The 138,790-nt window shown below is 36.2% G+C and overlaps 15 protein-coding genes, 2 long non-coding RNA genes and 1 other non-coding gene across 31 annotated transcripts; 8 read left to right on the top strand and 10 right to left on the bottom strand.

Annotated features, from left to right (window-relative positions):
* The first annotated feature begins 297 nt into the window (after positions 1-297).
* On the top strand, positions 298-1,883 carry LOC147569308 (uncharacterized). The gene is made up of 2 exons (XM_086655796.1): positions 298-465; positions 1,696-1,883. Exons 1-2 carry the CDS (start codon positions 343-345, stop codon positions 1,783-1,785), a joined length of 213 nt encoding a protein of 70 aa, XP_086511922.1. The 5' UTR covers positions 298-342; the 3' UTR covers positions 1,786-1,883.
* A 644-nt stretch (positions 1,884-2,527) lies between these two features.
* LOC147569307 (protein IQ-DOMAIN 17-like) lies at positions 2,528-10,653 on the bottom strand. Of its 4 annotated transcripts, none has more exons than XM_086655794.1 (6): positions 9,421-10,558; positions 9,033-9,290; positions 8,622-8,870; positions 8,378-8,515; positions 7,380-8,291; positions 2,528-2,722 (listed from the first exon to the last, which is right to left on the bottom strand). In XM_086655794.1, the coding sequence occupies exons 1-5, from the start codon at positions 9,553-9,555 to the stop codon at positions 7,425-7,427; spliced, it is 1,647 nt and encodes a 548-aa protein (XP_086511920.1). In that variant the 5' UTR covers positions 9,556-10,558; the 3' UTR covers positions 2,528-2,722; positions 7,380-7,424. The 4 variants fall into 4 exon arrangements, with proteins under 4 accessions (XP_086511920.1, XP_086511919.1, XP_086511921.1 ...); XM_086655793.1 differs by having other exon boundaries at positions 9,033-9,305; positions 9,421-10,296; XM_086655795.1 differs by lacking the exon at positions 2,528-2,722 and having other exon boundaries at positions 7,270-8,291; positions 9,421-10,653.
* Positions 10,654-20,378: 9,725 nt separating this feature from the next.
* On the top strand, positions 20,379-30,389 carry LOC147569305 (GroES-like zinc-binding dehydrogenase family protein). The gene is made up of 10 exons (XM_086655790.1): positions 20,379-20,690; positions 20,796-20,932; positions 21,041-21,090; positions 21,265-21,593; positions 22,207-22,289; positions 23,215-23,290; positions 23,444-23,505; positions 29,205-29,303; positions 29,865-30,026; positions 30,134-30,389. The coding sequence occupies exons 1-10, from the start codon at positions 20,612-20,614 to the stop codon at positions 30,242-30,244; spliced, it is 1,188 nt and encodes a 395-aa protein (XP_086511916.1). The 5' UTR covers positions 20,379-20,611; the 3' UTR covers positions 30,245-30,389.
* LOC147569306 (uncharacterized) lies at positions 26,907-28,833 on the bottom strand. Its single transcript, XM_086655791.1, has 2 exons — positions 27,441-28,833; positions 26,907-27,150 (listed from the first exon to the last, which is right to left on the bottom strand). The coding sequence occupies exons 1-2, from the start codon at positions 28,516-28,518 to the stop codon at positions 27,116-27,118; spliced, it is 1,113 nt and encodes a 370-aa protein (XP_086511917.1). The 5' UTR covers positions 28,519-28,833; the 3' UTR covers positions 26,907-27,115.
* A 188-nt stretch (positions 30,390-30,577) lies between the features above and the next one.
* Positions 30,578-35,802, bottom strand: LOC147569304 (polyadenylate-binding protein-interacting protein 11-like). 3 transcript variants are annotated; one of them, XM_086655789.1, is made up of 12 exons: positions 35,484-35,802; positions 34,669-35,028; positions 34,455-34,562; positions 34,301-34,345; positions 34,137-34,209; positions 33,915-34,027; positions 32,703-32,762; positions 32,571-32,618; positions 32,406-32,474; positions 31,810-31,871; positions 31,616-31,686; positions 30,578-30,972 (listed from the first exon to the last, which is right to left on the bottom strand). In XM_086655789.1, exons 2-11 carry the CDS (start codon positions 34,978-34,980, stop codon positions 31,629-31,631), a joined length of 948 nt encoding a protein of 315 aa, XP_086511915.1. In that variant the 5' UTR covers positions 34,981-35,028; positions 35,484-35,802; the 3' UTR covers positions 30,578-30,972; positions 31,616-31,628. The 3 variants fall into 3 exon arrangements, with proteins under 3 accessions (XP_086511915.1, XP_086511913.1, XP_086511914.1); XM_086655787.1 differs by having other exon boundaries at positions 34,669-35,311; positions 35,484-35,788; XM_086655788.1 differs by lacking the exon at positions 35,484-35,802 and having other exon boundaries at positions 34,669-35,467.
* A 4,723-nt stretch (positions 35,803-40,525) lies between these two features.
* Positions 40,526-47,949, top strand: LOC147569303 (ubiquitin carboxyl-terminal hydrolase 9-like). 3 transcript variants are annotated; one of them, XM_086655781.1, is made up of 14 exons: positions 40,526-40,913; positions 41,059-41,200; positions 42,165-42,419; positions 42,517-42,661; positions 42,938-42,997; positions 43,083-43,178; positions 43,413-43,793; positions 43,968-44,105; positions 44,533-44,703; positions 45,706-45,963; positions 46,075-46,223; positions 46,452-47,009; positions 47,188-47,464; positions 47,585-47,949. In XM_086655781.1, the coding sequence occupies exons 2-14, from the start codon at positions 41,067-41,069 to the stop codon at positions 47,741-47,743; spliced, it is 2,781 nt and encodes a 926-aa protein (XP_086511907.1). In that variant the 5' UTR covers positions 40,526-40,913; positions 41,059-41,066; the 3' UTR covers positions 47,744-47,949. The 3 variants fall into 3 exon arrangements, with proteins under 3 accessions (XP_086511907.1, XP_086511905.1, XP_086511906.1); XM_086655780.1 differs by having other exon boundaries at positions 40,625-40,913; positions 41,053-41,200; XM_086655779.1 differs by having other exon boundaries at positions 40,605-41,200.
* A 276-nt stretch (positions 47,950-48,225) lies between these two features.
* LOC147569302 (Glycosyl hydrolase superfamily protein) lies at positions 48,226-51,290 on the bottom strand. Of its 4 annotated transcripts, XM_086655782.1 has the most exons (4): positions 51,101-51,290; positions 50,702-51,047; positions 49,189-50,300; positions 48,226-48,914 (listed from the first exon to the last, which is right to left on the bottom strand). In XM_086655782.1, the coding sequence occupies exons 2-4, from the start codon at positions 50,757-50,759 to the stop codon at positions 48,828-48,830; spliced, it is 1,257 nt and encodes a 418-aa protein (XP_086511908.1). In that variant the 5' UTR covers positions 50,760-51,047; positions 51,101-51,290; the 3' UTR covers positions 48,226-48,827. The 4 variants fall into 4 exon arrangements, with proteins under 4 accessions (XP_086511908.1, XP_086511912.1, XP_086511910.1 ...); XM_086655786.1 differs by lacking the exon at positions 50,702-51,047 and having other exon boundaries at positions 51,094-51,142; XM_086655784.1 differs by lacking the exon at positions 51,101-51,290 and having other exon boundaries at positions 48,226-48,952; positions 49,126-50,300; positions 50,702-51,064.
* A 4,005-nt stretch (positions 51,291-55,295) lies between these two features.
* LOC147569301 (large ribosomal subunit protein P1-like) lies at positions 55,296-56,698 on the top strand. Of its 2 annotated transcripts, none has more exons than XM_086655777.1 (4): positions 55,296-55,475; positions 55,568-55,665; positions 56,102-56,311; positions 56,421-56,698. In XM_086655777.1, the coding sequence occupies exons 2-4, from the start codon at positions 55,594-55,596 to the stop codon at positions 56,472-56,474; spliced, it is 336 nt and encodes a 111-aa protein (XP_086511903.1). In that variant the 5' UTR covers positions 55,296-55,475; positions 55,568-55,593; the 3' UTR covers positions 56,475-56,698. The 2 variants fall into 2 exon arrangements, with proteins under 2 accessions (XP_086511903.1, XP_086511904.1); XM_086655778.1 differs by having other exon boundaries at positions 55,364-55,475; positions 55,564-55,665.
* A 992-nt stretch (positions 56,699-57,690) lies between these two features.
* Positions 57,691-62,330, bottom strand: GBSS1 (UDP-Glycosyltransferase superfamily protein). Of its 2 annotated transcripts, XM_086655775.1 has the most exons (14): positions 62,122-62,330; positions 60,954-61,302; positions 60,719-60,799; positions 60,536-60,634; positions 60,347-60,436; positions 60,168-60,231; positions 59,957-60,057; positions 59,751-59,860; positions 59,424-59,667; positions 59,169-59,345; positions 58,885-59,076; positions 58,676-58,762; positions 58,444-58,572; positions 57,691-58,140 (listed from the first exon to the last, which is right to left on the bottom strand). In XM_086655775.1, the coding sequence occupies exons 2-14, from the start codon at positions 61,284-61,286 to the stop codon at positions 58,024-58,026; spliced, it is 1,824 nt and encodes a 607-aa protein (XP_086511901.1). In that variant the 5' UTR covers positions 61,287-61,302; positions 62,122-62,330; the 3' UTR covers positions 57,691-58,023. The 2 variants fall into 2 exon arrangements, with proteins under 2 accessions (XP_086511901.1, XP_086511902.1); XM_086655776.1 differs by lacking the exons at positions 59,957-60,057; positions 60,168-60,231; positions 60,347-60,436; positions 60,536-60,634 and having other exon boundaries at positions 62,122-62,246.
* Positions 62,331-71,728: 9,398 nt separating this feature from the next.
* On the bottom strand, positions 71,729-71,800 carry TRNAC-GCA (transfer RNA cysteine (anticodon GCA)). Its single transcript has one exon. It is a non-coding gene; the product is annotated as a tRNA-Cys (tRNA).
* A 953-nt stretch (positions 71,801-72,753) lies between these two features.
* On the bottom strand, positions 72,754-76,848 carry LOC147569298 (uncharacterized). The gene is made up of 6 exons (XM_086655774.1): positions 75,543-76,848; positions 75,066-75,228; positions 74,778-74,960; positions 74,604-74,687; positions 74,042-74,123; positions 72,754-73,469 (listed from the first exon to the last, which is right to left on the bottom strand). Exons 1-6 carry the CDS (start codon positions 75,896-75,898, stop codon positions 73,003-73,005), a joined length of 1,335 nt encoding a protein of 444 aa, XP_086511900.1. The 5' UTR covers positions 75,899-76,848; the 3' UTR covers positions 72,754-73,002.
* Positions 76,849-80,399: 3,551 nt separating this feature from the next.
* Positions 80,400-84,026, bottom strand: LOC147569297 (conserved oligomeric Golgi complex subunit 4). Its single transcript, XM_086655770.1, has 2 exons — positions 82,225-84,026; positions 80,400-81,359 (listed from the first exon to the last, which is right to left on the bottom strand). Exons 1-2 carry the CDS (start codon positions 83,824-83,826, stop codon positions 80,730-80,732), a joined length of 2,232 nt encoding a protein of 743 aa, XP_086511896.1. The 5' UTR covers positions 83,827-84,026; the 3' UTR covers positions 80,400-80,729.
* A 2,387-nt stretch (positions 84,027-86,413) lies between these two features.
* LOC147569296 (30S ribosomal protein) lies at positions 86,414-89,649 on the bottom strand. 2 transcript variants are annotated; one of them, XM_086655771.1, is made up of 5 exons: positions 89,268-89,649; positions 89,020-89,163; positions 87,540-87,791; positions 86,766-86,874; positions 86,414-86,675 (listed from the first exon to the last, which is right to left on the bottom strand). In XM_086655771.1, exons 1-5 carry the CDS (start codon positions 89,514-89,516, stop codon positions 86,560-86,562), a joined length of 870 nt encoding a protein of 289 aa, XP_086511897.1. In that variant the 5' UTR covers positions 89,517-89,649; the 3' UTR covers positions 86,414-86,559. The 2 variants fall into 2 exon arrangements, with proteins under 2 accessions (XP_086511897.1, XP_086511899.1); XM_086655773.1 differs by lacking the exon at positions 86,766-86,874 and having other exon boundaries at positions 86,501-86,675.
* A 5,525-nt stretch (positions 89,650-95,174) lies between these two features.
* LOC147569295 (subtilisin-like protease SBT3.10) lies at positions 95,175-103,165 on the top strand. The gene is made up of 11 exons (XM_086662427.1): positions 95,175-95,686; positions 95,755-95,846; positions 95,960-96,057; positions 96,127-96,282; positions 96,367-97,037; positions 97,404-97,495; positions 97,604-97,691; positions 101,521-101,693; positions 101,774-101,888; positions 102,108-102,303; positions 102,400-103,165. Exons 1-11 carry the CDS (start codon positions 95,405-95,407, stop codon positions 102,966-102,968), a joined length of 2,532 nt encoding a protein of 843 aa, XP_086518553.1. The 5' UTR covers positions 95,175-95,404; the 3' UTR covers positions 102,969-103,165.
* Positions 103,166-110,472: 7,307 nt separating this feature from the next.
* On the top strand, positions 110,473-114,386 carry LOC147569294 (two-component response regulator-like APRR9). Its single transcript, XM_086655769.1, has 7 exons — positions 110,473-111,002; positions 111,630-111,791; positions 111,911-112,041; positions 112,172-112,324; positions 112,699-113,090; positions 113,198-113,834; positions 113,991-114,386. The coding sequence occupies exons 1-7, from the start codon at positions 110,774-110,776 to the stop codon at positions 114,066-114,068; spliced, it is 1,782 nt and encodes a 593-aa protein (XP_086511895.1). The 5' UTR covers positions 110,473-110,773; the 3' UTR covers positions 114,069-114,386.
* A 1,950-nt stretch (positions 114,387-116,336) lies between these two features.
* Positions 116,337-117,284, top strand: LOC147569293 (NDR1/HIN1-like protein 1). Its single transcript, XM_086671841.1, has one exon. It carries the CDS (start codon positions 116,537-116,539, stop codon positions 117,212-117,214), a length of 678 nt encoding a protein of 225 aa, XP_086527967.1. The 5' UTR covers positions 116,337-116,536; the 3' UTR covers positions 117,215-117,284.
* A 12,582-nt stretch (positions 117,285-129,866) lies between these two features.
* LOC147569291 (uncharacterized) lies at positions 129,867-138,282 on the top strand. Its single transcript, XR_015231232.1, has 3 exons — positions 129,867-129,990; positions 136,935-137,226; positions 137,733-138,282. It is a non-coding gene; the product is annotated as an uncharacterized LOC147569291 (long non-coding RNA).
* LOC147569292 (uncharacterized) lies at positions 132,726-134,488 on the bottom strand. Its single transcript, XR_015231233.1, has 2 exons — positions 134,406-134,488; positions 132,726-132,980 (listed from the first exon to the last, which is right to left on the bottom strand). It is a non-coding gene; the product is annotated as an uncharacterized LOC147569292 (long non-coding RNA).
* Positions 138,283-138,790: the final 508 nt, after the last annotated feature.

Here is a 138,790-nt window from a genome sequence, read left to right as displayed (position 1 = left end):
TTCACATTTCGAGAAACAACAACAAAGAAGCTGATATGTTAGCGAAATGGGGCAGGAGAAATCAGAAACGACAGGCCTGGGACTCGCTACAAGCTCTGACTTCGGATATTGGTTATTAGTTGGTTTCTTTTCATTTCCTTTGGACAAAAAAAAACTTTCAAATTTGAGAATTTTCAAGGTCGAGAACATTTTGTCCCAAATCTCTTAAATTTTTTGAGAACTTTAAACTTTCAGGTCTTTGAAGTTGGGCTTAACCTAGTTTTTCCCGCCCCAATTAGCTCAATTTTGCCCCAATTAGCTCAATTTTGCCCCAACTTAGGAGAATTGTTAAGAAGAAGAGAGATGGGTTACGTTATAAGAGCAAGATTATCATCGTTCTTCGCTGGAGCTGCTATGGCTTCGTCTGCTGCTTTATATTTCCTTCATAAGGATTACAAGTTTGCACATGAAAACATCTCTACCCAGGTTAGAGTTTGTTCTTTATTTTGATTCATTATTATTTTCCTTTGATTTCCTTGTCTGGGTTCTTTCTATTCTACATTGTTTATATACCAATTATCTAATATGTTTAACAATGAGAATTTATGAATTTTAAAGAAACCCATTTCAAGATATGAGATGATTGATGTAGTTTGTGAAATTTGTTTTTGATTGATTAGAGGACATTACTGAATTGGTTTCAAGAATCATTTCCCTTTAGTAATTCCCATTGAAGTGTTTCAATATATAAGTTTGTATGAAATTCTTTATACACAAATTTATTTATTGTTTATACCTTTTATTGGTCTTGTTGGGGGTTTGAATTTAGAATTTGGGTAAAACCGAAATTGATTTGGAGACATTTACTGGAGGAGAAGGAGGAGGAGAGATGGTTTTACAGTTGTTTGGACAGCAATCTAACCTATCACTCACCAATATATAGTTCATCTACCAGAAAGTAAAAATAAAAATGACGCTAGACTCACCACTTTAGGTGCTATTTTGTTTGTGAATCTAATCTTATTACCGTAAGCCATAGCCATAACAGAAGGGAAGTGACCATAGATTTCCTTTCATATTTACAATGGCGACAAACTTCTTAGATGGCATGTAAGTAACTAAGACAAGTGAATTTTGCATATACTTTATGAACGAACGATAAGAGAATCGATCATTTATGAGTAATGGTGACAAAAATCTGTAAATATCTGTCGGTGATTGAATAGTCCTTCATTGAGGCTTCGACGTCAAAGTTATCTTCAAGATTGGCCGATGTCGTATTTATTTTCCGAAGAAATTGAAAGTAGAATTCTTTTACCTGCGAAAACTAAGTTTGGTCATGGATGCCAAGAGAGGGTGTCCATGAACTATTACTGTCACTCCATAGGGTACATCTTTCTCTCACCTGAATAACGTTTTAACTGTCTAGCATGGATACTCTTCATCTTAGAACTTTTTGTCATGTCAGTTGCTCATATACTCCAGTTACTACATTAGGTATAACGAGATATTTTATTTGTATCTCTTTTGTATGATAAAATTCTAGGTTACACGTTCTTTGTGTAACGTAACAGTTGATGAACGAAAATTTACTTAAATAATTATTGGTGAATGAAACTACAAAAATTTAATCATTCGGTGACTAAAGTTTTGCTGAACTTTTGTTCTGCACTCTATAGTGGTTGATAAAAACATGACGTATTTTGTGTTCCCCAGGTCAAAGGCTTCTATGAATCTCTGGATGAACGAATTTCAGCTCTGGAGAAGTTGAAGGAAGTTGAAACACCACAGCCTTTGGAGCCATAGAGTAGACGGTGAAGACCAAAAATTCTGCATTCAACCGGGTTTGATCTGTAACTTTCCTCAAATACTTATTTTTCACAATGAAGAATGTCTTTAGCAAATAATCGTGCTTCTGCTTTTTATATTGTTTTAATGGGCGAAAATGTTTGTTACGGTTGCTGAGTGACGCCAGTAACTTGCACATCTGTCAATGTCATCACTATTTGCGTTAGGCCGTTATCACTATTTGTGGCAGTCCGTTATCACTATTTGCAGTAGTCTGTCGTCACATTTTTTGCGACAGTGTATGATGTTTTGCCATCACTTTCGGTGACACTGTTTCTGCTATCACTTTTGCGACGCATGTGATCACTTTTTCTGACAGTTTGTCATTGCTTTTGCGACCACGTATTCTCATTTCTTGCAACTACTTTTGCCAAACCTCACAATCACTTTTCAATGCCCCGTCCGCCACTTTTTGTAATGCGTTGCGGCCATTATTTTATGGCCGCGCTCAGTTTATGACAGTTTTAGATGCATGGTTAGTGTCACTAAAAGTCTCCACATCACAGCGACAGTCAAAAGTATGTATAAAAGCGTGGCCGTAAAAGCAAAAAGAAAGTGTTGAAATACCACCAAAAGGATCACTGCTGGAGTATTTGCATCGAAGTGAAACATAATTATAAATCTGTTTATACACCCAAAAGCACAGGATTTACTCTTAGGGTTTGTGTTCGACTCAAATCTCTTCATCTAACTTATCCCATGAGCAAACTCAACACAATTCCAATTCATCAGATTCAAGTTATTCAACTAATCACATCACACAAGAAGTAAAGAAAAAACAAACAGTTCAAAATCTAGTTCATCATGATTAAACATATTAAAATACAATCTTCTACACAATGAAATCTATCAATATCATTCATAACAACAGTTATAGTGTCTCTTCTTACTAAACCTAAGAGATAAAAGAAGTGGTAAGCATAGGTAACACCACTTGTGTGGATTGAGAAGTATCAGCAATAGGAGAAGAGGATTCAGCAAAAGGGAATGAATCCTCATCAAATATAACATGTCTGGAGATATAGACCCTAGAAGTCTCAGGGTCTAGACATTTGTATCCTTTGTTAGTAAGGCTATACCCCAAGAAAACACACTTTACAGACTTAGGGGAAAGTTTATCTTGTCTTGTAGAGGCCAAATGAGGAAAGCAAGTGCACCCAAAAACCTTGAGAAAAGAGTAATCAGGAGTATGAGAGAATAATACCTCATAGGGAGACTTTTGATCAAGAACTTTGGAGGGTAATCGATTTATTACATAGGTTGCAGCCTCAAAAGCATCAAACCAATAAGACTTAGGAAGAGAAGCCTTAAAAGATAGGGTATTCCCCACCTCAGTAATCTGTCTGTTCTTCCTTTCAGCAATCCCATTCTGCTGGGGAGTATAAGGACATGTACACCTCAATAGAATACCATTGTCATCTAAGAAAAGCTTGAAATCACCTTTAGATAGTTCAGGAGCTCCATCACTGTGAAAAATTTTAACAGTGGTGGACAAGAGATTCTCATAAGTAGCCTTGAACTTCTTAAAACAGACCAAGCTCTCTGATCTTTGCCTCATTGGATAAATCCAAAAATATCTACTATAATCATCCACAAAAAGAATGTAGTATCTTGCCCCATTTACTGTTTCAACAGGAGCTGGACCCCAGACATCACAATGAATCATCTCAAGTGGTGAAGATGTGCTACTAGTAGATAATGTAAAAGGCTGACATTTACTCTTACCAAGCTGACAAGAATGACAGACTTTTACAAATTCTTTAGAGTCTAACTGAATAAGGCCTCTTGTGTTTAGTTTCTCTAGCACACCTTTAGCAGTATGGCCAAGTCTATGGTGCCATAAGGAAGGAGAAGCTGATAAAGTAGTGTTAAGACTCAATGGAGGAGACTCAGTGATGCACTCAATAGGATATAAGTTGTTAACCATTGGGCCTTCTGTAAGAACATCACTTGAGAGCAAGTCCTTTATGCTATAGCCCCATGGAAAAAACTCAACAGAACAATCATTGTCTTTTGTAAATTTAGCAATGGACAGTAAGTTCTTCTTCAAGTGAGGAACAACTAAAATATTATGCAAATCAAAATCATGATCTATAGTATTTAACTGAGTATGACCAGTGCTCACAATAGGTATAGAAGAACCACTACCAACCATAACTGATTCATGACCTAGATAAGGAGCAGATTGAGTCAGTACCTGAGGATCATTTCTCATATGGCTGGAGGCACCTGAGTCAGCAAGCCAAACTTTTGAAGAAACAGGCGTGGCTTCAGCTAATTGACATTCCTTAATAGCAACATTACATTCTTCTGGAGAAGATTCAATATTGTCTTCTGAATTGATATTTTCTTCAATATGAAGACCAGCAAAACTTTGAGAATTTAGGGGTTTTGAAGGAGTATACCTAAATCTGCATTTGTTTGCTTGATGTCCCCACTTATGACAGATACCACAAGGAATCGAAGTGAAGTCAAAATTCACTGCCTTCTGGTTCATAAGTGGATGCTGAGATTGTTGTTGTTGTGAGGAAGATTGATTTGTAGACTCTATCTGATTTTTAAACCCTTTAGGTTGCACAGATTTAGAGATCACAGATTTATGTTTTTAATTTGATTTTGACTGATTCAAGCCATGTTTATAGGGTGTAGAATTTCGATTTGAACTTTGATTAACATAAAAAGCAGTTTGTTCATAAATTTCTTGAGAGAGAAGCCACTGCTCATGATGAAGTAATTTTGATCTTAATTCAGGAAATCTAATTCTATCATTTATATTATCTATAGCAATCACAAATTGACTGAATTTCTTTCCTAATCCAGCCAAAACAATTCTAATCATCTCTTTTTCAGTAACTTTATCATTTACTGAAGCTAAAGAATCAGCTAATGATTTGATCTTTCGAAGATAATCATTTATAGAAGCATTACCTCTTTGAATTTGTTTGCGAAGAAAGTCTTGCTTTGCCTCAAATTCCTCAGCATAAACCTCATTCAAATAACTCCAGATCTTGTGAGAAGTTGGAAGACCTAGAACATCTGCTGAAATTGACCTTGAAAAAGTAGCTTTGAGACAGGACTTAACAAAATGATCATATTTACGCCAAACTTGAAAAGCAGGATTGAGAATCTCTCTTCCTTCTGAATCGATGATCGAGGTTTCTGGTTGCGAGATCGATCCATCCACATAGCCAATCAGATCATTGCTAATTAGAATTGATTCGAATTGATCACGCCAGACCAAAAAGTTATTCTCATCGAGTTTTTCAGAGATATAATTTGTGATATTAAGAGTTAAAGGTTGTGATGAAGAAGAAGATGATGATGAAGACGACTCCATGATCAACGAAGGTTTCTCTCTCTAAGATTTAGATGCGGAAGCAAATTAAAAAATCTAGAAGCTCTGTTACCATGTTAGATCAGAGACTCAAAGTAAGATAGAGAGAGAAACAGTATTTTCTCATTAAACCAAACTAAGGAGTAATCATCTCCTTATATAGACAAGATACAGAGTTCGGTAGAGAGAGAGTGAGAAAGTTTGTTATTATAACAAACTTTCATATTACAGTTATCTCTAACAGAATTATGAGAAGGTAAAAAGACATAAATGCCCCTAGTACTTACTCTTCCTTTATACTAACACTCCTATTACACCTTCTTCTAATATTAACACTTCTATTACACCTTCTTCTAATATTAACACTTCTATTACACCTTCTTCTCTCTAACACAATCTAACCTATCACTCACCAATATATAGTTCATCTACCAGAAAGTAAAAATAAAAATGACGCTAGACTCGCCACTTTAGGTGCTATTTTGTTTGTGAATCTAATCTTATTACCGTAGGCCGTAGCCATAACAGAAGGGAAGTGACCATAGATTTCCTTTCATATTTACAATGGCGACAAACTTCTTAGATGGCATGTAAGTAACTAAGACAAGTGAATTTTGCATATACTTTATGAACGAACGGTAAGAGGATCGATTATTTATGAGTAATGGTGACAAAAATCTGTAAATATCTGTCGGTGATTGAATAGTCCTTCATTGAGGTTTCGACGTCAAAGTTATCTTCAAGAGTGGCCGATGTCGTATTTATTTTCCGAAGAAATTGAAAGTAGAATTCTTTTACCTGCAAAAACTAAGTTTGGTCATGGATGCCAAGAGAGGGTGTCCATTAACTATTACTGTCACTCCATAGGGTACATCTTTCTCTCACCTGAATAACGTTTTAACTGTCTAGCATGGATACTCTTCATGTTAGAACTTTTTGTCATGTCAGTTGCTCATATACTCCAGTTACTACATTAGGTATAACGAGATATTTTATTTGTATCTCTTTTGTATGATAAAATTCTAGGTTACACGTTCTTTGTGTAACGTAACAGTTGATGAACGAAAATTTACTTAAAAATAATTATTGGTGAATGAAACTACAAAAATTTAATCATTCGGTGACTAAAGTTCTTCTGAACTTTAGTTCTGCACTCTATAGTGGTTGATAAAAACATGACGTATTTTGTGTTCTCCAGGTCAAAGGCTTCTATGAATCTCTGGATGAACGAATTTCAGCTCTGGAGAAGTTGAAGGAAGTTGAAACACCACAGCCTTTGGAGCCATAGAGCAGACGGTGAAGACCAAAAATTCTGCATTCAACTGGGTTTGATCTGTAACTTTCCTCAAATACTTATTTTTCACAATGAAGAATGTCTTTAGCAAATAATCGTGCTTCTGCTTTTTATATTGTTTTAATGGGCGAAAATGTTTGTCACGGTTGCTGAGTGAGGCCAGTAACTTGCACATCTGTCATCACTATTTGCGGTAGGCCATTATCACTATTTGCGGCAGTCCGTTATCACTATTTGTAGTAGTCTGTCGTCACATTTTTTGCGACAGTGTATGATGTTTTGCCATCACTTTCGGTGACACTGTTTCTGCTATCACTTTTGCGACGCATGTGATCACTTTTTCTGACAGTTTGTCATTGCTTTTGCGACCACGTATTCTCATTTCTTGCAACTACTTTTGCCAAACCTCACAATCACTTTCCAATGCCCCGTCCGCCACTTTTTGTAATGCGTTGCGGCCATTATTTTATGGCCGCGCTCAGTTTATGACAGTTTTAGATGCATGGTTAGTGTCACTAAAAGTCTACACATCACAGCGACAGTCAAAAGTATGTATAAAAGCGTGGCCGTAAAAGCAAAAAAAAGTGTTGAAATACCACCAAAAGCATCACTGCTGGAGTATTCGCATCGAAGTGAAACATAATTATAAATCTGTTTATACACCCAAAAGCACAGGATTTAATCTTAGGGTTTGTGTTCGACTCAAATCTCTTCATCTAACTTATCCCATGAGCAAACTCAACAAAATTCCAATTCATCAGATTCAAGTTATTCAACTAATCACACCACACAAGAAGTAAAGAAAAAACAAACAGTTCAAAATCTAGTTGACCATGATTAAACATATTAAAATACAATCTTCTACACAATGAAATCTATCAATATCATTCATAACGACAGTTATAGTATCTCTTGTTATTAAACCTAAACTACACTAGAATTCTCTCTCTGTTTGTCTGTCTAAAATCATCATCTCCAAAACCTCCTGATATCACTAGTTGAAGCAGGAGAAATCTCATCACGGAAACTACCCGTACGAGATGATACGTTCGAATGTGGTTCTACCCCATAATGAATTCCACCATGAACACTGATAAAACTTGGGCTTCTTAAATTCTGATTACCTCCTCCAAATCCGTAACCAAACTTATTATGATGATCTGGTGGGACTGGAAATGATAATCTTTTCTTAGCTGATACAATTGATCCTCCTCTTTCTCTCTCTGGTGTTGATGGTCTCTGTCTTGGTGCACTTTTTGATCTTACCCTTGCTTTAGCTGATTCTGTTGCAGCCATGTAATTTGGTATTGAACTAATTATTCCGGTGCCACTGCCACCACCTACGCGGTGACCACCGTCACCATTATAGTATGAATTTGAACCAGGAGTTTGGGCTCTTGGGTAGTTTCTTTCTTCTCTTAGAAAACGTGGGCTGGCCGAACGTACTTGTAAGGGTCTTGATTTTGATGGAGAAGGAGTTACAATAGATTGATTGATCGAGTAATGGTGGGTTTGAGGTCTCTGAAGAGGAGAAGCAACTGACTGTGAATTGAGTTGTTGTTGTTGATGAAGATGATAATGGGGATGATTATGATTATTATGGTGAAACTGTTGTTGTTGTTGTTCTTGTGATTTTCTGAAGGAAGAAGATGAAGATGAGTGAGAATAAGGTCTTGAAGTATCAATTTCAACTGTTTTAATGAAGTCTCTTTGATCAGTTGATACTCTTCCTCTGTTATTTTCCCATTGCTTTGTTGCCAAATATCTATCTAACCATTTTGGTCCTATTTCTTCTTCTTGATCTCCTCCTGATGGGTTCCTTCTTGATCTCCATATCTTTATTTATATAACCAAAAAAACTCAAAATTAAGTTCAAAATCCAACAACTTTATATATATTTAGAGAGAAAGAGAGAGATTAACCTGGTTAGAGAAGGATTGAGAAAGAACTTTTTCGCGTTTAAAAACAGCTTCATTTCTATGCTGCAACACAGCTTTCATCTCTTCAAGATTATGAATTCGATTATCCCAATCATCAACTATACTACTTCCATCTCTAGACTATAACCAAAACAAAACCCCCATTAATAACACATTTATAAAGCTCTAATCAAATCAATCATAAACTTATAGAAAGAATAAAGAAGAAGAAATAAAAACAACTTACAGTAATTGATTTTCTCTCAGCAATATCAGAAAAATATCGAGAACCCAAGAAACTATTAGAATCACTAATGGTAGATATTCTACTTTCGTCTTGATTTTGTTTCAATCTTTGATCTCTCACTCTACCTTGAACTCTAACCAAAGCTTGCATACATCTTAATGTCATCTTAGCTTGCTTTCTTACATTATATCCTCTCACTAAAGCTTGCAGTTTTACCAGTCCTTTTAATGCTCTAAGTGCTCTTCTTGCCTTCAAAATTCAATTAACCCACAAATAATTTCGATCAAATTCTCAATACCCACAAAATATTTTGATCTAATTTTCAAAACCCATAAGTTTTTTTTATCAAATTATGGTAACCCATTATTTAAATTTTAATCAAACAAAAAGAAAGTCCTAAATTTTGATTACCAGATATCCTCTGAAAGCTGTTTGAATTATGACAGCAGAGTAATTTTCTTTAGCAAAATTAGTAGGTCTAGTTAACCTAACCACCTCCACCGCAGCTTTTACTGTCTCCACCACTGCTTCGGTAGCGGCCGCCTGTGCCACTGCCACTGCAATGGCGTGTATTTGGTCTGAATCCGCTTTTTCTTTAGATTGATGTTGTACCACTGATTCTATAGGGTTTGATCCTTTTCTGAAAATCCATCTTCTTTTCTCTTTCTTCTGTTGATACCCAAGCTTTAAATTAGATTACATTGATCAAGAAATTAGAAAATCATCCCAATGCTAGAAGCCTAGAAAACCCAATTAGTAAAATTGATTAAAAAATGAAAAAAAATCATAAAAATCTCACCTTTTCCTTTTCCTCTTCTTCTTCTCCATGTTCTTCTCTTCTTCCAGTATTAGAACTCTTTTCATTCTTCTTAGTAGGAGATCTAAAAGCTCTTTTTACTGCACTTAACCATGAAATTCCTTCCTTCTTCCCCATTATCAAATGAGATAAAATACAAACTAATTAGCTGCATTTACAAAATGTAGCTCTTCTTGTAATTGTGAAGAGAAAAATTAGTGTGAGAAAGTAAATGAATAGCTTTTATGAGTACAATTATAATTGGCTAAAGAGGGTAGCACAATAACACTAATGGAGATGTCAGAGATCAATTATAAGAAAAAAAAATCAATACCCAGAGCAGAGGAAGAGAGAGAGTAACTGAAAAAGAGATTGATTTAGAGAGAGAGAGAGAGAGAGAGAGAGAGAGAGAGAGAGAGAGAGAGAGAGAGAGAGAGAGAAACTAGAGGATTGTGTAGTGTGCAAGTTGTTGTTGTTGGGAGGAACTCAATTTTGTTAATGGGAGCAATAACTAAAAGGAGAGAAGTGAAGAGAGTAGTGTCTTAATGGGTAAGTTTTTTAGTATTTTCTTTATTTGTGAAGTTAATACTGACTAGTTCTCATGGTGTCACATGGGTAGTTGCAGTAGTTAATGGAGGTTTACAGTGAGTGAAGAGAGAGAGAGAGAAAACAGGGGAAGATAAAGGAAGATGTTGTGTCATTTGTTTTTGTACCATCAAGATCGCCACCAATTTTGCCATTTTAATAGGAAGAAGGGAACTTCATCTTGGAAAATGGGTTTATCATCGATTAGTCAAACTAATCAGATTCCTTCAACTCTATTTGATTGGATTATTCTACAAATCTGAGAACCTGATTACCAGAAAAGTCAGATCAGATGCCGTCTTACATTTTTGGGCCGAGATTGATTTATTAGAGAGTCCAACTTGGGTGCCCGGCAAAAAGAAACCAGGAAGGCCTGACAACCGCCATAGCTGGTACGAGTCCATGGACACCCGAAATCTAAATACACTTTAATGTCTGTTTGGAGCAGGATGTGTCCCTTACTCGACGGGCCCAAAAAAATGGCGATCTTGGTGGGCTATGGGCACTCTAGTCGGCATGTGTTCGTCGGAGTCTGTCAGGCGACCTTAATAGCATCATATAGCGAAGTGTTTGTCGCCCTAGGAGATGAAAATTAGTGTCTGAGGGTAGTTCGCCCGGTTCCGTTCCCATCCTTATCAAATCTTAGAGTATGTCTTTTTGATTTTCAAATGACAAATGCTAAACAAAGCTTCATTATTGCTTCACAAAGCTATTTGCTAGACACAACTATTTCTTTTTCATTAAATTGCTAACCAACACCAAAAATTGGTTTGTTGGTTTTATCTAGCAAATACTTTTTGTAATCTTATATTGCTAAATACAACTATGTTTTAACTCCCCAAAATTATTCACTAGACACAACCTTTTATTTTATTAAATTATTAAACAAAAATAAAATTTATTTTATTAGTGTTATTTAGCAAATATTTTATCGAAAATCTAAAAAAAAAATACTACAATCTAGACCTGATCAATTACTAATTTCACAATAACACAATCTATGTTTTTTTGTATATAACCTTAACATTGCACAAAAACTATTACCAGTCACCAACTCATATGTGGATCAGCCACACCCGATTCATGGAGCAACCGATTGACCCATAAAGAGACATAGCATGAAAACTATTACCTTGTGCATTCGAATGGGGCTATTGGATTTTACCCTGAATTATAACATGAAATGGTCTGATTGGAATATAATATTTTTTGGTTATTAGTTAATATTTGGTTAACTTTTTTGCTTAATGTTCGAATATATTTTATTTATAAATAATTAATTACGGTAATAGAAATTTGAACTTCAAAATTTTTGGATGATATTTTCTGCTATATTTGATTTTTTTTCGTGTAGTTTTATTTAGTTATTTAATCTGATAATTTTTTAGAGTTGTGTATAGAATTGAGAAGAAATTCAGTTATATTTGATTTTTTGTGTTGGAGTTGATTAGCAATTTATGACACTATTTTAGTTAGTTTTATTTAGTTATTTTTGTCTCACAGTTGTTCTTAGTAAAATCGAAGTTGCATATAGTAGCATCCTTTCAAATTAGGTGTTGGACTATTTGAGTAGAGTGTCATGCTATAACTAAAACGAAAACATTTAAAAGACTCCAACCAATTTGGTACTGGTTGGTTCTAGACTTTAATTGCATTTGTACAATAACCAATCATATCCCACGTATAATTGGAACTCAATTTCAACCATCTTAAAACTCCTATTTCATCCTCAAAGATAAGTCTCAAATAGGTTACTCATCCATCAATCTATCTATCTTTCTCTACATATATTTATATACAGAGAAGGAGAGGGAGAGAGAAATCTAGGAAGAGAGAGTTACATGGGCAACTGTTTTGGTATGAACCAACTGGTGCACCCATTTGATCCCCATCAATCTAACAATGTTGGTTCTAACATTACAAATTGTCAACCTGCGAAAACTCTTCAAATTAAGGTTAAGATGACAAGGAAGAAATTGATGAAGTTAACTGCACAAGCAGATCTTGGAAAGTATGGCATGGATATTGGTCGGCTCATTGTAAAAGAGTGTTTGAAAGGCAACTTTCATGCTGCTAGGGTTGTTAGTGCTTAGTGGAGAGAGATAGATGGTGAGGAGAGGAAGATGCATCTCGAGACCCTTGGCTAATCAGCATAAATTCGACTTGTTTATAATACTATAGACTAATTCTTTTTTTTTTTTATGAGAATACTATAGACTAACTTAATAGATAGACATAGTAGTATATTGTTTGGTCATTGATTAGTATATGTGAATAAAAAGCTACTACCCATTCTTTTTAATTTTAATAGTATTTTATTTTCTGAGTTGTGTTAATACGTGGTATAAATCTGGACGATAATTACCCACTAAGATTCAGGTCGGACGTATAGTCATATTTCATTGTAGGATTAAATGAAAAAGATGTGACTTTTTATTAAGTGCCAAAGAGGCATGAACTTACATCAACCAATTAAATACAAAGGGACAATTAATTTAATGAACTTCCCAACTCTATTTAACATGAAACCCATACTAATGGTTTCGTCTAGGGTACTCCAACGCTTCTGAATAAGATTACTATTTCATATTGTAAGTTTTCGAAGAAGATGTTAATTTCTATTTTTGAGTTTGAAGGTCGCCGAAAAGTTTTGGTTGGTCGGCAACCTTCGTCAAAGAAGACGGTGAGGTGGAGAGGTAAGATGGAGGTGAGATAAAATGAAGTGATGGAGTGGAGGAAATTGAAGGAGATGAGGTGGCTCTAGTGTTTCTAAAGTTCTTAGAACTAATTTTCGATTTTTTTCGGGATTTGGGAGCCAAATCAGATGAATGTACACTTATAGAGGTAAAATAGTGAGTTAGTCACAAATTGGGGGCTAAAACAAAATGAACCCTTAACTTTTTTTTACCAAGAGGTCCTATTCTTTACTTGGCTTGGGCCCCAAATATGCGTGCCCCCCCCCCCCCCCTTCTTACCCCCTAATAAATTGAACAAGTCCAAGGTAAGGTTTGCCAATAACACTTGATTTCCTGATGAGTAAATCAAATGGAAGACAATGTGTAGGTAGGTGAACCACAAAAACTATGTGGATTGTTAAAACTTCCCGGAAAGAAAATGGGCCAGGTCGACTTTGCTCAAGGCACATCTCTCTTGGGCGTAATTAGAATATGCTTACAGGAAATATGTACAGCGTGTTCCGACTGACTATACGCACGCCAGATAAAACTGATGACATGGTAGGTATTTCTTTTAACCGGCTTTAACGATATGAGGTCCGAAAATATTAACTGAACATGGCTCAACTGATGACGTGGCATGCTCATTTTTCACTCCTCGACAACGGCTCATAATTCAGGCCATATTGGTAAAAAAAGATTTTTGGGGTCATGTGCAGTTGCTTTATTTGTTGAAACATGGTGGGTTCATTTGGTTTTATGAAGATGCAACCATGAAAAGGTGCTGGCCGTCCATTGTGGGTTCATTTGGTTTTCCATCTATTTGAGAAAATATAATTGAAAAGGATAGTTAACCGAACTAAGAACAAGAATGTATATGATACTTCCCATAATTTATTACATAAATCCGTGGGTGCAAATTGAAGGTGGCAGGCCATGGCTGCTCCTACTGAAATTAAAAATTAATTTCTAAATTATTGGATAAGTCCTCAAATAGTTAGCATATTATCGTAGATGAAATTCTTTTTTAGTGTACAAATCAATAATCCAAGAATAGAATTACAAATATTCTAAAAAAATGTTGGAAGACGAAACAAAAGCCTCAGCCACATACATAGTTGGAAACGACAAATATATTGACAATATGTTCATAATAACGCATTAGTTAAACATTGTCTGTGTTTATCTAGTTGACCATCAAACTCAAAACCAAATAACCAATTAAGAATGTACTCGAAGATCTCTGACGAAATGAAAGAGTTGGTTCTCTCAAAATACGTAACTCCTTTTAAAATAGATCCTTCTAGTTCGACACGACAAGACCCATTCATAGATAAGTTCTACTAGTTTGACGGGCCAAAAACTGGCTGATCGACCCGGCATGTTGGTAAACACTAGACTTGTATTGAGTTAACTGGTGAAATGTGTTGAGTACTAGAAGTCTCTGTTAGATTTGAAATTTTGTTTTGAATAATCCCTATTGACTAGGGACTAGTTAGTTGTTTTGACTCTTTCTTTGTTAGTTTCAGTCTTTGCTTTTATTCAGGAGTTGTAAGGCTATATAATAGCCAGAGTCCACTAAAATAAATCGTATTCTTCTTCTCCCAACTTAAGTGAACTGTTTGATTTTGTTCTGTGTCACAACATTTGGCATCAGAGCCACTTAAGATCTGTTGAGAGATTTGCAAACAGAGAAAGAGAGAAGGTATGACGAGTGAAGGGAACTTTGTGCAGCCATCAATTCCTCGCTTTGATGGTCATTACGACCACTGGAGCATGTTAATGGAAAACTTCTTGAGGTCCAAGGAGTATTGGCACTTGGTAGAGACTGGTTACACAGAAATAGGAGCAGAAGCAGTTGTAACCGATGCACAACAAAAGAAACTCGATGAGTTTAAGTTGAAGGATATGAAAGTGAAGAATTACTTGTTCCAGGCTATTGATCGGACCATCTTGGAGACTATACTTCAGAAGGATACCTCAAAGCAAATATGGGACTCGATGAGAAAGAAATATCAAGGAAACGTAAGGGTGAAGCGGTCGATTCTACAAGCTCTTCGTAAAGAGTTTGAAACCTTAGAAATGAAAACAGGTGAGAAAGTTTGTGATTATTTTTCTCGTGTTATGACTGTTGCAAACAAGATGAGGGTGTATGGTGAATGTATGGTAGACGTTACAATAGTGGAGAAGATACTTCGTTCTTTAACAGAAAAATTTAATTATATAGTATGCTCTATTGAGGAGTCGAAAGACATTGATCAGTTATCGATTGATGAACTACAAAGCTCGTTGATTGTTCATGAACAAAAATTTCATAAGCATGATGGGGAAGAACATGCCTTGAAGATAACTTATGAAGATAGGTCAGGAGGAAGAGGACGTGGTCGAGGCTCACCTAGAGGAAGAGGTAGAGGTAGAGGGCGCCAAACGTTCGACAAATCCTTTGTTGAGTGTTACAATTGCCACAAGCTTGGACACTTCCAAAGTGAGTGTCCAAGTTGGGGAAAAGAAGCCAATTTTGCTGAACTTGCTGAAAGGGAAGAAATGCTACTAATGTCATATGTGGAGCTAGATGAAGAAAAAGGTGAAGAAATCTGGTTTCTGGACTCGGGGTGCAGCAATCATATGAGTGGAAATAAATCTTGGTTCACCGATTTTAATGGCAGCTTTAGACAGAAGGTTAAACTTGGAGACAACTCAAAAATATCAGTTATGGGAAAAGGCAGTGTGAGGATGCAAGTGAATGGACTGTTACATACAGTTACGGAGGTCTTTTATGTGCCCGAATTAAAAAACAATTTGTTGAGCATAGGGCAGTTGCAGGAGAGAGGATTAGCAATCCTCATTCAACATAATAAATGTCGGATTTATCACCCAGAGAAGGGGTTCATTATTCAAGCAGAAATGTCAACAAATCGGATGTTCTATTTGTTAGCTTTACCTCATCCAAGCAAGTCCGCTTGCTTCCATACGACCACTCAAGATACATCTCAATTGTGGCACCGAAGATATGGCCATTTAAATTATAAAGGCCTAAGAACACTCAAGTTTCAGAAAATGGTACTTGGATTGCCACAACTAGTTGCTCCCACAACAGTGTGTAAGGACTGCATGGTAGGAAAACAACATCGTGATTCGTTTCCAAAGAAAAGCACTTGGAGAGCATCACAAAAGCTCCAACTGATCCATGCTGATTTATGTGGCCCAATCACGCCTATTTCCAACAGCAGCAAGAGGTACGTAATCTGTTTTATTGATGACTTCAGTCGGAAAACATGGGTCTATTTCTTATGTGAGAAATCAGAAGCATTTGTTATGTTTAAGTATTTTAAAGTTCTTGTGGAGAAAGAAACAAACACTTACATTAAGTGCCTACGAACTGATCGTGGAGGAGAGTTTACCTCGCAAGAATTTAATCAATTCTGCAAAGAAAATGGCATCAAACGACAGTTGACGGCTGCATACACTCCACAACAAAACGGAGTGGCAGAAAGGAAGAACAGGACTATCATGAACATGGTCCGATGTATGTTGTCTGAAATGAAGATTCCAAAAAGCTTCTGGCCGGAAGCAGTAAATTGGACGATACATGTTCTAAATCGAAGTCCAACATCAATTGTGAGGAATATGACGCCAGAAGAAGCTTGGAGTGGAATCAAGCCTTCAGTCGAACACTTTCGAGTGTTTGGATGCATCTCACATGTGCACATTTCAGATGTCAAACGAACCAAGCTAGAAGATAAAAGCTTCATCGGCGTACTTTTAGGGATTAGTGAGGAGTCCAAAGCATATAGAATTTATAATCCAGTGACAAAAAGGATTGTGGTCAGCAGAGATGTCAAATTTGAAGAAGACAAGTGTTGGGAATGGGATAAAAATTATGAAGAACTAGTTGCAGCTGATTTAGAGTGGTGTGACAACGAAGAAGATGCTATTTTAAATTATGAGAATGAACAAGATAGTGAAAGAGAAGTTAATACCAGAGAAGTGGGGTCTGACTCTTCAAGTAATGAGAATGAAGGGAGCTTGTCTAGCTCTAGTGAAGAAAGGATTAGAAATAAACCAGTCTGGATGAATGATTACGAGAGCGGCGAAGGCCTATCCGAAGAAGAAGATGTGACTAATTTGGTATTCTTTGCTGATATTGACCCTATACATTTCGAAGAAGCGGTAAAACATGAAAAGTGGAGAGCAGCTATGAACACTGAGATGAAGGCCATTGAGAAAAATGAAACTTGGGTATTGACTGATTTGCCAACTCATGCCAAAAAGATCGGTGTTAAGTGGGTTTACAAGACGAAACTTAATGAAAATGGGGAGGTAGACAAACACAAAGCACGCCTAGTGGCTAAAGGATATGCTCAACAATATGGGGTCGACTATACCGAGGTATTTGCTCCTGTAGCGAGGATGGATACAGTACGTATGATCATTGCCCTTGCTGCACAAAAGGGGTGGATATTGTACCAATTAGACGTAAAATCTGCATTTCTTCACGGTGAGTTGAATGAAGATGTGTTTGTGGAACAACCGAGGGGTTTTGAAATAAGAGAAAGCCCAAACAAAGTATATAAATTAAAGAAAGCTCTTTACGGGCTAAAGCAAGCTCCACGAGCATGGTTCAGCCGAATAGAAGCTTATTTTTTAAAGGAGGGATTTGAAAAGTGTCACAATGAGCATACCCTGTTTGTCAAGGTAAGTAAAGAAGGTAAAATTTTAATTGTCAGCATTTACGTTGATGATCTTATTTTTACCGGGGATGAGGATTCGATGATCGAAGATTTTAAAAATTCGATGATGCGGGAATTTGATATGTCTGATCTGGGAAGGATGAAATACTTTCTCGGTATTGAGGTACTACAAAGGGATGATGGGATCTTTATCTGTCAAAAGAAGTATGCCATGGAGGTGCTGAAAAGATTTGGTATGGAAGAAAGCAATTCGGTGCTCAATCCAATAGTTCCAGGGTTCAAAGTCTCCAAAGATGTGGATGGAATTAAGGTGGATCTGACTTTCTTCAAACAAGTGATAGGTAGTCTGATGTATTTGACGGCTACTAGACCTGATTTGATGTTTGCGGTCAGTCTTATTAGTCGATACATGGGGCAGCCAACTGAATTGCATTTGCAAGCATCAAAGAGGGCTTTGCGATATTTGAAGGGAACAACCAATTTTGGTATATTCTACAAAAGGGGAGGAAGTGAAGAATTGGTGGCTTATACCGATAGTGACTACGCTGGTGATCTAGAAGACAGGAAAAATACTTCAGGTTACCTCTTCTTGCTGAGCTCAGGAGCTGTTTCGTGGTCATCCAAAAAGCAGCCTATAGTTACTCTCTCAACAACCGAAGCTGAGTTTGTGGCTGCTGCTTATTGTGCTAGTCAAGTAATTTGGATGAGAAGGATTTTGGAGAAACTTGGTCACTTACAACGCAGCAGTACTACTATGTTTTGTGACAATAATTCAACGATCAAACTTTCAAAGAATCCTGTGTTACATGGACGCTGTAAGCATATCGATGTTCGTTTCCACTTCTTACGTGATCTTACAAAGGAAGAAGTTGTGAAGTTAGTTCATTGTGGAACTCAAGAACAACTCGCTGATGTGATGACCAAGCCCTTAAAAGTAGATGCATTTCAAAAACTTAGACAACTCATGGGAGTATGTCAAATACCTGAAGTAAACTAATTATTGGCAATTAGTTTAAGGGAGGAAATGTTGAGTACTAGAAGTCTCTGTTAGATTTGAAATTTTGTTTTGAATAATCCCTATTGACTAGGGACTAGTTAGTTGTTTTGACTCTTTCTTTGTTAGTTTCAGTCTTTGCTTTTATTCAGGAGTTGTAAGGCTATATAATAGCCAGAGTCCACTAAAATAAATCGTATTCTTCTTCTCCCAACTTAAGTGAACTGTTTGATTTTGTTCTGTGTCACAACAAAATGGACCATGACATGTTGTTTCACCTACCACATTTATTTGTTTTGGATCATACTCCCCCAGAGGCGTCCCCAGTGCAATGCTACAATTAATAAATGCTAGTTCCATCCCAGCCAACTAGCATTGGTTGGTTTATCTGACCACAAAACACAAAGGGGATATTCATAAACTACATAACTTAATCTACCAAATCAATGGTTGGATCATGTATTACGTGGTTTTGTTTATTCAAACCAAAATTATTTTTAGGGTTATTTTAAAAAATACTCGATGACCCTTTTTTCAGAGTCCGTTGTGACGCCGTAAACTAGTCATCACCTCTCTCATCCAATTGATCGCCTCTCTCTGCCACCTCATCTTCCCGCCACTTCATCATCTTCACCGATGAAGGTTGTCGGTCGGCCAATTTTCCGGTCGGCGACTTTCAAACATTAAAAAAAATATCAAAAACTCTCCTCTCTCTCTCTAAATACTCCGGCGAAGGGAAAGCTGGAGTTAGATCTGTTGAACGAACAGATCTAGCTCCGCCGAAGGAAAACCCCTTCGCCAGAGTATTTCGAGAGAGAGAGAGAGAGAGGAGAGAGAAAATGAAAAAAAATTAGAGACAGAGAGGAGAGTTTTTTTTAAAAAACAATAATTTTAACGTTTGAAGGTCGCTGGCCGGAAAATTGGTCGGTCGGCGACCTTCATCGGTGAAGATGATGAAGTGGCGAGAAGATGAGGTGGCAGAGAGAGGTGATGAGTTGGATAAGAGAGAAATGATGATTAGTTAACGGTGTTATAACGAAATCTGACAAAGGGTCCATCTGGGTGTTTTTGATAAAATAAGAGGCTAGGCAGGAAACCGGTCACAAAGTTGAGGGTTATTAGGAAAATAACCTTTATTTTTATGTTCAATTTTTTTTTTTTTTGGTTGAACTATTTATGTTCAAGTTACGTATAATAAAGTAGAACTCTAGTCTATGGATTTCTGCGGGAACATGCTACCTTTGTGATATTTAGGAATAGTTTTGTATAAATTAACTTTTTCTTTTTATAGATGTTTCCTATTTATTTTTGATACCTTAAATTTTGTTTCCATCTTTAATTGTGTCTACAAACAATTTTGGATTAATTTCTTTTACTTTTTTTTGCATTTAATAGTTGATCGGGTGTTTATCCACGTCACGAGCACAACTGCTTTTCTAATTATAATCAGTAAATACTGTATTTTGATAAATTTAAGTATTTTTTAGTTACTTCTGGAAAATAATATATTGATAAATCAAATTGCTCTTGGTACTTCATTAGTATGAAAGTTAGATTTTTCTTTGGAAGTAGAAAAAGTGACTCGCAAAGTTAAAGACATTTCATATTTCTTGAAAGATATTAAGACAAAAATTAGGTTATTTCATATTAGAGCTTGTATAATAAGAGATCCTCTCAGTTACGTGTCGTACTTCTATTGAATCAAAATTCAAGCGTTGTTATGGGTTTGAAGAGTACAATTATTGACAATGCACCATGTTCCATGCACCACTTTATAGCCCAATCCAACCCCGAACCAGATCAAAAATTACATCTTTGGTAGATTTCTACCACATTGCACAAAATTATGGTCCGAGTCTATAAAAATGCAATTTTTCTAATATATGTAAATACGTTTGACTAAAATATCCATATCTTAAAGTCGTAAACACAAGTAAATTTACGTTTTTATTGGTTCCCTTTGACAAATTTTGGTCACATGGGTACGTACCAAATAGTCACAAATAAATAAGAACTAACATGGTGCAGAGCTTTATGGATTGAATTACCATATATATTGTCTGTAACTTGACCAACCAATTACTTTTATATCTTGACCATTATTATTTTGACCAAAGTCTCTTCCCCCCATCTCTCACTATAAATTCATAAACAAGTACACCCATCAAGAAGCACAAGTGTGAGCAACCAAAGAAGTAGAAAGAGAAACAACTAAAGAGATAATCTAGAGAGAGAGAGTAGATAGAAAAATGGGTAGCTTAGACTTGAAAACTAATGGCTTCTTCTTCAATCCAAATGAAACAAGAGGGAAGATCATCACTTGCAAGGGTAAGTGTCTAGTGATTCTTTTTTTATTTTCTCTCTCTAAAATCCCCCCCCCCCCCCCCTCTCTCTCTCTCTAGAATCTAACTACTTTTTATGTGTACTTTGAAGCTGCTGTTGTATGGGGACCCAAACAACCATTTGTAATAGAAGAAATTGAAGTTGATCCTCCTCAAAAAATGGAGGTTCGAATTAAAATTCTTTACACTTCAATTTGCCATACAGATCTAAGTGCTTGGAAAGGAGAGGTAAGTAATTACGAAATTAGTTAAACACCCCCTTTATTCAACTTAATTACTTAAAACTCCCATTTCTTTTCTTTCTTACCCTTTAATACTATTTTTTGTTTCTACTAGAATGAGAATCAACGAGTATACCCAAGAATACTAGGTCATGAAGCGGTCGGGTTAGTCACTTGCTCCTTGTTATTAAAATATGTTTTTTTCAAGTCTAATACGAAGATAGATCTGTATTGACTTGAATCACGTTTCTGGATGCATATTTATTTTATTTTATTCACTTCTTTTCGGTTTTGTGTCTGACTTTTGTTGACTCATTGAATCGTTATCCCGAGTTACAGAATTGTTGAGAGTGTTGGAGAAGGAGTTATTGATATGAAAGAAGGTGATAAAGTGGTTCCAATCTTTAATGGAGAATGTGAAGAATGTAAATATTGTAAATCAGACAAAACGAATTTGTGTGAGAAATTTCGAGTCAACCCGTTCAAAAGTGTTATGGTAAATGATGGTAAAACAAGATTTTCAACTCGGAATGGGCAACCGATTTATCATTTCCTTAATACTTCTACTTTTAGTGAGTTCACTGTCATTGACTCGGCATGTGTTGTCAAGATCGATCCAAAAGCTCCTCTTAAGATGATGACTTTGTTAAGTTGTGGCATCTCTACAGGTAAACTCTTGTAACACCCTCTTGTTAGCTCGTGTTGTACCGGCTATCCTACGTGACTAATACGACAAAGGGCAAATTTGTCTTTTTCACCGCTTTTGAAAAGATATGAAATTGTTCTTTGTCCTATTCAAAACGGTACGGAAAATTATACACAATGATGTACTGGTACCATCATTTGTTGTCATATTAAGATTGGATAATCTTGGTAGGACTGTACAATATCCACAGATCCATCGTAGACACGTATATTCTGTAGCTTTTTAACTTCTACATCTGGCGTTGCATGTCATCATTATTTAGTACAAACAATAAATACAATACGCTATCTACATATTAGTCGTAACACAGTATTATCTGAAGTATGCAGATGCCTTCTTTTCAAAGTGGGGTTTATCTTTTGTGGTTAAGTTTCACAACTTTTATGTGGTGGTGAACCTTTGATGATTCATACCTTTAACTACTTGATTTTCATCTTTATTGTGAAAGGGTAGTACAGAAATTTAATACATTTTTAATTGACTAATAGATAGACAGAAGATATGATAAAAGAAAAAGATTGAGCATGATATAAAATTAAGAGGTCAAATATTGACCAATTGACTTAATTTTGAAGGTGTGGGAGCAGCATGGAACACAGGAAACGTTAAATCCGGATCCACAGTAGCTGTGTTTGGATTAGGTTCCGTTGGACTTGCAGTAAGTCAGTCTAATCCAATTTAAATTTCAACCATTCTATTGCAATATTGAACATTGGATTCATTCCTCCAATTATTTTAGAGGGAGCACACTAATTGGGTTTTGAGCCCTATCTTGTGGTCAATTTCTTTTTTGGTCCTGTGTTTTTCATTTACACTTTTTTTAAGACGGGATGGCAGCCGCTATATCTGTCACGATTTTCATAAATTCTTGTTTGCTTTTCCTCCTCTCTAACCTCCTCTCTTCGTTTTCTGCAAATCTGGGAGAAGATGTCCCAGATCAACATCAATTTGTGGTTGCTAAGCTTCATTAGCAGCAAGGAATTGTTGTTGCTGAACTTTATTGGGGTAGCAAAAATAAACTGAACTGTTAAAATTAACCGATGATTTTAAATAAAAAATCATAGACCAAAAATTAATCGATCACAATTCATGGGCTAAAACAATAGACAACCCTATTGTCTTGGAAGGTTGGTGGAGCATCTTAATATCTATGTCATGCAACAATGTATAAATGATATCACCAATATTCATAAATGGTTAATCTTATAGCATAAATGTCATTTAAGACCAAGGGTTGTAATAAAGTAAAAAAAAAAAACAAATACCATCAAAATAGTTGTAGCTAACCCAATCACACTATCTTATGGGTGGTCTGAATTTGTTTACATTTTCATGTGATTTTTTTTCGTTCAAATTATCTCCAGAGTAGTCTAAATAAGGTCATATTATTTGGTCGAGTATTTAAGAGACTCCCATATCCTTTTCACTAGTTAATACTCACCAATCAAAAGTGAAATACACTCTCATATGCCACAACCTTAAAGACTTTTAATTAGTTACATGAAGCGAAAGGCCTTGTTTTCAAAATTAGCTTTATTCTTTATGAACTTAGATGTAAAAATGGTTTTCTTTTTGTTATTTAGGTTGCAGAAGGAGCAAGAGCAAGGGGAGCTTCCCGAATTATAGGAGTCGATATCAACCCATCTAAATTCAAAAAAGGTTCTTCTTAATTGATTTAAATTAAGCATCTTTAATTAATTGTTATTTTTTATGAAAATCTCTAATTAATTAAATCATATCTTCTTTACTCCTTAAATATTTTGTTATTTTGATTCCTCTTCCTCCTATATCAATCTGCTTTAATTTATATAGGTCAAGCAATGGGGATAACAGATTTTATCAACCCTAAGGATATTGACAAACCTGTGCACGAGGTAAACGAATCACTTTCCTCAATAAACCCTTAAATTTATATACAAATTACTAAAGATTTGGACCCATTAAATTCTGATATAACCCTTAAATCATTATCTGTCCCTATGTAGTCATCGTCAAATGTGAAATTCCAAGACTTCGTTAAATTTATAGTCCATGTTTTTATCATAATACTGTAATCAACAATATCTACGTTATTTAGCGTGTAAATGTAGCGTCTAAGTATCACTAAGTAAGTTGTTGTTTTTTCGTATACACATGTATTGAATTCTCAGTCAAGTAGTTTTTCGTACACACATGTATTGAATTCTTAGTCAAGTGTTTCTCTTTCCGTCCTTCAAGATTACGTGATTAGCTTTTGTGACTTCTTCTTCTAACTAATTAAAATATACGTTCTTAAAAGTTTTGCCTGTCAATTTAGATTGAGAAAGAATATTCTACTTCTCTTTATTTCAACAAAAAAAAAACTTCTCTTTTTCCTTTGATGTCTTTCTTTTGTTTGTCCCTTTTGCATAATAACTAGATCAAATAAAATATATACGTATACCTCTATATAACAAATGACATAGTTTTTAATATCATGTCATAGCTTTCGTTTATAAGTCTAAGCCCTCCAAAATTTTTTTAAATCACTGACCTTTCTTTTCAAAGGTTATTTATAAGATAAATGATTTAAGAATCAAAATAATTACCTACTTCCTAACTCTCACACTATTGCTCTTTCTCTTCCCTTTCTTTTTTCCCTCTTTAAATTCACACGGTTATCTCTCTCTTTACTCTCATCTCTTTAATTTTTAAACAACTCAACAAAATGTTCACTATTATTACAATTATCATTTTAATATATTTTTACAACTTGAAGATCTCTAAATGACCAGAATATATGAATAATCGAAGGAGATGAGATGGTTGATAAACCTAGTTGGTTTATCAAGAGAGAACGAGAAGAAGAACAAGAGAGATCGAGAGACAGAGAGGTATGAGAGAGAGGAGGGAAACCAATTTAAATTGGATTCTATATTGCATATATAAGTGGTTACATCTTGATATATATATAGGTACAAAAGAGATAAAATACAATCTAAGTGAATCTAAGTTGTTATTGACCGAGTCCATGTGGGTTGTGTGTGTGTGTTTCGGCCGGGTGTGATGACACCCGAGTGGGTCGAGTATAAACCTTAATACTCCCCCTCAAGTTGGAGTAGAGATAGTAGAAATGCCCAACTTGCTTATTATCTGTTGAAACGCATCCGCACCTAGAGGCTTCGTAAGAATGTCAGCTAGCTGTGCCGTCGTAGGAGTGTATTGAGTTGTAATGAGCTTGGTCTTGATCTTCTCACGAACGAGATGGTAGAACGAGAGACTTCTATTCTAAGGAAATACTTGAGTGTACCGAGATCTTTTAGAGAGAAGGTTGTGTCAAGAAAATTCTTTAGTTTTGAAATTGCGAGATCATTTGTTCTAGTAATGATGATGTCATCAACATATAATAAAACATAAAGGGAGATAAAATCTTTGGAATAGGTGAACAGTGAATAATCAGCGAGAGATTGAGTAAAACCTCGCTGTAGTAAAGTAGATGAGAACTTAGAGAACCATTGGCGGGATGCTTGTTTAAGTCCGTACAATGATTTATTTAATTTACAAACGCGAGACTCCCCCTTACTGGAGAATCCAGGAGGTAGTTTCATAAAAACTTCTTCATCAAGATCGCCTTGGAGAAAGGCATTGTTGACATCTAATTGATGAAGAGACCATCCCTTAACGGCAGCAATAGAAAGGAGGGCTTGAACCGTGACTAATTTGGCAACGGGAGCAAAAGTGTCCGTATAGTCTAAACCTTCAATTTGGGTATACCCTTTGGCAACTAAGCGAGCCTTGTATCGTTCTATAGAACCATCGGAACGGTGTTTGATTTTGTAGACCCATTTGCAACCAATGGGTCGTTTGCCTTGTGGAAGTTCAACAAGATTCCATGTTTTGTTAGATTCTAAAGCCTTAATTTCTTTAGCCATGGCTTCTCGCCATTGAGGTGATGTCATAGCTTGAGAATAAGACCGAGGCTCTGTGTGAGATAGAACGGAAGCAATAAAATTACGAAGATTGTTAGATAAAGAATTATAAGAAATATAATTCGTTAGAGGATAAGGAATGGAACAAGTCGAGTCAATTGTCGGTAAGGCATTACATATGTAATCATTAAGGTAAGCCGGTCGACGTTTGGAACGTTGAGGACGAGAAATGTCCAAAGAGGAGGGACTGTCGGCTGGAGTGTCAGTAGACATCTCGATAGAGTCGGGGTTGCTGATAGGAGGAATGTCACTAATGGGCTCAGACGTGCCCAACTCCGCTTGAGATTCGGTGTGAGAAGAAGAGGTGCCTGTAGGCGAAATTGGAACCATTGGACTATTAGGGGTGCCTACAGATGGTTTAGCGTTATTGGCAGAGGTGTCTTCAGCCGATGTGGAAGGATTCGGGTGTTCCTGAATGTGTATAGGGGCACCCTCATTCGATTGCTCCTGCCGAAGTATAGAGGCACCCTCGGTCAGAACAGGAGGTTGTGTTGATGAGAGTAGCCGGGTGCTAGATGGAAAAGATCCATTATCTTGAATGTTAATAAAAGGAAGACTTAGGGACGATTTCGGCAGGGAAGTAGAAAGAGTAGACATGGGAAAACGATCTTCACGAAAAATGACATCACGAGATATAATGATTTTCTTAGTTGATAGACAAAAAATTTTATATCCCTTTTGACCATGGGGATAACCAATAAAAATATCGGGTATCGACCTCGGTTTCAATTTATTTTTGGGAGAATGGTTACGAGCGTAACATAAACATCCGAAGACTCGGAGATGAGTAAGAGATGGTGGTGTTCCTAATAGTTTTTCGTGTGGTGAAGCACCACGAAGAAGTGGAGTAGGTAATTTATTAATAATATAAACCGCGGTCAAAACACATTCACCCCAAAATTCGAGTGGAAGATGTGCTTGGAGGCGAAGTGATCTAGCAACTTCCAAAATGTGACGATGCTTTCTCTCGGCCACACCATTTTGTTGTGGTGTGTACGGGCAAGATCTTTGGTGTATGATTCCATTAGAGTCAAACATTTCTTGAATATCTTTGTTTAAAAACTCCGTTCCATTATCGGAACGGAAGGTTTTGAGAGACGTCCCGAATTGGGTATTTATATATTTTATAAAATTAAAGAGATATTTCTTTGTATCCGATTTAGAAATGAGTAGAAAAACCCACGTACAACGGGAAAAATCATCAACTAGAGTAAGAAAAAATCGACTACCAGACAAGGAGGAAATTGTAAAGGGCCCCCATAAGTCGGCATGTAACAATTCAAAAGGCCTTGTAGTGATAGAAGAACTAATCGGAAAAGGTAATCTAGTTTGTTTCGACAAAGGACATATATCGCACGAAGATTTATTAATCAAATTCAAAGGAATACATGAAATGTTCTTTGCTAGATACTTGAAACGGGAAATACTTGGATGACCTAATCTAAAATGCCATAAACTTGAAACGGAATTACAACTAGAAATTGCGGAAAGAAAAATTCTAGGCTCCGTGCGAAAATAGTAAAGGCCATCTTTAGGATCACCACGTCCAATCGTCTTTCTCGTCACTGGGTCCTGAAAGACACAGGAAAAAGAATTGAAAGTTATATCGCAAGAAAGCGATTTAGAAGTTTGAGAAACCGAAATTAAGTGGAACTTAAATGACGGAATATGAAGTATGTCATGAAGATAAAAATTGTTAGAAAAACAAACCGTACCAATATTGTATACTTTAATTCGTGAATCATCCGGTAAACGGACATAAAAGTCGGGTGGTGCCCGATAATAAGTAGAGAAAAGAGAGAGATCGGAACAAATGTTCCTTGAAGCACCGAAGTCAATAATCCAGGGAATAGATAGGTTACCTGTGAGTGTCATCGAGTTGTCTTTTCCATTTGTAGGGACCGAAGTGGTGGCTATAGTGGGAGTGCCTTCAGAAGAACGCTGCAGGGTCAGCATATTACAAAGATTGGTGTACTGTTCGGTTGACATGGATGTCGCTAGAGGCACCCCATTCGAATGGTGATCGGTCTGGACAGCAGCAGTGATGGCGCTCGATCGTGAGCGAGGTGGGTAACTATGGAGCTTGTAGCATGTGGAGACCAAGTGTCCATGCATTCGGCAGTGGTCACAAAATGGCCTCGGCCTCTTGGTTCTTTGTTTATCGGGTTGATCGGGACGATCTTTCCGAGTAAAGAAGCCATGATTATTATTTGGAACCATAAGAATAGCACCTTTGTTGTTCATAGATGAATCATTTGAGAGGTTTTGTTGAACCTCTTCTTGCTTTACCAAGCTATGAATGCGAAGTAATGATGGGAAGGGTTCCATAAGTAAGATTTGACTACGAATCGATGAAAATCGATCGTGAAGACCTTGGAGGAACTCCATTGATCGGTCTTGATTATAACGTTCAAAAAGATACTTACCGTGGCCACAAATGCATGGTTCAATAGAAATCAGAGAGTTGAGCTCATCTTGAATGGACTTAAGACGAGTAAAATACGCGGAAACATCGGAACCATCCTGTTTTAAGCAAGCGATTGCACGTTTGAGTTGGAAAATCTTCGGTGCATTTGTTTGATGAAACCTTTCATGCAAGTTACTCCAAATTTCAGCAGCATTCTCATCATATAAGATGGATTGACGTATATCCGGATTAACCGAATTAAGGAGCCAACTAGTGACCAAGTCATTGCAACGATTCCAAGAGTGTAACTCACTCGGATTAGTTGGTCGAGGTAGCGAACCATCAACAAAAGCGAACTTGTCTTTGGCTCGAAGAGCCATCTTCATGGCTCGAGACCATGAAGGATAGTTATCACCCGACAACAATGGAGTGATCAAAATGGTCGTCGGAGAATCGGAGTGATGAACATCAAACAATGGTGAAGGTGAAGATGTGGGTGGAACTTCAATGCCCGAGTTGTGTGAAGAAGTCATTGCTTCAAAAAAATTGTTGCTCTAATACCATATGAATAATCGAAGGAGATGAGATGGTAGATAAACCTAGTTGGTTTATCAAGAGAGAACGAGAAGAAGAACAAGAGAGATCGAGAGATAGAGAGGTATGAGAGAGAGGAGGGAAACCAATTTAAATTGGATTCTATATTGCATATATAAGTGGTTACATCTTGATATATATATATATATATAGGTACAAAAGAGATAAAATACAATCTAAGTGAATCTAAGTTGTTATTGACCGAGTCCATGTGGGTTGTGTGTGTGTGTTTCGGCCGGGTGTGATGAAACCCGAGTGGGTCGAGTATAAACCTTAATATCATTTTAATATATTTTTACAACTTGAAGATCTCTAAATGACCAGAATATATGTTCATAACTCTAAATGACCAGAATATATGTTCATAACTCGACCTAACGTGTTTATAGAAATGTTTGTGCCCTATAATTGTTGTTTTACTACATATTTTTTTCACAAATTTAAACTCACATTCACAAAACATTATACTTTAATTTATGATTATATATATATATATATATATATATATATATATATATATATACATACACATATGTATTTATATTTAGATTTATAAAACAAAAACATCAGTTTCATTAATTTGTTTTTGGGTTGAAGTCACAAGCATGTGGGGGGGTTTGTGCAGGAAATAAGGGAGATGACAGGAGGTGGAGGAGTTGACTTCAGTTTCGAGTGTGCAGGCAATCTTGACGTCTTACGTGAAGCTTTTCTATCCACCCATGACGTAAGAATTTATTCACTTATCTTTTCCCTCATTTTATTTTATTTTATTTATTTTACTTTCATCCAAATAAAAATAGATAGACCTATTTATATCTAAATAAAACTCTTGATATGTTAAAGAGAGAGGGTCTTTATGGACAAAAAAAAAATGGGCCAAGAGTCTGAAGAAATTGAATATGACATGACCACTTTTGCCATTCTACCAAAAAAAAAACATAAATACAGAGTTGCCTATTCAAACAGGCAGACCCTCTACTCTTCTTATATCTTTCTTTTACCCATAAAAAGGGATATCCTGCTACCTCAGATGGGCATTTTCAGGAATTGTTGAGGTTTGCTTACGCATCCTTATGTTTTTCTATATTCATTGTATTTTATTCACGTCTTATTATTTTGAGGATATGAATTCGTGTCTCAAATCTCTAACTTAGAAAGTTGTTTTTTTTTTTTTTTTTGATTTTTTTTTTTTTTTTTTGTTAAGGAGTTTTTTTTTTTTTTGATGAAAGAAAAAAACTTAGAAAGTTAAAAACCAACTTAGTATATTTTATTTTGTATTGAACAGGGTTGGGGATTAACCGTGGTATTAGGAATCCATCCGACACCAAATATGATGCCTTTACATCCTATGGAATTATTTGATGGGCGAAAAATCGTGGGATCTGTTTTCGGAGATTTCAAAGGAAAGACTCGGTTGCCTCAATTCGCCGATGAATGCATTCGTGGGGTTAGTAAACTTACAGTACACAGTAAACTTTATATTGAGATGTTCTAAGGACTAATTTTTCAGACGTCTATTTATAGTCTAATACAGTAAATGTTGTTCTTTTTCAGGTAGTAAATTTGGATGGATTTATAACTCATGAACTTCCTTTCTCTAAAATCAATGAAGCATTTAATCTTCTAATGGAGGGTGAATCTCTGAGATGCCTTCTCCAACTTTAAGTCTTAATCTAGAGCCTATATATGTTCAAGTACCACTTCATGGCATCACTATAATCTATAAGAGTTCATAATGTAAAGTAGGTAACTAAGATTTTAGGGTTTTGAGTGAGAAATAATGAAGCAGAATGGTCAGTGAGTTCTAAATTAGTAGGTATTTCTTTCAAGCTACTTGCTAGCGACGTCGTGAATCAGCCTGTTTCCATCTCACCGTGGAACGGGATAAAACTCAAATATGCGAACCCATGGAAATGAGTGACAATCTATTCAGAATTCAGACCTACCTGAGGTCCTGAACCAGACAGTATATAAGCGAAATTATAAATAAGGAGAGAGTTTCAAGATTCAAACTTTCAAACTAAGAGTTAGAACCATCCATATACCATTAAATTTCTGAGATGCTACACTAAAGAAGTTGATATAAAATGTTCAGCGATATATAATTGAACTCTTTCAAAGCCTCGAAGTTTCATCCAAACTCTCTGCGTTCTAGCAGAGTATAAACTTAAGCTAATAAGTTAAAACAAAGATCCGAAGTAGAACAAACTAAAACGGAAATTACCCAGAGACCAGTAAGCGTCTTTAAATATCTGTATATATGTGATGTGTGCTAGATACATAAAGCAGTAGTTTCATCTGGGAGAAGACCTGCAACCATCATTCATTTCAGGGGCGTCCGTTATGGTGGGTGAGGAACGGTTTGTCAAACTGGCTTCTTCAACTGCCTCACCCTGGAAACACATGTTAGACATGGAAATATTACTAAAATATCAAAGGAAAACCAACCACGAATACGGGACCCTCGAATTTTGGATTCTCAACTTTTCTTGCATAGGATATTTTATCAACACCTCATTTATCTGACACTTCATTTACACCTCGCAATTTAGGTCATACTTAGAAGTGACCTATCCAAGGTACTGGTGATCTCCTAACCATGTTCATCACCCATCTCACCATTTTTATCATCCTTAACATGAACAAAAATAATAATCGTTCAAGAGCAATAACTCAGTCGAATTCTGGTTGAAAATTAAGAAAGAGAACGGGTAGTTCTTAAGATCCGAAGAATTTGTCTCAATACCCAACTTCCTTTTGGTATTTGGTTAAAAGGGCATATCAATATTTGTTGTAGGCTTGCCCTCCCTATGCAAACTTGTGCTGATTATGCGAACGGTACAAACCTTCATAGGGAGTGAAGCCTCAAAAGTTTTGAAGAGATTTACAGGGTTAGGAGATCGTGCTCACACAAAATCCGCCATTGGTATCAATAAGTGAGGATAAAAGGGTTGTAGGAATAAAGGGGCTGTCAAGAAGCACCTTCCTTGCAAAAGATCTATAGAAAAAAAAAAAACAATAGTTCAATTTGAATACCTGCTACCATGATTCAATGAATTGGTGAGCGAGGAACGCGGGGCCGAACTGGGGTCTTTGAAGGGCTTACCCTGTAATTAGTAATATATTGTATGGTTAACACAACTTAAGAAATTTACAAACATTGAATGTGATAGCTCAACCTAGTAATCTTTAGCCTCAAAAACCACAGTAAGATAGCTTTCAAGACAAACCTAATAGCCGAGGATCCCAGCACTACACCGCTACAATTAAGAGCAGCTATTGCACTGTCAGCCTATAAAAGAAAAAAGAACCATGAGATATCCATTTGAGTGCCAAAATAGTAAGTACAAACCTAACTAAAACCTATTAAGGACTACCATAGATGGTATATACCAGACGACCACATCAGTTTTGGCAAAGGATTAGTTACAACGTTGGCTAGCAGCAATATATTTCAGGCGTTGGCAACAGAACACTATTTAACCTCAAAAACTTATTGTTCCACCTAACAATCTTATGTACGATTAAAAAAGAGCAATATGTTTATTACTCCACCCCCAACTATTTCACATATTTCCCATGATCTACAGTTCTTGGAACCATCAAGGATCAAGCACCTTATTTCTCAGACCTAAAGCAATGTTTCAACTTCAGAACCCCATCCCTCGACCTTCTTCATATGTACTTCTGATTAGTAAAGTCCATATTTTCCATTTCGAAGTCCGAGTTGTGATATGTCAGAAACACCTTAATGAACTTGAAAATCACCAGTAAATATGAAAAGATGAAACAAGTACAAACTTCAAAAGAAATATTTAGCACTCACCATTACGAATTCGACAAAAGCAATACGAGTAGAATGATGATAGTCCCCGAGCAGTCTCAGGCGGTAAACCTACACCACACAGGATGTACCCTGTCAGCTCTCTGCTGAAACTATATGACAAGAAAAAAGCAAAAATTTGTGCTATTATGAACAAAAAGTGCAAACCTCTCCGCAGATTGACTCAAAGAAGAGTTTCACATCCGCTTGAGTAATCTACACGAGGACAAGTAAAGAAGTAGTTACACACCCTGAACTAAATTCAAACAGTAGTAGACTGTAGATAAACTCCAGAACTACCTTTTTATCTATATTTGTGCAATAGATAGTCCTCGCGCACATTTCTCGTTCATCTTCAGACTGAAAACCACAAAACAGTTTCATCTACTTGTACAGTTGTTATGCATTATATAGTAGTTATTCCTAAACATCTGACATTAGAGTTTGAAGGAAAGTATAAATCAGCACTATGCAGGGCCGTGGCTGACAAGTTAGAGGCCCAGTGCCAAATTTTAGTCTGGGCCATTTCGAACGAGCTAACAATTTTTTTTACGCGAAGTAATAATAAAAAATTGAAGTAATTTAACAGTGAAAAAATAGTTTATGGTCGGAGAGTACAATTTTAACGTATGATGTTGCTATACAATTGACCCTAATTTTTCAAAATAACATTTAACAAATTTCTATAAGCTTTTTATTTCCCCAAAGTATTATTGAAATTTAGAAAAGTAAACTTCTAGGTTAAAAGACTCAACATTTAGGATTTCGACGTTTGTTTACCCACCCGATCACACATTTAAATTTAAGATTTGAAGTGACAAATTTGATAGACATAACGATTAGATAGAGGGATTTGGGAGAGATACGGAAATTGGTGATTTGAAGAGGTGGAAGAGAAACGGAAGGGGATTTGTAAGAGAAAATGGAAGGGGATTTACAATAAAAGATATGGAGAGATAACGAAATCATACCTCTTTAAGTATGTTAAGCGATAAAAGAAAAAGAAAGATAGAAATTTATGAGAGATCACGAGAGTAAAATTGTAGAGATGGAGATTTGTGAGGGAAAGAGAGATAGGAAGGAGTGAGAACGAAGATACGACATTTGCGACTAAGAATGTATACTAGATTTGGAACCCTTATTGCCTTGTTTGATACGTAAATACTGTACCAAATGAGTTACACACTATCAAAGTTAGGCTATTACCCAAACATGGTAGATAAAAGTATTAAAGTAGAAGAAAAAAAGAATAAATAATCAATACTAGCACTCGAACCCGTGACCTTCAAAAGACATCCAAAGACCCAACCAGATAAGTCACCACTTCTCTAATGTCAACGTTTCAGCTTAAAACTTAATATCTAACATATATAGTAATAACAAAAGACTTTGAAAAAAAAGTAGGCCCTTGCGGTGGGGGGTGGCTGTGCGGGCGTCCAGCCCGCACCCCCACCACACGGGCCTGGCACTATGGAATAATGAAGTAAGAAAAAACAGTCACAAGGACCTCACCCTGGGTAAAAATGTTGGGTTAACTGGTGCGATAGCAGTTTTTGAAGGCAAAACCCTTACTGGGTAGTAACCAAGCATAGTCCCCGCCAGACTCAAAGCAGCCCTTGCACCATCTAAATTAGCATACAATGGAGCAAACAGTTTTAAATATAACACTACAGGAAATTCATCGAAACATAAAACTTCGATGGAAAAATAGGCCTCGAGCTTATAAGAAATTACCCTCATCAGTAAACTCAATAAAAGCAAAACGGAGAACAGAGTTAGGATCCCCACAAATACGGCAGTCAACAACCTTCAAACAAAAACAACAATAGACAATTAAACATAAAGGTTCTTACCAAACTGAAATAACTTTCAGATAACCTTACAAAAACAAATATTACCTGGCCACAGTTGATGAAAAGAGCAGCAAGCTGTTCTTCAGTAATCTTGATTCCACACAACGAAATGAGTTAGCTCATTTTGAATATAAGAATCAAAACATAAATAACAAGAAATAAAAAAAACAAGTTTGAGATCAAGTGAAATTCTGTTTACCTGATGATCAATGTCAGATACATACACAGTCCTCCTAATTACCTCTTCTTGTTGTGCCATACTTGTTCGGCTGTTCATTCTTCGCTTTCCCTGGCTAAAATTGATCTTCTGAGCATAGAAAGTGAAAGTAAAACTCATGTATTAGAAACAAACATACCCAATGATATCTTAAGAACAGGAAAAAAAATTCAACAAGTCTGAGATTTTAACGTACCCTTCTGTTAGTATTTCCGTTGACATTACCGTTGCCAGAAGTGTTTTGGATCATAAAACCATTAGGGTAAAAACCAGCACCAGGTGATCCATTGTTAGACAAAGAAGGTGGGACAAATTCTTCAGCCATGGGATTCAACTTAGAGAGAAGTTCTTCCAAATCCCTCATTTCCCTTTTGAAACCCTCGCCCACTTCTTCATTCCTCTGAAAATCTACAGTTTTTGGGTTTTGATGCTGATTGAGTGAAACCCCAAACCCATTTTTCATAGTTCCTTGATCAATACTGTGATGAACAGGCTGAATCAGAGGCATAGGGTGAGCAGATGGTGTTCCTCTCTGTTGCTGTTGCTGCTGAAATTGCTGGATTTTCAGTTGAAAAGCTTGATCATGAGAGAGTAAACTAGGATCAACCATACGAAACCCTAAATTGTTACGTTTTCCTTGATCAAGATCGTTAGAAACATGCGAGTCAGGAGTAGCAGTTTCAAAATTCCGACTTGATGAACCACCACTAGTCACATTAGCCGCCCCCAAATCAGTAGAAGCATTTTCAACAACAGCCATGGTGAAATGAAATCTCTCTTTCTCTCTCTAAAAATGAAGGGTTTTTCTTTCTTTCTCTCTCTCTAGAAATCTCTCCTCACTGTAAAATTGATACTAGTATTAATTTTTCTGGCGTGTCAAATTTCATTTATGATCAAGAGAGGAAAATAAATCAGCCCTAAAAACAAAAAAAACAGAACAAAAAAAGAAAAAGTAGAAGAAAAGAAAACGACTTAAATTAGAATTAACATCGCCTAAAATCAAAATCGTACCTTTGCTTTATTATCTAAATCTTCTTCATTAAATCAATCAAGTTCCTCGAGATCGCTTCACAAAATCCCAAAATTGAACGAAACTTCTCTTCAAATCCTAGAGAGAGAGAGAAAGTGAACTTCTCTCTTTTATTGAACTGTTTTGTAGAGATTGAGATTGTTCAGAATGAGATAGTTTAGAGAGAGAGAGAGAGAGAAAGTGAAGTAGTTCTTCTTCGGATCGTCCGTTTTTTCTTTCGTAAAGCCCTTTTGGACTTTTTCTCTTTCTCTCTCTATACTCCTGTAAGTGAAACGAAAATAGTTGCGAAATGGTATTGTCATTCTTGTACTATTAAAATTGGAATATTAGTTTTCCTTTTCTTTTTCCTTAATTTTTCGATTTCGAATCATATATTGATTATATCAAAAATAAAATTTATATATCGACGTTTATCAAACGTGTTGGTATCTCTAAATTTGTACCGAAGTATGAGATAGACCAACTAATCAAGAGATTTACGCGCGAAAATGTTTGGATGTCGATTTATAATTTTGGACAGATCATTTATACCGCGAATAAATATACACCTCTACAACGGTAAACCGCTATTTGAACACGATAAAAGTTTTTGATCATTACTAATTGTAAATGTGAAGTGGTTTCCTGCTTTCATGTGTTATCACATTACTCGCGTTAGATCTAGTCATAGTGTTGAAATTTTTCCCAGACACCCATTTTGTTCATGCAATGAAATTTTATATAACACGTACTGTATTTACTTGCGTTACACCAACTCACGTTGATAATATACGCATTTATTTGAACAGTTAGTTTCTAACCCTAGGCTTTGCAATGAAACGACACACATTGCAAAGCAACTTAAATGAGTTTTATAAAATTTATTTTTCGATAATATGCAACTTCAACTTATTACTTGATTCCTCTTTATTATTTACTTAGTCTCGTGATCTACAAAAATCTCTCAAATATGGCAAAAATATCATGTGAGTAAATATCTCAAATTTGTATCACAAGTTTGAGCTAATTCAAATTAGTAAACAACTCAGTCTTTTTAATATCTTTTTTTAGCTTAGTCCTGATGACATAATACAATGGACATAGGTTATATTCTCTTCATATACTTTATATCTTACCATAAAACTTGCCTTTATCATTTTCTTTTTGAATTTTTCTTTAGCACTTAGGTGTACAAAATGATTCACTGATGTCAATAAAAAGGATAAAGCTATTATATTAGGAATGACAACTACAAGTCTGTTTTTATCCAAAAAAAAAGTCTGATTTTATCCAAAAATATCAATGAGAATAATGATGGATTAAAGCCCAACATATTGTAATATTTTCGTATCTCTTGTTAGGGTTTAACAGATTTTATTTGCTCCCAATATATATATACTCCTGAAGGACATTTTTGACCTTTTCACACGTATTGGCTGATGAAGTCAATGTTGATTGGTTCAAAATTAAGGTCTGAGGTGATCTTTGCAATTTTAGATATATATATATAAAGGAGGGTTTTACAATAATTAATAATAGTTTTAAGGGATGTAATACTAACTCAAAAGGCCCGCGCTTGTTAGTGCCCGGGGGCAATTTAACACGACACTTTAGTGACATCGAAGAAATGACGGTGGTCATTTTGGAGTGTTGATTTTTCTTTTTCTTTTTTGTTTTCTTGGCTATTGTTTTTTAGTAACAAATTCTTTTTTGAAAAAAATTTAAGTTTCAAGTACAGTATCCACTATATTTCGACTTTACTTTACCTTTAAATTTAAAGTCAAAGTTGAGGCCCCGTTGCGTTGACAAACGACATGACTGATGTGGATGATAAATAACGTTAATTAGCGGTGGGAGTCAAATCGGACTCGGACGATTATGGGTATCTCTTGATCGGGTTATGGCGTTTCAGGTAACCAATGGCAAAAGACCACTGGCCTTAGCGGGCGGACTCAGCCCGAACAAAATCAAAATTTCTTTGAACATAACCTACCATCAGCTTTATCGCACGAAGGAATGGTCGGTCATCTGGAGGATAGGGTTAGGGAGAAAAAACACCTTGTATCAAACTTCGAGCTGGCCATTATCCAAGTCGACTCTGGCGTTTTGGGCCTCTGGCCTGGGATTCTAGCTTCCAGGCAGAATTCTCACGTCTATTTTTGATGGTGGTAGTGATGATGATCTTCGTGGTGGTGGTGGTGGATGGAGAGTTACCTGAGAATTCTGCAACTACGTCAGAGTTACGTGCTTGTTCCATATTCTTATGATGCATTTGATATGACCTATTCATCTCTACGTTGAGGTGAACTCATGTGCATATGATAGTAACGAATCTTTCCAAACAATTAAAAAGGAAAAAGAATTTGTTTTACATGGAACTGTTTGTTTGCATTATGGATGCCTCTAAATGAGATGATAGGCTTCCTATCTAGTCATTTTCACTATCTGCCAGACCCAAAGGACAGAGAAGGGTTCTTTTCATTTTTTGTTATCCAGGAGTTATTTTCTTCATATAACATATGCCACTTTTATGTTTTATTTTAGACTTCCATAAATCCTAATAGGTGTTGATGGAGTCCAAGATGCAATTCATGTAGTTTGAAAATGTATATATGTGATTTTTTATTGCTAATGGAGGTCAAGGTAAGCTATTGTTCTTCTGTAAATGATTGCAACAAATGTTCAAATATATTAATTTTTTGTCGCCATATAATTTTTAAAATGACGATGCTTGGGTTTGAAAGAACCTCAAATATCTTTCCGTTTCAACAACCAACAAAAACAACATCCTAATCATCCGCCAAATGTTTATTTTTGAAGACCTCTATTGTTAAAGGTCTTCAATGAAAGGAGATGTAAAGAATAATAGATACTACAAAGATGAGAGGGCAAAGGAAAAAAAATAAGAGCCAAAGATTAGAAAAGACAAGAAGGACAAAGTTGAAACATGGTTAAATGTAGGTTAATTCTAACTTGACCCCTTGTTTATGACAACCTGGAGGGTTTGAAAGCATTTCATCCATACTTTCATTACTTTAACGGTTCATTTTCTCTTTTGTTTCCTACATTTTCCTTTGGAAGTTTTGATCCGTATACTTTCTCTCGAAAATAAGGATAAAAAAAGGACAACAGTTTAAGAAGTTATTTGATTTTTTTAGCACATATAAGTGATAGTGCTATCACTTAATAAATGCAATTTCGTTTGTTTTCTATCACTTATAAGTGTAATGTCGTTAATTTTTCATCACTTTTTTTTTTATGAAGGAAAAATTTTTCATCACTTAGAAGCGCTATAAAAATGTGAATTGTCTAAATTATCCTTACATATAACTAATAGTCAATAAACAAATTTGAGATAGATTATATTGAATTATTAATGGCGAAAACATATATTTTGTTCACTAGAGTTTGTAAGAGTTCTTTTTTTTGTGCCAAAAACGATTACATTAGTAAAAAAACATGAAAAAATAGAAAAAGAGAGAGGGAGATAGAGATAGAGAGAGGGAGAGAGAGAGAGAGAGAAAAAAAAAAAAGCTTGAAGAAAGAGAGCAACAAAGAGACAACCGAAATTAGTGTTGGAAGGTTGTCGGAGTTAATCGTCGCCGGAGTTAATGGTGGTGAGAATTGAAGATGGAGGAAGAAGAACAAAAAAAAAAAAGTTTGTAATTTTTGGAGGAAACAAAAGAAACTTGTTTCCACCCAAAGCTTTCTGCCACGTATCTTATTTTTTCAAAACATTGACCTTTGGATGTACAGAGTTTTAGTTTTTTTTTTTTTTTGTTAATAAATACAGAGTTTTAGTTTAGTTATAGGTATTTGTAATCTTGTTTATGTCTTTTTTAACAATTAGAAAGTAAATGCAGAAAAATAAGCTCTAACTTGGAGCTTACTTTTTTGCACTTACTTTAGCATCACTTGGAAGTGATATTCACTTATTAAGTGAAAACTCACTCGTTAAGAGAAATATAACTAAAATCGACCTTTACAACTTTTAGATAAGGATGAAAAAGACATATTAGATGATGTACGTCCATACAGTATTTTTGCCACATCTAATGTGAGATTATGGAAATTAATGTGTGTTATTTAATTCATGTTATATCTTCACTCCATATTTCATGATCTATTAATGTCATGTGAGCAATATAATGATCTTAAGAGTCTTTTTCTAAAAAAGCAAAATAAAACGCCCCTTAAATGAAATAAGAGTTGGTTCTATTTTAGCTTCCAATTTGTGACCCATTAATCGTTTTAGCACTCATAAGTGTCCTCAATTCATTTTGGCCTCTAACGTCCATTTTTCCCAAAAGTACTTTTATAGTACATTATTGGGATTTCAGTTTTGTGCACTTCTCCACCTCTCTCCTCCTCCTCCTCTCACTAGCACCACCACCACCACCACCACCACCTTAAATCATAATGCTTGCCCTTTCTATATCTTTCTCTTAACCACTATATAGTCCTCTATTTCTCTTTTTGGTCCCTCTTTGTCTCTTTTTCTTTTGGGCTCTCTTTCTAAGTTATCCTTCGCGACAGAAATTTCTAGGAAGGGTTTCAGATCATAAGCCTTTATGTCTAAAGGGTTCCAGAAAGAAACTCCTTCGTGAAGACAAGGTTATCTTTCGTCGAGATTCCTGCTAACAAAGGGAAACCTCAAGAGTGAGAGAGAGAGAAGGGCGTAGAAAGAGTCAGAAGTCAAAAGAGAGAGAGGGAGAGATAACGAGAGGCTAGGAGAGATGTCGGGAGAGTGAGTGAGAGGGTAGTAGAGAGAGTGAGATGCAAGAAGAGAAGAAAAATGTATTAGAGGTGAGAGAACAATAAAATAAAATTTGAAGGTCGTAGGGAAGGTTGTCGACCGACTACCACGTGTGGGCGACTGTGAAGAAAGAAGTGTGGTGGAGGGGGATAATGTTTGATGACGTGGATGAGAGAATGATGTGGAAAAGAGAAAATGGATAAATTGTAAATGAGGAAGTACAAAAAAAAAACACACTTTTGAAGAAAAAAACATATTTTTGAAAAAAAAATTCAAAATTTGGGGATCAAAAGAGCCAATCAGTTACAACTCAGGCCTCGAAACAGAATTAACTCATTAAATAATATTTTTGTTTGGGACAAAAAAAAGGAAAATCTCTTAAAAAGTGAAAAGAAACAAACGTGAATGGGCTATGGGCGTTACCTCGTTAGGAGCACTCATTTTCTTCGGGATACTCCCGAGTCGAGAGATCTTTCCTTTTAAGAGCAAGGAAAAAATGTTGAAAAGTAAAAAGCCGAAGAGTTCTTCTTCCCAACTCTGGTTTCATTTTCGTCAATAAGGCTAGAGTCCGAAACTCCTGGCTATTTACCTGCAATCTAGGGTTTCATTTGCGCGATTATCCTCTCGTTTTCTCTGAATCAAACTGGAAACTCATACTTTGATTCTCACTCGGAAGGTATTTCTAGATCTTCCTAATTTAATCGAAACTCGGATTAGTTTGACTACGGATTCAATAATTTCTGTTAAGAACGCTGAGTTCTATGATCTTCTTCTAGTAGAATTGCTTTAACATTGAAAGATAATGACGATACCAGATTCAGGTTGTTTCATGGATGATAATAATAACAAAACGAGTTGTTTACCTTGCACACCGGAGGAAGAAAAACGGATTGTGAACGAATTGACAAAAGTTGCTGAAAACAATTTGAAGGAAGGGAATTTGTATTATGTTTTATCAAACAAGTAAGATTTGATTACTTTAATTCCATATCTGTTTATGTTGGAGATTTGATGTGTTTTTGGTTGATTTTTGTTGCATGTATAGTTATTATTCTTTACTTGAATGAATATCTCAGTTTTCTTGTTTATAAACTGTTTAGTTGATGGCAATGGCTTGTATAGATTGTTTCGTATCAGAATTACCAAGGGAAAGGTTGAGCTAGGTTTCATTCTGTGAAACTCACTTTAGTTGAATGGTAATATGTATGTATCTTTAGTCTCTACCAGAAAAACTAGGGTTGGAAATCTTATTGTTTAAGAAAAAGGGTTTATCCTTTGTTAATCTGCATGTTACTAGGGAATGCGGCATCCCAATTTGGTTGTTACTGTGTGAATAGTCACACATGGGAGAAGGGGTAACTAGCAACCAAGAATATAGGTCTTCTCCACTCATTGCCAATTGGTTTTGAGTTGGATGACCACAAACTTAATAGTTACTGAGTTCATCATGATACCAGATATGTGATTATCTCTTTTCATGTGGGTGTTTCGTTTTTATTCCATCCTAGTAAATAACATGTTTTGGACTTAATTATTCTAAAGGTAGAGGTACCAGCTTCTGTAATTGACTCAAGATCCTCTACAACTCTGTGCCAAACTTAGGATCATCTTACCTGAAAACTATTTGATTATTTCTCGTTTGTTTTGTCTCCTAACCAGACCTAACTTATTTAGCAATGCTTCGTTCGATACAGTCGTAAAAACAGAAGACCAGACTGTCATTAGTCCAACCTTGTGTAATATAGAATTGGATAGGCAGTAACTTGGGAGTTTGTGCAGTCAGACAAGCACACCACTTTCTGTTGCTTAAAACATTCGAAGAGATTTTGAGTAAAGCTGTTTTTGTAAGCCCTGTATATTGCGATGTACCTTTAGGGCTGGATTTGTCACATTATTTACAAATAGATCTTATTGTTGTTTTTCGCAGGTGGTATACGGTTTGGGAAAGATACTGTGGGCAAGGCACGGGTAATCATTTGTTTGATGAGAATGTTACTATTTCCCAACATTCTAATGGATTCCACTTAAAGGCATCGTCTAGACCTGGACAAATTGATAATTCCCATTTAGTTGTGGAGGGGAGTGGGGCTGATGGGAATGATTTGGAGATTCAGAGAACAATGGAGGAAGGGCGTGATTATGTTTTGGTACCTCAAGAAGTTTGGAAGAAGCTTTATGACTGGTAATAATATGTCTTTTTTTTCATACAGAAACTTCATTCAGCTTTTGGTAAACTTCACTTTGATGCATAATCCAGAACTCTTCATCTTTATTGTCAGGTACAAAGGTGGGCCAGCACTATCTAGAAAGTTAATATCTCAGGGTGTTTGCTATAAGACTTTCTCTGTGGAAGTTTTTCCCCTCTCTCTGAATCTAACGGATTCTAGAAACAACAGAAAGTTTGTTCTCCACATCAGCAAAAAGGTACCTTTCATGCTACCTCTTCCTCTCTCTTTTTTTAAGTTAAAATTTTGTGCTATTATTCTTTACCTAGCAAGGTTCTTTATCAAATTGAAGTTCTATCTTTTATTATTTAAGAAAGCTCACTTTGTGAGAATGTGTTTGCAGCATCCACTGTTATGATATAAGCTCTAAGTGTCCTAGTGTTATTTTCTTGGGTAGAATTAAATTGTGAATCTTGATGTTTATGTAGATCACACAATTTGATTCATTGATTTGAACGTTGGACTTTTTTTTCAGGCTTCTGTACGTGAGCTGTACAATAGAGTCTGCTCTCTTCTTGAGCTAGATCCGGAGAAAGTACATGTCATGACTGTGTCTCTTGGTTTCGAGGATTTACTTTTCTGGTCATTGTTAAATATATGTAAAAGTTTCATTGCTGCAGGTTCATATCTGGGACTACTTCAACAGGAAAAAACATGCACGCTTGACTGTTTCGAACAAAACCTTGGAAGAAGTTAGCCTGCAAATGGACCAGGATGTGAGTGGTTTGCGATAGTGTGTTTAGACTATTATCAAGTTCTTGATGAATGCAATTGAAAGTAGACAGTTTTCAACATTTTGAATTTGCTATAGGAATTTCCCTTCTGTTTGAGTATGAATATCGAAGATTTAATTCTAATGGGCATGTTACATTCGCAAAATTCAACACCTCATTTCCATTTTAGAATAATCTATTTCAGTTTGCTTACAGTTCTTTGGCCTGTTACTACAGATTCTCCTGGAAATGCAAATTGATGGGTATCAGCCTTCTCGTTTTGGGATGGACTCAACAGGGAATGAATTAGCTCTGGTGTCTATGGAGCCGTCAAGCTCGTCAGTAACAATATCTAATGGTTATTCAACAGGATATGGTTCTTATATGATGAATGGAAATAGCTCAAGCTCACTACTAGCAGACGCCGAGGATGAATATGATCTTCCGAGTGCTACTATGACAAAAGGTGAAGGAGGGTTGGCAGGTTTGCAAAACCTGGGAAATACTTGCTTTATGAATAGCGCTATCCAGTGTTTGGTACACACACCTCCCCTGGTGGAGTATTTCCTGCAGGACTACAGTGCAGAGATTAACGAGCAAAATCCTTTAGGATTACAGGTATGGACTGAATTCACCTAGTTGTTTGATTTTGCTTTTTCATCAGGAACTACCTCACTAACGATTCCTTGGTTTCTTTGTCATGGAGAAGTTCTGTCGTGGTCTCATTTCCATCCCGTGTTTCCCTTTAAGCACCTAATTGTACAGTTAGTAATTTATTTCTCAGCTGTGCAGGGGGAGCTTGCAATTGCATTCGGCGAATTGCTGAGGAAACTGTGGTCCTCTGGTACATCAATTGCGCCACGTGCATTTAAGGCAAAACTTGCTCGTTTTGCTCCCCAGTTTAGCGGATATAACCAGCATGACTCTCAAGTTAGTATTTTGATTCTCTTTTCCCCTTTTTGATCGTTTTAAGTAGTATATGATCGTGCATTCTTGTTGATGCTGTCCAACTTGGCTTTGCAAGTGACTTTTCCGCAGATTTATTGTTAAATTGTTATATTCCTTTTCCGGAATAGAATTATTATTGCTGTAAAATTTAGATACTCTGAGAAATTAAGTAGGTCAACTATAACTTATTCATGCTTTCATGCTCATCAGTAACAATTGCTGGGGTTTTCAATTGTCAAGTAGATAAAGTTTGTATTTTTACTGATAGTTGATCGGTCATTGGGTTTTTTTTGTCTTTGAGATAAGTTTGAGCCTCTATAAGCTAGTCTGTGGCTCTGTGCTTCATCACTTAATATTTCTCCTCTCAATGTTTGTTAAACGCTTGAATAACGAAGTTGTTTTTCTTTAGGAACTGCTTGCCTTCCTATTGGATGGATTGCATGAAGATTTGAATCGTGTTAAGAACAAGCCATACATTGAAGCAAAAGATGCAAATGGTCGACCTGACGAGGAAGTAGCAAATGAATGTTGGGATAATCACAAGGCTCGAAATGATTCTGTTATTGTGGATGTTTGCCAAGTAAGTATCTTATACTTTCATTGTCCTGCATTTCAGTAAGCTGTATTTTGGATAATTACTTGCTGGTTGTGTGGTTTTCTATTGTAAGGAAATTTACGGCCACACAGTAGAAGTATTTGTTCTCGTTTTAGTACACTTTAAGATAGTAGATAATAGGAACATGAAAGTCACTGTTCCTCTTTGCGCGTAAAAACAACATGTAGTTTATAATTGTGACTTGTACAGGGAGAAACTACAAGGTGAACAATCTACATAACATGGCTGGGGAGGTTTAAAGTTCTTGAACTGTGGAGACAGCGGGTTTCGGTAATCTACCACCGATATCAGAGTCTTAAAAATGACTTGATGCGTCATGTATTTCTCTATTTCTAGATTTTCCACCCAGCAGATAAAAGCAAAAAAGAAAAACATAAATATAGGGAGGTTTCAGGTGAAGACGATGCATGCCCATCAACATCGTTCTTAAAAGTTGAACCAACAAGAAACATAACAATAAACCTAAAGCCAAGATTTAATTCCCTTGCAGGATTAAACATGCCCTATCTTCTCTGCATGAGAATAACCTAGAGAAACCTATTTATGACCCACATGCTTACGTTGAGGCTTCAACTCATTTGAACATAACAGTTTTTCATATTAACATTTGTCATCATTGTTTTTGTTTTATTTTTTAAGTGGGTAATGGCTTTTGGCATATACCAGGGCTTTCAGTTCTGCTGTTTCCGATTGAGATGGCGTACCATGACTTTCCATGACCGTCTCATGTCTTGGATTGGGTGTCTCATGGCTTTCCCATGCTTGCCATGGGCATCCATGAAACATTGAACATGTAACTTGATTTAGCAATATTTTCTTTCAACTTAGAGGTGTTCTTTTTTCATGATAAATATATGTTCTATAATCATTTGAGGTGTGCCTATATTTAATGCTGTAGGCACTATTGAACATGCAAATACGATTGTTGATTTGGTTACTAATATATGAAACGGTTATAATCTCTAGGGTCAATATAAATCGAATCTGGTTTGCCCGATATGCAGCAAAATTTCAGTAACTTTTGATCCTTTCATGTACTTGTCACTGCCATTGCCTTCAAAAATCACAAGGTCGATGACGATAACGGTGTTCTATGGTAATGGAAGTGCTCTTCCCATGCCTTTCATTGTGACAGTGTCTAAAAATGATTGCGTCAAAGATCTTGTTCAGGCCTTGAGTAATGAATGCTGTTTGGAGACTGGTGAAAGGTTGTTACTTGCAGAGGTAAGACATTGTTTACTCTCTGTAATCGTCTCCAGTAAGGTGCCAGTCTTCATTTTACTGGGTCTCTTTGATCGAGTTTTTGACTGAGACAGTAGGTTACCGATTTTTCAGGTTTACGGTCATAAGATATACCGCTACTTCGAAAACCCGTCCGAACCATTATCTAACATAAAAGGTGAAGATCATATTGTAGCCTACAGAGTTCCTAAAATGCAAACAGGATTAACTAGGCTTGTGGTACTTCATCGAAGCAAAGAAAGGTATTTTTTTTTCTCTCTAGATTCATCAGAATCGTCAGTTGAAGTCAGGTAATTTAATGTCGTTGCATGATGAATGGTGATTTTAATGTGCCTTTGTGGGCACATATTTTACTAAGTAGATCTAAGCAAGAAGGTATTTACTCAAGTTTATGATTTTATAAGCTTTTCTAAGTGAATATTCATTATCTTTAGTAACAATATCTTTGCTTCCAAATTTATTTGGTACAGATCAATCAGTGGAGATTCAAAGCTTGTAGGAACACCATTAGTAACTTGTATAGCCAAGGACCCGCTAACTGGAGCTGACATTCAACCACTGGTACATATGATGCTTGCGCCATTGTTGAAAACACCATCTTCTCTTCCTCTGAATCAAGTCCTTGACGTCAAGAAAAATGTTTCTGGAATTGATACTTATACACCAATTAGTAGCTGCAACATTCAAAGTTTATCCACAGACAAGTCCAATGGGTTCTTGGAGCTCGAACAAGTATCTAATGGGGACTCATCTTTTAAGTTGTCGTTAACTGAGGACAAGGGTTTAAGCTGCAAAGCCATCGATAGTGATACAGTCTTTAGACAAGGTCAAACTGTAAGCGTTCTATTGGATTGGTCTGACAGAGAACGTGAGTTATATGATATTAGCTACCTCGAAAATCTTCCTGAAGTTTACAAGGCTGCGACAGGAGTTTTTGGTGCGAGAAAAACCCGACAAGAACCAATCTCTTTATTTTCATGCTTGGATGCCTTCTTGAAAGAGGAACCTCTAGGTCAAGACGATATGTGGTAAGATTTCTGACCTCAATTATGGATTTATCTTTGGACCCAAATCGACCCGCCTACCAAGAGTAGGGATTTTGTTGACCCTGGTCGGCCGGCAACTCAGGTCCATTACAGATGGACCTATGAAGTCTTTCCTGGAATCTCGTTAATTTATACTTTATTTCATCATGTTTTATTGTAGGTATTGTCCTACTTGTAAGGAACATAGACGAGCAGCAAAGAAACTCGACCTATGGAGGCTTCCTGAGATTCTCGTTTTTCACTTGAAACGATTCTCTTATAATCGGTATCTAAAGGACAAACTCGAAACCTTTGTGAACTTCCCCATTCATAATCTCGATTTAAGCAATTACACGAAAATCGAAGGTGATCCTCCTCAATCCCATCTTTATGAACTCTACGCCATCAGTAACCATTATGGTAGCCTAGGCGGCGGCCATTACACCGCATATGCTAAGGTAAGAAATTCGTCTTCTACAATTTCAAATCAGTTAATATGACATTCCAACTATAAAATCAAGAACAATCAAAGCCTTAAACGATCTAATCATATAGATTTGCTTTATTTGAAAATGCAGCTAGACGAAGGCAACAGATGGTACCATTTTGATGACAGTTTCGTTTCTTCTGTCGGTGAAGATGAACTCAAGACAGCAGCAGCTTATCTTTTATTCTATCGAAGAGTTCAAGTCCAACAAGAGAAGTCACAAGTAGTTGGAGAACCATCCCTACCATAAATCCCATGTTGAAGGGTTGCTTGATTTTTTTTGGTGGAAATGTCGATAGAATTTAAATAGTATCTCCATTTAACAACTGATGAATTTAGAATAGGGGTTTATCGTTGTAAGTAAGAAGGTTGAAAATACGGAGTTGGGATGTTATCGTTGTAAGTACAGGTTTAGTAAAATTTTTGAAATGGATGCACATCATCAGATTTTTTTCAGCCTCCAGGTATGGAACTAGAGAAGCTAGTTGTTTGGATTGAAATATACGTTTCTAATTGGGGTTTAGTTTTTTTTATGACTTGAAGATTCGGTTAACTCTGGTATAGCCACATAGGGTTGTATATGTACATGACAAAGTCGGTACCCATAACATCAAATGACGATTTGTTTCGAATTTCATTTGTCTTACGTATTCTTTTCGTGTTATAATATAAGAGAAAGGAAAAGGGAAAAAGAGAAAAGGGAGTTCAATAACATAAAAAATCATCAAAACATAAAAGCCAAAAAGTGAACTTCAATCATATAACTAATAAATAACACAAATATAAAGAGTTTATTCTCTCTAAACTCTAATATAACAAATTGTTAAAAAGAAAAGAACTACACCCCTTAAAAAGGGAGATGATTTTGAATATCTTAAACCCTAAAACATTATCACTCAACTACATTCTAACACTAAAAGACTCACTTTTCTTCTCCTCCTTCAATCTCCAACATTTTTATCAACCTTCAAATTTTACCACTACCTAACTCATCTTTTTTATGTTTAGACTTCTGAAATCAAGATCTAAATTTGGGAAATGAAGAGCAAAAGAGGGAACCATGTGATATGGATTTTCATTACCCCATAACAATAAAGTAACAATTAGATAATGTTTCTTTTTCTCTTTCTAGTCACTACTATCTACTGATAATATTTTCAAGTTAAAAGGACAAAAGTGACTTACATGTAAAGGATGGAATCCCATCTTTAATTTGTAGTTTCCCTGAAACACAAGTTAGCTGTCACTTTAATGATTTCAAACTCTGTTGGATAGCTTCTTCTATGGATCAATAATGAGGAGAGAGAGAGATAGAGAGAGAGTGATAAGATCTATCAAAAGAAGTTTAAGATAATAGAGCTCAGACAAGCACAGATTATTCCTTGTATATATATCATGGGACCTCCATATCTCTGCTTATCCTGAAAAAACAAATATGCCAACAAAGCCATATTAAAACCTAGTTTGGAATCTGACTCGCTTAAACCCAAATCGTCTAACTCAAATATACGGAACATTCATACAAGTTAGATATCACGACCCTAACCAAAAAACATATATTCTGAAACCTAACTCGAGTCAATTTATACATAGAGTCGCATTTCAAATCTGACCCAGAAAGAAAAATACTACCTAAATAAGTTCCAAGCGAACACCCAAAATGTCTAAATTTTTGTCAAGTGTATTAGTGATTACCTTAGCTGAAGAGATCGATAAATAACCAGTAGATTCAGTGGTAGAAGGCGAATTAGGAGCTTCGGAATTTCTGTGGTCTCCACTGTCGGAAACTGTACTATTTCCGCCATTGTTTTGGGCGAGCATGACAAGCTTATAAGCAGGAGTTTTATCAGGCTTAAACAATCCATAATTCCTCTCAGAAGTTGGCCCTGGCTTCAAATTCTCATTAAACAGAGCAAAAACATAAACATCCAAATTCGAATTAGGTCTCATTGGAGTTCCCTTTTTCTGAGCTATTAACTTCATTAAGTTCCCATTATATTTCATAGCATTTTCAGGTGTAGCACCAAATTCATCTTCATCTCCTTTCGAAGGCCAGCCAGTTTCAGAAATCTGTACTGATAAATTCTTATAACCTAATGAACTTAATGCAGAATAAACAGCATCAATCTGAGCAAACAACATATTATCATACTTAAGCTTTGAATTTGGATCAATAACTCCTTGATTTGATTGAAACAAAACAAAATCTAATGAAATTTGTTTTGGGTTTCCTTTATAAGCGAAAAATGGGTAAGCATTAATCAAGACAGATGATCCAGTTTTGGAATGAAAATCCAAAATCTCACAAATACTATCTTTCAAATCTTTACGGAACGAACCAGACGAAGAAGGATATGAAGTTCCAAGAACTGCTAATGAATGAGCTGTAGTAACACTAACTTGTTTATCTAACCCTAATTTTACTAAAGCTGAATGAACACTTTGCATTGCTGGTAATAAACTAGAAGATAAACTAGTATCATTAAAAGTAAGAACTTCATTACCAACAGTGATTGAAGTGATTTTAGTAGAAGGTAAGTAAATTTGAACATTTGATTTTACCCATTCTTCTGCTTTTGATAAATCTTTCATCTTTGATAAATACTCATTTCCAAGTCCAACAACAAATTCAATACCAGTATTAGCAAATGCTTTAAGAACTCTTGGATCTGCATCATAAAGTTTAACTTTTGTTGCTCCAATTGATTTCAAAAGTGGAATTACCTCTGATGGTGATGGTAGATTGTTAGCTATCTGACCATAATTGATTCCAAGTGAATTAACAAGTGCAGGAATGACCATCAACCCTAAAATAAAATTCACCAGAAACTTTAGTAACAAATCTGAAAGATTTACAGATCTAAATGTAAACATTTTTTTTTTTTGAACCAGAAACACTATCAAATCCAGATCTTTGACAGTAAAACCAAAAAAATATCAGCAAAATCTTGGTAAAATTGGAAAAAAACTAAGAAAAGATTTTATCTTGAAAAAAAAAACGGAAACTTGATGGAAAAAACAGAAAATCAGCAGTAAATTACTAAAATAGCAAGAAATAAGTAAGAAGTTAACCTGAGATCGTTTTTGAAGAAAAAAAAAGTGATACAAAATGGAAATCTCAAGGAAAACCCACAAAACTAAACAGGAACCCTCTTTATATTTGCAGAAAAAGAGTAAAATAGCAAGAAAGGGTTATTAAGAAGTTCACCTGAGATTAGAAGAAAGAGTAATGAAGAAGAAGAAGAAGTATATCTACTGAACTTCATTTTGAGCTTCTTTAATATGAGAAAGAAAATTTGAAGGTAGCAGAAAATGAAGAAGAAGAAAGAAAGTGAAGTTGTTGTTAATAAGGAACAAATGGAGTTAATAAGGAAATGTCGTCTTCAACAACATCTGTTGGTCAATCAAAAGAAACACACGGAAAGAATCTTGAAATCTCTAATTACTGATTTTTGAATCTTGATATTTTTGGGTTATAAGCTCTCTCCTGAGATATGTTCAGTTGAAAGCAAGAGTCAAAATAATTTCAACACTGACGCGGTCGGAAAAGTAAACTTATTTATTTTGAAATGAAAGTGAGGTGATGGTGGTGGTGTGTACATATGGCTCATGTTACTGGAAGGGTGCAGCTAAAGGCGCCTCCCCCGATTGCTTTTCGTGCCTCGGTCTGTAGGTGTCGGCCGGCCCGGCCCCAAGCTCGCGCCTCTCGCAAACTCCCCCTTCTGTTTTCTTTTCTTCTTCGTTCTTCTTTTGTCTCTATCTACTTTCTTCTTTGTTCTTCTTCGTGTTTTTCTTGTCTGACTAACAAGAAAATTTTTGCAATGATCAAACTCAATCAACAAGAAATATGAAACCCTAGATACCAAAACTTTGAAAACATAAAAAACTCTAGAAATCATCTTCAAAAGTATAGAATCCTTTTGAAAACCCTAAAACCGGCCTACATCAAGAATGTGTACAAACCCAAAAGCAAAACCCTTGTAAGAGAGACTTAGGTTTTGGTCTCGGACTAATCAGTCCGAAAGGAGACGCCTACAGTTGTCGGGAGTTGACTACTGTCAAACACTCGCGGGAGGCACGTATAACATTTTTGGGAGGCACCTTTAGATGCACCCTCAGTGGAAACAGAAAATTGTAACGTTTCTTATGAAGTACATGTTCCTCTGCCAGCCAATATGGAAGTTAAATCTCGGCAAGGATGTGGCCAGACAAAATTTAAAGAGAAAAAAATAAATATTTGTCTCTCTAGATCCTGTCTAATCATATATCCTGCCCAAGATTTAGCAAGAATATTGTCCCAGTAGAGAGTATGCTACGGTTTTCTTATTGCATTAGTGTGCTCACTAGGGCAACAAACACATTGAGACTCTGGCTGTATCTCTAACATAGTGAGTGGTTAAAAAGTAGTTAATCTGTTGACATTTATGCTTACTAGGGCCACAAACTCTCAAGAGATACACCTTGTCTCTAATGTTTTTTGGGTTACTGTTGACATTAATGTTTTTTTTGTCTCTGATGAAAATCTCTAAAACATTTCTCTTTAATACACATGCCACTCTTAAATTAATATGAAAAAATAGTTAAATAGTAAAAAAATCATAACAATTACATAAACTCAAGAAGATAGTCTAATTTTCAAGTGCTCCACTAGAGAGGGGGGTGGGGGGGGGGGGGGGGGGGTGGTGGATTGAGACTTTCACAGACATTTATAGACAAAATGTCCAGTAGACATTTCAGATGATTTATTGTAGACAAAACGTCTTTATAGACATTTTCAAGACATTGAGTTTGTAGACAAAATATCTTAGAGACATTTCAATACATTTGATTCATAGACAAAATGTCCTGGAGATATTTCAAGATCTTGAATCTATTGAGAAAGTGTGTAATGCATATTATATTTGTACAAATCAAAAATATATTTTTCGACTTTCGTAGACATCTGTGAATATCTGCGGACATTGATGGACATTTGTTAGACATTTATTATTTTAATATTATTATTATCGTTTAATCACATGAAATAATATATTTATACTAACATTTTAAAAATATATTTTTCGAATTTTGTAGATATCTGTGAATATCTGCGGACATTGATGTACATTTATTATTTTAATATTATTATTGTTTAATCACATGAAATAATATATTTATACTAACATTTCAAAAATATATTTTTCGACTTTCATAGACATATGTGAATTTCTGCGGACATTTGGTGGATATTTATTGTTTTAATATTATTATTGTTTAATCACATGAAATAATATAGTTGTACTAACATTTCAAATATATATTTTCGACTTTCATAGACATCTGTAAATATTTGTGCACATTTGGTAGATATTGATTATTTAATATAGTGACATTTTATGGATTTTGGGTACATGGACACATGTCTCTTGTTTTTGTAAAGATATTTTGGGCTCCAAATTTGTCCCAAATCCTTCACAAAATCCACCAAACTATGAAGTCTACCAAAGTCCGCTGACATTTTGTCTATAATTGAATGCCACAGACATTTGGGGATTTGTAAATGTCTAGATTTGAATGCCTCCAACATTTCAAATGTCTGGATTTGAATCCCTCCGACATTTCAAATGTCTGAATTTGAATGCCTTAGACGTTTCAGGATTCTCAAATGTCTGGATTTGAATGCCTCAGACATTACATTTGAGAATCCTCAAATGTCTACAAATGTCCCAATCCACAACCCCCCCCCCCCCCCCCCACCCCCCCTAAGTTTCAGAGTTTGAGTGTCCAATGGCATATCCAATACAACACTCAATCTTAAAAACTTTTAGTGCTACATAGATTTTTAGAATTTTTTCTTAAAAAATTTCTCTAATGCAAAACTCCATCTAGATCTTTAAGATGATGTCGAGCTAGTTAAACAATGATATTTGGAGAATGTCCTCTTCAGATGTCTCTAATTGTCAAACTCGTCATATTTGGATGTGAACTGATAGAAGTCAAGTCTAGATATGTTTTCAAAATAATTAGTTAATTTTTTTTCACAAAATAATCATACCACATAAGTCGGCAAAACAAGTTTAGAGCTTTACATTGAAGACCAGAAAAAATCGAGGATCTTTATTTTTGCCACATAAGGATGAGAATCTCAGGTGGAGTTTCAGACATAAAACTAATATAGATTTTGTTGAGTTTTACATTGGAGATGGTCGAAATCCTTAGCATCCCACCATGTTATCTCACAGTCCTGTATCGCTCACCAGAGTGTTCGAAGTCTGAGATATAGGTGTACACTCAAGCTTAGTACGTACCAAGGCCTCTGGTGGAGAATAAAATCTCATACCACGACAGGTGGTGGCTAAGTGAGGACATAGCATTGTGGATGGTCCACGACGTCGTTGCGTACTCAGATGGTCAAGTGAATCGTGTGTCTTCAACTATACCCTAACCTTTTATGTGGGCTCGTGAAGCCTCCGTCGAGAAAAAAACCTGTATATGTGGGCTTGGGGTGGCAAAAGCGGAGACAATATCTGCAACTGCTAATGTTAGGAGAGTCAGATCTTCCCTTCCAAAATTCTTTCCTCTTTCACTTAAATCTCAACTAGACATTTACACTCTGTCACGAAACATCTGAATGTTTTACACATTTTACATTTTAAAAACTTGGGAATTTTATAAGCTTTGCCCAACATTGGTAAAGACAATCCCTAAAATGGTTAAAAACAACGTATGTTGTATGAGGCAATGCCTCAGTCAATGTCTGACCTAACAACATACTTGACGACGTTAAGTCGTCGTTGTTTGGCAATCTCCGACCGACGACCTTCACAAATGAAAAAAAACCTTTCTTATTCCTCTTATTCTCTCTTCTTCTGACAAAAGTCGTTGGCCGAAGTTCGACGACGACAAAAATTTCTTCTTCTTCTTCTCCTCCTGCTCCTGCTCCTCTCTAAACTCTCCGGCGAAGGGACTCCCCTTCGTCTGGTTCTAGATTTTCGAGTTTGGAAACACCAGACCTTTTTCCAGACTCTGACGAAGGGGAACCCCTTCGCCACAGAGCCTAAAGAGGTAGTAGAGAGAAGAGACAAGAAGAAGAAGAAGAAGAAGAAGAAGAAGAAGAAAGAATAAAAATCGCAGACCGAACTCCGGACGTCGATTTTTTGCCAGAAGAAGTGAAAAAGAAGAGGTGGGTGACAAACACCCTCAAATTTGGGTATTGACTCTAACCATACTTGGTCAACTAGTTTTGACAGAGTTCTGGGTAAAACCACATTGAACTAAATGTTTTATATACACCGACATTTTGCAGCGAAACATTATAGAAATGCATTAAGCATTCGAATTTATGCATAAACATTGAAGCAAGGTAGAAAGTGAATCATTCTCGAGTTGCTTAAAATGAAAAAAGATAGTGGGATAGGCCCCGTTAAGGTTCCGGTAGTTGGTTATTAGTACCTCCATAAGATTTTCGGAAGCTCATCACTAGGAAGATGCTATAATTGACCACACCAGTAGTATCCACACAATGTAACATACATTTACCATACTCAACCAGTTCGGTACGGTACTCTACCAGTAGAGGGAAACGAGAGAGAAAGAGCGATTGTGGTACGAATGAGAGAGAAAAGAAGAGTAGAAGAGAGATGGAAAGCAAGACGAAGCGGGACAGAAAACTCCAACCACAATTGGGCTCAATTGGGAAAGAAGATGGTGTGAGGGTAAGACGTGAGCGTACAGCAATGAGGGGTTTTGTGATTTTGTCTGTAGAACAAGTGTGTGCATAACATTCAGTAAGTGTGTATAAAATTTCTCAAATTCTATATTCTGGAAACCAGTTGAAAGAGACAACATGAATCCAGGTCCAGGCCCAGTACCAGGCCCAAGAAGAGCAGGTGGTGATCAATCTCTTACAAACCCTAATTACGTACGCTTTATAAGCAGCAGAAGAGCCTCATTTTCATTCTTCGTAAACCCTAGCAAGGAAGAAAAGCAGATCAGTACTTGAGGTCTCTCTCTCTCTCTATTTACTTTATTTCATTTTGTTGTTTCTTTTTCTTCGTATATGAATCTGATATTGTTATTCTTCATTATAAGTAAGGTTAATCATCTCTTCCTGCTACAAAAATGGCCTCATCCGGAGAAATCGCTGCCACTTACGCCGTCCTCATCCTTCACGACGATGGGATTCCCGTCACTGTAAGTTTCTTCTTCATTCTATCTTCCACTTCAGTTTGAAAATATTATCTTTAGGGACTTATTTATAGTTCAATAGATCTTGAAGTAATACTACTAGCCTATTTGGTCAAATATTCTAAGTTGTTTAGGGTTTGATATATTCTCAAAGTAATAATCTTTGCTTTAATAATCGAACTTGATTAGTCTTTTAATAGATCATGAAATTCTTTTAGATAGTGAAGATTAAAATATCCTCATTATATTGGTACAATGAATTTAGGTCATTTAGGATTCTATGGTTATTTTGTTTAAGTTTAGGAATTTCTAATTTGCAAATAGATCATCTTTAACAAATAACTTATCAGTATGATTTAGTTTAGTTCTTCAAGTTTTTTTTTTTGGTCATATGGTCTTGTATTTTTCCATGTTGGGGTATTAAATTGAAATGGTTAACCAGGCTGAAAAGATCGCTACCTTGATCAAAGCTGCTAAAGTGGATTGTGAATCTTACTGGCCAAGCCTCTTCGCCAAGTTGGTTGAGAAGAGAAATATTGATGATTTAATCACCAATGTCGGCTCTGGTGGTGCCGGTGCTGCCGTTGCTGTCTCTGCCCCATCAGGTGGTGGTGGTGCAGCTGCCGCTGCTCCAGCAGCAGAGGAAAAGAAGGTAAATTTTTGTTTTTGGAGAAATACATTAGCTGTTTAGATTGTTAATACTACCCTATATTTTAATTTGGTCCGATGAAATAATGAATTCATTGTTGTTATATTTGCAGGAAGAAGCAAAGGAAGAGAGTGACGATGACATGGGATTCAGTTTGTTTGACTAGGAACTCCTCTCAGTATGATTCTATAATTTCATGTGTTTTGTTTTGTTGTTAAATTGGTAAAACGGTGTTGTTATCCATGGATTCCATCGATTGGAATTTTGATATTAGTTTGTTGTGTCTGCAACTTATTAATTTAAACAATGTTAGCTCTAGCTGGTTGAATTGATAAAAGTTTTGTTTGTTGGATGTTGTATTGAGTCTTAATAGATAAATCTTTCGATGAAGTTTAGTAGTTTTACCATTTGCTATATTATATGTTATTGTTTTTGATATTTTTTTTCTAGGTTTTATAGGAACTTGTTATTCTTACTAAGTGTGAGGCTACCTGTCTGCCAAACTATATAGTTCTCTTTTGGCAAAGGAGGTTGTTCCTTCTTTTTTTTCGGTTAGCAAATCAGCTTGTTCTGGTGTGGAAAACTTTAGTTTTTTGTTACACTTTTAAAATAAGAGTTTAAAGGTATTCCGCAAATCAGAAGATAAAAAAATCATCACCGATTGCTAGGTTTGGAATTGGTTGAAGAGTGTTGCGAAGCATGTGTAGTAGTTTGCAAATAGTTTGCTGTGAATTTGCCATTGTTCACAACGGGCTTGCTATTAGTTGCATTGGTTTGATTTGTGTTGGGGTTTGAAATTGCATTTGAGTTGTTTGGAATTTCATTTCTAAGAGTATTTGGCTTGCTTGAAATTGCGTTTCTGTTATTATTTGGGTGGAGCCGGGTCTTGTGATCGGGTTGCATATATGGTTTAAATAGCATATATGGTTTAAATCTTGGCCGACCTGTTATTTTCCATATCATGTACAAATGGGTCACCTGTCTATTGTCCGATAAGAAAACTAGATGTTGCAAGTCGTGTTGGAAGAGCCCTGAATATGTATAATTTACCAATGTCTAATATGCATAATCCTTGGGTCATTTTGGACATCGATAAATTAGATATTCTGCACGAGCTTTTCCAACTCCACTTACAGTATCCAATAAGAAATTTAGATGTTGTAAGTCGAGTTGGAAGAACTCGTGTTGAATATGTAATTTACCAATATCCAAAATGCGTATACCTTAGGGCTATGCATTTTGGACATCGGTAAATTAGATATTTAGCATGAACTTTTCCAACTCGACTTACAATATCTTCCTCTGTCAATCTTAGTGTTGGGGCAAACTCTAATCTTTTGCTCTAAATTAGAAGGGGTGATCCTGAAATAAAAGTAAGGGCGTAATGCAATAGGATTTTCAATAACCAATTCTGAAAAGTATGATGCAACACAAATTGTTTAAACATGAAACAATAAGCTAGTGCTAACACTAAGTTACAATCGGACGGTTCTTCCACGAGTATAGGACCATATTAATCAATCATCCACTAACATTACCAGCTAGGGAGGGACTCTCTCGCGTAAGTTAGGAACCAACTCTTGTCTCGCCCGTGACTGTTACATTATTCGATCTGATTGAGTCTTACTCCATATTTCACTCAGAGAAGCAAACCAGTCTTTGGCAACAACTAAGAAGATTTCGTAAGTTAGTTTAACTAGGGTGAGTCTAACTAATCAAGGAGTAGCAACATTCTCTTTTGCAAGTGGAGCTATTTCCTCTCCTTCGATGCCTGGTTCGCTCCCTGCAACTTCCAAACTCAGCAGTATTTCCTCCCACTTCTTGGCAGGTCCCTGTTGCATTTATATCAAACATGACTCATCATAACACATTGAGAAGACCTTGATTTTGCCCACTCACCAATTTGTATGTTGTCTTAAATTACATTCAGACAACCAATCTTGAAGATGGGTTTGTTCATCCATGTACGGGAAGGGCGAACATATATTGTTTTTCTTAAACGGCACAGTGATTTTACAGACGACCATCAACCTGTTTGATCACGAGTCGATGAAACCACCCAAGGAGAGGCGGTTTCACACCTAATCCCTATTTCTACCTCAAGTGAATTTTACTTTTGTAGCATTTCAACTTACCTTCCAAGAGAGATCTTGAGCCATGCCATTTTGAATCATCTCTGTTAATGCTGGAGTTCCATAGGTTGCAAGTGCTCTCTTGGTGGTTGTAGCAATGGCAGTTACATCTTTTGGATCAACTTCGTCACACTAAGAGGATCAAAAGATTGATTGAATTTAGTTTTGATAACACACATACGCCTCAATTTAGTATCGAAGCCAATGTGTAATGAGAAGAGTGGATGATGTTTACTTCGACATTGAATGCTCCCATCTGAAATCCGGTGAAACCTTCCTGGACAGTATCAACTAGTCCTCCTGTTGAAGAAACAATAGGTACCTGCAGGAAAAATACATGTTCCCTATTATCCACTTTATCGATATAATCGTTAGATCTTGCTATAATGTTGAGTCATAAAGTGAAGTTCAAAGTCAAGAAGAAAATTGTATTGCAGAAGATACCGTTCCATATCGCATAGCATGTAATTGAATGAGTCCACATGGTTCAAATCTGCTAGGAATCATCATAAAATCAGCTCCTGCTATGATCATATGAGCCAACGGAACATTGAATTTTGCAACTCCTCGGGCCTTGTCGGGGTAGCTTATCTCAAGTTGTTCCAGCTGCTTCTCCATGGGCTTTTTGCCGGTTCCCTGGAACAAACCCAAGATAAGTAACGTGAGTTAAGCAAGCTAAGTTCATACTGGCCACGGAAAAGAACAAAACTCCGATTTCGAATACTCACAAGGACTATTATCTGCACATTTTCATCGATGAATTCCGGAATGGCAGCAGCCAAAATGTCAGAGCCCTTTTGTTCTTCAAGTCTACCAATGAAACCTATAACGGGTACATCTGGGTCCACAGGCAACCCGACTTCTGCTTGCAATGCTTCCTTCAGAAGAGGCTTTGCATCCATCACCTGAACCCCAGTAACCATTAGTCACTTGGAAAAGAAGTGCAAATAACAAGAAACAAAAAAAATCAATATTTTCCTTACAGTTGTAGCATCGTATTTGATGTCAACGTATTTATCGGTCAATGGGTTCCACTCCTGGACATCCATGCCGTTCACAATACCGGTAATGCCAGTCTTTCGAATGATGTTATCCAATTCAACACCTTTATCCTCTCCAGAAGCAAGTTCTTCGGCGTAGTATGGACTCACAGTAATAACCTTATCTGATTCTAAAATACCAGCTTTCATCCAATTGATTTTCCTTCCTTTCACGGGCTTCAAATACCTGAACAAGTTTAGTACTCGGTAAAATGCGGAAATTTTGTACAAGATATTGACAGGAAGGCGTAAAAATTACAGAATTCATACCCATCGATAAAATCAAACGAACTCCTAAATGAGTCAGGAAGATTGAGAAGTGAAAAATCCGAGAAAGAAAATCTGCCTTGGTAGGCAATATTGTGTATGCAGTAGGCTACCTGAAAGTATTATCAAGCTCAAAGCTTAAGTCTTTTCGTGATATCATAAGCATCCGAAATCACATTATTTCGAGTGAAATTGAGAAAAATTGTTACCTTGGCAGAGGTGTAAAGTCCTTTAGATTGGTACATACTTTTAAGGTAGCATGGTAGAAGGGCAGTATGCCAATCGTTTGCGACGAATACAACATCCTCTCCTGCATAAATGAAAGTTAATGATATTACCTTAACGGGTAGACTTGTTAGAATGAGAAAGTAAGCATCACAAGAGACAGACTAGAGAGGGAGAGGGAGAGAGGGGTCTCACCATATGGTCCAGAGAAATACTTATTGCTGTTGAGATTTAGAACCCTTGGTGCTTCCAAAGCTGCCTAAATTTCATACAAAAATGTATAAAAGTTAGAATTTTGAACACTGTTTAAATCAAACTTAGTTTATTAGTACTAAAACGTACACGACTGAGAGAGACGATTTTCAATTGCTCACCAGAGATAATAAACAGAATCTAAGTTGGTTGTCTTGGTAATCTGATCCGGCATTAGGACCATAAACTTTAGATCCAGTTTTACCCCATACCTTTAAGAAAAAGATACAACTAGTAAGCTTCATTTGATCTATAGAGGTCTATTCATTTGCTAAAAATCTCATTCAGAACACCCGAAAAGTAAAATCTACCTTCTCTAAGAACAATGGGTGATCCACGAAAACACGATCAACCCCGCGTTTATAACAGTGGAAGAAGCGAACTGTTTCAGTTCTATCCCCGACTTTGATCTGCAAATTTCAGAATGATTTTTGAAACATTGAGAAATTATTCCATTGATAAAGATATTGAAGCTTATATAAACCAGTATTCACCTCGATTACAACATCTGTATCCCAAGCGTCTTTGTATTGATCGTACCGAGGTGAGACAGTCATGACGCGATGACCGTTTGCCTAACAAAGAATAAGTCATAGAGTTTAGTACTGAGTTATGCTATTTTGAACAAATATTGCAAACCCAATTCGGCGAAAGAACAAAAACTGAAATTCAATTATTTATTGATCATTCCAAAGAGAAAAGTAGTGAAAGAACAAGAGTAATGTTTACCGCCATGGCTGGTGGAAGACCACCAAGAACATCACCAAGTCCACCAGTTTTACTCCATGGACCTACTTCTGCTGCAACAAAAACCAAGTTCATCCCACTTGAACATGTTATTTCTCCTGTGGGTTTCCTTGTTTTGGTTGCCTTTCTTATCATTGTTTTACTACTTGTTTTCATATTAATGAAATCCACTTTGCTCAGAGACCTTAACCCACTATGAGTCATGGTTTGGTTCTTCATGCTAAGTTGTCTTAATGTGTCTTTAGGCTCACTACTTCCTCCGCAGTTGAAATTTGAGGCTCGTGATACAAGTTGCGAAGTAGTTAACGTCGCCATTGCAAATACTCTTGCTCTGAAATAAAACCCCTGAATTAGACTAACTAGTAGGCTGAAATAAAGGCCAGACATGAACAATAAGGACAAGAGCAGGAAGAGGGCATTTTAGTGTTGATGTCATCTGTGCAATCGATGTAAACCCGTCTAAGCACTAGTCATGTTATCAGTACTTGTCCTTGATCTAGGCTTCACCAAGGTTCACTGGCCCATTTGTCATGGTAAAAGGGTATTCTTCAGCGTGGATCTGCTTGGAGCCTTGGACCACCCCAGGTTTCTCTGTCTGACCAGTCTAAGTCCAAATCCACCCAAAAGGTCTAGCTAATATGTAAGACAACTTGCTATGTTGGACTACGATTTTTTTTTTTTTTCTGATTGTGAAATTTTGAGTCGTCTGAATATGAATAGTCTTCGTCTGAATTAAATGGACCCAAAAATGAACCCAATTTAGCCGTTAAAGTAGTCAGACATCATGAGTCATACAAAAACAAACAGTCTCAATATGATCGGAACAATTCAAACCTCAAGTCGAATTTCAGATCTGACTTCCAATAAAAAAGAAGTCTACCAAGTGCCACATCAGTGGATACCATACCACCAAGGTTTCATTGAAAATTTAATTTTGTTGGATACTATGATTCTCTCCCAAAAAGATCATCTTGAAATTTAAAGTTTAAACCCAACAAAAGTAGCAGTTTTAATTGTCTTAACTAGGGCAAATTCATCAACAGTTCAAATGAGGCAAATTCATCACTGGAACTTAATAACATACCCAGAGTTTACAATTCAAAAAAAAAAAGAAAATCACCAATAACAATTTACAAAAAAAAGAGCTTACCTGTTTCAGAGAGAAAAGATCAGCTAAGGGTATGAGCTTCAGAAGAGATAGAAAAAAAACACACACACACACACTCTCTCTCTCTAAAATGTAGTAGTAATCAACTAACACAGTACACTATGAATACTGGCCGTGGAAGAACTGCTAATTTGTAGTGGTCATAGTGAATAGTGTACTATTGACACGTGTCGTTCTCATATTAGTTCCTTTATGTTTATAAACAAAAGAGAAGAAATAATGGACTGGGTCCCGAGGGCACATATGGGAATATGCGTAAAAACTGGAGTTTTGAGATGAAATATGTACCGTCAGATTTTGATTTGTCTGTTTGTAGATTCGTTTTGTTGAATCAATTTGTGAGTAAAAAAGGACAAATAGATTTTTTTCAATAACGATCCAGGTTATGCCATATCAGCAAAAGATAGGTCCTACTGATGTGACTGGATTACTAAAAACGACACCGAGTCAGGGAAACCCTTTATTCTTTGTTTTTCACGTTCTGAACTTCTGATGTTGGGACTTCGCATCAATAATTTAAAAAAAGAATCCAAGTGTTAGCAGACATCCTTCATCAAAAAAAAAAAAGTGTTAGCAGACATTGATGCTAATCCAAGAAATGAGGTAGAATACCACAGACTGTGAAAAATTTAGGTTTTCATCAATTATTTTGTACCAGTGATTTTAAGAAAGAAAACAAAACCATGGTTCATAAAAAAAGGTAGTTTTACAAACATGTAATTTTAAGTTCAATAATCTTACCATTTTCTTATTTTTTTAAATGCCATTTAGAAGTAGGAGAGACCGTATAAATGGTGAATGAAGTACTACCTAACTTTTTACTACTTCTAGGACTAAATACATAACATGCTCAATTACATTTGGGCTTATTTTTTTGTTCTTCCAAGTCTACCCTTATTTATTAGGGATTTCCCAATTTCTCAATCTAGCCATGGGTTCTAATAGTCACCACTTTCTTCACCTATTCTAATAATCAAGTAGATCTTCAGATATTGCAATGTGATCGTTATATTTTAATTGCCCCAAACGCCCCAAACGCCCCAAACGCCCCAAACGCCCCAAACGCCCCAAACGATAAATATTAATCGAGGCCCTTTATATCGCAATAAGACGGTAACAAAAATATCACACGCCCCAAACGATAAATATTAATTATAATAGTTTCCATACAACAAACTAAACATATGACATCAACACAATAAACATCAATTATTTTTGCTGAAGGATTAATAAAAAAGAGAAGAAAAAAAAAACTAATTTGATATAGAAAAAATCGTACCTATTAAATCAAAGGAGTGAAAGAAAATGAAAGATAAGAGGATGTCGAGGAAGAAAATTTGAAATGTCAAATATTTAGTTATGTTATTTTATGTTTGTCTTCGTATTTAACTTATGAGATAACAAAGTTCATCCAGAGTTATGGCGGAATCCACTAACTTACTAACTACTGGTAGGGTCCTACAACATAATATCGTTGGGCCTTCTCAGCTGGCTTGATTTGATGTTGTCTTCTGGCTTGATTTGATGTTGTCTTCTGGCTTCTCGGTTATAGATAGTGGTTAGGTATAAATTTCTATAAGTTTTTCTTCGAAGGGGCCCTGGGGAGAGGGAGGCCCGGTGCGACCGCACCTCCCGCACCCCCTCACCCACACCCCTGGGTTGAAAATACATGAAGAAAAGAAGAGTGAATAGAATTTATGTATAAGATGAACCAAATAGCATATGGGAATTGAATTCATACTTAATATTTTCTTAGAAAAGAAAGAGTTGTCAAGTCACATTTTAAACCAAATTGAAACCAAACAAATGAGTTGGTCACACTATAAAGGGCAAACGGATTTTTCTTTTGATATTCAACCTTTGTTTTGATATAACATCTAAATTATTGTGAACATGCTAACAAGAAGTTATAGTGCCTCACAATGGGGGGAGCTGGCCAAAAATGGCATGGCCAACACGTTTAGAAGCAACGCTAGGACCACACAACTCATTCACTGATAGTTCAAATAAGTAGAGTCCCGACCAAACAAGGCTTGGTCTGAGACCTCTCTCAACACACGCACCAAACTGGCTTCAAAATGGGACCTGTCTCAACACATGATCGAAGTGGCTTCAACACATGTGCTGGAAATCGGGTATACTTTGTACTTTTTTTTTTTTTTTGTCGAGATATATGTACACTTTGTACTTGGTCCCATGTTTTCAAATGAAAAATCCATGAGGTATCTCCTGGACATGCATGAACAAGGCCCAATTGGGATGTCCAATTGCCAAGTTATGGATGTACTTGTGAACATGGGTGGTAGGATGTCATGCCCGCTCCACCATGGCTGAATGGCATAGACATGTCTATGAAGTTGTATTGGGGTACCCAAACTTTTAACTATCGGACCCTCTCTAATGCCCTATCTGTAATTTGTTAGGGTATCTTCCCCACTTTTATAAGGTAGAGAACCTCTTTAATTCAAACGTTAAAAAGAAGATAGATTATAGTATAATAGTACTAATAATAATAATAATAATTAATAATAAGAGAGGCCAAAAGTCTACATGTAAAAGCAAATCAAGCAATAAAACGCCGAAAAACTAGACAGCTCGATATCAGAAGGCTCTAAGAAACCCTAGCAACCCACAACAACTACCATCTCTCTCTCTCTCGAAAACAAAATTATAGTTTAGAAAAAGCAATCAAACCATATATCCTCTCCCCCAATCAATTGAACAAAGTAAAGCAAAATTATAACAGATAGAAAAAAATTAGATTTCAAGGAATTAGGATGATTTAATTTCTGTTATCTGTGTGCCGTCACTAAGGTCTCTATGAATCTCAATCCATCAAATCTTGGCGCAAATTTCTCCTTCTCTGATGACGACGAACTCCCCGACGATGAACTGTTCTTACTGGATTCATCATCTTTACTCGTAGAAGAAGAAGAAGAACCCTAATTTATCAAAACAGAGAAAAAGTAACAAAATGTTAGAAAATTTGAAATAAAATGTGTAAAGGTAATGCCTTTATTAGAACAAAATCTTTGAAGAAGAAAGAGTAAAGTTCTTCCAAAACCCTAATGTATCAAAGGAACTAATAATTACAAAGAAAATGAGATGAAATCAAAGACTGCAAGATCTAACAGAAATTATTCGAAAAGATTAGATTCTCTGAGCATGGATCAATGAAGAAAAACGGAGATCTTCAAGAGAAAAATCAAAACCTAATGAGAGAGAGAAACAATACGGAGAAAAAAGGTACTATTGTTCTACCTTATCGGAGCAAGGATAGGCAGAGAGATCCCAATCGCCGGGGGAGGTAATAACAACGGTAGTTGAAGCGGCAATGATAGAAGCAACAAGAGGAATTGATCCTTTCATTTTTTTAGAGATCGAAGATGAAGAAAGTTGTTGGAAAAGTGATGAAATCCGACGAAATCACGCCGGATCTCAAAAATCCCCTCGTCTCCTTTTTTCTTCGCCCTCTCTCTTTTTCTTTCTCTACCTTCCGCCTTTCCCTGATTCAACCTGGTTATATACTCTCTCTCTCTACTTTAACGAGAATTAAGAAATGATTAGTCTAATTAATTTTGTTTTCCTTTTTTTAGCTTTAATGGTTGTATTACCACGTCAGAGCTACAGTTTGATATCGTACAACGTGGGACCAGGTTTCTGTATAATAAGTCTGAAATCACGAATCAGTTGTTGACACGTGTTTTGCATGTTACCCACTTGTCAATCATAACCAGTGACGTAGGGTTCAGAACTATGTCTCTGAGGCCGAGGAGGAACCACGTGTTAAGACAATGACCTTTGACTTTTGTTGTATACGTGTTAAGAGATAGAGGGCGATGTTGTTTTAGTTGGGTGAAGGGTGGAGTAGAGGATTAGAAGGAAGTGTTTGGTTTTGTGTGTTTGTCAAGGGTCGAAGGCGTATGAAAAGTAAAAGTCGTTCGCGTGCATCGGAAGTTGAAAGTTTGAAACACGAAGGGGAGGTTCCCAACTCCCAAGGCACACGAAGAATTGGTCTTCTTACCTCCTATCAAATATTGAGTTTGTTGACCCACTATTAGCCTCGCCTGGTAAAGGAAAAGATGAAGATGGTGGTGCTAGTGGCCTAGTCTTGCTATGGCCTATGTGTAATAGAAAGTAAAGATGGTGCTGATGGTCTGGGAAGAAAAGAATCTGGTTTGGGTGGGAACATTTGACACAACCAACATTTGACAAAAGGGGTTGAGCCACTTATGTTTTTTTCTCACTGGCGTGGAATGTATGTGGGGCTGGCTGAGTTAAATTTGTGGTCGTCTAACTCAAAAACAGTTAACAAATGGATGGAGAAGATCTGAACATTATATTTTTTGTTACTAGATCGTTTTTTCCGAGTGAGACTATTCTCACATTTAAATTAAAAAAATGGTGGGTGACAAATGTCAATAACTTATGTAACTCTTTATGAGAACAGCCATCTTTTAACTCTTTTAAGCAGTTTTGTTAAGTAGGTTATTCTCTAGATGTTTTGTTTTTCACAATTTCTTCAAATATATGGTTTTTCGACATAGTCTAATAAAAATTAGAGCCTTCTTTTTGGGAAGCTAACTTTGAGAAAACAACGATTCACTTTGAAACCAACCATATTTGTTGTCGTCATGGCAGTGGTATGAATCCAACCATTCATTTTAAAATTATATCGTGTTTTATAGTATTACACAAAGTTGTAGACAACTTCTGAATGAAAAGGCGCATTTTTCGTAAAATGTAATTTATAACTACCAAACAACAAAATAATCAATCACCCATATACTCAAAAGTTGTATTCCTTTACTTATAAGTGACGCTAACCATTGAATTTGCGTAGTTTCTAGGCGCCGACTAATATTGTATATAAAAATTTAGCATATGGTCAGAATATTTGATTTCTTAATATATATGATAGCCTAGGGTATACTTTTAGGCCGATGGTGGTCTGATAATGATTTTTAACTTTAGTCATTATTTTAGTTGACGTCCTTTTGAGGGCCTCAATGTGTATTTCTTAAAGTCGAATTTACTTGGTTGAAGAATTGTTTTATGTGACTCCAACCATATACAGTCAGCAATACATGTCCTTTGTCACTACTAGGTTGCCCAAGTGGTTGATTGTGTTGACACAAACCCCAAAATCTAGAAGTCTAAAGTTCGATTTTTTTGGAGCTAGAATCCATAGATATTGAATATATAAATAATAAGCCTCTTTAATATGTTGTTGGACTTTAGGCCTCTTTCATTCATAGTTTATTTTCGGCGGTTATCGTGCTTATCACATCTTGATGATGTATTAATGTCAAGTAATGACTAACGTTGATTGTAGTCCATATTCAAAAAAACAATACATGCCCTCTCAATCGCGTATGATTTTAGTAGAAACTAAAAATGCCCCATAAAACATTGAATTCACCTAACAATTGTTCACCTAACAATGTGAACAGAGATACATATTATCACCGGACCAAAGAGCTTTTCACAACATGAAATAGTTCATATTGGTTTTTTTTTTTTTTGTTGGTATTAGATAATCAAATTTTTTTTTTTTGTTAAAGGGGAGATAGATAATCAAATTTAGTTTTTCATTTTTTTAGTACTCAGATTTACATGTTCTCTTGGGAAAGGGAGAAGAAAACATTCTAATAATATATTCTTTTAGAGTTATTTCCTTTTTGGGCCCTTACTTTGTGACCAGCTTCATTCTTGGCCTCCTATTTTTCATAAATTCAAATTTGACTCCCTATTTTCAAATAAATGTCATAACTACCCTTCCTAATTCAAAATAAAATATAAAAAAAAAGAGATATTTCCACCTCACTTATTTTCAGGTAAATACCATAACTACCCAAAATATATACTTTTTTAAAGAATATTTTTAATATTTTTTTGATAGTTTTATTTTTAATTTTATTTTGAAAAAATATTTAAATGAAGGTAGTTAGGACATTTACATCAAAAAATGAGTCATATTTGAATTTACAGAAAATATGAGGTCATAAAGGAAGCTAGCTGGTCACAAAGTAGGTGGCCAAATTGAAATTAACTCATACTTTTATTTTAATGACAACATATGACTCTTAGTTTTTGTTATCAAATTCAACTAAAATGGGGAAACGACATAGTAATGTATGTATGAAAATTGCAAGAAAAAGAACTTATGCATGAAAAACGATAGTTGAGAAAATATTAGGGGGGGGGGGGGGGGGGTAGTGGAGCAAGACTTTCGCGGACTCTTGAGAGTCCGCGAAAGTCTGAGGCATTCAAATCCAGACATTTGAGAGTCCACGAAAGTCTGAGGCATTCGAATCCAGACATTTGAGAGTCCACGAAAGTCTGAGGCATTCAAATCCAGACATTTGAGAGTCTATGAAAGTCCGAGGCATTCGATTGTAGACAAAATATGTCCCAGACTTTGGTGGACTTCATAGTTTGATGAATTTGTGAAGGATTTGGGATAAATTTGGAAGCCAAAATGTCTTTCAAAAAACAAGAGACATTTGAAGTCCATCATGTGATCAAACAACAATAATAATATTAAAATAATAAATGTCTACCAAATGTCCATCAATGTCCACAAATATTCACAAATGTTTACGAAAGTCGAAAAATATATTTTTGAAATGTTAGTATAAATATATTATTTCATGTGATTAAACAATAATAATAATATTAAAATAATAAATGTCTACCAAATGTCCATCAATGTCCACAAATATTCACAGATGTCTACGAAAGTCGAAAAATATATTTTTGAAATGTTAGTATAAACATATTATTTCATGTGATTAAACAATATTAATAATATTAAAATAGTAAATGTCTACCAAATGTCCATCAATGTCCACAATATTTACAGATGTCTACGAAAGTCGAAAAATATATTTTTGAAATGTTAGTATAAATATATTATTTCATGTAATTAAAAAATAATAATAATATTAAAATAATAAATATCTACCAAATGTCCATCTTTGTCCACAAATATTCACAGATGTTTACGAAAGTCGAAAAATATATTTTTGAAATGTTAGTATTAATATATTATTTCATGTGATTAAATAATAATAATAATATTAAAATAATAAATGTCTACCAAATGTCCATCAATGTCCACAAATATTCACAGATGTCTACAAAAGTCGAAAAATATATTTTTGATTAGCACAAATATAATATGCATTACACATTTTGTCAATGGACTCAAGATCTTAAAATGTCCCCAGGACATTTTGTCTATGGATCAAATGTCTTGAAATGTCTATAAAGACATTTTGTCTACAAACTCTCAATGTCTTGAAAATGTCTATGAACACATGTTGTCTATAATAACTCATCCGAAATGTCTTGAAATGTCTACGGGACATTTTGTCTATGAAAGTCTGTGAAAGTCCCGCTCCACTACCCCCTTAGTAAAATATTTTAGTAGGCTTCAATTAGTTTTTTTTTTGTTGCAAGATAGACTCTTCTAGTGGTTTGAAAAAGGAATCAAGAAACCCTTCTCCATGAGTTACTTGCTCGGGTGGGAAAAGTAATATACCTAATTTGGAGAGTTGGGGTTATCCAAATTAAAGGTCAAATAGAAAGCAATTAAGAAATAAGGCGTTTGAACGTAATTTAGGTTTCTTATTGCCTTCTTCAATGGAGTATCCAGACTTGAAGAGGTCAACGGCTTAAATCAACTTGAACACTATAGAACTGCTTAAATCAACTAGACACAGGCATCACGTTAAATTGTTAGAAACATTTTATATTTAAAGTATAAATAGCAACCAAGCTATTAATTAATTTAGTCCATTAAGATTTGACAAGTCAACCAAGACACCTTTTTGGCCGAAATCTTTATTTTCAGTAAAATAGAGAAGTAGTCCACCACCCTTTGGTGTAACGGTTGGACACCCCTCTTAAGACCATGAGGTCGTGGGATCGAGTCTCGGTGGAAGCAGTTGCCATCAAGATTTATCCTATGTAATGTAGGCTATGAATAATGTAATAATTTGTCGGGCTTTAGGCCTCTTCGTTGTCGGGCTTTAGGCCTCTTTCAGTCTCAGTTTAAAGTAGGCGGTTATCGTGCTCATTACATCTCTATGATGCATCAATGCCTTGTAACGACTAACGTAAACCGTAGTCGAATTCTCAAAAAAAAAAAAAAAAAAAAAAAAAAAAAAAAGTAAAATAGAGAAGTCTTTATTCTTGAGGTAGTCACAATTAGGTAGGGTACAAGGAATTGGGAGTACTCTTGGGGGGTTGGACAAAGTCAAGTTTGGCGGGTGGGTTTTAGGGGGTTCCTTCCAGCACCGTCTAAATTAGTCTAGTATGCACGCGGCGAATCCACTTCCTTCCTTCCTTTCTTTCTCCTCTCCGCGTTCTTGACTGACTAATAATCCCCACTCTTTCTCTCTCTCTATAAATACAACTCCCCTTCCAAATTAGTTCCTCAACTTCTCATTCATTCATTCATCAATCAAACAACAAAAACTAACTTTCTCTCTCTAAAATCTCAAACTTTATCCATCTCTACAAACTCAACTCCTAAAATTTAGCAACAATGATGTCAATTTTTAGTACCTTTGATGCCGTATGTGCCGAATATCTAGGTCGAAAAGTTGTTTCTTCTCCATATGATCAAAAAAGTAAGAAGAAAGATGAAATTAATTTGGATAATAAGAAGAAATCCACAACGGAACAACCAGAGAATAGAAGAAACCCACAACAACAACAACAACAGAAGATGAACAAGATAAGATTTGCGGCGGAATTTGATGGATTGAATTTCTATGAAACTATTGTTTCTAATTAATTACAAATCTTTATGGTATTACGATCAAAGTTTTTTTTTTTTTGTCTAATGTAAATTCCCAAATATTTTATAAGAAATTTCAATTCATTCTTCTTAAAATTGCTTTTGTGTTTATAATTAGTTCTTGTTCATAGATTAAATTTCTTTGAGACCCAATTCGTATAATGAAGCTTCTGAAAAGGGACAAAAAGAACCGTCAATTTCCAAGATGGCATTGATTCACCAAATTTCTGTTTTAGACTTTAGAGTGAAATTAGCCGATATCTTGTTAATTGAAACATGAACCAAAAGTTAGTTGGACTTTTAGGCCCCTCAAATTGGAGGGTTAACTTTCAACCCCACCACGTTATTAAGACGGACCAGTTAGGACGCACATCCAACACACTACGTCCCGTGACGCGAACAGTTGTTCGGTGTCCAAGTCCAAAGGCACCTAAAGTTTGCCAGAGGGAGAAGCAAAATATTAGTCTCCTAAAAAGTTTTATTTTTGCCCAACTAGTCCACTGAAACAAATTAGAAAGAGATTAGGGGGAATGCCTAAAATGTGGCAGAATAATTAAATACCAAAACCAAGACCCACCACACAAAGAAACAAATGAGAGAGGAGGGTTTGGTATAAAGATAGAGAACACGCAATTCCAACAATAAAATAGTAGTAGTAGTAGCTTCTAGATTCATCCCTTACTCTTCTTTATCCTTTTTGGTTGTCTAAAAAAACTTGTTCTTCTCTTCAATTACAAATTCCCCTCTTTTTCTTTTTTAAATAATAAAAAAGATTTAGTTAGGGCCCAACCGGGTTCGAACCGGTGACCTCTTGATCTGCAGTCAAATGCTCTACCACTGAGCTATGGACCCATTTGGTATTAACTGTTCTATAGAAAAGATTATAGATTAACACCTTGCGCAGGTACAATTTTTATGTTACAGGTGACAACGTGGGTTTATGCGACTTAGAGAGACTAAACATTCAGGCGAGCCTCCTGGTGCTGTGGCCTGTAATGGCACTTAACCAAGACTGACTCTGAAACAAACAAAAAGGTGCCTACTCGACTAATCTGAACGGTCAGCCTCCTGGTGTTGTAGTGTGGGTTTTGCTGGATGATACCTTCATTTCATTTTGGTTCTTGCTAATGAACTTTTACTATATTCTTTTTTTCTTTTCTCCAAGTCAAATGTGATATTTGATACTACTTCGTGAATTGTCTTATTCGACTAATCTGAACAGTCAGCTCGACCTGATTTCAGTCCATTTGTCGCTCATAATCATAAATAAGTCTGAATTAAGAGGTCCTTGTTGGAATGATATCACTATATTTTATATTCTTGGTTGCTAGTTGCCCATTCTCCCATGTGGGATTGTTCTCACACGCCCGCTCACGTGTGGCACGCCCCCTCACGTGTGGGGTTCTTTGAGCCTAACACGTGCATTTTTTTTTCTTTACGGGAGACGTGGAGCACGTGCGGCTTTTAAGCCTATCACGTGTTGGCCTAGTTCTGATACCATGTTAAGTTTGTAGCTATCCAACTCAAAACTAATTGGCTATGAGTGGAGAGAACCTATATTTTATATTCTTGGTTGCTACTTGCCCATTCTATCATGTGGAACTATTCTCACAGTGACCTTAACTAAGACAAGTCAGTTAAGACACTACCCAGACTCGGACTCGGACGAGCTAGACACAAGTCATGCTCAGTTGTTAGCCATCATTGTTTCCATACTGAATTAAAACTGAAAAATTAGAAAATATTCATTACAGAATATGATGCTATACTACGAAGACAATTCTGAATAGAAGGGTATATCCAACTTTTGATTGGTAAATATAAAGGGCATTTGATGGAATTTATTATATTTCTACTTATACAACTCTAACCCACTTACCATCTTCTGATAAAGTTGCAAGCCTTCATCAATGGCAAATGACCAAAAAAGGGATTACAAACAATTACAACATCACATTTTCCTATTATCAGAGGAGATGAACAACCCTAAAACTGCATTGATTGTATTGAGGCAGTTCTTTCTCCAGATTTCGTCCCTTCAAATTTGAATTGATTCATAACCTCCTTCCTATGTTTCCAAATCTCCTTGCCACACCAAAAATAACTGCCTTGGTTAACAGTCCCTTGTCGAAACTACAAGCAAGGACGACCGCTCCTCCGACAAATAAGAGCTTCGGAATGTTCTTAAACATCGGGTTCTTTTCTGGTTTTGTTATTTCCGTATCCAAAGATTCTTTGCCTTCGCTTTCTGAAGATTCGTTAGTGCCGTTCTCCAAATCTTTGAGGTGTTTAGGGTTTACTTTCGTGTTGATCTGACCCATGAGAACGCTCTTGGAAAGTGGATCTCCTGATAATCTAGCCATTTGGTATGCACGAAGACCAGGCTCGATTTTCTTTACAGCTCCCCACATCCCTTGACGGACACCAAGTTTCGCAATTTCCCATGGAATCCCCATGTCTTCGTGGTGAAATAATAGTACCTCACATGCTGTCATCTGACCATTTCCTCTCTTCGATTCAACTGTTCACCAGCAAGAGACTTGGTTATCGACAGTTTATCAAGAACTCAAAAAAAAAAAAAAAAAAAAAAATTTGAACTATAAAGTTCACTGTCCAACTCAAAACCAATTGGCAGTGAGTAGAGTATGTATAGAGATCCTAGATGTTATACTCTCGGTTACGGGACTTTCTTTGTCCACGTGGGCTATTTCCACACGCCCTCTAACATGTGGAGTTCTTTGAACCTAATACGTGTCTTTTTGCAGGGTGACGTGTAACAAATTGGACCTATTACATGTGAGCCTAGTTTAGATACTATAAGTTCGTGGTCGTCTAACTCAAAACCAATTGGCACTTAGATATTACATTCATGGTCATGAGACTTACTTTTGTACATGTCGGACTCGACTCTCAACAACATGACAAGAAAGATTGTTTGTCATCTTATGAAACATGTCCAGGATTCCACCGAACTGTTAAGTTCTTTTTCTTCTAAGATAAGCATATAGTTCTTTTGAGTGATAGACAAAGTGTGCAGAAAAATAAAGAGTTTCAAAAGATCAATGGGATTACGGAAATAGAATTGCCAATTACCTGGTCGGATGCACCAGCTAGAATAGTAAAGGTCGACCCGTCTTGGTTTGTTCTGCCTCGGTATGTAATCACATGGTATTCCCTGAAAACACAAAGAAAATTATAGATCACAAACTAGAAACTGTTTTACCGCCATAAACCATTAACGGGTATTAACATGAGAAAACGGCGAAAAAAATGGTGATTGTAACATGCATAATATGTGACCTAAAATGTGGAAAAACCCTCTATTAATTTTTTGGTTACAAGTACCAGAACAAGATCTGTTATAACCAACTATCATGCATTCTCAATCGATAATACAACATACAAGGTCATACGAAATCTGCAGCTAATAACAAATTCACTAGCTTACATGCATTAACTTTACAAGAATTCGGTAATGAAGATTGTAAAATAAGTCTAAGAAATACTCAATATGAAAAATGAACAATGCCTTGACCAACTTAAGCATGAAAAAATCAACATACGATAAAATGGATACCGATGAAATCCAGATTATCTTAATAATCTAAGAATCAGAAAAAAGAAGCGAAATCTAAATTAGTTTCTTTTATCATACCTTCGTAACGCAGTAATATGATCTCTCAGAATCCCAAATCCGGCGGCCAATAATGTATTCTCTGTCACTGCAGAAGAAGGGAAACTGCACCATACACAACATAAAGAAAATGAGAAGAGGAAACCAAGATAAATGACTGCATAAAAATTGAGAATGTGGCGAAATTCTTGTTACCTTTCTAATCCATTGAACCACCATTGTTCCTGTTTTGTGGCACTCCTCTAGTATCTTCGAATGTATGAGCATATCATCCCATTTAGCTGTTTGACGAAAATCATCATCCCAAAAGAAGTCTCTGACTGTCTCTGGTGTAGCATCTTCGAAGATAGTCCTGCTACGATATTGTGGAGGCCCAGTCTAACAATTGATTCATTAAAGCCAAATTAGATAAAACTTGACACACAAAAGAGATAACTCGGAAAAGAGTAATATTTTCTACACTAGTTTTGTCATAAACCCTACCTCGGGATCTCTCCGCCAAGCTTGATAGCTCATATTTTGGGTAGAACGATCCATCATCTGTATCCATTTAGGACCTCCATCAGTAACCGCGACAAGTTGAGCTAAATGCTTCAAATCCTCTCTTGTTACAGCTAATGGTGTTTCTTTTTCAGTTTGTGATGAACTGTCCAAAACCGAACAACAAGTAAGAAACACACGAAGTTTTCTATGAGCAAAAATTATCTTCGAAGCTCGATGTTGTGCGTAAAATAGTGACAGGAGTACTACGATCCGAAAAGATTATAAGTTGGGAACAAACCAACTTGACTCAACTTCTCTATCAACCATCAAGTTTGGGCAAACTCAATTATGATGAAATGGGATTGAAGAATAAAATAACTGCAAAGTTAGCAATTCCTTCAAATCTTTTCATTTCTTTACAGAATTCCAACAAATTCATCAATAATGAAAGCAAGAAATGATAGAAATTCAAATTACCTGCAATCGGAATTGAATAACGGTGGCACCGACAGATTTTCCTCCTGAGCTCCAGTACCAGAGATCCAAGAAATGCAGCTTGGTAAATGTGCTTTGATTGAATTCAAACCAGGGACTAAACCAAAACTGAAAGTTGGTGATGAAATCAAATTAGCTGAAAAAGATGAAGCTTTTGACATTGTATGATCCAATTTATCCTTTCCCAAGTTTGCCCATTTAGGTTTCCATGCCCATCCAACTACAACCCCAATAAGAACAGCTACCCATAAAGGACCCAGAAATAAAAATAGCTCTGTAAAAACATTCCCGATTGCGGGTCCTTCAAAAAGCTCAAATAAGGTTGATATCATAGCCATTAATAACCAGAGAACTCAAAAAATTTATACTGAAATTTTCTGCTAAATTTAGCCCAATAAAAGTGAAGAAGAAGAAGAAGGAGAACTCTCGATTCAATTGAAACGTGGATAACAAGCAAAGTGAGTAGTACTTCGAGGAAAGAAAAGAGAAGATAAGAAACGTGGGAAAAATGGAGAGGATTTTGAAACCCTAATAACAGCTACTGTTCTGATTTAAGTTAAGCAAGAAAATTTTCAAAAGTAAAATTGAAATTGAACCCTATAATAAAACCCCTCGATTCAACCCAAAAAAATAGACAATTAAGCAAAGGATGATTCGAGGGTTTAGAGAGAGGGAGAGAGAGAAATGAAACCCTTTCTCTGATAAACAGAAAAAAAGAGAAAGAAAAGATGTGGGTAGTGTGAAGAGGAACAAAATAAAGAGAAATAAGATTAGAAAGAAGACAAAGAAATGAATCAATCTGTTATCAGATTACACTCTGATTCTCGTAGGACCAAATATCTCTGAATTCCCACTTCTCTTTAAACTTCCTCTATCAAAACCCTAAAAAAAGCCGGAATGATTTTGATGATGATGAAGAAGTTCCTACCAAATTTGTGAGTTCCAATTAAAGATAGTTTTTTTTAGAGGAGAAAGTTTGAATGCCTTAGTATAAGGATATGGCTACCAAAACCTTATACTAGTACCAGATATTTATATGGAAATGGTTTTTAATGTGGTGTCCCGCGGTCTCACATTTACCACGTTTGGGCTGACCATAGAAAAATGAAGGACCTTTGAACTTTCTCTCTCTCTCTCTCTCCAATCTCCATTCCAGTACGATTACAAATTTCTTTAATGATGATTGATGACCAAGATTTAATAAGGTTACAAACTTTTACTAGGTAAATTATTTGACTCTTTATGGTTTAATCAAAGTGGGAAAACATATCCAAATAAAAAATACATTTAGGTTCAACCGAAGATTAGTCTATTACTCTAAGTAGACGTTTGAATAGAATTAGATTGTTACGTTGATTTTACAAATTTCAATTGCCCTATTGTAAGAGACACAAAATTTACCCAATAACTAAAGCATAAATGTGGGTAGCGAAAAATAGATTCTTAATGGTTACATTAGCATTTTAAGAGTTGTTATTCTCTTTTTCCTTGCAAGAGTAATTGATTGAAGTTCAACAAAAAAAAAAAAGAGTAATTGATTGAGGTAGAGTTTGAAATCATTCGTGCCAGTAATAACGAACTTAAAAATTTCACAATAATCAATTATACTATTTTTCAAATAGTTTCCATTCTCCTGGATCCATAATAGTGCTTTTATAACTAATCCACATAAGCAAAAACTTAATCACTTAAAGGGAGAGAACATCAAATGTGTATGTGTACACAAGAGATAAAGATAACAATATTGAGTTTGAATTTCTTATTGCTCCTCACTAGGTTAGAGATTGGACCCTTTCTACAAAAAAAGAAAAGAAAAGGTAGAGATTGGACCCACCATCATTTACCTACTTTTCAATAGGTGGAATAAACTTATGTCAAAAGGATTGGAGCTTTTGCACTACCAACTATGTTATATGAATTTTCAACAAAAAAGAAAAAAACTATGTTATATGAACCATTTATATGATTTGTTGGGTCCATCGTAGAACTTATGATGAAAATTGAAGGCACAACAATAGGCCGGTGTACTGAGAGAGAGAGAGAGATGGAGATAAAATTGTGGTCTATTTCTGTGGGACTAAATTTTTTTCCACATATCTACCTCTACAATTGGTTGAAAAGAGAGAGAAGGAAGAGGGAAAAGTGGATTTTAAAAAGGAAACTAAGAAAAACACTATAAGGTCGTGTAACTCATGCTATTATTCTTCCCCGGCCAAACCTACTTGATAGTGTTGTTTGGCTTTCACAATTCAAAGTTACAACTATTTATCAATTTCTTTTAGTAGGTGATACCTTCTTTTAGTAGGTGATACCTTCTTAAAGTTTACACTTATGTATCATTGCAAATCAAAATTAAAGACAGGTACTTCCAGACTACCTAGACCTATAGAATTGGAACCACTTATAGTAGCAACTCCCACTAATTTGCAGCACCTAAGTGAATGGTTTTAGGTTGAAGACTTATTACATTTTTTTTGTTTTTGTTGAAAGCAAATACATTAACTTAAGTGTTTATTACAATATCCAAATTAAAAAACAAACATAACAGTAAACAAAGTAAAACAACAAAATGACTTGAGGAATTGCGCAATATAGCTTCGATTAGTGGAGCTTCTTTCATTCTGTAGCTTATAAGTCTGCTAGCTCTTCAAGAGGATGATATGAAAATTGGTCTTCAGAGTCCTTCCGATTGATTGAAAGAGGAAACTAGTACCCGTCTTCCTGTAACATTGAAGATGAATTAAACAGACACCCGAAGTTCCAGAACGAAACGAGGGTGTCTGTAAGGTGGAACCAAATGATGATTCCGGGTTATCCCGCCAGTATTCTCCATATGCAGAGACCATATTCGCTCGAGTTTCACAAAGTAGAATCTGATCAGACACCTGGTAAATGGGATCGCCGTCATAGCCCGAGTGTAAATACCCAGCTCATCCGACTAAAGATCGCAAATAAATTGCCGAAAAGGGGTGGAAGTGAGCATGTTGAGGGACTAAGATAAGTAGTTAAAGCTATTCGAAATCAAACACGAAAGTACTCGACAGAGATTGAGCTGATGAGTGTGAAACAAAAGGTGGGCTGCAAAGATGGATATAACTATGTGAATCGTAGTGTCTTCCTGGGTCGAAAGGTAAGTTAATACTAATGTTAAATATCTTATAAGACAGTCGACATGAGCTCATGAGCTATAAGGTTAATCGATGGATCCAAATAAACATGAATTGATCCCATACATTAAAACCTTTCTTGGTGATGTAATGTAAGATGGTAGAAGAAGGTCCAAGGTTAAAGTAATATCTAGTTAAGATAGAAGAGAGATTTGAACCTAAGGTTTGGTCATCGGCTAACCGGAGGGGGATGAAAACCACAAACAAATGTTGATCTCTAAGCTTGACCTCTAAGGATGCACATCTAAAAACCAAGAGATTCAGAAAAATAGACATGTATGTGGAAGTCCTATTACCGACAGATCTAAAGCTCACAAAAATCAACAAAAAAAATGCATAAAACCATTCAAGAGACTCTAATTAAGGATAAGAAGTAAGGCCTAGATTAAAGACTAGATTTTCAACAGTAAAGAAGAAACCAGATTATTGCGCAGATTGTGCTGACGTGATGATGAACTGTGGGTTATGTTTTGCGTCTGTTGGCTCCTCACCCGGCTGTAATTTATATAGGGCTTCGATGAGGAACATATCGCTGCCTGTGATTCGGGATTATTCTGTCCGATTCATAGATTTCTGAAAGTTAGATCTGGTTGAAAGATGCCGCGATTTTGCTTGTTGTGTTAGTAGATTGTGAGTGATTTGGATTTTAAAGATTAGGGATTACTTGGAGTAACTTATTTATGATAGTTGAGAGAACAATAATGGAGGCAAGGAGTTGATGAGTCGGATGTGTAGTTATGCTGGTATGTTAAATGAGAAGATGCTATTGCATGTATGATTTGAGTGGTGGATTAAGGTGGATTTGGTTGGTCTAGAAGAGCTTTAAGGTTCGTTTTTGGGGGAAAAAGAGGGAAGAAAGTCAATCGCCTGATGACGTCAGGCTGGACTTTCTCTCTCTCCAAAAACCTCGTCAAGTCTACCCTCTCGATGGAAGACTTATTACATGTTGTATTAGAGATGGTAGAATCATGTTAGCTCAATAGTCTCACTATATTCAAAAAAAAAAAAAAAACATTTAGTGTCACTTGAGATAGCTCATACTTTGAAGCTTTGAGGGTGCTTGTTGACCGATTTTGGGAATGTACACACCCAACAATATCAAAATACAATGTCTAAGTCATCTGTGCTCATTGGTAATTAGTTTTGAGTTGGATGATTATAAATTTAAAATAGTATCAAAGCTACATCCACACGTGATAGCTTTAAAAGTCACGTACTCCATAAGATACATGTTAGGCTGAAAGAATGTCACAGTCGAGTCCCTCGGACAAAAAATGGGCACTCCAACAACCAAAAATATAATATTTACGTCATCTCAACTCATTTTCAATTAGTTTTGAATTAGATGACCACATACTTAACATGTTTGGTTGTTTACTTATACATATGCGTGCTTTCTAAAGCACCGACTATATAAAATACCAGTAACTGATCAACCATCACATTAACTTAATCGAATTTGAAACCCTTATCATTTTATTTTATATTTTTAGTACCATCTTGTGAAGTGATGATATAACAATGAGATATATTAGTAAATGACTAATTGACATATCATAGCTCAAAAGTATGAACTTGTTATGAAACTTTAGTTCAATCTTCAGTTGGCGAAAAAGAACTCAATAAAGCTGTGCCTAATGTGCCCGAGCCCACCACATAAGAGTGGTTAACGAAAAAAAACAAATAATTCCGAACATTTATAGTTATCACTGTAAAATCACAATGTCCTGAAAGCTACATTCATGTGTTCACATCTATAAATCTTACACAAATAAACATAATTGAGAAAATGATTCAGACACGTTATATTACGAGGCCAAAGCAATTGCTTCAATGGGAACTTTCGGGTAGGAGAAGACGATCGATATATCTCTAATTTTATTCTCTGTTACTCTCCAGTATTAAGATAAGAAAAATCATTCCTAGACAACTATATGATAAAAGATGGCAAAAACGAAAGTAAAAAAAAAGTAAGAAAGACAACAAACGATATAAAAACGAACTACAATCTAAGAGCAGCGATTGCTTCGGGTTTAAAATCAACCCGAAGACCTAAAACTCTCCTCACTTCAGCTGGTGTTAATCTCCAAGTCATCGGCCCAGCATTTTCACCCCAGAAATCCAGAATCTCAGAAACCTTTTCCAAGTTCAGAATAGTGGCCATCTGTGTGAGACGAGCAAACTTGTCTCTTACAGTTCTTTGGGTCATACCAGAGAAATGGCTCACTAACGCCCTAGCATCTCTGTCAAGTTGAAGACCCCCAAGTTGACTAAACCTCTTTTGCATCATGATTACTTCTAATCTCTTTACGATGAAATCGATAACGAGGTGAACAAACAAGTCGTAATTGGTGGAAGTCATTACAGGTTGAAGCCATGCCGCATTTGTTTCTACAGCATGTAAGAGTTTCTGGACCCATGGATCATTTACCTCATTTTCGGCATATTCGGCCTCAGAAAGCTCGTAGCTAATGGTTCCCACACTGTCTAGTACCGGACGAATTCGAGGAGTTACAGTAGATACTAGTTGCTCCATTCCTGCATTTAAGGCTTGCTTGAAACTAGTACTCATTTCCCCCAATAAGGATAAACAAGATTTTACCTTTTCTCTGTCAGCTGGAGCAGGAAACACCTGAGAAGTACAATTTTTCAAGATTAATATGTAAAACTGGGAAGTTCTTCAAGCTTGCAAGATGAAGCAGAATTTCGGGATGAAATAAGAAATTCAATTGAACCGATAAACTACAAAGACTCTAACACAGAATTTAAAATCATAAGCATAATTCAAGAACTGTTCAAGAGAAAGGAAAACCAAGCATTCGATAAGTAGAAGAATTTTATCGGTTGTACTGAGAATAGAACATATTCATCGAATTGCCTGCTGCTCTAAGGAATGAGCTGGCAGAATTAGATATAACATAAAAAAACAATTGTTCCATGTGGGAGCCTTGAGGCCAAACCAGATTAAAGTTAGGTACTGAAAGTTAGAAACTTAGATGAACTAAACAAATAGGAGTTTTCTCATCAGACTATCAGAAAGAGCCACTGTGTAACCAATACACTAAGGCCCCCAAGCATTCCAAATTTCCAATTTCGAAATTGAAATATAAAGGGGTCAAAACAATCATGTCCATAGTATATCTACAAATATTGTATCAATGCTATGAAAGTTCAGAATGAGTTTAAACGAAGAGTGTGGCAAGTGGAGAGATTGCTGTAAGAGCTAGTATTTTGTCACTAGTAAGGTCTTTCATGTTTATGTTTGTACAAGTAGTCAACTACATCAAAAGTAATAATCTTGGCAATTCTTAATATGTTTAAGAGCATTTACTATAACGTCGAAGAAAAGTATTTACTGTATTTTCACTCATCAAATTCCTAAGGAAGACATATGAGTATATGACATTAGCAAATAACCGAAGTCATTGACCATGGCATTTGGTGTTGTTATCCGATAGTTGAAAACAAACCAACAAGATAAAGAATTGAAATCTTACCTCTACACATTGCTCCTCGATCTCATGTCGTAGTTTCAGGACATAGTCACTACTCACATCCATATTATTTAAAGCTGTGGCGATCTCCGTCCCAGTCTTCTGCTCACCAACACCACCAAGAAATAACCTCGCACCAAGATTAGGTTCTCTCATTTTCTGTTGTAACGCATCTTGATATTCATTGCTCAACAAATTCATAGCCCCACTCAGAATTGCAAGTACTGAATTCATACTAGAAGTTGAGATAGCTCTTCTACAGCAACTCTGCAAAACGTAAAACACATCGTCTACCATAGAAGTCGTAAGACTATCGGGTACGTGCTCGTCAATTGCTATAGCCTTCCTAACATTCTCCACCATAAAGAATTCTTCGAAAATCACATAAAACCCAGTAATTTCCTGAACCACTTTACTAAAGCTTCCACTTCTAAACGATTTCGTCGCTCTTGGACCCAAATCTGGATCAACAGATCTCAAACCCCTAATTTTAGACAACATGAATTCTGTATAATCTTCACCCAATTGTGTCAACGACAAGATTTCTTCCAAATACAGCTCGATTTCTCTCGGATCGGGTCCTTCTGTAGTTCCAACAGATAGTAGGTTCTTACTATAAGAGTTAATTTCAGATTCTAATCTACTCAATTGCCTATACTCCATATATTTCTTCAAGATAAGCGAACCTCGAGTATCACATTCCTCTTGAAGCTCACAAATGGCATAAACAATTCCATCTTCACCACAAAGACTCTGCAAAATCTCAGCATTTTCTTCAACAGCCAAAACAATATCTTTAAACAGATTTGTTAAACAACCTACAAAATTAACTTGATTATTTCCTCCATGATTGTTTTGTTCCTTAAGTTCCTCTAAATGTTCAAATTCTAACCTAGATCTTAATGCAATTACTTTCTTTAAATAAGAAACATAAACTTGTAATCCTTCATCTTCAAGACCTAAAGGTGAAAAAAGCTTAATAAACCGTAAAATCGTCGGATGATCACGTTGATCTACCGCTAATGATAATTTCTTCCTAACAATTCCTTCAAGTTGTTTCTTTGATGAAAGAAGTTGTTCTCTCTGTTCAGATCCAGAATCTTTATATTTCTCATCGATCTGTAAAAATGTCGAAACATATTTGGCAGCTGATTCATAATCTTCAGTTTCTAATGCTTTTTTAACACCATCAATACAATTACCTCTCTCAACAATAGCATCAATTCTAGATAAAGTAGATTGAACACGAGATTGTGCAAGATCTAATTCTCTAACTTTTCCACTTACCTGATCAGCAAGATCACAAGTTGATCGGACATTAGTCAACATATGATCTGAATCAGCTTTAACAATCTCTAAAACTTCAGCGGATTTCTGCAAATTAATGAGTTTTTTCTCAAGATCTGTTCTTTGAGATAGTAAATTTTCGAGTTCAACATCGATGCCTCTTTGATAAGCGATGCATTCGTGAAGGAGACGAGTCATTGCTCCTACATCAGTAAGATTACGAACTTGTTCTAGGGCTTCTGCACTACCGAAGTTAACTGAAGAAACTCCATTTTCTTCTTCTTCTTCCATGGCGGAAATTGATCCGCTCGTCGCCATCGATTTGTTTGGAAGAAAAATACTTCTGACTTCTTAGAATAATATACGAAACAAAGGAAGTTCTGATGGCTCTGCTGAAAGCACCTGGCCCAAATGTTATTAAAATATCTATAGGCGCCCAAAAATCAAATACAATCGACCTTGTCCTTCACGTTAACTCATCATTTTACTCTCCTCTCTTTCTCATTCTTTCTTCGTACATAAGCCTAAAGTTCTCAAGATTATTTGAAGAGGACCACGTAAACTACAATTTAGTCCACGACCAGTTGGCTTAGTGGTTGGACGTCGCATAACGGGAGTCCAAAGTTCAATTCTTGTGGAAGTTTGAAATTTATGATTTGTTTAGACGGCGATTTTAGAGAATAAAATTATTTTTCAGGGAATAAAGAATTTCAATAAACATTGATTTAGATTTTAGAGGGCATATTCTTCTTTCAATCCAAAAATTGACTTGATCAAACATTGCCCCATAATCTTCTTCTTCTTCTTTATCCCTCTTTCGTTCTCTTACTTACTATCTCTTTCTTTCTCGTACTCTTACTTACTATCTCTCTCTCTCCCACTGTCTCACATTATCTCTCTCGTTGTATCTCTTTCTCACTGACTGTCCCTCTGTCATTCTCACTCAAGATCACTCTCTCTTTCATTGTAGATCACTCTCATCTCTCTCGTTGTCGACATATCTCTATGTAGATTAGTTTCTCTTTTTTTCTCTCTCGCGCAATCTTTATCTCTCTCTCTCTTGCGCATGCTTTATCTCTCCCTCTTTCTCTTGCGATCTGTACAAATCTCTCTGTGGAGATCATAAAGTTCGTGCTTATGAAATCCTCCAAGCCAGAAACCCTCCTCGAGGTCTGGTTTCGGAGAAGGGAAACTTCCCTTCGCCGAACAGTATCTGTGAGAGAGAGAGAGAGATCGAGAAACAATGAGAGATTGAAGAGAAACAGTGGGAGTTCGAGAGACATAGATAGTGAGAGCAGTAAAGAGAGATAGTGAGAGAGAAGGAGAGATCGAGAGATAGGGTAGCAGTGACGGAGAGAAGAAAACAGATGAGAGAGAAGAAGTGGCAATGATGGTCGGAATGATGATGGTGAGAAGTTGTGGCCGTGAATAGAGAAGAGGAAGATTAAGGGGAAAATGATCAAGTTAATTTTTAGGTTAAAAAGTTTTATGCCCCCGAGAATGTATAAAAAAACATAGATTCCTTAGAAAATTTGTTCCCTTCAGATTATTCTTTATGCCCAAAACCGCGACCTTTATTTAACTTGGGTATATAAGATAGATTTAGGAATAAGTGGTCTTTTATGCCCCATAAGATGTCCTTAAGGGTTATATGTGGCTCTTAAGTTCATGATGTCTTTGAAATGATAATTATTGAGCTTATCAAACTTATGATGTAATATGTTCATGGTGTATCTATATTATGTAACGATGTAATGACTCTTGAGTCCGTATGAAATAAATACTTTTGATGCATACAGTGTTTAGACAAGTTTGTAAGATATTTAAACCTTATAAACTGATTATGTATGTGTTATTGTATACCCTGAGAGGGCTCAAGTACAATTCGATTAATTTTGGTTGAGTGAAAGCTAAACCCTACAATCTTGACCATCCGACTGGACCTGTACGACATGCCTTGCTAGCATAATGACTAGACAATCCAAACTCTCTTGCTAACAAACAGACGACACAGTCCGTGACTTTGTATAACCTTTCGGACTGGTATTAGTCCCGGACTCTCAGACAATAAAAGTCCAAGAGATTTGTACTTGTACTTTTTTTTCTTGAATTTATATTTGTAAGTTCTTTTTGGTCGCCTTATTTCTTTTGGACCGGACAAGACACTTCAAGACCTCTTTAAGTCGAACAGATCAATCGATTCGAATGCTTTTGAGAGGTCTCGGACCCGAGCAATCCATATACGCAGTCAGACAACTCCGTTTTTTTCTTCTCCACTGGACATGTAACATTCAAACATTAAATAATAGATTAGGAAATATTTATATACCTCACTAGACACTCATTAATAGCTGACAACACATAATCAAAAGACAACAAATTTCTGTTTGAGTTTCCATCATATGACCTCCAAGTTTTTGGAACTTCCACCTTCACTGAGTTTCCATCATGTGATATTCAGGTTCCCAAAGTGGATGTAGTTTTGGTCTAGCAAGATCCCAAATGACATTCCCCACTTCGACATTCTTGACTTTGATCATGTTAAACCAGATTAGATAAAATGAAAGGTTGGCCTCTTCTAAGTGGCAGCAAATTGGAAAAGGAGAAAGATTCAGAGAGACATAGAGAAAGAGAGACTGAGTGAGAAAGATAGAAATGTAACAGCAACAAAATTACGGACTTTTTTTTCACACAGTCTTTCTACCTCATTTATATTACCACCACTTCTAAATAATCCTAGCCCCTTGCTACCATAATTCTAAGTGGGTTAGCTTGGCAACTTGGCCGAATTGAGTTTTGTGTTTTACTTTTATGGGACTTGTTCTAAATGCAACCTCTCATAGGCACCCCGAGATTTTAAGCTTGGACTGTATAAACATTTCAAACTTTCCGCTGTATAACAAACTGAGCTAAAAATATATGCAATTTTCATTTCTTAAGAGTGTGAAAGATGAACATGAAAATATTTGCCAGCAGCAGACTCAAATCATACCAGCAATAAACATTTATCATCGGACAATCATTTGTATTACCAAGACTTGTTGTCTGCATTTAGCCCTTCACCTCGGCAATATCAGGTTGCACTATGACTTGTTCGAGGTTCTTACCTTTGGGAATAATCAATCCATACCCTCCCTCTTTTCTTTTATAGATAATGTTTATATCGCCTGTAATGACAACGGAGAGTCATTAGGACAGAGAAATTTTTCTAGGGTTTTAGAATAATGAAAACAAGGAATATGATCATATATTTTTACCCGTTTCTTCGTTTCGGAAGCCATAAAAGTCATGATCAACAAGCTCCAACTGCTCCAAAGCTTCAGCCAGTGTGAGTGGAGGCATTTCGAAATATTTTGTCCGGACAATCTGGAAAATAAGTAGTGATATGAGGTTCTACTAAAGGGGAAAAAAGAGAGGTTCCTCGCCAAGATATATGGTTGAGTTAGTGGGTTCTTCATGTTTGCTTGAGAGCGATTCGGGTTTCTTCTTCACTATTCTATTTCTTTTATATATATATATATACACACACAGTACACACACATTGTGACGGACGAGTTCTCTAGATTAACTAGAGAGTAGGGCAGTGGTTGTTTTTCTTTCACGGTCAGATTTAAAATCTGACTCGTCTAAATGGCTTATTCCAGTTGATTCTGGGTCCATTTGATTCCGAAGATTCAGATTCAGACAACGAAAAAAAAAAAAAACCACCGAACTCGAACTCGGGCCGGCTCGACATTAGGTCATAGATGACTTGGGAGGAGCTCCGAGCCCAGCTACCTAGCTCTAACTCTGGAGCACAGTCCCTGTTTTCATGAACTAAAATATCCAGAAGCCGAGAAAAAAAGAATTAACAGGCTCGAAATCTATGGTGTCTATCAACAAGGAACTTGTGAAGTTATGAATAGAAAGGGATCCTGGTTCTTTGTAAGAAGAATAGCACAATATATGATTTAGATTAAAGCATCAAAAAATAATTAGAAGACTTGAGATCTAGAATAGCATAATATATGATTAAGAATTAATCAGCATACCTCATCATCAATGAAATCATCCTTTTCGTCTGAAGTGTCTGGCTCCAAATTGTCTTCCACAACTGGCGCTTCTGGTTCTCTAACCTTTGACCTATTGAACCCTTTCATGTGTCGCCCATGATCGGTGACCTTCTCCTTAATTTTTCTTAGTTTCCTTTGTATAATCGATGAAACTAAATCTATACTTCCATAGAGTGATTCTGCATCTTCCTCTGCCCTAACCACACCATGCTTCTTAGTAAACAATGTCACCTACGTGCAGAGAGAATTTCTCAAACGAGTAACAAAATCAAATATGTTTTCTTCGATTTAGTCAAAGTTAATGAGAGAACTAGCAAAACCTTCAGAGTTATTAATATACCGACACTTCTCAACGTTAATGGAAACCGCCGTTAAAACACAATGGTAGAATGGCAATCTAGAAAAATCTAGACGTTTAAATTCTGGTACATATATATCCTCTAAATGTAAGCATTCTCATTTATCTATCTTATAAGAGAAAGGGGAAGCGGCCGTTCTACTTCTAACTTAGACCTCCATCTTTTATCGTCCAAATCCAACCTCTTTCCTAAACAAAGGCACACTGAATAATCGTATAAAATTCTTGTTTCAAATCCTACCATCATAAAATTACGCATAAATCTTTCTATTTCAGACAATATTAGCAATAATTCTAGGGGCCATGGGTTTTAAGTCCAAAATAAAGTTCAAAAAAAGTTTAAGGTCCAATCTTCCCAGAAAATAGGTTTTTAGTCCTTTTCGTTTTGGAAGAAACATTGTTGATAAATAACGTGTTATGTACGACACATATAAAAAAAATGAAATAAAATATGGAAAACATGAAATAAAGTATGAAACTTTAACAATAAATAACAGGTAATTTATGAAACAAAACGAGAATTTTTAAACAGAAAAATACTGTAACTTTGAAGTCTAGACGTACTTTAACTAATTTGGACTAAATATCCATTATAATTATTATTTTGGCTTAAAATCCTATATTAATATTAGGGGGGACTAAATGTGTGTTTAGGGGTAGATTTTTGGACTAGGAACCCAAAAATTCATAATTCTAGCATGCACATTTGCAAATTTACTCGAAATCTTAAATTTCTCTAGTCCAACAATATCTTAAAATTTTGAATAATTAAGGTCTATTGGGAGCATGCTTTAAAAACATCGCCGGTGCAAGTCATGATTTATGCTGTTGTTTGTAGGTTCCGGAAATGTACCATTTCACAAGTAGCCCACATGACTTAAGCAAATACCTAGAGATCCAGAGTACAATATTGTTTTAAAAAATTAATTGATGAAGACCTAATTGGGTTGGATCGAAATCATCAAAGCGGAATCTACTGAAAAGTATTGGGCATTCCATAAATGAAGCTAATTAACTAAGTGTGCAAGCATTATTCATAGTAATAATAATAATAAAATCAAATTAAATCATCTAAAAAGATGAGATATTAAAGAATCAAACCTCACATCTCCTTAGTTTAGGACCTTTCTCGAATTCTCCACCACGAACAGATAATCGAACATCAACTTCTCTAACCAAGTGACTGTGTTTCTGAACAGATTTACCCACTTTATCCTCAACATGATTCCTCACAGCATCTGATATCTGTAAAACAACAAAAAAAAACACCATCTTCATGAATCACAATCTTAAGAATGTATAAAAACAGAAAAAATAAAAAAAAAGGGTAAGTAAGAAAGAAAGATTACATCAATGTTTTTGCCTTGGAGAATTAATTTGACAGAAGAAAGAGGACCATCCCATGACATTTGAACTACCATAGATCTTCTTATAGTGGGTCTAGGGTTTGATTTAATTTTGAGAGAGAATGAAAGATTGGAAGAAGGGTTAGTGAAACAGGAGCTAAGAGATGGAGTAGTAGAGATTAAGGGAGGTTTGCAATGAAGCTGAGGATGGAAACTGGATTTTGCAAGAGGGGAAATGAAAGTAGTAGCCATTTCTTTTCTTATTTGGAAATTTTGTTAGGGATCTGCTCAGTGATTTTCCAAAGGAATTGTGAGTGTTGAAGTTGTTGGAGTGGAGAATTGAAGTAGAAGATGAGAGTGTGAATAGACGATAGAAGAGGAATATGATTTATTTTGTTTGGGAGTTGGGGTTTTAGAAGTGAGAGAGGGAGAGAAAGAGATGGGGTTGTGACGTGGTGACTGATCCAAAACTGGATAATTTTGATATTTTTAAAAGAGTGATGGCAACACCCAACATTATACTAGGTGCAAATGGGGGTCTCATTTACATCTCCTCTAGACGGAAGTTTTAAAAGCGCCCCTCCCTCAAGGCAAATGTGGAGATGAGTCTTGTAGGAAAGAGGCCTTTAACATAGCATCTCCAATGGGACACTCAATCTCTAACACTTAAGAGTGTCACATATGACTTTTTGGAATTTTTGTTAAAAAACTATCTCCAATGGAACACTTTGTTAGACACTCTAATAGTCTAATATGAGGTTGACACAGTTATTATAGAGTGTCTAGAGAGAGAAACTCTAAAATGAGAGTGTCTACTTGAGACTCTCTAAGTGTTACTTTAAAATTCCAACCAATAGAAAACTTTGCTTTTCAACTATTTTTATCTATTGGATTGAAGATGGACAAGTATAGAGACTTTAGAGATCTCCATTGGAGACCAACAAAAATTAGAGTGTCTCTATATTAACATTTAGGAAAGAGGATCTCTATTGACACTTGACAATTAGGATTTATAGTGTTTGTAAGAGTGTCCCATTGGAGATGCTCTTATGAATAGCGCCTTGAACTTCTACCCTTGATTCTCTAAACTCCTACATTATGACATACTTGAGAAAAACTTCACAAATATTTGGTGTTTACTTTGAAAATAGATCTCAAAATTGTTTCTTTCCTATTAGCAATTTATCCGTGCTATGCCAACATAAGAGCATCACTAATGCAACACTCAATCTTAGAAACTCTGAGTGCCACATATGTTTTTTAGAGTTTTTTCTTAAAAACTATCTCCAATGCAACACTCTGTTGTGATCTCTAAGATGACGTGTCGAGGGTGGAATAGAGATATCTTAAGAGGACACTCTATTTCTAGATTGTCTTCTTGAGATATCTCTAATTGACCAACTCATAAATATTAGATTTTCAACCAATAGAAATCGAGTCTTCTATATATTCTAAATAACTAATTATTTAATTACAAAAATAACTATGACACATAAGTAACTAAGATAAGTTTAGAGTTTTGTATTGGAGACACAAAAAAATTGAGAATCTCTACTTTCGCCACATAGGAGTGAGAATCTCAATTGAAACTTGACACATATGATGAATTGAGATTTTTAAGAGTTTTGCATTGGAGATGCTCTAAATACTGTAAAAGTCATGTACTACACTAAATAGCTGAGCTGATACTTAGAGATATTTAATAAGACTCTTCTCGAGAATCTCTAAAATAACTTTTTTCATACCATCATGAAGTTTTCAACAGAGTGCCACCTCTTCCGTAGAGGCAGGTAGTAACCTAACCTTTAGAGTATGTTCAAGGGGGAGCCCTCTTATCTATCAATGGAAAGATCTCCGTGCGTGGCGTGATAAGGAATCCTAGAAAATATCGATTGAGACTCCCTCCCCGGTCCCACGAGGATCTCTACGTACTTGTCCAGTCTAGGACAACTGAGATCTTCCGAAAACCAATGATGATCAGGGAAAGGTAGTGTTGGTCACGCCTATCTCTTAAAGGTCCTGTTTGCCAACATTTCAGATAGTTGGTGGATCGGGTCCTCGCATCATATTTTTGAGATGATTTTTTAACTACTACTCTAAAAATCTACTATGTCACTCTAAATTTTAGAATTTGAATGTCATATTTGAGATGTTCTTAGATTTAACTGATGGAGACCATCAAGATGGGCCTCACGGCCGAACTAGTTAGAGGGCCTCATGGCCGAGCCCATTAGGGTTAGAGTTTAGGAGTTTCCATGTTTTAGTATTTCCTACTAAGTCTAGGTTTAGAAGTTTTTATGTTTGAGTATCTTTGATATTTAGGAATCCTAATTTGAGTTTATCTAGAAGTTTCTAAGTTCCTATAAAAGGAAGTCAGGTCTGTCCTTGTTATTCAGATCAGAGAATATTATGAATCAAGGTTATTGTTAATCAAGTTTATCGTTTTGTTCTTTACTTTATCAGTTTATTTACGTATTTTATCAGTTTATTTACGTATTTTATCATTGTTATAATGGTGGATTCCATTACTTTTACGCTTCCGCAACAATCTACATCAGCTGGTATTCAAAGCTTGAAGAATCTGGGAACGAAAGATGAATTTTTTTTCATGGATACATCTCTCCTTGAATGCTGGAATGCTTTTCCACGTTTAGGTTGGGATCCCTTTCGAGATTCAAAACAATTTTATGTTGATCGAAAATATGAAGAAAAAATTAATACCGTTTCTGAAATTCCTCTATTTGACGGTCAATATCATATAAATTTTTGGATTCAACATATGGAAGATTGGTTCATAAACCAAGATATCCATGATGAAGATAAGGTTTTTCTCATTGAACAACATATGTCCGAAAGAATCTATGAACAATTCAATGCAATGCAATGGAGACTCATTAATCAAGGGAAAAAATTCGTCGACGATTGGACTACATTGAAAAACATCTTTAGGTATGTTTTTCTTCCTTTAGATGAATATTTTTCATATGTGGAGACAAAGATTGAATCCAGTAGACAGTTCTCGAATGTTATTTCGGTCACCGTGTTCGATGGTATTGAAGAAGAAGTTCTTTACAAAAAGAATAAAATTTTCTCAATGACGGAGGAAAAAAGAAGAACAAAGTGAATTATCCTCTTTTAGCTTGAAAAGGTCAGTTCATTCTAGTTTAGATTTGATTAAGCCATATTCGAGTTTGGTTTATAAGCAACACGAAGATGAACGTGGGAAGATAGTTCAAGTGAAGAAATTCAAGGTTGATTTTTCCATAAAGTATTATGTGGTGTTTGTGGTCTTCTTCATCAAATTAAAAGATGACGGGAGATGTTGCAATTTGTTGGAAGTTTCTTTCCTACATTTATTTTTGCAAGATTCTTTGCACTATGAGATTGAAGCTAGTGATTTCGTCCAAGTGGGTGTCCTTCGACCCCAATGCACTGTTCGCTCGAAGTGGGAATTAAGGATTGCATTGTTGAGTCTCACTTGAGGGCAAGTTCGTTCTCGATCGGGGAGTATGATGGAGACCATCAAGATGGGCCTCACGGCCGAACTAGTTAGAGGGCCTCATGGCCGAGCCCATTAGGGTTAGAGTTTAGGAGTTTCCATGTTTTAGTATTTCCTACTAAGTCTAGGTTTAGAAGTTTTTATGTTTGAGTATCTTTGATATTTAGGAATCCTAATTTGAGTTTATCTAGAAGTTTCTAAGTTCCTATAAAAGGAAGTCAGGTCTGTCTTTGTTATTCAGATTAGAGAATATTATGAATCAAAGTTATTGTTAATCAAGTTTATCGTTTTGTTCTTTACTTTATCAGTTTATTTACGTATTTTATCATTGTTATAATGGTGGATTCCATTACTTTTACGCTTCCGCAACAATCTACATCATTAACTCTAAAAGGGTCCAATTATTAGCATTATAACACTTGCTTTAAAGAGTCAATGAGTTTAAAGGCAAAATGAAAGAAAATGACTATAATAACAGTCTTTACATAGGAAAAAGTGAGAAATTCTAACACAAAGGTAGTTGTCCTCATTTCTTTAACAAAACTAACTTAAGTTGTTTGTTGCATTGCTTGTACGAGAAACTTGTTGTTACCTAGAGCGAAAACCTTGTAGAGCAAGTCTATAGCAAAACCAAACAAAACGTTTCTCCAAATTTCCTATAAAATGCAACAAACTAGTTAGTTATTCAAATAACTTACTTTCTGAACGGAAAGCATGACATTTCACGATGTCAAATCTTCAGTAAAAACATATCGAAGCTAAATCTTGTTTGAAGGATCTTGATACTAACTCGCAAGCTGAGATTAGGTCTGGCTATATCCAAGGGAATAATTGTAGAGGATAGTTGGTCTAGTAAGGTGCCTTACTAGTGGGCATAACTAGTGTTGGATTTGAAGCTGTAGAGCTGCAGAGTACCCCACAATCCCACATTGGAGGGCAGTCTGCCCTCTCTTTTCTCTCCTACTTTTTCACAAATCCAACTTCTATCCCTACTCTTTTGAGTTGGGGGTAATAGTCTTTTGGTTTTCAGGTTTGCAGTCTGAAAAATTCACTAGCTTTTCTTACTTTTCATGTTCTTGAACCATCAACCACCAAAGCAACCTATACAAAAGAAAAAGTTAGGGTTTGATTATAGTTAAGAAAAGAAGTACCTAAAAGAAGAAAAATATAAACACATCTGATAATTATAATCTGAGAAACTTATATGCAGAGGAAAATGGCGAAAGTCGGAAAATCAGTCAATTCTAAGATCAACCCAATTACCCATATCAGGTTTATTATGACCTCAAGAACACATGAACCTACTTTGCCATGCAGATGAGTCAGACACCACAAGTCACACAAAAACAAATATTCTGAAACCTGACTCAAGTCAATCCAGACCTCTGAGCCAAATTTAACATCCGATTTATACAATAAACAAACAGTACGTTACGGACCACTTCTGAGATTAACCCAATTGGCCCACATCTGATAAAAGTGAGCATAAATGTAATGCTTTGTTTCCATGTACTGCTTTTCTCTATATTATTGGAAGAAAGGATGGAGCCACTAGTTGGAAAAGAACAACTAAACAAAGAGAAGAGTCAAATGCTTAGTGGGGAGGTGATGGGATGAGGAATCAAAATGCTCCATTTTCCCCTCACTTTGGCATTCGGGAACTTTTGCAAGTTCTCACATCTCATTTAAGCATTGTGTGGTTGATTTAAGTGTTTTCACCTTGACCAACCACCACATGAGAACACGGCAAGATACAATCTTAATATTTGTAGCTATGTTTAATATTATAAAAATTTTATGCCCTATGTGATCAAGTTTATACGCACTAACTAGAAAGGGGTCTGTGTGATAACACTCAAGGAGGTACAAGTGGTCTGTGACAGTTTACAAAAATTCTTTAGAAACCAGTTTTCTGCAAAGTCTAACAATCAACGTGATTCATATTCATGAAAGTGTGGAAACACCAAAATTACCTACAAAGTTCAAGTCAACTCTCCGTTTTGGGCCGTAATGGTGCATAAACTATTTGGAAGTCTTTTGTCGACAGCTAGAATGTGTGAAAGTGTACCGGGAACGGCCCGCCATTTGAGGATAGACCGTCCAATGGGTGGTCGCTACTTGGGTCAAATGGCATCATCATCATCGCCTACGTCTTTCTCTCCCAACTATGAGTACGCTGAATAAAGTCTGTTATCAACAGTCAAGCAGATGGTGCAGTAATAATAAAACCAAAAGCGAATGAAATCAAAAGCAGAGGAAATCAAAACCAGTGAAAGCAACAGTTCATGTATTTAAATAACTAGATAAGGACCATTTGATCTAATTATCAGGTTATAAAAAGCTTTTCAAAAAGATAGTCCTTTAATTGCTTATCAAAGTATTATAAGTTTGACAACCAAACCTGTCTATTTAATCAGAAGATTATCCAAGTTTACTTGTTTAATTCGACAAAAAAGTGTACCAACTTACATGCATAAAATTTACAAGAAAAGCGAGCGATTGAGCAAGATTGTACCTTGGAAAATTTGACATGGAATGATCATCTGACTCGGTCTAGCAGTTTCATGCTGAAGCATCTTTCCATTCACAGACTTTTTCTTCATTGATTGACAAAAAAGAAGCACAAAAGAATTCCCAGTATATGATCCACTTTTTATTAGACTTTTTTCGGCTTATAAAGAGGTGCCCTGAATGTGAATTCAAGCAACCATTTATTGTGTTGCTTCTAACATGCAAATCCTTGTACTTCAATAATAAAATACCTCCTCAATCTCTTCACTCAGCTTGTTTGATGGAAACTTGGTTCCGAAAATGGGGAAGGGTAGGCAGAAAAATTCCAATGAATCGATCCAAGCTCCTTGTTATCTTGTTTATTCAGATCTACCTTCAGATTTCAGACCCATTTGTCATTGCCAAAAGCAATGTAAGTTTCTCAATCATACTTTGTAGTTTACCCCTGTTTGTTGTATTGAGAAGGAAAATGATTTGTAGGTGCACATAGTGTACATGGGAGAGAACCGTCACGGAGATACATCGAGTACTAGAAAATTTCACTTTGAAATGCTAACGACCTTGCTTAGAAGGTATATCTTCCTATCTTCATAGTCATTGCATCACTTATAAGAGCAAAGAAAAACTGAAAATAATCTGATAACTCATAATTAAGGATCAAACTTTTCATGATTTATTATTGAAGCAAAGAAGCTGCCACCAGTTCCGTTGTTTATCATTACAAGCATGGATTCTCTGGATTTGCAGCAAGGATGACAGATAAACAAGCACAACAAATTTCAGGTAAGTAGCGAAGTCATACTTACCTCATTAATGGATGCATCTTATAGAATGGGCTAGGATGACTTGCAGATTTTCCTGGTGTTGTCGACGTATTTCCAAACCGAATACACAAGCTTCATACTACCCGAAGCTGGGATTTTGTTGGACTCCCTCTTTATACTCCAGGAAATCTGTTATATGAAAGTAACATGGGTGATGGAGCAATCATCGGTGTCATAGATTCAGGTATGATATATAATGACACAAATTACTAATTAACATTCTGAGTTTTACTGTTTCAGATAACTTACAGGGGTCATAATTCTGCAGGAATATGGCCTGAATTAGAAAGTTTTAATGATCGAAACATGGGTCCGATTCCATCTCGTTGGAGAGGAATTTGTCAACATGGAGAGAATTTCAACACTTCCAACTGCAACAAGAAAATTATTGGTGCCCGATGGTTCTACAAAGGAATGGAAGATCATACTTATAAGAATATGAACACCACAAGAACAAGTGATTTTATGTCTCCACGAGATGGAGTGGGCCATGGGACCCATACGGCTTCCACAGCAGCTGGTCGTGTTGTGGAGAAAGCAAGTTATAGAGGACTTGCTAGAGGAGTAGCGAGAGGTGGTGCTCCACTTGCTCGGTTAGCAATTTATAAGGCATGTTGGGCCATTGAAGATGAAGGATGCTCCGATGCTGATATTTTAAAAGCATTCGACAAAGCCATACACGATGGAGTGGACATTCTTTCTGTGTCAATTGGAATTCAAATTCCCCTATTTGCATATCTCGATAAACGTGATTCAATTTCCATTGGTTCTTTCCATGCGAATGCAAAAGGAATAACCGTAGTATCTTCGGCTGGAAATGATGGTCCTTTTTCTCAAACAATTGCAAATACAGCACCCTGGCTCATCACCGTTGCAGCTGCCACAGTTGATAGGGCCTTCCCAACAGCTATTGTACTTGGAAATAACCACACTGTGTGGGTAATGTGGATATCTCTAAGATAGCGTTTGCTTTTCTTTTATTGTTTGAATCTGACTTGCCTGAGTCTGACTGATCCTAATCTGAGTCTTACTTGTTTCTGTAAGAGGCACAACGCAATGAGCTCTTAATTAAGACTTCTTTTGTGTCTTCCTCAAAATGGACCCCAAATCCGCCTGTATCAGCTATTCTAGCGTGTCAGACACACAAGTGAGATGCGATAACAAACTTTCTGAAATTTGGCTCGAATCAAATCAGATCTCAAGACAAATTTCAGATCTAAACTGAAAAAAACAAACACCACCTAAGACTCCTAAATGATACAGAAAGTATAATGCTGTAATCTACAAAACCTTCACTTCTTGCAGGGCCAATCAATGGATACCGGAAGGCATAAACGAGGGTTCACTAATGTGGTATTCTCGGAACACATAGCAATAGACCAAAACGACGATGCCAAGTAAGAAATCGAGGTCGATCTTATGTGACTTTTACGCTCACAATTTCGTGGGAAGTTGCCGTATTTGTGTATCGATTGACTCTCTTGACTCAAACTTGCTTTTTGCAGCACAGCATGCCAGGTCCATAGTCTAAATGCAACATTAGCAACCGGAAAAATAGTTCTGTGCTTCTCCACAGAGGTCAACCCTGTTAGAGTATAAAGATCGAGATGAATCGAGATCCGTAGATATCCGTATCAACCGTCCAAGATATATGAAGATATTATTTATACTTATCCTAGATAGAGTCCTAGGAAAATAAGATAACGGAATCACTCTATAAATAGAAGTGACCTCTATGTATTTTACATTGAATTGAGTTGCATTGAGTCTTCGAGTCTGTAACCAATCAATCCCACAATTGTGGAGATAATATAATCCAGCCATTCATGGCTTTCTCCGTGGATGTAGGTCGTGATCCTCCGACCGAACCACGTAAACTATGGTGTTCTTTATTTTAGTTTGTATCTTCTATTCTACCGACTAACATGAACTTTCACATGGTATCAAGAGCAGGTTTGTTAATCCTGTGTTCTTTTTGCTTTCGCACTTTCCGAACGATTTTTTCTAATCGTTGTGATTCCGTCATCAATCGATCTCAATCTCCCTCAGTGCGAAAGTTCACATCTTTCTATCGCTAACTCGGGTTCACCGAGTTCATCACCATATCACTCAGCTTCACCGAGTTCATTAATATCTCACTCGGCTTCACCGAGTTCATCACTCTATATTTCTCTCGACTTCATCCGAGACAAACATCTATAGAGGTTTCTACCTCTTCACCGAGTTCATTATTCACTTGAATTTGTTTTCCATAGGCATCTTTTCATGGGCAGTCATCTTTCCCAATGCCAGCAGCTTATGTAATCTGGTTGTAAAGTAGTAGTCAATTAGGTATTGTTTTGAATATCACTCAAGCTTGGTCTCTTCCTTCTGCTTGTGGTGTTCATGCTCCTTCCACCAATCATAATCTCTTTGTGAGTCCATCAATCAATTTGTTTTTCGCTCAAAGGTGACTTATGAAGATTTTTTTTCTCTTCGGTACATAGTAATCAGACTATGTCTTTATGGGATGGTAATCAAACCATCTTTTCATTGTGAGAAGTGATGCTTATCAATCAAAACCACGGAAGAGATCTCCTCGGCAACAATTTTCAAACTTCCGCAAATTCCCGATTTTTTAAGGATCGATTAAATTCTCCCGAGCAGGTTCATCAATCCTGTTTCATCAATTCTTTTTCTTCCGCTATTGCCGACGTTTTTTTTTTTGGGTCGTGATTCTACCTTTCAGTCAATTTGTCGTTTTCCTCGACTCTTCTTCAATTTTTTCATTGTTGTGATTCCATTATTCAAGATGGAAGAAACCTTCCCTTTCAATTTGATGAGAAATCAATTGTTTCCTTCTCGGTTTCGGACAATTTCCATTGTCCTCTTCTTCTTCTCGATTTTTAGGCCGACGAACAACTCTCTTTACAGCTTTGGGCAATTCAATACTGTTCCAAAGTTAGTATCCCTCGAACAACTTGTTGTTCTCTCTCGGTTATCTCTACTTATTAGAACCGTACTTTTTGCCGATCGATTTTCCGGCTTCTCTTTTACTAGTTAGGTTATCACGTCAATGATAAGGTACTCAAAATCATTAGCTGGGTTTAATTTTTATTCCTACAGTATCCTATTCATTCCTCTAATCACGTGGAGGACAATTATCACCAAAGTGGGGTAGTTGTCATCACGTCAATTTGAGAGGCAATTATTTTGTTTTATATAATTTCAAGTGAACTCTACTGACCACCATCGGTTTCCTTTTCGATTTGGTGACCAATCCATTGTGATTACTTCCGATCACTCTCTCTAGAATTCAATCTTTCTCTCTCTGGAGTTCACTCTTTCTCTCTCTGCAATACACAGAGTTCGGCTCAAAGCTTGCTATATATATATATTACGATGGGACTCTCTAGAGTTCAATTTCCAAGTTGAAGCTTGTGTTTCAAACTCACTCCATCGTTCAGCCAAAATCGATCAACATCTGTACTAAATTCAATTTCGTCAAAGATGGGACTCTCAAGCCTTCCTTCTCCATCTGAAGGGGTCCTATGCGTAATCCTTGTAAACAGAGCTATATCATTATCGGGCTAGTGTTTCATTCTTCACCTTTTTTTTTTCAGTAACTACTGAAGAAGATCTTGCTTCTCTCCATAGCACTCGAATTATGCGATCATCGTCATCATCTCTTTCTGCGATTTCCACGGATCAATAACATATCAATGAATCTAATATAAGCACCACGTCAGTGGATGCTTACCTCTCCTTCAAATCATTGGTTCAAATTTTTTTTCTCCCAATGATTTTGATCTCACAGATGTTTTCCACATCTCCACATATTCGATGTGCTTCGAGCAATCCGTATTCCGGCTTCCACAGCTTTCCAATATCTTTAAGCTCGCCTTAATATTGTTGTTCCATCGGTTGCGATGAGTTCACCTTAATCAGTCATTCCCTCTCTTGTCTAAACGGTCTTTGCAGAATCGTTTTTTCTTTCATCCGGATTCAAGCTTCCGCGAGTTCTAACAAATTTTTTTTTGTTGTATTTATCGATCAATCATCACTATCGTGGATTTATTAATGAGGAGTCGCAAATTTCCACACATCATTGATGGTCGCTCTCTAATCTCATCAATTACACCAACTTTAAATCATATTTAGTAGGATATACTACTATAATTTTTGTTTCATCTCGATATTCATCGTATTCAATCTCTTGCCTCCAATGTTGTTTGATGTATTCAATGTTGTGAATTATTTTTTTTTCAAAACCAATTGAATTTTTGGTTTCTCGAAATTCGTCTCTCCAGCTCACCGGAAATTGGATTGAGAACTTTCTTTCTTTGCCGGTCGACTTTCCTGGCCTTTCCTTAGACCAATCGAAATCCTTCATCGATTTGGACATCACCTTATTAGCCACCACTGATTTCTTTTCAGTTTTGTGAGTAATCATCCCTCTTCCTCTCGGTTTGTAATCCGACGAGTTTATCTCTCTCTCTGTCATCTCCCTCTCGCTCGGCCATAACCCTCTCTCTCGGCTATATCTCTCTCCCTCACGATATCACTCGTGGGTTGTAATCTCTCCCTCATGGTTTTTCTCACGTGAGTGTGATATTTCACATGGTTTCGATACGCTATCTTTCTGTCACCTCTCTTCTTTTTGTGACACTATGTCTTCATCATCCTCTTCACGGATCCTCAAGATGAATCCACCGGTTCCTCTATTCCATCATCAACTACATATGGTATCATTTCCTTCTTAGTTTGTTGATAAATTTGAAGCTCACCTCTCTCTCACCAAATTTTATTTAAGCTCGAAAAAAAAAAATAAAGCAAAGAAGAAAAGAATGACATTCAAGCTTGCGAAAGACAAAAAATATTATATCAAGTTTATGTGCGATTACAAGTTCAAGTTGCAGACAAAGAATTGAGCACCATTGGCAATTGTTCGACATTAAACAAAAAATTAAAATTCAAGTTCAAGTTCGAGTTCAAGTTCAAGTTTGAATAAGATCGTATGCGAGCAAGATCCATCTTTTCCAAGTACAATTTTCAAGTTGGAAACTCCACAAGTTCCGCTTCCAACTTGAGGGGGAGTGTTAGAGTATAAAGATCGAGATGAATCGAGATCCGTAGATATCCGTATCAACCGTCCAAGATATATGAAGATATTATTTATACTTATCCTAGATAGAGTCCTAGGAAAATAAGATAACGGAATCACTCTATAAATAGAAGTGACCTCTATGTATTTTACATTGAATTGAGTTGCATTGAGTCTTCGAGTCTGTAACCAATCAATCCCACAATTGTGGAGATAATATAATCCAGCCATTCATGGCTTTCTCCGTGGATGTAGGTCGTGATCCTCCGACCGAACCACGTAAACTATGGTGTTCTTTATTTTAGTTTGTATCTTCTATTCTACCGACTAACATGAACTTTCACAAACCCAGATATGATATCTGCAGCTACTGCTGTTTCAGAAGCAGGAGGGATAGGACTTATCTTTGCGCAATTAAATGATAACCTGTTAGATTCATGTGATTTCATCCCTTGCATAAAAGTAGATTATGGAGTCGGTGCAGAGATACTCTCGTACATAAGAAAAGCAAGGTAAGTATTCCAATATCAACAGTGCAAAATTAAACTTCTTAGGGAAACGGTGAACTTAATTAATGTGCTCTTACCTGAAGGTTTCCCGTTGCTAAGCTAAGTCGGCCCAAGACCATGGTCGGAAAATCAGTATCTCCACAAGTTGCATATTTCTCATCCAGGGGGCCCAGTTCCTTGACACCTGCCGTGCTAAAGGTATCCTCAAGCCACCCGATACTACGACTCACTCTATAAAAGCTAAAGCAATATGAATGTTTTCGAAAAATATCAAACCACCCAATTGTTACTTTTTTTTCGAAAAAGAGGAAATCAAATAAACTAGTAAAACCTAAAAATATTTCAAGTTCATAGAGGTTTTATGACTTAACTTAAACAGACTAACTCTTTTTTGTTACTGATTGGTTACGGGAACAGCCAGATATCACTGCACCTGGAGTAAGCATCTTAGCTGCTTTTCCACCGTTCAAACATCAAGATAATCACAATATGTTCGCCTTCAGTTCAGGAACTTCAATGGCATGCCCTCATGTAACTGGAGTGGCTGCACTTATCAAATCTGTCCACAAAGATTGGTCTCCTGCAGCAATAAAATCGGCACTTGTCACTACAGGTAACTCATACTCTAAAGGATTCCCAATTTAAACTTTAATATCATCAGCTCAAAATCTTAGGAAAAAAAAAATATAACACCCAGTCTAAATTGCAGCCTCTCAAACTGGGACAGATGGAGGGAGTATCGCTGCCCAGGGAGCTACCCGTAAACCAGCTGATCCATTTGACATTGGTGGAGGATACATAAACCCGAAACGAGTGGCAAATCCAGGGCTCATTTACAATATGAGCAGCAAAGACTATATTCATTTCCTGTGCTCTATGGGATACAATAGTTCGGTCATTTCTAATCTAAACATGACTATATCTTCCTGCACGAGGAACGGGCATTTCGTGTTGGACCTTAATCTTCCATCCATATCGATTCCAAACCTTAAAAGAACTACTAGAGTTACACGAACTGTGACAAATGTGGGACCCGTTGATTCAGTATATAAAGCCATAGTACAGGATCCACATGGTGTTGCTATGGAAGTTGAACCTCAAATTCTATCTTTCAATAAAACCACTAAGAGTCTTACTTTCACAGTGAAATTCTCACCTACTCAAAAGATGCATGGGAGTTATTCTTTTGGAAGCCTAACATGGACCGACGGTAAGCATTTTGTGAGAAGTCCAGTGGTTGTTCGTGTTATCAAATTTGAGTCATACGCAGACATTTAAATATTTTTTTTTGAGACTGACATCATGTGAAGAACTTACTTGAAGTTGGATCGAAGCTACCATTCATCATGTCTTCCATATCTAGACGACATTGTAATAAATGAAAAAAATGTAATTGATGGGTAAGTTGCCTCATCTCCTCATTAGCTAGAACTCCGCGACATGCTTTATAAACTAAATTCAGATTTCATGACCCATTTATCGAGTAAAACTCTACTTTCCACAACTCTTGATATTGAAATCGGGCTATTATGTACTTGAGATAGTCCTTGTGTTGATTATTCTAGCTCCAATAAAATGTATCTTAGGACGAAACTTGATAACTATTACACTAACAAGGAGCAAAAAAGTCGAACCAATACAATAGCAAACAACTGTGACATGTAATATAATCTTGCAACACAAGTATGTCCGCAGTTATTAGTTCTCGATTTTTAGTAAAGCGGTAACTATCATAAACTAATTCATTATAACCACGAAATTTTGTATGAATCTCATATCAACAATTGAAATACCAGAGAGAAAACATCAAACCTCCAGATCACGTATTCCTTTTGCGTGACGCTTCTTTGAGTATCTTTTTGAAATTGTCTCTGTTCTCATCGAGCATTCTTTCAAGCATACTACAAACTTCCCCTTACCCACATTGTACAGCCCATATCGAAACGGAAAGTAATATCGCTCTTAAACATATCATTGAACATATGATAGGCAACACCATTAATGATGTGTTAATCATACAAACTTTTAGAATATAGTTCCTGTGAGCAATAGAGCTTTTAGTTGTACTCATAATAGTCTAACTATATTTCGAGTGACTTTACAGAGTTTTTTGTTGTGCTCAGGCCACAATAGCGTATTCTTTAATTATTAGAGAGACCGACAACGTTAGTGCCTAACAATAAACGTTCATTCGGACATAACCGACATAAACGTAAAGTGGATTGAGTCGAGCCGATATTAGATTATTTTCCTTTCGGACATTTTATTTTTTATCTACAAATCTGGCTGACTGGCTCCTAAGGGTTGGAAGAGAAATACTCTTTCGCATGCCAGCAGAACTATTCTTCTTAAAAGTGAGTTAGCCTCAATCCCTATTTATTTTTTATCTACAAATCTGGCTCCTAAGGGTGTTATCGATAAAATAGAGAAGCACCAACGAAATTTCTGGTGGGGACATGTTAAGTTTGTGGCCATCCAACTCAAAACCAATTGGCAATGAGTGGAGAGGACCTAGTACTTTATATTCTTGGTTGCTAGTTACCCACACGCCCCCTCACGTGTGGCGTTCTTTGAGCCTCACACGTGTGTTTTTTTTTACGGGTGACGTGAAGCACGTGTGGCTTTTAAGCCTATCACGTGTGGGCCTAGCTCTGAAACCATGTTAAGTTTGTGGCCATCCAACTCAAAACCAATTGGCAATGAGTGGAGAGGACCTAGTACTTTATATTCTTGGTTGCTAGTTACCCACAGGACATGACACTGAAACTACGAAGATGCATTGAATTGGGAAAACCTACAATCTAGTCGTAAAGGAGGGATGGGAATTCGGAATATGGGAATTGTGAATAAGGCCATGGTCGGAAAACTTGTGTGGAGATTTGTAACCGAACCTAATGCTCTTTGGGTTTGGTTACTCAGAGCCAAATACATAAAAAATTCAGACTTCTCGAAACATATACCGAAGGCGGCTACCACATCGACATGGAGGAGTATGTTATTAAAGAGAGCTAGTATTGAAGAAGGGATGTGTTACTCGGTGGGAGATGGGACCACGATTAGAATTTGGGAGGATCCGTGGGTTCCTACATTGAGAGGCTTTAAGCCGGGCAAAAAATATGACTATATGGATGTCTCAAATTTATTTAAGGTACGAGATTTATTCGAAGATTCAGGATCGTGGAACAAGGAGTTTATCGAAAACATTTTTGATGAAATGTCTTCGAAAGCTATTTTACAAATCCCATTAAGTGGGAGAGGTGAAATTGATAAACTAGTATGGGTTCATACAAGTACGGGTAAGTTCACCACTAAATCTTTATACCAGACTATTGAAAAGTCTACTCCATCCTCCTCGCATTCTTCGGTTATACTAATTAACTTCAATTGGGACAGGTTTTGGGAAAAAAAACTCAAGGTTCTTCCAAGAGTTAAATTTTTCGTCTGGCGTCTTATACATAATGCTTTACCGGTCAAGAAGAGGGAATTAAGGTTCAATAGTCAAGCCTCGAAGCTCTGTCCTTTTTGTAATGAAATTGATGAGGACGTGGATCACTTATTCTTTAATTATCGAATCGCGAGAGAGGTATGGAGTAGCACCCCCGTTATGTCTACGACAAGAGGGGAATGAAGAGTTCCAATCTGTGTTGCTTGGCGGTTGATAGGTGAAGAAGAGGAGAGTATTATTCACCTCAGGATTTACACGTGTTGGTGTTTGTGGAAGGCTCGGAATAAGAAATTATTCGAGGGATTGATCCATTGTATTCATTCTATTGTTCGGCAAGCTTTATTAATGTGTAAGGAGTATGAGATGTCGGACATAGGGTATGGGACCGACTGTGACATTTGCCAACAGATTTTATTGAAGCACTGGATATTACCACCTCAAGGGTCACTAAAAATAAATTTTGATGCGGCTTTTAAAGACGGGACTGCAGCGTTAGCGGTGGTTTGTCGAGATTCTGAAGGTAAGTTTGTTAGTGCATTATTTGAGGTGATTAGGGTGCAAAATGCTCTAGTTGCGGAAGCCATGGCGGCTAAATTGGCTATTAATCATGTGAAATCACTATATCGACATAAATGTATTATTGAAGGAGACTCGTTGATCGTGATGAAGGAGTGTTCAAATCCGGAAGAGGAACCACCGTGGAGAATTCACTCTATTCTTTATGAGATTCTTAATGAAACTGCAACTTTAGAGAGTTGTCAATTTTTCGCATTGTTCGCGTAATTTTAATGCAGTAGCTCATGAGTTAGCTAGATTTGCTTTTGCCGATACTGTAACCCAAAAGTGGGAATTTCCTAGCATTCCTTGTTGCATTGTAAGTCTCCTGGCGACGGACAAAGCCATGAATTCAAGTTAATAAATTCTAGGCTAATGCCTCCTTCCATAAAAAAAAAAAAAAAAAAAAAAAAAAAAAAAAAAAAAAAAAAAAAAAAGCAGTTGGGTGTATGCCTCCCAGAATCCATACTTTCAATTTTATTTTCTAGACATACTAAAATACTTTTGATTTCGTACTTGTGGTTTTATCTTCTTAAGTATGGCTATTATTCTAGACATACGTGGAATGTTTAACGTATTCAAAAGAGAATGAGAGACTGAATAAATCTTTCTCACATTCCCAAAAAAATACTATTCTAGACACATTAGAATGCTCATCACTTCCTCGATAGATTTGGTATTTTTGACACAGGAGAATATATTTCTTCCTTTTTATGAACAAGGAGAATATATAACTCTTAGTGTTGAATACTTTAGAGAAAATTTAATGCATTTGAGGGACGTATTTTTTCACTCGTACTAGTTGAAAGAAAGGCAACATTTTATGAAGAAACATGATGGTCCTCTTGAGATGACCGTCAGATGCAATTTGGGTCGTTAGGTCAAAACAGTGGAAAGAACGTGGTCCACAGGATCGTAGTGTATGCTCGAGAGTGTCCCGAAGACCAAAAACAAAGAAACGATTATTTCGTCTGGGTGTGATTTGAGCTCCCAGATCTACATGTTCAGTTACTGCAAAAACGACCCTCAACTTAACTTTTCCATTACTTTTTGGTCCTTATTTTAACCAAGTTTGTCAAAAAACTTCAAGACTTCAATATCTCATTCATCTAGAATCAGATGTGAGTTATTTTGGGCTCTATAAGGAAAGGGTGAATCGATCCAAACTCACACATACACACACAAAATTTGGTGGATTAGATTACAGTGTGATACCTCAAGTCATGTAAGTTATCCAGCCATGAAGCCAATACCACGAGCACAAGCAAAAAATCACAAATATTTTTATCAACCATGGCTTAGAAAAATTTAATACCAACATTAGGAAATGACAACACTAACTGACGATGAAAAACACATCTGAAACAAAAATTGTGTGACGTCCCAAGCCGTAGCAGTTGTCCCTATTGTCTCCATTTTTGTCATATCCGACCCAACACAAATAGGTACAAGTTTTTGTTCTCCGCGAAGGTTCCACGACGCCAACCAAAAGGTCTCGGTATTAGCAAAAACACATTATTTGTCCTACTCAGCCAACGCGTAACCATAATTTGAGGTTTTGTTCCAAAGGAAGGGCTTGATAGTTACTAAGTTTTTAGGCTTTTAGATTACACCTAAACCCAACGTTTAGACATTCTCGCGAGAGATTTGAGACTGTCACAAATTGCACTCATGCATAATCTTTCTAACGTTTAAGATTAATGTCACATAAACATTAAGGCAACTAAATTGAGTTAAGGACCCCTTAATCCAGTTCCTGGTAAAAAAGTTGCTCATTGAATAGACATCGCCTGTCGCCACATCCCGGAACTTGTCACCACATATTATATTTTATATTTTCTAAATAAGAGTTCACGAAATTTATAGGATAAAAACTAGCTAAGATGATATTATATAAGTGTCAAAAATCTCCAAACCTACAACCATCATTTGGATCCACTTCATAAATACTCCTACTTCTTTCTCCACCTCAAAGGTTCTTTGATTTGATGTTTTTTTTGTATAAACAAGTGATTGAAAAAAAATCTATTGGGAAGTTACTATCAATATCAATGAGGTGCATTAGTGGGACATGAGTCTGAAAAATCAGAACACATCACCATCCACTATTTTCTTTATAGACCAAGGTAAGGCTAACTCTTTCTCTACATATCTCTCTCTCTCTATCTAGACTGAAAATGGTACACAAGAGACCAACCATTTGAATGATGCTTGAGATATACACTTGATCTATTTCTGAAAAATGGAACACTTTTAGAATTTGAAGGATATGTGTTGATATTACTCAAATATCTTATCTTCAACCAACATCAGACCCAATTGGGTGGCGAATTTGATACTCTCTTTTAACCACACATTCTAATTTCCTAGGTTCAAGTCATTTCAAATATCTCTCTGCTGCTGCCTTAAAATTTATCCTTTTCAATCATATGTTTAGCTAACAAGTGACAATAGGTACTTCTGTGTGCATCCTCCAATACTAAAAAGAAAAAATAGTCATAAACTCCTTGTGCCATCATATATAAGGGGTTCATGCAATAACATTACCTTTACCTTATTTCATATACCATAAATTACTCAAAACAACAGTCTAAACCTGTGAATGTTTTAGGCTACAAAATCAATGTGCTAATAGGTCGTCTGTTGTTAATAATTGTAAGAATAGTCTCACATGGCTGAAAGCACATCTACCAACCAAGAATATAATATCTAGGTCCTCTCTACTGATTCTCAAATTGATTTTGAGTTTGATGACCACAAACTTAACATGGTAGCAGAGCTAAGTCCAAACGTAATAGTTTTAAAAGTCACACGTGTTCCACGTCTAGGGGTGGGATTTTGGCCCGTCGCCTGGTACCCGCCCACGTCCACCCGCGTCCGAAGGGTACGTGGGTGCCCGGTGATCGAGCCAAGTAAAAACCCGCCCGACAGATGGATGATAGTGGACGGCGCGGGCCAGGGGGCCTAACTAGTGTACCGTCTGAGTCCGCCCGTTTAGGTTTTCTGTTTACTTGTCCGTAATACCCGCCCATAATTGATATAAGCCCTTAAATGTTTAAAGTAAGATGGTAGCGTTAGATTAGATTAGACTATGACATATAACCCTCGAAATTAGAAGAAGTCCAACCCTTTTTCTTTTCTCTTTTCTTCGTCTCTCTTCCACTCATGTCTCTTCTGGTTCTCAATAGCGAAATCCTAACCCTTAATCATAATCGATGATTCCCTCTCTTTTGATTTTTCTCTGAGAAACTTCTTTCTAATTGACGATCATCTATCTATGTGATTTTAATTTTGTTGTTATTGTTCACTAAGTTAATGAACTTCGTGACTTTTATTTTCTGACAAATTACAATGTATACTAGGTGTCCGACATGTTTGGCTAAAAAACAGACACAGACGAACGTTTTTACTGAGAGAAACCAAAATGTCTTTCTGTTTTGTCCGAACTGACAAGTTTGATTGCATCCGTTCCGCCCACAATCGATGGATCGTTTCCCATCTCTATCCACGTCAGTCGAAAAAAAAAAATACGTGATAAGCTAAAAAAGACCAGACGTTACAAGACGTGTGAGTATAGTCCCACGTGAAAGAAAAACATCCAGCAACTTTCTAACATTTTCTCCTCAAATAAGCATATAAAAAGGCAAATAATTGAAATTATAAAATATCCTAGTGGCCACGTCATTCCTAACCCCTATTAATAAAAAGAAAGGAGTAGAGCAATTGAGTACCTTCTAAGCCACAAATTTGATTTCTCACTCTATCCCACGTTTCACTTATTTAATGGAAATCAGTTTGATAAAGTCGTGGCTAAAGTTGGGCAAAGAAAAGAATTCTCCAAAACAAAATATCTTTCTCTCTGTACCCTCTTCACCAAACACGTGTCTACCACAAAAATCTCTCAGATTTTTTAGAATCAAATAATATTCTGTCATGTAAATCAAATATGTGCTCTAGAGCCCTCCACGTCATCAACCCACGATGGACCCGTCAACAAGGAAAAATCTAGACTGAGAAACAGATGTCATGTACTTCCTACTAGAGTTAGGGTTTAGAGGATTAGTCAGGGCCGGGTTACCAATATGTGGGTTGATTGGCAAAAGCACTTCTAGAAATATTGTTTTTGTGACTATATAGTTTCATGGGTCTCTTTTTTTTTTTCCAAAATTCTATTTCTCACTCCGTTTTATCACTCCTCCAGTCTCCTAGTTGATGTGGTTAGGTCTAATGTTCTAACTTGAGTATATTTTCTCTCCATTCATTTCAAGTGTTTTTTAGGCGTCACAACATTGGCTGGAAGACTAAGAAAGAAACTAAATGGAGGAAGAATATGATTTATTTTTATTTAAACGTAAATACTAATTTGGATTCTACTTAATTTCTAAATATTTTAGAACTGATCGAACTATTTAGTGCTAATTAACCAATGTAACAACCTTTTTAGAAAACAAAGATCAAACTTTCAAGTATGTGGCGAAGAGTATTTTTGCTCAACCAATTGAATTCAAAAATAGTAGATAAATCTGATATTAGGAAAAATTTGCAACAAAAAGAGTTTATTTGTATCAACAAAATACCATATTATGAATAATTTGTGTACAATTGAACTGATTTGAGATGAGCCCGATTGAAACCATATGAATAAGAAACAAACACCACCAATGAATTTTGAAATAATTTGGTAGATATGAAGTGATGGGTTCAATAACCATTTATGTATTGGGTCGACCCAGCAAGGTAGGGTTGCAGGTTAATTGGCAGTTTTGTGAACCCTAGTTGGATGAGATATTTTATGAGTTCTTCTTCTTTTAAATTCTACTTCTACCCATAAGTGGAGTTTTAAAGAAGTACTAGTAGTTTTTTCAACCACACATCTGAACCGCTCAATCCTGGACTAGTTTTTCTTCATGATATTTTGACCTTAGTAAAGAGAAAAACCCTTTCTTTCTTAACTTATAATTCAAATAATCTATACTCTACTAAAATAAAATTCATCAAACTTGTTTGATAACGAGAAACTAGGTTATTTCTTTTGTGGGTTTTGATTTTTGTGGATTAATTTTGATTTTTAGAGAGAGAGAAAATGGGAGAAGTTGGTATTATTATGAGTAGTGAAGAAACAATGGAAATGATGTTTGAGAAAGAAGAACAAGAGATAGAGATGGAGATGAAGAAGGAAATTTCGTCTAGTAAAAGTGTGATTAGATGGGAAAATTTTCTACCAAGAATGTTTATTAGAGTTCTTTTGGTTGAAGCTGATGATTCTACTAGACAGATCATCTCTGCTCTTCTAAAAAAATGTGGTTATAGAGGTTAGCTTTTTACAGAAAATTGTTGTTCATTTGATTCTCTTTTTTTGTTTTTATGGGGTTTAATTGATGTTTTGGGATTTGGGTTTGATTTAATCTTTCATTTTGAGTTGTTGTTTCAAAATCTGTAATTACTCAATTCTCTCTCTCTCTCTCTCTCTCTGAGGGAGATGAAGGAGTTTAAAATTTGGAAGGTTTGAATCTGTAACTGGTTGATATATGTTTGATGGTTGATCTTGATTTAGAATTTCTTATGAACTTGACTGTTTTCAGATAATTGTTGAATATGAGATGGAATTGTTGAATTTCTGGTATAATGGGTATATTTCTTATAGTGAAATTATTAGTTAATACTAAAAAGAAAGTTAGCTTAATTTTACTGTTAATTTGATTGTAAGTCTGTGGTTGTTTCTAAATTCTATTCATTGATATCGCTTGGCTCGATAAATTGACTCGATAATCGAAGGGTATTAGTTAAATTTCTATATCCTGAGTTAAGATGTTTAAATTTGAAGAGTTTTCATATTTTCTAGGGTTTTTTTTCGGTGCTTTGCTTCATTAACCTTGAGGAGTTCTTAATGGCTTTTTAATATGAAGGCTTACCAATGAATATTGTGTTTGTTTATGCAGTGACAGCAGTTTGTGATGGCTCAAAGGCATGGGATATACTTCATGGAACATCTCATAATATTGATATCGTCTTAACAGAAGTAGAATTGCCATCAAAATCAGGATTTTCTCTTCTTTCAATGATAACGGATAACGAAAGCTGCAAAAACATTCCCGTTATAAGTACGATATAATCAATCGATCTTGTTTTACGTTGAGCTATTGATATTCGATAAGTTCGTGTCGTACTATTCATGTTTTAGATTTGAGGTTTAATTAATTGGTTTTTCGTTTTATTGCAGTGATGTCTACACATGATTCAATTGGTGTGGTGTTCAAATGTATGATCAAAGGCGCCTCTGACTTTCTCATTAAACCCGTTCGCAAGAATGAGCTCAGAAATTTATGGCAACACGTCTGGCGCAAGCATAATGTAAGCCTTTTTTGTGATTATCACTTTTATTGCATTACTTGTTCTTCCTTAGTGAACCGTACAATATATTTGTGTTTTCTAAGATTTAGCATTTGAATCGGAAGTTAATAATCTTTTCTTTTCTTATCAGTCAAGTAGTAGTAGCAATGGTGTGCAAGGTGGGAGCTGTCCGCAACAAAATGTCGGGGTTCCTTCAGAAAATAATACTGTCAGTAATACAACTGATTCTAGGGCAAGCACTCGAAACAATAAGGAATGCAGCGATAAAGAGAGTGATGCTCAAGTAAGTGCCTCTTATGACTCTTTCTTCTAGGCTAATTTTACCCGAGGAGTGGAAGATTGAAAACAATAAAGCTTATCATGTCGTGTGATGTGTTTTTATACATTTCCATCTTTAGGGGAGTTAATGGTGGAGTCACCAGTTGACTAATTGGGGCTTTAGCCGTGGTTAGCCTACTAATGATTCTCCTTTCTATAGCATACTAGGTTAATTGCATTCGAAGCTCGGAAAAGACCCCAGAAACGCCTCGTGGTTGACGTGTAGATGTTAAAGAAGAGCGGGCCTTCAGGCCTTAGATTTTCCAATTGACGTAAGAGGAGCGAAGCTTTCAGAAGGATGTATTCTTACACTGTCGATGTTTTTCTTATCTTGTGCAGAGCTCTTCGATAAAGCCGGATGTAGAAGCTGGAATTGCTTACATCAATGAGACTGACTGTATGGTTGTAGAAGAAGATCACATTTCTGAAAGACAGACCTCTCCAAGCAAGAAAGGCGAAAATGCCCATCGTCAAACCAAGAACGGTGACAATGAACAGATCGAACCTCGAAGGGAAGCCATTGATTTGATTGGATCATTTGATGATCGTCAACGAACATGTTGTGTTGTTCGAGAAGTCTTTTGTAACAACTCCAAAACTTACTCTGATTCAATTGACACCACAAACAAGTTCGATCTTTCGTTGAGAAGATCTGAGCATAGTGACTTCGGGTACCAACAGACCGATGAAAGACGTGCTTTAAAACGTTCAAACTTCTCAGCATTTTCACCGTGAGTGCTACACCTTTGGTTACTATGATAGTTGGAATGACTTAATTCAATAAGTAGATTGGTTTCTTACACCAAACATGTACTTAAAGTTCATGTTCAATTTGCAGGTATAATAACAGTATGGTGCATCCCCTTTATGCCTCTAATAATTTATCAAATCAAAGCCTCATCGATCGACCTAGTCAAGCTATGACTTCATTTCCATCTCCTCAACTTGGATTCTTTCCAATCCCTAATCAGGACAAAGGGACAAGCTTTGATAGTTTCAACTCTGGTTTTGGTCCGCCTTTCCCCCACATTTTATCTACACAATCATGCCCGTCTTTGTTATGGAATCAGAATTCAGTCAGCCATCAAAAGTCTGCCATTGTTGATAACTTATCTTCACAATCCAATTCTGAATCTGAAAACTTCGAGCATTTCCGCGAACTTCATGACCCAAATGATGGAATTTGTACTGACCAACTCACGCATGAGCAACCAAATTCAGATGCAGATTATGCGGAAAATCGTGTAAGTGTTGCTCCGAACACTGCACAGAGTGGAACTAGTAGTTTATGCAATGGTGCTTCAAGTCATGTTTATAGAAATGGTTGCGGGACTATTGACGTCAACGTTGCCAAAGATGAAGGTCTATTAGTTCATGGTGGTCTTAGGGGAATGGATCCCCTTCGTTTTACCCAAAGAGAAATTGCTCTAAATAAGTTCCGATTAAAGCGAAAGGAAAGATGCTTTGAGAAAAAGGTAAGCAACGGAAATGTTTATACCTTAATATGATCTGCTATGTTGTAATCTCTTTTGCCCGGAGTTCCAAAGTTACGCGTTCTTTTAGTTTCGTGACAATCGATCAACATTTACAGTTCTTCAATCTTTTAATATGTTTTTCTCTGTTAAATGCAGGTCCGATATCAAAGCAGGAAAAAACTAGCAGAGCAACGACCGAGAGTAAAAGGACAGTTTGTTCGTCAGGCAATCTAACCCTCAATTGACCTAAATGATTTATTAAAACAATTCCTTTGTCGTAGTGTTCAACTGAGGAAGCTTTCAGATTCTTTTAGTACTCGTAATCTGATCTTTCGAAGAAGTAGAAGAAAGTATAGTGAGATACTTTTGCTTTTTAAAAGGAGTATAGTGAGATATATGGGTGCTAGATATGTAGATACTTGCTTGACTTTGTTATGGTATGCTTCATAGAGATGGTTGAGAGTCTTTTGACAACAGATATACAATTTATGTATGTAGTGTTTTGATTGTTGTAATCAGGTTTTATATACAATTAGGTGTTTTGATTTTGTATTTCACTACACTTATTTCATTTGGTCCTTCAAAAAAAAAAAAAATACTCCCTAAAGAAAAAAAAAAAAAGACTTCATTTGGTTGCTTGTACATGCTTCAAAGAGACCAATACCACCCAATAATAGTAAGGCCAAAATATGCTAAGTTTGCGGTCATCCAACTCAAAACCAATTGGCAATGTGTGGAGAGACCTAGATTATATTCTTGGTTGCTAGTTACTCATTTTCTCATGTGGGACTATTTTCATACACTCCCTCACGTCTGGCGTGGTTAGCCTAACACGTTTTTTTTTTTTTTTCGGGTGACGAGGAACACGTGTGAGTTTGCCTAGCTCTGATACCATGCTAAGTTTGCGGTGATAATCCAATTTATATATGTAGGGGGTTTGATTATTGTAATAAGTTTTTATATACAATTAGGTATTTTAATTTTGGGTTAATTCCGTTTTGGCCCCCATATTGTGACCAACTCACCGTTTTGGCCCCCAATTGTGTCCGGCAGTTCGTTTTGGCCCCAATTTCCTATTTGGCCCCACCATATTTTTGTAAGCTTCTCCATTATACCCTTATGGCAAATTCGTAATTTAAATGTGTTTTCTTTCTCTTTGTCCACCTCACCAAGCAATTTCCACGTCACATTTGTCCACATAAGGTCGCCGGAAAATGTCGTCGGAAAATGTCGCCGGCGACATCATTTCCGGCGACCACCATTTTTTTTTTTTTTTTTTTTTTAACTTCTTCTTCTCCAACCATCTCCTTCTTCTTCTCCAACCATCTCCTTCCTTCTTCTTCTCTCTCTCTCTCCTTCTTCTTCTCTCTCCTTCTTCTTCTCTCTCTCCTTCTTCTTCTCTCTCTCCTTCTTCTTCTCTCTCTCCTTCTTCTTCTCTCTCTCTTCCCCTCTTCTCTCTCTCTCCCTCTTCTCTCTCTGTTAGGTTTCCGGCGAAGGGTTCCCTTCGCCGGAAACCGTCTGGATCTGGGGAAAACCCCAGATCCAGACGGTTTCTGGCGAAGGGTTTCCCTTCGCCGGAAACCTAACAGAGAGAGAAGAGGGGGAGAGAGAGAGAAGAGGGGAAGAGAGAGAGAAGAAGAAGGAGAGAGAGAAGAAGAAGGAGAAAGAGAGAGAAGAAGAAGGAAGGAGATGGTTGGAGAAGAAGAAGGAGATGGTTGGAGAAGAAGAAGTTAAAAAAAAAAAAAAAAAAAAAATGGTGGTCGCCGGAAATGATGTCGCCGGCGACATTTTCCGGCGACATATTCCGGCGATCTTATGTGGACAAATGTGACGTGGAAATTGCTTGGTGAGGTGGACAAAGAGAAAGAAAACACATTTAAATTACGAATTTGCCATAAGGGTATAATGGAGAAGCTTACAAAAATATGGTGGGGCCAAATAGGAAATTGGGGCCAAAACGAACTGCCGGACACAATTGGGGGCCAAAACGGTGAGTTGGTCACAATATGGGGGCCAAAACGGAATTAACCCTTTAATTTTCTATTTCACTACACTTATTTTACCCATTGTAAGACTTCATTGGGTTGCTTGTGCATGCTTGAAAGAGAGTCCGAAACAAGAACCATTCAATGAATTGAACAAATTAGAAGTCATAGATGCCTAAAAAATTTGGTTGTTTACCATTTGAGTGTCTAGATAATCACACATTTGTCGAGGAAAGAGACCAATTACCACCCAATGGTAAGGCCAAAAATAAAAATAAAACAACCCTAAGAGCCAATAGTTTACATGAACTAAGAGCAACTCTAACCTTACCCGTCTTAGACCGAAAAAACAAATTTTTCACTTACAATTTGAATTTTTGGTCTCAACGGACACAGGTTGGAGTTTCTAGTGTAAGACCATGGTGTGATGGGGAAATTGGTGGGATAATTCTACATTCCTTGTTGAGGGTCATTTGTCACTAGCTTCTTGAAAATCCATTGCAAAGGAAAACAACTTTAAAGCTAGAAGAAGAAGAACCAATTCTTTCTTCTATCTTATCTCCCTTAATTTATTCCAACTGTCGTTTGATTAGATTCTCTTTCTTTCAGCTTTGTCACCACCCACTCTTCTTTTCCTCATCAAAGTAACCCCCTTCATCACAATCCTCTCTCTCTCTCTCTCTAAGTTCTTGGAACTTACTCCTCTTTCTCTCTCTAATGGCAGCTGAAGATAATCAACCCAAAGAACAAGAAGAAGAAACCCACCCAAAGATGACTAAAGACCCATCCAAACGTGCACCAATGCCTTCTAAATCTCATGATATCTATCGCCAAGTTACCCAATTTCTAGTTATCTTTCTCATTTTAGCTGGTATAACTGCACTCGTAATTTGGCTAGTTTACCGCCCCCATGATCCTCACTTCACAGTCATCGGCGCCGCCCTATATGAACTCAACACCACCTCACTTCCTTTCATCTCAACCACCATGCAATTCACAATTCTCACTAGAAACCCAAACAAAAGGGTATCTATACATTATGCTCATCTTTCCGCTTATGTATCGTATCGTAATCAAGCAATTACCTTGCCAGTGATGTTGCCGGAGTTCGTTCATGATGAGAAGAGTACGGTGGCTTTGTCGCCGATATTGGGTGGTGGTGGAATGGTGGTTCCGGTTAGTACGGAGGTGGTGAATGGGTTGTTGAGTGATGAAGCTTATGGGGTTTTAGGGTTGAGGTTAGTTTTATTGGGGAAATTGAGATGGAAGGCTGGTGGGTTTAAGAGTGGGAGATATGGAGTGACTGTGAAATGTGATATGTTAGTAGGGTTTAAGAAAGGGTTTTTAGGTCAACTTCCTTTGCTTGGATCTCCTGAGTGTGATGTTGATATATAAGTTGTTTTTTAGTATCATACCATAGTTGTTTTTCAAAGAAAAAAAAAAAGTTTCAATTTTTGTTTGTTAATTTCTCTATCTTGTTTTAGTATTTCTCATCCTCTGTTTCATCTCTCAGTTGCTGCATGAGTTCATTTCTGTAATAAAATTAGATCTTATAACTATTCTCGGTTAGTACATGGGTTCATCTCTACAATAAAATCAGATCTTATAACCACTCTCGATTAGTTCATGGGTTCATTTCTATAATGATCTTTGTTTAGTGACTCATCAAATCAAGAATTTTGTCAAACTTCTCTATAGACTTAGCATTTCCCACTATAAAATTCGATTTCAAACGAAAAGCTAAATTGACCAAAAAGAATATTAGAGTTTGATTTTGATATATCTATCTACATGCTAGAACCAGTTAACACCGTAGATTCTACCCCATAGTCAATCTTATTGTTATGGAGATCATGTCAGTATACAAACTAGCTCACTCCCATAGTGACCAGTTGACTAGGCGTAGGAAAATGGGGGTCAACTAATAGTCGGTTACTTGTAAAGGCCTCGTCTTTTTTGTTTTTAACCCACTCCTCTCTTGCAACTCTCTGTAAGTCTCAGACTAGGGAAGTCTGAGGATATTCAGATTGGCATGAGCCCGTACTATTACAACCCAGTACGGATTAGGCTCATTCTCAGTGCCCTCAGACTGGCCTAATTCATAGGGACGCTAACAGAGAGGGAGCCCCAAATGTAAAAGTGGGGCGCCTACGTATTCACCTTTAATTATTCTCATACAGTTGCAGAGGGCTTCATGTTACTTTTGATTTAATTGTTTCAGTAATGCCGGATCAGCTCACACCTATTACTTAACTCTTTTTGTGTTAATCTTGTAATCCTCAAAAATATTTGAGCCGGCTACATGCATCAATCTAATATTTAAAAGAGTTAATTCCTATTTGGCCCCCTACTTTGTGACCAGCTTCAAATATGGCCCCTAAATTTCTGTAAATTCAAATATGACCCCCTATTTTCAGACAAATGGCATAATTACCCCTCTTATTAATGTATTTTGAAAATAAAATAAAATAAAATAACCTAAATTCCACCTCACTTCCCTCTCCACCACTCATCTCTCTCCACGTCCAGGGGCGGAACCAAGATTCCATGCTAGAGAGGGCAAGCCGAAAGCATTACCAAGCAAAAACAAGATTTTCTCTAGCAATTGGCAAGTTAATTAAGGTCAATTAGCTTTTTAAAACCAAATGGAATTAAAAAGTGAAAATGGGGCCGGCCATGAGAGTTGAACCCAAGTCTCTGGGTTGGAATCACATGCACTCAACCAGAGGAGCTAAAGCAATTGTAGTGTTTTATTTGTAGTTTCACAAAACTATGTGGAGATCAGGCCGGGCAACTGCCCAGCCTGGTCTCCACATAGTTCCGCCCCTGTCCACGTCACCTCTCTCTCTCTCTCCAAGTCACCTCTCTTCTCCGATGAAGGTTGCCAGCCGGAAAATTTTCCGACCGGCGACCTTCAAACTTAAAAAAATAAAATATATTTTTATTGTTTTCACACATCTCTCTTTCTCTCTAAAAATTCCGGCGAAGGGGGTTTCCATTCGCCTGAATCTGGTCTTTTGAAGGAAAACCCCCTTCGCCAGAATTTTTAGAGAGAGAGAGAGATGTGTGAAAAAAAAATTCTTAAGTTTGAAGGTCGTCGGCCGGAAAATTTTCCGGCCGGCGACCTTCATCGGAGAAGAGAGTGGTGACTTGGAGAGAGAGAGAGGGGTGACGTGGAGAGAGATGAGTGGTGGAGAGGGAAGTGAGGTGGAATTTAGGTTTTATTTTTATTTTATTTTGAAAATACATTAATAGAAGGGGTAGTTATGGCATTTGTCTGAAAATAGGGGGTCATATTTGAATTTACAAAAATTTGGAGGCCATATTTGAAGCTGGTCACAAAGTAGGGGGCCGGATAGGAATTAACTCAATTTAAAATGGTAAAAGATGAAGAATGGGATGGGGCCATGGGGGAATGAGCTAAAGTAGGGATCATAATTGATGTAGCATCGTGATTATTTCATATGATTTGGATGATGGATCGGGTGAGTCAGGTTCAGACAATGAAAAATATCACTATGGTCGGCAATAGTTAGTAACACTCTCATTCATTTGTTTGGTTTTATGTGCTTTAGTGTTTTTGGTGTCTTCCTTTTAAGTACAAAAGAAGTTACACCTTTCTGTTTTATTTGACAGGGTGGAAATTGGATGGTTATCAACAAAAAAACAGCTTTACATACGCTTGGCTTTCCATGCAATTTTTGTTAACGACCAAAATACCCTCGCTTGACGCAAACCAACCATTTTCGGCTGCACCAAAATACCCTCGCATGTGTATGAGGAAGTCAATATCACGTAATTTTGATTCCTCCAAACTGTTGGAGGGTGAGTTGGAGTCTATACTACCATGCTATATCCGCGAAATACCCTTCTCTGATGTTTTGGAGAGAATTTATAATTTATACTGTGAGGTTCGTTTAGTTTTCTATTATACTTTCTTATTACAAGAAAGAACAAAACTATATACTAAAGTGGTGAAATCTAGTCGTGTGGTTCAAAATCTCAAGCAAGTTGTACACCATGAAGAGTTTGATTCCTTCACAATATTAATTCAACTTTTCGTTTACTTTATCTCTATGCAGGCATAAGGAGAACCAGGTACCAAATTATTAACCAATAGTTGTATTTGTCAAATAGGCAGCATATTCCTTCATACCAATTGAGACGAACTGAAAAAGTAAGAAATCAAAATTTTCCGAAAAAATTCTAGTGTCATAAATACATAGTGTTTTATGGACTCCCGTTATTTCTCAGAGAGTAAAATGAGGGGAAAAAAAGCACTTTAATGAATTATCAAGATAATTCTGATATGAGAAATGTTATATACACTTACCATTTGTACCTGCCACACTTACATCTCCTTTGACTTCAACAAAAATTACCTTTGACGTGAGTGTATATCATAAAACTGGCGAGTGCATTTAAAACTTCCCTTAGGATATTGAGGGAAAAGTAGAGAGGTGCCCCAAGATTCCCACACATAATACTGTACAGCCAAGCTCATACAAAATGGATATGAAATGGCGTTTTAGAGGCGCCCCGTTATTGTTTTTTTTTTTCGAAATTCGCCCCGTTATCGTTAAAACACTTTCTTTATTGTCACCTCAAATTGAGCCACTTTCTTACGTGGCACCCCTAACATCTCTGGTAATCTGAAACCCTAAACTTTTTCTCATTCTGGCGATCTAGCCTAGTACCGAAGACGTATCTGTGATCCAGGCTCTGAGTTCAATCTCTTCACCTTCTAAATTTCAGATCTTCCGGTATTACAATCTAAAATGTTGAAAATTTTGAGACGGATGTTTCAATGAAACAATTTGGAAGGTGGCCCAGCCAACCCCAGGGCTGGCCATATTCTGTCTGGTTTATTTTCAATAATAGAGGGAAAACAGTGTAGTCAAATCAGAGTCACTTGTGGCCATAAAATCAAGATAGGGTTACCCCCTTAGATATTGCCCTAATGAGATATACCATTTGTTAACCAACAAAAAGGAAATTTTATTTTCCCCTATAATATACATAATGATGTGAAGCTATATCAAATTACCCATCAATGTTCATTTCTTTCATACATGATCTCGACGTATTGAATCTACGGTTCACAGTTTCCCGCTTTAGTAAGCTACTATCACTTAGCTCTTGACCGGGAAATCTAAAAGAGTTTTTTTTGTTTTCGTGGTCTTTTTGTCATATTTTATTTCTAAATCGAGAAAAGCTTTTTTTTTTTTGCCAACTATCCGACCGACACTATGATAACTATTAACTATTTCTTCACATTTTGTAAGGCTAGAATATTTCCACGTAAATAAAACATTTGCCTTTACCCAACTAGCATTTACATGTACCCAACTATTATTAATACAACACAAATTCAATTCGACCACAAACACAACTCGGGCACCAACTACAATGAAAGGAGTTAACAAGAAATTGGTTTCGCTAATAATAATGGCGGTGGTGGTAGCGACGATGACCACCATGACAGAGTTAACGGAAGCGAGCACATTGACAGTTTGGGCCGGGCCAGGTTGCAACAGGCGTGGCGAGGTACTCAGAGACTGTGGTTGCTCAACTATTACCCTGAAAGGTGGGTATCAATTCGTATATAGTGGAGATAGTGCTATGTTCTATAATCAGCCTGGTTGCACAGGTGGGGTTATGAATCATTTAAGCGTTTCTACCAATAAGTGTAGTTCTTCTATTCCATGGAAGAGTATTTATATCGATTGTGAGTAATATATTCATACCCCTCTTAGAGTATGAACAGTTACACATTTCAATTCCTAAATAAATAAGGGGACTAATAATTCTTCTTTTTCCTTTTCTTCACAAGTTAGTGTTTCGGATTCGTTTATCAAAGGTGAAATGTTGATGTATGTCTTGTTTCCTAGTTTACCCTTTCACTTTACCCGACAAGCAAGCCTTTTATGGCGTTGTAAATATATTTTTGCATGGTTTTTTTCGAATCCTCATATTTGCTGAAGACAAACTTTTTTCCTCGTATACTCTCGTAACTTTTATACAAAGGGTAAACTTACTGATTTCAAAAGTGTCCATAGAATTTTGCTTGTATATTTGGGACCTCCAAACATAAAATGAAACACTAAGCCTATTTGACTAAAAACAAGTGAATGTATATAATAACTATACACCAACATTCTTGAGTTGGACCAAGTCACTTGTTCACCCACACCCAAGAAGCCCTCTCCTTTGCCGGACGCCCGGACCAGACAACTGTTAGACGAAGGAGAACCAACCTTTTCGTTAAATAGAATGGAACATCAACATCCCTTCTGCCAGGTTTGACGAAAGGTGACCTTCATCTTCATCTCTGTTTTGGTAGATAGCTACATTTTTTTTGTCTCCGGCTGCTTACTTTCATCTTGATCTTTTTCCTTTTTCAAATTCGGAATTGCTCGAAGTGTTTGTGGGCTTAGAAATCTCTGCTTTTGGGTGGACTTCCTAAAACCGTTTGTGGAATCTGTAATTTCTGTATTGTGCCTATATAAATTCCCGAAAAATCAATCTGAAGCCCGAGATAAGTTGGGCTGTTACGGATTCACAACTAGACTAATGAAAGTTCTGTGGGCGCCACTTGACCCAAGTTATAGACGTTTGACTTCCCGTGTTTATAACCATTCAAGTGCACCACACTTTGGTGGAGTGATTGGACACTCCCTCTTAAGCTCACAAGGTCTTGAAATTGTATCATGATAGGAAGATGTTTATCATCAATATTTACTCCATGCGATATAGGCAATAAATAAAGTAGATTTAAGAATAGATGGACTTTTAAGCCCCCTAGGATGGCCCTAAGGGTCTTTATATAACCTTTTGCCGGCCCAAGATGTCCTAATTGACGGTTATAGTGTTAACTTAATTCATGATGTATCAATGTCATTCAAATGCAATGACTTTTGGAGCTCAATAAAAAAAAAGAATTGGTTCAAGATCTTGCAACATAAAAACTGACACAGCAGAACAAATTTTGCACATAAAAATCAGCATGGCATGGACGAAATTACCCAAATGAGCGAAATTAGCCAAAGGAAAAATGATCTGATTCCTGAAAGCTGGACTTATGGTGGATCGGATGTCTTGAACCTCACCACCGCCAACACTACCACCAAAAACTCACCACCAACACCACCAAAAAAACCACACAGACATATAATCGATCTCTAGTCTCTTCGTAAACAATCCAAGACTAATTCTATTTCATTTGTTTTATTTTTTTCTTTCCTGATTAATATTTGACTATTCTAAGTTTAAAAAATTACATAAATTTGACATTTTGCAGTTCGCACTTAACCAGGCAAGAAATAACTTGTCAAGTTTTGTTGTTTGAACTTTGAAAAAATCTAGGTAAAACATGTTAATTAGATTAATTCAACATTCTAGATGAACAACAAGTAACTAATTAACTCTTGTCTCTTCTTGATCACTCTCTCTTGAGCAAGAGAGAGAGAGAGAGAGAGAAGTGAATTTCTTGAACAGATCTCTCCTATTACTAATTCCATGAATATATTGACAAAGTCTCATTTTTTTAATAATTAAAAATAAAAATATTCTACTCATATATTTAAACAAAGAGTCTAAGATAAACATTTTCTTTGAATCTTTGCCTATAAATACCTTCAAAATACAAATCAATGATATCACATCCAAAAGCCATTAAAACCATCTTTCTCTTACAAATTAACCATCAAAAAACTTAGGAAAACAATTTCCAATGGCAGCTACAAACAAAAACACACCAAACATGGTTTCTCTAGTGATAATGGCTATGGTGTTTGTAACACTCGTGGTTGAATACTCGAACGCAAGTTCTATAACGGTTTGGAGCGGGCCAGGTTGCGATAATAGTGGGCTGATTATAAGGAGGTGCGGATGCTCAGCCATACCAATCAATTACCGTGGCGGGTACCAATTCATATACAATGGTCAAACCGCTGCCTTGTACAACCAGGCGGGGTGCAACGGTGTGGCTCATACTCGGCTCAACGGGGATGCGCGTGGGTGTTCACCGTTTGGATGGAGGAGTATCTTTATCCAGTGTTAATCTATACAAAACAATACTTTATGTATGTAACGGCTAACGTAAATATTTAGCAGTTTGATTTCGTGTGTGACATAAAGTATATCTAAATAAAGTCATGTAAAAGTATTTTTGTGTCTCTTGTTGATGTATTTCTCCCGAATTTGAGGTGTTTAATGGATGTTAAATAAGCACGTATTAAATTTAAGGTAAAATTGAAAGGGGTGTATCTGTTAATTGTTATTGGCATAGGCTCCCTAGTCCTACAACAAAAATTAGTGTGGATGCGCCCTTAAAAATTGCTAATCTTAATGTGGTTGCATCTGGAACGGGGTTCCAATAACAATTCTAAGGGGCTTTGGTAATAATTCCTTGCTAAGACCGTTGCGACGTGCGCTTCCTCTTTATAACGGTAATAAAATGATGCGTTCAAAGCACGCTTCTTTACGTGTAATAGTGAAGGGGACTAAAATTGGGGAAAAAATGTGGGTGAAATCAAGAACGTGGGAGAAGGCAGGGAGAAAAGAACGACGATGGAAGATCGATGAACGACGATGGAAGATCGATGAACGACCAAAATATTAACATGATTTGCTGAAAACAATATTAACAAGCGGTAACTTTTAAAAACTTTATTATGAGGGCCAAAATTTCTACATTGGTACTGGTGTTTCTAGCTACTCGGTAAATACTTGACCTATGGTGGTTTTGTGGTGCATATAGCAATCCATTATAGGTTGCGCGAGAAGTATTTATGGTAAAGCTATTGATGCTTGAACCAAGTGACATGTGTATTTGTATTTTCCTGTTTATAAAGAACCAGCTCCAAAAAAGTATTTTTCAAGGGCCAAATTTTTTTCCATTGGGACCGTTATTCTAGCTGCATAATAGATACTTAACTTATGGTGGGTTTGTGGTGTATAAATCCATATTATCCATGATAGGTTGCGCGAGAAGTATTTATGAGGCAGTTATTGATGCTTGAACAATGGGTCATGTATTCTATATATGTTCTTGTTTTCTAATCAACCTGTAACACATACTTCAAAAGAGCCCAAATGTTTACCCAGAGGGACTGTTTTTTATAGCTACTCGATAGATACTTAACTTGTTGTGGTTTTGTGGTGTAAAAAGCCATGTTATCCATAACAGGTTGCGCGAGAAGTATTTATGAAGCAGTTATTGATGCTTGAACAATGGGTCATGTATTCTATATATGTTCTTGTTTTCTAATCAACCTGTAACACATACTTCAAAAGAGCCCAAATGTTTACCCAGAGGGACTGTTTTTTATAGCTACTCGATAGATACTTAACTTGTTGTGGTTTTGTGGTGTAAAAAGCCATGTTATCCATAACAGGTTGCGCGAGAAGTATTTATAGGGAAGCTATTGATGTTTGAATACGTGTTTTTCATGTGTATACTAATTTCTAATTGATGTTGATATCCCTTTGAGGTCTTAAACTCCTAATCTTTAATGAATTGTTAAAATCAGTGAAGCTTGCTTGACTGATTTTGTTGTTGAAGCCATGTTTGACTTTCATTAGTGAAGCTTGCTTGGTATCTCCCACTGAATGTTTTGTTGTTCTTCTTCCCGAACTTTTTGAAAGTGTTGTTGTCATCTTTGTTATTGAGATTGTTCGGTACGTAAGGCAGGGTTAGTTAGATCATTTTATATTGTGTCTCTCTTCTTAGTCTTGACTGCCTAGGGGTTTTCTTCATTGTATTGGATATTGTGTGTATCTCCTTTTTGTTGGGTTCAATATGCATGCTTAATCTTTTAAGACTATTGTAGGTGATGATTAGGACAACTAAAGCTAGTAAACAAGTTTCCATATTTGTTTTACTTGTTTATGGTTTTAGAAGCAAAAATTGTTTGTATCTTAGTTTATTGAGTGTGCACTATTTTTGTATACTTTCCTGTTTCCAATATATATATATATATATATATATATATATATATATATATATATATATATATATATATTTTTGAATTAATAATTTTGATTGTCATAACATATTAATATATTTTTTCGAATATAAAACTTTATTTGTTGAAAACAATATTAACAAGCGCCAACTTTCAAAAACTATATTATGAGGGCCAAAATTTCTGCATCGGTACTAGTGTTTCTAGCTACTCGATAAATACTTAACCTATGGTGGTTTTGTGGTGCATATAGCAATCCATTATAGGTTGCGCGAGAAGTATTTATGGTAAAGCTATTGTGCTTGAACCAAGTGACACGTATTTATGTATTTTCCTGTTTCTAAAAAACCAGCTCCAAAAAAGTATTTTTCAAGGGCCCAAATTTTCTCCATTGAGACTGTTATTTCTAGCTACATAATAGATACTTAACCTATGGTGGTTTCGTGGTGTATAAAGCCATAAGATCCATGATAGGTTGCGCGAGAAGTATTTATTGGGCAGCTATAAGATCCATGATAGTCACAAGATCCATGGTGCTCATGTCTTCTATATATTTTCTTGTTTTCTAATCAACTGAAAGCAAATACTTTACAAGAGCCAACGATTTTTCATAGCGGACTGTTTTTTATAGCTACTCGATAGATACTTAACTTGTTGCGGTTTTGTGGTGTAAAAAACCATGTTATCCATAACAGGTTGCGCGAGAAGTATTTATATGGAAGCTATTGATGCTTGAACATGTGTTTTTCATGTGTATACTAGTTTTCTAATTAACGTTGATATCCCTTTGAGGTCTTAATCCTAATGAATTGTTGAAATCAGTACGTCCTTGTCTAGGTGTTCATATACATGTTTAATCTGTTTGACTATCGTTGGTGAAGTTTGCTTGGTACCTCTCACTGAACGTTTTGCTGTTCTTCTTCCCGAACTTTTTGGAAGTGTTTTTGTCATCTTTGTTATTGAGTTTGTTTGGTACCTAAGGCAGGGTTGCTAAGATCGATTTATATTTGATTTTGATATTTATGCGTCTCTTCTTAGTCTTGACTGACGGAGGGGATTTCTGTATGGTATTTGATATTTGTGTGTATCTCCTTTTTGTTGGGTTCAATATGCATGCTTAATCTTTTGAGACTATTGTAGGTGATGATTAGGAAAACTAAAGCTAGTAAACGAGTTTCCATATTTGTTTTACTTGTTCATGCTTTTGAAGCAAAAAGTGTTTATTTCTTAGTTTATTGAGTGTGCACTATTTTTGTACAATTTTCTGTTTCACAAATATATTTCTGGTTTCTAAATTAATAATTCTGATTGTCATAACATCTTAATATATTTTTCTAATTGAAAACATTAGTTGCTGAAAACAATATTATCAACAAGCGCCAACTTTTAGAAACTATATTATGAGGGCCAAAAATTTCTGCATTTGCACAGGTGTTTCTAGCTACTCGATAAATACTTAACCTATGGTGGTTTTGTGGTGCATATAGCCATCCATGGTAGATTGCGCGAGAAGTATTTATGGCAAAGCTATTGATGCTCGAACCAAGTGACACGTATTTATATGTTTTCCTGTTTCTAAAAAACCGGTTTCGAAAAAAGTATTTTGCAAGGGCCCAAATTTTCTTTGTTCGGACTGTTATTTCTAACTACTCGATAAATACTTAACCTATGGTTGTTTTCTGGTGTTTAAAGCCATATTATGCATGATAGATTGCGCGAGAAGTATTTACAAGGCAACTTTTGATGCTTGACAATAGGTCATATATTCTATATATGTTCTTGTTATCTAATCAACCAATATCATCTTTGAACGCATACTTTAAAAGAGCAAAATGTTTTCCAACATGGACTATTGGACTGTTTCTTATAGCTACTCGATAGATACTTGATTTGTTGTGGTTTTGTGGTGTAAAAAGCCATGTTATCCATAACAGGTTGCGCGAGAAGCATTTTATAGGGAAGCTATTGATGCTTGAATATGTGTTTTTCATGTGTATACTAATTTTCTAATTAACGTTGATATTCCTTTGAGGTCTTAATCCTTATTGAATTGTTAAAATCAGTACGTCCTTGTCTAGGGATTCATATATATGCTTAATCTAGTTGACTATCGTCGGTGATGTTTGCTTGGTACCTTCCACTGAAGTAAAACCCTACGTTTTGTTGTTCTTCTTCCCGAACTTTTTGGAAGTGTTATTGTCATCTCTGTTGTTTAGTTTGTTTGGTATTTTAGGCAGGGTTACTTAGATTGTTTTATAATTGATTTTTGATATTTATGCATCTCTTCATAGTCGTGACTGGCATGAGAAATTTCTGATAGTATTTGATATTTGTGTGTATCTCTTTTTTGTTGGGTTCAATGTGCATGATTAAGACCATTGTAGGTGATAATTAGGGCCACTAAAGCTAGTAAAGGAGTTTCCATATTTGTTTCACTTGTTCATGCAGAAGCAAAAAGTGTTTATATATTTATATGCTTAATCTGTTTGACTATCGTTGGTGAAGTTTGCTTGGCACCTCCCACTGAACATTTTGCTGTTCCGAACTTTTTTGAAAGTGTTGTTGTCATCTTTGTTCTTGAGTACCTAAGGCAGGGTTACTTGGATCGTTTTATATTTGGTTTTTGATATTTATGTGTCTCTTCTTAGTCTTGACTGCCGTAGGGGATTTCTGTATGGTATTTGACATTTGTGTGTATCTCTTTTTTGTTGGGTTCAATATGCAAGCTTAATCTTTTAAGACTATAAGCGAATTTCCATATTTGTTTTATTTCCTCATGCTTTTCCAAGCGAAATTCTTTTTATCCTAGTTTATCATGCGTGTGCACAACTTTTGTACAATTTTCTGCTTCCAAAATATATTTTTGGTTTCTTAATTAATAAAATTGTTTGTCATAACATATTAATGTATTTTCAAATTTTCAAAAAAAAAATGTATTTTCAAATTTAAAACATGATTTCCTGAAAACAATATTAACAAGCGTCAATTTTTAAAAAGTATATTATGAGGGCCAAAATTTCTCTATTGGTACTGGTGTTTCTAGCTACTCGATAAATACTTAACCTATTTGTGGTGCATAAAGCAATCCATGATAGGTTGCACGAGAAGTATTTCTGGTAAAGCTATTGATGCTGGAACCAAGTGATATGTATTTTGCTGTTTTTAAAAAACTAGTTCCGTAAAAGTATTTTGCGAGGCCCAAATTTTCTCCATTGGACTGTTATTTCTAGCTACATAATAGATAGGTTGCGCGAGAAGTATTTATAGGGAAGCTATTGATGCTTGAACATGTGTTTTTCATGTGTATACTAGTTTTCTAATAAACGTTGAAATCCCTTTGAGGTCTTAATCCTTAATGAATTGTTAAAATCAGTACGTCCTTGTCAAGGGGTTCATATACATGCTTAATCTGTTAGACTATCGTCGGTGAAGTTTTCTTGGTACCTTGCACTGAAGTAAAACCCTACATTTTGCTGTTGTCATCTTTGTTATTTAGTTTGTTTGGTACCTTAGGCTTGGTTACTTGCATCGTTTTATATTTGGTTTTTTATATTTATGTCTCTTTATAGTCTGACTGCCATTGGGAATTTCTGCATAGTATTTGATATTTGTGTGCATATCTTTTTTATTTGGTTCAATATGCATGCTTAATCTTGTAAGACTATTGTAGGTGATGATTAGGACAACTAAAGCTAGTAAACGAGTTTCCATATTTCTTTGACTTGTTCGTGCTTTAAGAAGCAAAAAGTGTTTATATCTTAGTTTATTGAGAGTGCAATATTTTTGTACAATTTTCTGCTTACGAACAATTTTCCGTCGCGGACTGTTTTTTATAGCTACTCAATAGATATTTAACTTGTTGTGGTTTTCTGGTGTAAAAAGTCATGTTATCTATAACAGGTTGCGCGAGAAGTATTTATAGGGAAGCTATTGATGCTTGAACATGTGTTTTTCATGTGTATACTAATTTCTAATTAACGTTGATATCCCTTTGAGGTCTATATCCTTAATGAATTGTTAAAATCAGTACGTCCTTGTCTAGGCGTTCAAAGAGAGTATTAATATTTTACAGGACAAAAGTTTGAATCCATGGCTATCTTGACTCTTGAGGACTCAAACTGGTACAATAGAAAGCTTACCCCAGCTAGTGACTGAGTTGCTTAAGCTTACAAGACATATATGATCTCAGCTGATTTATGTCTGGTATGTCCCGACATTATTTTTTTTACTCTTCAAGTATCTAAAATATGGCATTTAATTGATGTTGAAGTAGCTTGTTAGAGAGAGAAACTTCGGCAACGTGTAATATATGAATTTGCATCGACAAATTAACGTGTGATACGAATTAAGGTTAGGAATGATCTTTCTATTCCCACCAATCTGTCCATGATCAACCCTAACTCTAGATTCTTTTAGGTGGACTGTCTCTGGACTTAGCTTGTCCTAAAAACGGGTAAATACAAAAATTATCATGATAAAGTAGTTGAGAGTTCTGTTGCATATATTAAGTAGAAGTGTGAAACCCAAGTAGGATAGAGTGGTGGATACCTAATTTGGGTAGAGTTGGAACTTGGAAACTTCTTGTCGGTAATGGTACCTTTTAAATGATTATATGCCATCCTTGTCTTCTTACAAATATGCATTAGTTACAACTGTCCATAGTTAGCTGCTCATATGCCCATACCACTACTTTCCACTAGTAACCATAACAAGAAAATAAATTCATATCCCTTCACTCCTATTTTACTACTACAATCAAGAGGTTGTTTTGTATATCTTTTGGTTCCATCTCGCTAGTGTTCTTATAAATATCATTACTATGTTAGAACTCCTTAACTAGCTAGGCTTCTATACTCTGACTCTTATTCTAAGTTACCTAATAAAATAAATAATGAATGGTTGAACTTGAAACACTGAAACTAGAAGATAATGAAAGCTAATTGTCTTAAATGTATTGGTTGGGCTTCCTAAAATGTGGGCCCTCATTAATTTTGTGATTGAATGAATATTGGTAGTGTTCAAAATAAAATTTGAAATTTGACTCGAGTTAGCTTACCGTTTTTATTTGAAATTTGACTGGAGTTGGAACATTTTGTTTATATGAATGACTGATTTAGGTATGTTTCAGTTGGAAGTAGACAAGTCAGACATAACCATAGTGATGTCTCCACTCTTTAAAGTAAGCTTTAAAATAAATATAAAGTTGTTATAAATAAGAAAATCGTACAATATTTGAAGTTTCTATTAAGTATTTGATAATCTGATATAGTTAATGCAGTCATAAAATTAGTACCCACTTCCCTTTCTCTTTTAATCTTAATGATTATATCTATACATTCAAATTTTTAGCTTAATCTGTTGTAATTAGCGAAATATATTAAGAAAAAAAAACTTTTGAATTTAAAAGTTAACATATATTATTGAGTCCAGAAGACAATTACAAGGGCCCAGATTTTCTCCATTAGGGCTGGTATTTCTAGATACTTTACCTATGGTTGTTTTGTGGTGTATAAAGTCATATTATCCGTGATAGATTGCGTGAGAAGTATATATAGTGCAACTATTGATAATGCTTGAACAGTGGGTCGTGCAACAAACATCAACTTGTAACACTCACTTTACGATAGCCCAAAATATTTCCAGTGGGTACTGTTATTTGTAGGTTGTAGCTATTGAATAGATACTTAACTTGTTCTGTTTTTGTGGTGTACAAAGCCAAATTATCCATGACAGGTTGCGCGAAAAGTATTTGTAGTGACATGATGTTGTCATGTTTGTTATTCATTTTGTTTGGTACCTTGGGCAGGGTTACTTAGATCGTCTATTCATGTTATACATTGGAACTAGAGTTTCTAGCTGCTCGATAAATACTTATTTGCTGAAAACAATTTTAACAAGTGCCGACTTTTAAAAACTCTATTGTGAGGGTCAAAATTTCTACATTGGAACTAGAGTTTCTAGCTGCTCGATAAATACTTAACCTGCTGTTGTTTTAGTAATTACTAATCTGGCTAAGAGCCGATAAACAGATGATTAATAAGAAACACAGAAATTAAGGTTCTCAAGGGATACATAACAATCCTCAGAAATTGCTGCTACATGAACCTTCCTTCGTTTCCCTGCAGAAAGTAGTCAATGCTTAGTCTTGCTGCTCGAATTGCTTTTTACTTTGTTCTGCTCAGGTAGAGGGAAGAACTTCTTCACTTTCTGCATAGATAGACTTCCCCCTCATAACCAATTGGTTTTACGAATAGAAATATATGCATATTTAGCACATCGGACCTATGAAGAAAAAGTCGGGATTAATCCCCGAGTACTCCCCGACTACTCCTCAGCCCCCATCTTGCCGACTCGACTAGAGGCCAAAACTCTAGTCTCGTGGAATTCCGACTAAATCCCCGACTCGGTCCGACTAGGACCGAGTCGACTAGTCAGGCCAGGCGGGATTATTTAGCTGGCCCTTTTTTTCTTTTGCTCAAATCGACAAAGGTGGTATAGGATTTGCTCATTCGGCTTCTTCACCCTTCCTCTCCCCTCCAAACATCAATCTAACTAGATTGAAGTAATTTTGAAGTTTCTTCCTCTCCAGACAAGATTCCAAGTTTCTCTCTCTATCTTCTCAATTCTTTTTATGTGGCGCCCCGTGTTCCGAATCACGGTTTGCCCGGCAGTTTATAAAAGAAACTCGGTCTAATACTAATCTCAAACCAGTTTCAAATATAAACCCAAGCCCAAACTCTCATCACGGGTTACAAATCAAGAACAAACACAACGGAAAATCAAATATAGTTTAAACCTTTTGAAAATATGCTCGAAAAATATGTACCCCAAAATAGTTTTCATAAAGAGAAAAACAACTTGAATTCATGTTTATGAATAGTTCACAGAAGAGACTGAATTTGGACAGAGTCTCCTCTATAAATTGAACATATCAAACCTGAAAAACCTGTCAAACATTCATACATATATCCATAACTCCAACATATAAATAACATCGAATTCATTGTGATAGTGTGCATACTATTTACATGTGTACGATCACAAACAAGTGAGAGAACGATCCTAACTATTCTAGATGATACATATATAATATTATCGTTGTGATTATGTTGAAAATATAATAGAAATTATAATCTTACATAATGTGAGCCGTCGAAGTAAACTATGTCACTCCGGGTCACCAATACCTGCAACTGAACAACAACAAATAGGAATGAGATAACCCGAAGGTCAGCTCAGTAGGATACCTAGACATCCTACCCGCACCACACACATCAACATTTTAATACATTAATAGTTATAAGTGTTACATATATACAGAGATATCAATATGCACACGAAGCAAAGCAATATAGCAAGATAATTCTTCCAGCTTACCAAGATCACGACTGAATACGCCCTCAGTCGGGGTCACCTACTATTCGGCTAGGAAGAACCGTTCGGCCTTTGTTAGTGCGTAGGCAGGCGGCGCCTTATCGAACGTTTGACTACTGCAGTGTACACATGGATCCACGTAATACCCCGGTAAGAGCTTCCGTAACTCTCCCTTCGTCATCATCGCCCATCGGGCTGGCTTGTGATCTCGATACGCATCAAATAGTAAATCTCACCCAAACAATGATACTCTTAGAATATGTCATGACTTACCCAGACGACTATAAGGGCATCGTCGTGTAGCAGAGCCATATACCCACGGCGATACAATTATCTCATCTTGAGGCGCGTCCTATCTCCGGCCAGATCTGACGCTTCCTCGCAAGGTAACTCATTGACCATTCGAAGAATACCCAAACATATGCATGAACCTATAATAGTATTAAATGATCTGATAGGCTCCCAAAGCTACAAGAACAGAGCCCTCCTAAAGGTCCCATCAACCAAAAGGAGAAGAGCGTTCTCATGTCTCAAGGTAGGGTAAACCCTGTTTAAAGCCAAGCTTTTACTAGTGTCCACTTTCAGGGAATTAGTATTTTCTTATTAAGAAAACTCGGGTAAACACCCTCTTTCATTTCGGTGAAAACATTGGAAGTATCATTCACAACAGAATTCAAACCACACACACCAGTGGTTTAGCAGAATAAATAAACAAGCATGGCATTGGGTCAGTCCCCTAATCACTCCAAGGGTCGGAATACCCCAACTCCCATCCTCTCCGGACCCCATTCCGGGTAAACTAGAATGGTCGTTACCAAACGGCTGGCCACGCACCGAGTGTAACCCTTGACATAATTCATGGCTAATCCATAACATAAAATAAACAAGGGGACCAACCAATGCCCGTCGAAAAACAACCATTACACGTAACACAGATCAAGCGATTCCGCCTCCATGTTATACACGCAGCTCAAGCGATTCCGCCACCACGTGTTTACATTACACACAAAACGATCACACAGATCAAGCGATTCCGCCTCCATGTGATTATTTTTCAGAAAAACCAATTTGTTTTGAAAAGAGAAACATCCATAACATAGAGTACACCACATACATACATATCATACCATATCATATCATAAATTGAACTAGAGAACTATAAAAAGAAGAAAATGACTAACTATATATATATAATGGTGAAACGGGGAATACCCGTGCTCCAAGTAAGATTCATAGGATCCTACCTCTTCTTCGCTTCCAATGGTGCTCCTGCCTAAGCTCCACTTCTCCTCGAGCTCCCTATTGCAGTTCATTAGTCCTACTGAAATATGAAAGGGCAAAACGGTCATTTGACAGTCATATAACTGTCAAAAGTCCTCTTGCAGAGCAAGAATGCATAAAATGAATGAAACTATACTAGAAATGTCCTATCGGCACTAAAGAGATCACTGAGACGTTCCATCGAACAACTGATACACCTTATGAACCAAGCAACAAACCATGAACTCTATTTTATATTTCCGAGTCTTCATAAGCTGACAAATTATATAACGAACCAAATTCTATGAATCTTGAACTATCAAATCATAAAATGAACCTAATGTTACGAATCCATAACTCAACCTATCCATTTATGTTAACGGCAAGATTCGGGTAACCATCTCTATTCCAATTCATTACCAAAACTAGTTCATATATGAAATTCGAGCAATAATAATTTGGCAGCAACCCGTCTATATATGGACAACCCAAAATAGTCCACAATATCCTAAACACGATCCTGAACATAAATCATTCGAAGAAATATAACTATAACTATCCCAAATAGCTCTAAATTACGAACCCAAGAGATATTAGACCCAACTATACAGTTATCGAAATAATAATCATAAAACCATCAAATTCGGACGAAATAGAAAATTCTAAACGGATAGATATGTAGAACAAGTCGAGTGGAATTACCTGGAACAAGTTTCATCGAATTCCGATAACCGAGCGCGAAGAAATTAGTTGTCGAAATCAAACCATAAAAACTTTATAAATCAATTCACTTTCTCAACCTCTCTGTTCTTACAGGTGACTTCAAAAGAAAGCAAATAGCTTTTGAATTAAGTGGGGTGCATGGCAAAAGAAACGTGTACAATTGTGGCGTGAGGTGGTTTTAGAGAAATAATAAAATAATATATAAGCCGGTTATTTCATTTCAAAATCTCAATTTCAAATTCTAATTAACCCCCACGTCACACATGCATGCACGGTGGAAGGAAATAGTGGGTTGGGTTCATTTTTGAGTCCTACATTTACAACACCACCTAAACAAGTCCCTCGATTTGGCCAGATTGCAAAATGACCCCTGAAATCAGAACAAGTTGCAAATTTAACCCCTCTTTTGACTTGACCCAATTGTCAAATAGTCTTTCAACTAACCTTGAAAACATGGGATGTTACATTTTAGAACCCAGATTCAACTATTATTCTCTAAAAACTCAAATAAATGTTAGTTTTTTGTGTTTTATACTTCATTAATGCTGTAGAACTTGTTGATAATTAGATGTCTTCTTTTTAGGGATAAACTTTTAGTGTTTATACTTCATGAAAGCCCAAATACTTATATTCATACCAATCTATAATTATATATACAAAATAGACTATATATTTATATTCTACGACTAGTCCCGTGTAAATACGACTAGTAGCGACTAAGCCTAGTGCTGAGTCTGCCGACTAGTCCCCCTTGCGACTTTTCCAACATAGTATCGGACCAAGTTCTTTACGACAGTATAATTGAATATAGCAGTTAATGGCTAGTTCTATTTTCAAAGACATATTTTTTTATTGAATTTAAATTCTACTTCAGAAGCTTCTTGTTCTCTCCTTGTTGCATTCCTCTGGAAGGTTTTCAAGAAAGAAATGCAGGAATTTGAGGGGATAGAGTAGAGTTTAAACCATATTATCATGGACAAGAGTAGGGTCAAATACTAAACAATGTTATATTGTGCACCAACCAACCCTAGCCTATGAAGAGTGATTTCAAATCGTAGAAGTAAAATGTTTCCTAATCAAAACATCGGAATTCATACACCTCAGAGCTACAAGAATATTTAAACTCCTCGAATTTTGTCAAAACAAAAGGAGAATGGTATTTCAAACAATGGGGACATACAAAGAGGCGTATAGGTAGGGTCCAAAACAGAAGGAAAAAAACAGTCCCTCCAAAGGAGAAAAACATTACAGTATCGCGTCTGAGTGTTAAGAGTTCACAATTTGTAGTAATTATAAGATACTGAAGAAGAACCCAAATATTCATTACTCTTACTGAAGTTACTTCGAGTATAGTCAAGAATATCCGAATATTCGGATTGCAAAAAAAAAAAAAGTTAAAAGGAGTATCCAGTCGGTAGTTGCAAATTATTTGATGAATCAATATAACAGAATATGTACTAGTATATCATCTGCACCACTTTTGGAACATAGTTCCTGAGTATAACTTACATGTGCATCGGGTCACCAACTAACCCACTAGTTAAAAATACTAATAGTTCTTCGTCTCTTACCATTAGTTTCTGTCAGGATTATTTTATATCCAATCCCTTTAATGGATTGATCTCTCTTTCATTTATGAACTGATTATGTTGTTTAAATTCTTCCTCTATTTACTTTGTCGTAGTTTGCTCTTCCAAATTCAAACATGTTTCTTATTAACTCGTATTAGAACCTAATGATTTTGATCTAAATTGCTAATTTTTTGAATTTCCGTGTCATTGGTTGTGTAGTTGAGAGAGTCAGAAGCAAAAGCTACGGTTTTATCTAGAGAGCGAGAGCAACTGTTGCAGCAAAGAGATTCTGCCCTTAGGGAGGCACACCTATGGCGTACTGAACTTGGAAAAGCTAGAGAACAAGTTGTTATATTAGAAGGAGCCGTTGTAAGAGCTGAAGAGAGGGCCAGGGTTGCGGAGGTCAATGCTGAAGCTAGGGCAAGGAGGCTGTGGAAAAACAGTTGGCTGTTGTAAAAGAAAAAGAAGAGCATCTAGCATATGTTAGTATGTTGCAAGCGCAAATAAAAAGGTTTCATCTCCAAACTTTTCTTTATATACAGCTTTATAATATCTGTTTACTTTTCTTCAGGGTCAGATTTTGATTCCCAAACCTGCCCCATCTATAAATGGATTTTCCCAACCCGATCCATTTGTTAAAAACACTTATATTCAGTTTAAAATATAGCTAAAATATTAAGTGATTAGACATTATTACACGAGTGATTGAGATTTTATTTGTAGAATACTTAAACTAATTATGTACGATGATTAATTTATTTTTTGTGAGCATCTTCTTTTCTATTATATATTAAATTAATTATTATAACTTATGTAAGTATATCATTAAATACATAAAGTCTTGGTAATCGAGACGGAGCGGGTTCCAGTTGCATAATTCAAGTGTTGCTAAATCATGTTTCTGATTTTTTAACTCCTTCAGTGAAAGCATAAGTCGTGTAATTTAAGTGGTGCTCTTTAATTTGAGATCTAACTTCTTAATATACTGAACTGAGATATTACTTCTAATTCCCACAGGCAAGAAGGAGAAACTAAGCAAGTCTTCGAGGAAAAAACTAAGTCCTGCTCTAATTCAAACACTCCTTTAACAAAGCACGTTGATTTATCAGAAGAAAATGTGGATAAAGCGTGTCTTAGGGTTTCAAGATCAGTCCCACTTACAGGTGATCGAGAAAATCTCCGGTCGATTGGTGATGGAGAGTGGAATGATATTCAGGCAACAGATGCAAGGATTGCGGATGTTGCAGAAATTGCTCCGGAAGCAGAGGGAATCAGTTTGGATATTCCAGTTGCCAGTTTACCTGCTCCTGACCACCAAGAACATGAAGGAAACTCATTCAATCAGCCTTGATACGTAGACGACCTCATTTGTTCCTGAAGTCGAAACAGTTTCAACCAATCTTTAATGCCTTCCTCCAAAAAGACTTCTGCTTCAGTGGGGTGAATGTTTCATAGTTCCTATAGTCCCATAAGTTTCATTCTGTCGCTCTAGAATCTGTCCTGAACTTCTTTGAGACGTCGAATTCCAAATGTTACCAGATTTGGAGGTACTTATATTTAAAATAAATCTTGTGATGCTCCTTACTTTTTTTTTTTTTGTGTTTCAACTAGTGTTATGTTAAACTATGACAAAGATCTTTTAGTAGATGTCTAAATGAAATTATACTTTGGGTTCAGTCCATATTTGCTGCCATTATCTCAGTGCTTACAAACAGTGAATATGCATATACTTGATGAATATAGTGTTCTAAACTGATTAAGCAGAATATAAATTCAATATACTTGATTCTTGGAATTATTTTAACACCATCTCTTGATAGATACTTCATTGTCCATGAAATAGCTTACTTCAAAAAACTTTGAACAACTGTTCAGTTAGCGGCTTGAGGAAGTAGGTGTTGGAGATGGTGCGTTGGGTATTGTATCGTCGGATAGCTTGTTCATGGTGAGACGACGGTCAATTAGGTTACTTGTACTAGATTTGTCGAAAGGGACTGTTCATTTGGCATATGAGATGGAAAACTTTTAGACCTTATATTACCATATGCTCATCTCCCTTGGCCATTCTTGTCTAA

This window comes from Eschscholzia californica, unplaced genomic scaffold (assembly GCF_041429995.1).
Source record: "Eschscholzia californica isolate CP2 unplaced genomic scaffold, dmEscCali1.0.p SCAF_1, whole genome shotgun sequence".
NCBI classification, from domain to species: Eukaryota; Viridiplantae; Streptophyta; class Magnoliopsida; order Ranunculales; family Papaveraceae; genus Eschscholzia; species Eschscholzia californica.
This window is presented reverse-complemented; position numbering and strand designations above follow the sequence as displayed.

Bases quoted from the DNA above. Each gene is read 5' to 3' on its own strand.
- LOC147569308 (XM_086655796.1), top strand. From the start codon at position 343: ATGGGTTACGTTATAAGAGCAAGATTATCATCGTTCTTCGCTGGAGCT. The intron at 466-1,695 runs GTTAGAGTTTGT...TGTGTTCCCCAG, and splicing joins ATGAAAACATCTCTACCCAG to GTCAAAGGCTTCTATGAATC.
- LOC147569307 (XM_086655793.1), bottom strand. From the start codon at position 9,555: ATGGGGAAGAAGGAAGGAATTTCATGGTTAAGTGCAGTAAAAAGAGCT. The intron at 8,871-9,032 runs GTAATCAAAATT...TGAATTTTGAAG, and splicing joins CAGCTTTCAGAGGATATCTG to GCAAGAAGAGCACTTAGAGC. The intron at 8,516-8,621 runs GTAAGTTGTTTT...TTTTGGTTATAG, and splicing joins CTGAGAGAAAATCAATTACT to TCTAGAGATGGAAGTAGTAT.
- LOC147569305 (XM_086655790.1), top strand. From the start codon at position 20,612: ATGGGTAGCTTAGACTTGAAAACTAATGGCTTCTTCTTCAATCCAAAT. The intron at 20,933-21,040 runs GTAAGTAATTAC...TGTTTCTACTAG, and splicing joins TAAGTGCTTGGAAAGGAGAG to AATGAGAATCAACGAGTATA. The intron at 30,027-30,133 runs GTTAGTAAACTT...GTTCTTTTTCAG, and splicing joins CCGATGAATGCATTCGTGGG to GTAGTAAATTTGGATGGATT.
- LOC147569306 (XM_086655791.1), bottom strand. From the start codon at position 28,518: ATGACTTCTTCACACAACTCGGGCATTGAAGTTCCACCCACATCTTCA. The intron at 27,151-27,440 runs GTAACCTATCTA...TGTGTCTTTCAG, and splicing joins CAACTCGATGACACTCACAG to GACCCAGTGACGAGAAAGAC.
- LOC147569304 (XM_086655787.1), bottom strand. From the start codon at position 35,232: ATGGCTGTTGTTGAAAATGCTTCTACTGATTTGGGGGCGGCTAATGTG. The intron at 34,028-34,136 runs GTAATTTCTTAT...ATGCTAATTTAG, and splicing joins TATTGAGTTTACTGATGAGG to ATGGTGCAAGGGCTGCTTTG. The intron at 31,872-32,405 runs GTGAGTGCTAAA...TTTCTTTTATAG, and splicing joins CTTTTGTCGAATTCGTAATG to GCTGACAGTGCAATAGCTGC.
- LOC147569303 (XM_086655779.1), top strand. From the start codon at position 41,040: ATGACGATACCAGATTCAGGTTGTTTCATGGATGATAATAATAACAAA. The intron at 46,224-46,451 runs GTATTTTTTTTT...TATTTGGTACAG, and splicing joins CTTCATCGAAGCAAAGAAAG to ATCAATCAGTGGAGATTCAA. The intron at 47,010-47,187 runs GTAAGATTTCTG...GTTTTATTGTAG, and splicing joins CTAGGTCAAGACGATATGTG to GTATTGTCCTACTTGTAAGG.
- LOC147569302 (XM_086655782.1), bottom strand. From the start codon at position 50,759: ATGAAGTTCAGTAGATATACTTCTTCTTCTTCTTCATTACTCTTTCTT. The intron at 50,301-50,701 runs GTGAACTTCTTA...ATTTTATTTTAG, and splicing joins ACTCTTTCTTCTAATCTCAG to GGTTGATGGTCATTCCTGCA. The intron at 48,915-49,188 runs GTAATCACTAAT...TTGTTTTTTCAG, and splicing joins TATCGATCTCTTCAGCTAAG to GATAAGCAGAGATATGGAGG.
- LOC147569301 (XM_086655777.1), top strand. From the start codon at position 55,594: ATGGCCTCATCCGGAGAAATCGCTGCCACTTACGCCGTCCTCATCCTT. The intron at 55,666-56,101 runs GTAAGTTTCTTC...ATGGTTAACCAG, and splicing joins ACGATGGGATTCCCGTCACT to GCTGAAAAGATCGCTACCTT. The intron at 56,312-56,420 runs GTAAATTTTTGT...TTATATTTGCAG, and splicing joins CAGCAGCAGAGGAAAAGAAG to GAAGAAGCAAAGGAAGAGAG.
- GBSS1 (XM_086655775.1), bottom strand. From the start codon at position 61,286: ATGGCGACGTTAACTACTTCGCAACTTGTATCACGAGCCTCAAATTTC. The intron at 60,437-60,535 runs GTAGATTTTACT...TTTTTCTTAAAG, and splicing joins ACCCATTGTTCTTAGAGAAG to GTATGGGGTAAAACTGGATC. The intron at 59,346-59,423 runs GTAAGGAAAATA...ACTGGGGTTCAG, and splicing joins TCAAATACGATGCTACAACT to GTGATGGATGCAAAGCCTCT.
- LOC147569298 (XM_086655774.1), bottom strand. From the start codon at position 75,898: ATGGCTATGATATCAACCTTATTTGAGCTTTTTGAAGGACCCGCAATC. The intron at 74,961-75,065 runs GTAGGGTTTATG...ATCAATTGTTAG, and splicing joins CTTGGCGGAGAGATCCCGAG to ACTGGGCCTCCACAATATCG. The intron at 73,470-74,041 runs GTAATTGGCAAT...GCTGGTGAACAG, and splicing joins TAGCTGGTGCATCCGACCAG to TTGAATCGAAGAGAGGAAAT.
- LOC147569297 (XM_086655770.1), bottom strand. From the start codon at position 83,826: ATGGCGACGAGCGGATCAATTTCCGCCATGGAAGAAGAAGAAGAAAAT. The intron at 81,360-82,224 runs GTAAGATTTCAA...TGTACTTCTCAG, and splicing joins TCGAGGAGCAATGTGTAGAG to GTGTTTCCTGCTCCAGCTGA.
- LOC147569296 (XM_086655771.1), bottom strand. From the start codon at position 89,516: ATGGCTACTACTTTCATTTCCCCTCTTGCAAAATCCAGTTTCCATCCT. The intron at 87,792-89,019 runs GTTTGATTCTTT...CTCTGCACGTAG, and splicing joins CTAAACTAAGGAGATGTGAG to GTGACATTGTTTACTAAGAA. The intron at 86,875-87,539 runs GTATGCTGATTA...CTTATTTTCCAG, and splicing joins ATGATTTCATTGATGATGAG to ATTGTCCGGACAAAATATTT.
- LOC147569295 (XM_086662427.1), top strand. From the start codon at position 95,405: ATGATCCACTTTTTATTAGACTTTTTTCGGCTTATAAAGAGGTGCCCT. The intron at 96,283-96,366 runs GTATGATATATA...ATAATTCTGCAG, and splicing joins CATCGGTGTCATAGATTCAG to GAATATGGCCTGAATTAGAA. The intron at 102,304-102,399 runs GTAACTCATACT...TCTAAATTGCAG, and splicing joins ATCGGCACTTGTCACTACAG to CCTCTCAAACTGGGACAGAT.
- LOC147569294 (XM_086655769.1), top strand. From the start codon at position 110,774: ATGGGAGAAGTTGGTATTATTATGAGTAGTGAAGAAACAATGGAAATG. The intron at 112,042-112,171 runs GTAAGCCTTTTT...TTTTCTTATCAG, and splicing joins ACGTCTGGCGCAAGCATAAT to TCAAGTAGTAGTAGCAATGG. The intron at 113,835-113,990 runs GTAAGCAACGGA...TGTTAAATGCAG, and splicing joins AAAGATGCTTTGAGAAAAAG to GTCCGATATCAAAGCAGGAA.
- LOC147569293 (XM_086671841.1), top strand. From the start codon at position 116,537: ATGGCAGCTGAAGATAATCAACCCAAAGAACAAGAAGAAGAAACCCAC.